The 111,719-nt window shown below is 55.7% G+C and overlaps 2 protein-coding genes across 5 annotated transcripts; one reads left to right on the top strand and one right to left on the bottom strand.

Annotated features, from left to right (window-relative positions):
- Positions 1–458: 458 nt before the first annotated feature.
- CD40 (CD40 molecule) lies at positions 459–6,189 on the top strand. 2 transcript variants are annotated; one of them, XM_050313831.1, is made up of 9 exons: positions 459–514; positions 1,700–1,781; positions 2,336–2,461; positions 2,572–2,715; positions 2,925–3,024; positions 3,974–4,035; positions 4,297–4,395; positions 4,814–4,839; positions 5,244–6,189. In XM_050313831.1, exons 1-9 carry the CDS (start codon positions 464–466, stop codon positions 5,319–5,321), a joined length of 768 nt encoding a protein of 255 aa, XP_050169788.1. In that variant the 5' UTR covers positions 459–463; the 3' UTR covers positions 5,322–6,189. The 2 variants fall into 2 exon arrangements, with proteins under 2 accessions (XP_050169788.1, XP_050169786.1); XM_050313829.1 differs by having other exon boundaries at positions 5,172–6,186.
- Positions 6,190–37,088: 30,899 nt separating this feature from the next.
- Positions 37,089–111,088, bottom strand: CDH22 (cadherin 22). Of its 3 annotated transcripts, none has more exons than XM_050313812.1 (12): positions 110,737–111,088; positions 87,030–87,955; positions 82,879–83,173; positions 74,379–74,498; positions 64,838–65,005; positions 63,694–63,881; positions 62,630–62,883; positions 55,614–55,750; positions 48,503–48,624; positions 48,129–48,246; positions 40,976–41,227; positions 37,089–40,136 (listed from the first exon to the last, which is right to left on the bottom strand). In XM_050313812.1, the coding sequence occupies exons 2-12, from the start codon at positions 87,252–87,254 to the stop codon at positions 39,598–39,600; spliced, it is 2,418 nt and encodes an 805-aa protein (XP_050169769.1). In that variant the 5' UTR covers positions 87,255–87,955; positions 110,737–111,088; the 3' UTR covers positions 37,089–39,597. The 3 variants fall into 3 exon arrangements, with proteins under 3 accessions (XP_050169769.1, XP_050169770.1, XP_050169771.1); XM_050313813.1 differs by lacking the exon at positions 110,737–111,088 and adding an exon at positions 103,413–103,562; XM_050313814.1 differs by lacking the exon at positions 110,737–111,088 and adding an exon at positions 103,048–103,115.
- Positions 111,089–111,719: the final 631 nt, after the last annotated feature.

The following is a 111,719-nucleotide window of genomic DNA, read 5'->3' as shown; positions in this document are numbered from 1 at the left end:
GGTTGTGGGGGCTCTCCAGGGTTGCAGCCCGAGCATTTCTTCGCGGTCCCAGCCAGGTCACAGCTGCGGGGGCCCTCCGGATTCGTAGCCACGGGGGCTCTCCAGGGCCACAGCTCTGAGGTGCTCACAAAGCCTGCAGCTCTGAGCTGCTGCTGGGAAAACAGAAGTGAAACCTGGAGGTCCTGCCGGGGGAGGGGTCTGCACAGGAGCTCCCCTCCCCGCGGACGACCCCAGCCCCTGCTCCTGCCCCTGCCCGTGACCCCGGGCCGGGGGTCCCGGTTGGCACTGCCCTTGCCCGCGGGCCGGGTGGGCAGCGCGGCGGTTGGGGAGGGTCGGGCGGGGAGAGCTGTCCCGGCCTCGGGGGCGGCGGGGAAGCCCCGGGGAGGGCGGCCCAACGCCCCTTCCTGGGCGGGAACGGACCCGGCCGTTCTTAGGGCGGCGGCGACGGCCGGGGCTCAGCGCCATGAACCGCCCGGGGCTGCTGGGGCTCCTCTCCGCGCTGGCGCTGCTGGGCGTGAGTGGTGCCGCGACGGGGAGATCGGGATCGGGGCAGGGATCGCGATAGGGGCAGTGGCTGGGCGCTCCCTCCCTCCCCGGCGGGCTTTCCGGGAAGGGGACCCGTCTGGCCTCTCCAGCCCGTCTCCCCGGGCAGTCCCGGGGCCGTGCGAGGGCGGCGGCGGGACCGGCAGCGCTGCCGGGCCGGGTCGGGTCCGTCGGTCCGGCCTGCCGGGGCGGAGGAGCGGGATGGGCTGGCCGGGCTCCTCTCCAGGTCCCCCTTCCCACGCGCTTTCGCTTTGCCCCGAGGGCGCGGGCCCGGCAGCCCAGCCCAGCCCGGAGCCGGCCCGGGGGTCCCCACCCGGGATCCTCGGTCGGGACCCCCAGGCGGGCGGGGGCGCTGGAACCGGCTGCCTGCACCCCTTTCACTCCCCCCGCGGCCCCATCGCTGACCCCCCGAGGTGGGGACGCTCGAGGGACTCACGGGGGTCGGCACTGTCCGGTGGTGCTGGGTTCTCGCCCATGGCACCCTCGGCCCGGCTCTCCCTGGCCTGCTGCCCACCGCCCCGCAGCCCTCTCGCACTCCCCGGGATGGCCAGGCTCAGGCGGGTCCACCGGGAGCTGCCGGGATACTGGGGGTGGGCAGCGAGGGGCTGGTTCTGTGCGAGGAACGGTGCTTTGGGTGCTCTCCTGCACTCCAGCTGGCCCAAGGGCTCATTCCCTGCTCCCTCTCCACCCTTCCTTGTGCGGGCAGTCCCCTGCCAGGAGGAGCAAGGCCAGGCCCTGGCAAGCTTTGCATGGATGATGCGCTTGCCTGGGGCTTTCCTGTCCCTTAGGGGCAGTGCATCAGCCTCGGGAAGGGGCTGTCAGTGCTCTGGGTACGGAAGCTGGGTGAATGCTGCTCCCTCAGCCTGTGACCAGAGCGCTGTTGGCAGGGGCGCAGGGTTATGTACCAATCACCATCTAGTAGGAAATCTGAGGAACCGTGGGGACATCCTACCGGAATTGCTGCCACTCCACTTCAAAGAGAGCACTGATGGCATCAGGCAGTGGGTGGCTGCTGCGGTCTGTGGTTAGTGCAGGCGTGGGAAGAGTGGTGTGAGGAAACCCTCACCTCGGGGTGCAGGTTAACACGCACAGTGCCTGTGGAAGCGCAGCGGTGTGGGAGTGCTGGGTATGAATTCACAGGTCCTGTTTCTTCCAGTGCTGGGAGCCTGGTGATGCCTTAACGTGCTCTGATAAGCAGTATGAGTACAAGGGCAGGTGCTGCAACCGGTGTCAGCCAGGTATGGAAACCCCTTGCTGGAGACCTTGTGGCTGGGCTGTGCCAGGGCCCAGCTCAGTGTGACTGAGCCCCTCCACCCCTTTGCCAGCAGTGCTGACAGCGTCCCCTCCCTGTGCCATCTCAGTGCTAGAGCAACTGGGACCTTGTGGGTACTCTAGGAGACCCCCTGGACCTCACCAAATCTGCCACAGCTCTCTTGGGACTGTCTGTACTCTTGCAGCCACAGGACCCCATGGCGAAGGTGGCTTGCTGTGAGAGTGCTGCCACTGGCACTAGCAAACTGTGGTGGCATTTGCCAGCTCCTGCTGTCACTGTCAGATTGTTCCCCAGTCCCTGGAGTGCTCGAGTGCCCCCACAGCCCTCCCTCCCTGCCTTGGCCCCTTCAGCATGTACAGCCAGCAGGCAAACTGGCTCCTGCAGTCCTGGCTACTGAGCACAATGCTACAGCAGACCCAGTGCCCACAGCCACCAGCACTCCACTGTCCTGCTGGCAGAGATGATGCCTAAAAAGAGGGGAAGCCCCCTTACCCTCTGGTCACCAAGCATCTATTGCAGGGGAAAAGCTGGTCTCTGAGTGCAGTGAAACAGAAAAGTCTGTCTGCACCCTGTGTGAGGACGGGCACTATCAGCAGGGCTGGACCAAGGAGAAGCACTGTGCTCCTCATGAAGTCTGTGAACACCGTAAGTGGTCCCTGTGCCCACTGGTCCCAACCTGTGGGGACTGCAGGGGCTGACGTCCTCCCAGGTTCACCTGCCGGCTGTCTCACCTTGCCTGCTCTCCCTTTGCCCAGACGCCGGGCTCATCGTGAAGACACATGGAAATGCCACACACAACACGGTGTGCCAGTGCCAGCCTGGCACGCACTGCTCGGACACCAGCTGCCAGACCTGCGTGGAGAACCAGCCCTGCCAGCCCGGCTCCGGCTTCGTGGCAGGTGAGTCTGATGCCTTGGCAGCACCGACCTCAGGTGGTGCAGGGAACAGGGGCTCCCCCAGCAAGGTGCCCCTGGCAGGGCTTTGGGAGGGCTGTACCTGCTGCCACACCTGATAGCGTCGCCACAGGGCGTGCTGCCCACCTGGCCTCGGCAGCCCCTTGCCCCCCACAGCCCCTACTGACCTTCCTGCCACCTCTGCTCCTCTCCAGCCAAGGCCATGGAAAGGAAGACATCCCCCTGCGAACCCTGTGCAGAAGGCACCTTCTCCAGCATCTCTTCTAAAACTGAGCCGTGCCATCCATGGACAAGGTATCGTCTGAGTGCTGACCACGTCTTTCCCCCAGCTCCAGTTAGCACATCCTCTGCTGCAGGTCTCGGCAGCCTCAAGCACTGGGTAGCTGGGCTGGTCTCTGAGGGGCACAGCATTTGGCTGGCATAGGGCTGGAGCGAGAGGAGCAGGGCTAGGAGCACGGTGAAGTTCAGGGCAGCATGGCTGCAGTCGAGGCAGACATCCAGACTGTCCCTCAGTATGTGCACAGAGTGTTCGCCTCTTCAGGGGTATCCATCCTGTTCATCTGTGCTGGGAGCAAGGAATGAGGAGTGAAAGGGATGCCTCATTCCCTGCTCAGGGTTTCCTTCCCAGCACTCTCTGTGGCTGTAGTCATCGCCCAGGCACAAGCCCTCTCCGTGGGGAGTCTGGCTTTGAGGATGCCATGGGCTGGCACGTCATCCCTGTCTTTAGAAAGCTGCTTGAGGGGTTAATCGTACACCCTGGTAGAAACGTGAGCCTTGTTTCCAGGCTGAATTAGTCTTGCTTCAGCTGCCAGCCATTGGATTTCACTTTGCTTTTATCTGTGCCCAGAAATTACCTCCCCACGGAGCCACTTGTAGCCTGTCATCAAGTCCACTGTAAGCTTTTCTGTCATAGCTGCAGTGCCCAAGCCCTGGGGCCTCCCTGACCAGGCAGGTCTCAAATATTGACTCCCTCCTGTGCCTTGTCCCTAAATTTGTTCCTATCCTGAGCAGTTTCAGCAACTCCAGACCAAGATCCCAGGCTGGTATGCTGCTGTGTGCCTGCTGTCCCCATCATGCTGTGTCAGGGGGGGTCCCTGGCTACTCACCCTGGAGCAGGCAGGCTCAGTGCAGGACTCATTCTGGCACAGCTTGGGTGCCTGCCCAGCCCCAGCTGTTCCTGCCTGGGGGCTTTCCTTATGTTTGGGCTGCTGCTGTGGTTACATGATCTTCTTCTTCCCTGCAGCTGCGAGGAAAAGGGGCTGGCTCTGAAGGTGGAAGGGACAAACACCTCGGATGTGATCTGTGGTAAGTGCTCGGTGCCCAGGGCTCACCTGGTGCAAAGCAGAGACCTCCCAGGGCTCCGGCAACACTCGGAAGAGCTGGCCTTGCCCCTGGGTGTTTTTGGGAGAGGAGGGTCTGAGCGCATGGCTGGTGTGATGCTTTCCTGCCTCTCTGTCCCCGTGAGGGATCCCTGCAGGGCTGGGCCTGGTGCAGAGGCAGCTTGGGGCACTCGGTGTCACCGTGGGTGTCCCGTGGGTGCCCCACTGACCCCGTCTCCCCCCGCAGAGTCGAGCAGGCGCTCCTCGCTGTCGGTGCTGATCCCCATCACGGCCGCAGTCGTCACATGCCTCGTGGGCGTCTGCATCTACTGCCTGGTCCACACAGGTGAGGGGCTGGGGCACGGGAAGCAGTGCCTTGGCCAGAGAGGCCATACAGGGCTGAGGGGCTGAGCAGGGGAGGACAGCAGCAGCTCTGCTGAGAGTAGGGCAGCCCCTCTGGGAACATCACCAGGGCAGGGCTCCCCAGGCCCATTGCCCTGCTGGGTCAGGGGCTCTGTCCTGGGGAGCAGGCGCCTTGGCACGGCTGCAGCCCGAGCCAGTACAGCGGTGGTGCCCTGTGGGTCCAGTCTGGCTCCTGCCGTGGTCCCCAGCCCCCCCAGCCTGGCAGTGGGAGCAAGCACAACGAGTGAGCTGCAGGACCTGTGGTGCAGCAGCACCAGCCCTGGCTCTGACCCCGGGAAGCTCCCTGGAGGCTGGAGTGCTCCCTGCTGAATGTAGCCTTCTCTGTCCCTCTTTCCATCCAGATTCCAGACGACGGGTGCAGAAGGAGGTGAGTCTGCCCAGAGCCCCCCTTCAGCAGTAGGTTGGGTGGGTTGGGATCCCTCCTGGGCGCAGCTGGGGATGTGCCATCAGCAGAGCAGGGGCTGTGGCTTTGCAGGGCAGTAGGGGTGGGGGCTGAACTGGGCTGCCTAGCTGGGGGCAGGACAAGGGCTGGGGCAACCCTGGGGGACTGCTGGCAAGTGCTGAGCATTTGGGAGGGACGCACACAGAGCAACACTGTGGCAGTCATGGCAGTGTAGCAGGAGCCTGTGGAAAGGCACAGGTGCAGAGGTGGGGGGGATGTAGCTGCGTGCCCCTGACCCCTCCCCTGTGCATATAAAGGCTGGGATGCCCGGAGAGAACGCAGATACCCAGCAGCCCACGGAGGTGGATGAGAATGTCTTGCCTGTGCAGGAGACCCTACTCAGGGGCCAGCCCGTGGCCCAGGAGGATGGCAAGGAGAGCCGCATCTCGGAGCAGGAGATGGTGTGAGGGCGCACCATCCAGCAGGAGCACAGACTGGGAACAGCACCATCTCCTCTGTCCCCTCTCCAGCTGGGGAGGAAATCTGGCATCTGGCCTGGCTGCAAGTGATGTGATGCTGCAGTGGACCATGGCACGACCACCCCACGGGAATACTGCCACAGCCAGCGCCTGGTCTGGCCACCTGCCCAGGGCTGCCCTGGTGGAGCGAGGCTTGGCTACCCGCACAGGGACATGGAACAAGGCTCTGTCCCATCCTGCTGCCCAACCAGGTGCTGCAGTGAAGCCCAGCGTGGCTGCTCCCCTGCTGACCCCTGGCAGAGCCTGGTGCACCCTCCAGGGCTGCCACAGCAGGGTGTGACAGCTGATGGTGACACCGCAGCTCAGAGTCTCCCTGCATGCTGGGCATGCCATGGCCAGGAGTGGGGGCTGCAGGTGTGGGACCACCACGGCTCAGCCGCCTGTCCAGGGGGCTGTGGAAGTGCCACCCGTGCTGGAGCGGGGCCCGGCGGGTGCTGCTGCCAGGGCAGGGCACCGGGTACCTCGAACCGGCTCGGTCCCCCAGTGCCTCCCAGCGCTTCTGGGCTCCGTGGGATGAACCGGCGGGCCCGCGGCTCAGCTCTGGGACGGGGCGGGGGTCGGGTTCGGGTTCGGAGCGCGGACACCGGCGTGCGGCGGCCGGGAGATGGTGCTGCGGGACCGGCGCGGGCTGCGCGGGGCGGCACCGGCACCGCCCGCCCCCGCCCCGCCCCGCGTGGGCTCCGGGCGGGTTCGGGGGGCACTGGACCCGGGACTGCCCAGTGCGGGCCCCCCTCCCGCGGCTCCCCCGCGCACCCGCCGGTACGTGCGGGAGCGGCCGCGCTCCGTCACCCTCCACCCACCGCTGGCAAAAACCTGTGATTAAACGTCATTATTCACCCCCTATGAGTGAGCAACCAGCGCCCCCGGGACCGCCGCTCCCAGGTCTGATGCTCGGGGGATGGAGCAGGTGCTCCCAAGACAGATGCTTTAACCAGGGGAGAGAGGGAAAGCCTCCACTAGCTGTGCTGACCCCCACGGTGGCCCCAGGAACTCAGGAGCACACTCTATCTGGGCCCACGGGGAACCGAGGGTGCAGACAGGGCTGCCTGCAGCAGGCAGCTCTGTGATCTCGCCTCGCTGCTCCAGCAGCAGATGTACAAGTGGGGTCCATCCCACTGCAGGGTGCTGGGGGGCAGCAGCAGAGCTGCTGTGGCCTGGACTTCAGTGGCACCAAGCCCACTGCAGTCTTCAGGTACCGGGAGCAGCCACAACCCATGACCCACCGCCACCTGAGCACAGGCAGCACGACAGAGCAAAGGCCATAAATCCCAGAGCAGGAGCAGCTGGAACATGGAGCGACTGCCTGCGCAGGCAGTGGCACATTATTTAAGGGTCCTCTTAAAACCTAATGTTAGGTTTAATAAGGGAGATAAAAGCATGTCAGGAGCTTTCCCTCCTCTCAGGGCTCAGCGTTCCCAGCACTGCTGGTGGGGTGCTCCCAGCCTGGGCAGCGTTCCCTTGGCACCAGCCTAGAGAACACCCACTCCTGGGGACAGGTGTTACCCTGACCCTGCTGGTTGAGCAGGCTGGTGTCGTGTGGGCCACAGATGCAGAGTCTTTGGCCCCAAACATGAAGCCTTTGGCCCCAAATGGCCCCCTAAGGACTGTCTCCCCACAGTGGTGGGCTGGCCCCTCTGGGGCCACCTCCCCCAGGGCTGACCCTTCCCTGCTGGCACACAGCGTGTTCGGTGTCCACTCCTGCGTGTCAGACACGTGCCATCTCATTAGCCTGTCTGTCCCCCAAAGTGAGAAGGGAGAGCGTGTGAGGCCTAATTGAATGTAACTAATTATTCACTCTGCAAATGCTCTGTTTAAATGGGATTGTGAGGGACAGAATTACTCATTCTGAAAAGGGGAGAGAAAGAGAGAAAGACAGAGATAAAACAAATAGAGGCGGATGCTGGAGCTGCAGCTCTCTTTCTCCCCAGAATACCAATTACCGGATGAAGTGATTGTATAAATCTTTACCGAGTGAACGGACTGTACTAGTCACTTACTCCTGTCCTCTTATTATGAGGAAGCAATGAAAAATCATCCCACTCTCTCCAGTCCAGTGAAGGGCTCCCAGTCACTGTCTTGAATGCTGTCTGCAGCTGGAGAGCTTGGCCCAGGGCTTTCCCAGGATGGGGATCCCACTGAGACAGGGCTGAGCGCTTGGCAGGGGTGCACACCCCTCCTGCAGTCCCAGTCCTGGGGTGGAGCAGTGATTGTGCGTGCCTGGGGGAGTGGTGGGGCTCCTGGCCCTGCAGCAGCCAGGTGATGCCATACAGGACCCTGGGACATGGGGAGACACGGGCTAGTCAAGGGTGCCAGTGCCACACGCATGACAGCTCCCCGTGGACCCCGGTGCCCTGCACCCCAGGCCTTGAGCACGCGACTTCCTTGCCCTTCCCTTCTGTGCATCCAGCCCTGCCAGTCCCCTGGCCCTCTCCCTGGGCTCCTGCAGCACTCACTGAACAGGGAGAACGTGGTGCTTCCCGACCCCTTCGCACACTGCAGTCAATGTTTCTCACTCAGGGTGTCTCTGCTCCACCGGCTGCAGAAACTGCTCACCGGCAGCGACCTCCATCGCCCATGCCTGCCACGTCAGTTAATCCCTCCAAACACCCCCGCTTCTGTTCTCAGCAGTGGTGTAGGATGGGAGAGGAGGTCCTGGCTGTGTGGAGCAGGGAGAGGTGACAGACTCACCCCTGCACCCTGCCCAGCAGCGGGGAGCACCCACACCCTGCAGTCCTGCTGCACGAGCTGGTGAGGACCCAGACAGTCCCATATTCCGTGCACAAAACCCCAGACCCTCACTGCAAGGCACCCAGCACCCCAGGGGCTGTTTTAACGAGGTGAATGCCTCGTGGTCTCCACATCCTGCTGCAGCCAGGAACAAAGAGGCAGCAGCTCAGGGTGCCCCAAGGAAGGACTGCACTGTGGCATGGGTACCCCAGGGCCCTGTGGGTGCTGTGGCTCCGTGGCTCACTGGGAGAAGCTGCTGGAGTTGTGTGTTTGGTGCAAAACAGGCTGGGTACAAGTCAGTGAGGAGAGGGCGAAGCCTCCAGCCTGTCCTGCCTTGTCCCGGATAGGGATTTGATTGTTGCCAACAGCGAGTTTCCACACACTGGAGATACGTGTGCGTGGGTGTGAGGGAGAGATAACATCATCATCATCGTCATAACAAATGCAGCTGTGCAGCCCCATTCTCTGCTTATTGGCTTTCTTCTCTTTATCTATAAATAATTGCGGGGACACAATAGACTTTTAAGTCTGCCAAAGAGTTTGTCTCCCTCCAGCAACCGTATTGCCACAGTGCTGCCACCTTATCTGCTTGTAGAGAGATGAGGGTGGGAAAAATATTTACTGTCAGGGATATTTGTCATCTGCAAATTACCTCTGCCTACAATCCGCAGAGGGGATGGGGCTGACAGTGCCGATCTGCGCTGTAGGAGTGTGAGCACAGGGGGTCTCCACGCTGCCTGAGACCCACCTGAGCCTTTTCCCATTAGCTGGTGGGATGGGGAGCAGCGAGCCAGTAAAATCCACCATGCCTGCAAAGTCCTGTTCCCCCACAGGGATAAGGGATACAGTGGATGATGATGATGATGAACTAGGTGCCCAGCAAGTGGCTTGACACAGAGGAGCACCGTGATGGGACGACTGGGGCATTATGCTCAGAGGTTTGCCACGTTACCAGCCCTTCCCCCTGCACCCCCAGGCTGTTCAGTGTCCCCCAGCACAGCAGCTCTAGGCACTGACTACTGTGAGAGCCCCAAGCCTCACTACTCTCCTGCAAAGGCCAAAAGCTTCTGCTGCTCTCCCGGCACCCAACATCCCTGCCAACCCCGCTCTGCCCACTGCTGCCAACCCCACCAGCCTCGCTCACCGCTGGAATTCCTCACATCCTGCAGCCCAGGGGCCTCTGCACAGCACTTATCACTGCAGTATCCAAGAACCGATCTAATTGATGTGACACCAATTATTCCTGTATCACTAAATGCAGAATTAATGCATCTGTTTGTACAAGCCTCCCAGACCCTGACCATGAAATTATGACTTTGACATGAAAGGAGCCAGGGCTGGGAGCACCAGCTCTCAGCTGAGCCCCCACTACCGCAGCACTGGCCAGCCCTGCTGGGCCACCTCCCCGGCGGCCACACGGAGCATGCGGAATGCCTGCGGCATCCAGCTGTCTGCTTGGAGATTTGGGGCTTGTGGGTCTCCTCAGACCAAGCTGCAGCCATGGTGGTCCCACAGAGCCACACCAGTCCAGTGAGTGCTGGCAGAGGTGCCATGGCCATCAGGACAGCCAGCCTTGGGGAGCTGTGTGCTCTGCAGGGCAGTGAAGAGCCATTTCTGGGCTACTCAGTGCGGTCCATGCAGCCTGCAAAGCTCTTGGCTTGAACATGGACTGGTGCTGGGAAAAGCCATTCATTGCACTTGAAATTTTACTGTGAAATTAGGCTTTGCCTGGACATGCAGGGCTTGGCACAGGCAGCAGTTTGTATTTTGTAAATTGCTTTCTACAATCAATTAAAGAAAGGAGATGGCTGTGGCCAGGGGTGGCACATGAGACAGCTTCTCCTGGCTGGCTTCAGGTCCCTGCCACACAGCAGGGTTGGGCAGAGCCTCACCTGGAGGAAATTTAGGTGGGTAGCTGTGAGCGGGGGAAGAACGGCCCTGTCAGGGCTGCTCTGCTGCCCCTGGGCCCCCTCTGACTACCTGGGTGAAGGGCTTCTTGCCCTCCCACTGTTGGACACCTGTTCCCCTCAGCACCCCACTTGTAGCCATGGTCACTGCCACGCACCCCAGCTCAGGATGCACCTCTGCCTCTCCACACACCCTCCTTGCACCCTCCTTGCACTGCTGGCACGTCCCACAGAAGGGTTTGTAGGGCATGGCCCTGTGGTGTTCAGCACACGGAGGCTGGCCCCAGGCATTGGCACTCTGCCAGATAGTGCCAGCTTGAACTGGAGCCCTCCTGGAGACAAACCCCCGTCCCCTCCCAGCCTCAGCCCAACACCGGCTCCCTGATGTGGGCAGCACACACTGGTCCCAGCACCACTCCAGGGCAGCGGAGCAGAGAGGTCCCACGTGAGCTGGGGGATGCAGTGAGGCACAGCCAGCATGGCAAAGGTCTGGCACCCTTTCCCAAGACGTTTGGGCAGAGCACGGTGAGCACGGAACGTGTCGGGCTGCTCGGATGGCGAAGGGCTTGCCCTGGTTCTGGTTTGCTCAATGTTTTCATTAAGGACCTGGATGATGGAACAGAGAAAGTGCTTATTAAATTTGCAGATGACATGAAGCTGGGAGGGACTACAAGTATCTTGGAGGACAGGATTAGAATTCCAAATGATCTTGACAAATTGGAGAAATGGACTGGAAAAAATAGGATGAAATTCAACGGGGACAAGTGCAAGGCAGTACGCCGAGCCGGGAACAATCAGCTGTGCAAACACAGGCTGGGGATGGCAGGGCCGGCGGCACGGAGCCCAGCCGGGCATGAGGCCGCACAGGCGCGGGGCAGGCAGGGGGAGCATTGCCTGCTCACCCGGAGCTCCTTCAGGAGCCGGGGGAGCGGGGCCACGGGGAAGCAGGAGGAACGGATGGAGGGAGTGAGAGGAACCTCCACTGGCCTCAAGCACAGACTGACCCCTTGGAGCTGTGCCACAGGCTCTTCTGACGCTGCCCTGCAGTGCCCCAGGGGGGTGCCCCTACACTGACCCCAAAAGCTGCTCAGCCTTTCCCACAGAGCCCCACTGAGGGGATCCCCAGGCACTGGCACAGTTGGGGGGCCAAACCACCACCACACGCAAGGGAAGCTTCACTCCAAAGGCACTTCCCATGCCTGGGGCTCAGCTGGGGGTCTGGCCAAGCCCCCTGCCCCACAGTGCATCACCCTGCCGCTCCATGCAGGTCTGGGGCTGGGCTGAGCCCCAGGAGCCCTCCTGCCACCTTCCCATCGCTCCGGCAATTAGAGCTCCAGCCAGCCCCCTCCCAGCCTGTGCAAACACCGAGGCTCATTTAAATAAATTAAGAAGACATAATAAATCAAAGGGAAATGAGGGGCTGTGCCTGAGGGCAGGGGAGTCACTCGAGTTTAATTACATTGGCAAGCCTCTTGCAGCGAAAGCACAGTGAGTCCCAGATGCGTCGAGCACAGATGTGCAGGAACACACAAAGCTCGGTGGCAGGGCCAGTGGCACCACCCTGACGCCTGTGCCCGGCACAGCACCGGCTCTGGTGACTCAGGAAGCGAGGCATGTGCTGGCAGAGATGTGTCCTGCGCACTCGCCACTCTGGGGCCACCAGCAGTGGTGCCTGTGTGGGCAGATGGCACCCTGGCAGCGCAGTGACAGCCCCAGCACACGGGCACTGCTGGCACGCTGTGCTGCGGGAGACCTCTCCTGTCTGCCCCACGCCCTGCCCTGTGCCCTGTGCTGGTCCTGCAGCCACCCAGAGCCACCAATCTGGGCTGAGACTCAGGGAATAGCCCAGCATCCCTCCACCACATGTGGGATTTACAGCCCGTCCCCCGTTGTTTAAGGACTCTTGCTCACAGCTGCGGTGGAGACTCCAAATAGAGCTTTGTGTAGAGGCGGCAAATTTATGAGACTGGCTCTGAATCCCCAGTCACATCAGGGGCCAATTCGTCTTCCCAGGGCTGAGGATGAAATTAAATTATTGTAAAATAAATCTGTAAAAATGATGAAAAGACCATCACCCGTCGGCAAGGGCGGGGCGCCGGGAACACACGCGTGGCCGTGACGGATGGGGCTCACCGGCTGATAAAGCGCCCAGGACCCGGTGGCTCAGGGATTTCTGCTGTAATCTCACTAAAGAGATGTTGTTTACAGGAAAAAGGGTATTTTGGGGAGGAAATTGCATTTCAAGGTTAAAGGAAAAAAATGGAGCGAGTCTCCCAGGGAGCCGCTTACGTGCGAGACGGCGGCAGACGGAGACAGGCGCGGGGGTCAGGGAGCAGCCAGGCCAGGGCGCGGGCAGGAGGCAGTGCCAGGCACACATGTGTCCTGTGGGTGCTGCCAGACCATCCCGACAGAGGAGCTGCTGCCATGTGGTGGAGAGGGCGCTGCTCCCCAGCCCTGGTGCCATCCTGTCCCACCAGAGAGATTCCTGGTGTGACTGAATAACAGCAAACTGTTGCTGCTTCCTCTGAGGCCTGAGGACCTCCATCTGATGTTTCAGGGCAAGGGGCAGCTTCCCAGTTTGTCTTCTCCTACAAGGGGGATACTGGAGAGATATTTTTTTCCTGTGATGAGTCGGAAAAATAATGACTTCAGCTTACAGTGCACTGACTGGCCATTTAACAATAGGCCATTAGCACAGCTCAGCATGGGGAAGGGATTTATTTAGGGGACACGGTTGCAAAGACAAACCAGCACCAGGTGCTTAATAGCGGTTCAGAGGTATCTGAGTGTTGCACTGCTCAGAAAAGGTAGCTGTGGGAGTGCAGAGACTTTATCCTTCATGTCTGTGAAATCCCACAGTACCAGCAGAGATTTCTCAGCTCTGCCCCAACTACAAAAGCAGTGCAGGGAAAGCAGCAGCTCTGCAGGGGCAGCAGCTCCGGGACATAGCCACTTTGGCTGCCCCAGTGCTGCCAGCACTGGCACAGGCTGTACTTGTGTCCTTGCACCCACCTAGGGCTGCCCACAGGGCTTGTTAAACCCAGGGACTCCCTTCCTCCCCTGGTAAATGCATCTTGAGTATGGCACAGGGGAGGGACACATTCCTCAGGCCTGGGAAAGCCCAGTCTTACCATCCCAGGATGGGCTGGATGCTGGCACAAGCCTCCCTTGGTCATCCCCAGTGCTTGTGCCGTGGGGCACCAACAGGCTCTGCCTGAGCCCTCCCTGTGCCTTGGTGGCCTGGTCAGGCACTATCAACCACCAGGAGCCTCCTCGCTCCTGGAAAAACTCCGGCTTCAGCCCCTGTCCTGCCACCAGCACCGAGACAGCTCAGCAAGTGCCAACATGTCCTGTGCAGGGATGGGCACGGAGTTCCTGACAGCAGGGACAGGTGTGAGGCAATCCCTCCTCGTGCGTGTGAGCGCTGCCCCACGAGCGCTCACTGCAAAGCCCCCCAGTGCATCCCAGAGCATCCCATGCCCCAGATGGGGTTCCCATGGCTGAGAGGTTCCTGCATCCCCCCAAAACCAACAGAGGGGAGCTGAGGAAAGGCCTTTTGCAGGACCCAGGGCCGGTGTGGCCCCTCCTCAGCAGCCCTGGCAGTGTGCGGGGCTGTGCCACGTGCGGAGCGTGGCGAGGGGTCCCGCGGCAGCAGGAGGGGCCGGGGGCAGGAGCTGGCGGCCGTCCCGCGCAGGCGGCAGTGTGCCGAGGTGGAAGTAAAGAGTTACTGAGCAAGCAGACGCTCAATAATTCATGGTCACTGAACTGCAACAGGAACGACGACAAATAATAATACAGGAAAATGGGGAAAAAACCTGAAATCGTTAGGCCAGTGGTTCAAGCATGAAGAGTGCGTGCTGAGGGAGTGGGGTGCAGTCACGCCATGCATGCCCGGGTGGAGGGGTTGGTGCCAGATGCACTGTGGTGCTCTGCCCCAGGCCTGGCACCCCTGGCCCAAGGGCCCCCATGGTGCTGTGGCTCTGCAGGGTCTGTCCCTGGGATGTGCCCAGCCCAGGAGATGATGAGCAGAGCCGTGTGCTGGCCCTCAGTGCCCTCCGAGCCTGGTCGGCATGCAGGGAGTTTGTTCACGTGTCCAAGAGGCAGGGAAGGCAGATCTGCTCTCCCTAATTATAATTAGTGATGCTTGCCATGGGAGTTTGCAAACATGGTTTAATTAGAGCAGCCGGGCTCCCTCCACATGCTGCACCCTCCCCGGGGTCAAGGACGGAGCAGAGCGAGGGAAGCAGGAGCTGGGGGACGCTCGGCAGAGTTTGACTGCTGGGCCACACAAGATTCATCCCTTCTCTTCGCCTGTCATGGCCTGGGGGGCTGGCAGGGCTCAGCTCAGTTAGGTTCAGCTCAGCTGGCAGGGATTGCCCCACGCCCCTGTGTGGATCCCAGGCTCCAGCACCACCAGGACTGCCTGCTGCTCCTGGGGATGGGAGGACACCTGTGCCCAGTGACTGAGCCAGAGGCCAGCAGACACTAAGCTGGGAAATTTAGTCTACAGCTACAAGAAAGGGCTTTGGAGTCTTTGGATTCACGAGCCTGCTGCTTCTGTCAAGAAGAAAAATAGGAAAGGGGCGTAGGGAATTAGACAAAAGCCATGAAGCAGAGAGGGAGAACAGGGGGAATTCATGGACAACAGGCAGTGGTCGCTGCAGGCCCAGCATGGGCTGATGGCCACATGTCCCTGGTGCCCAAAGCTCTGCAGAGCTGGGACCAGGATGGTGAGAGTCACAAGTGAGTGCCAGGAAGCAACAGGACTGAGGGAGAGCAAGTCCCTGGCAGGCTGTGCCTCTGGGTGCAACCAAGACAACCCCTGCCCAGGATGTCCCATGACCAACCAGATTATCTGGAGGGATGAATTTTGGATGGATTTGGGATGAATGAGAGCATCCCGAGCTCAAGGACAGTAGGCTGTGGTGGCTGGGCAGCAGCAGGCAGTGTGTCCGTGCAGACTGAGCCATGGGCAGGACACCTGGAATCTCAGGGTGGAGAGCAGCGACCTGGTCAGAGCTCCCTGCGCGTCACAGGCACCGCACCGGGGAACCCGGATGACTAATTGCCGTTGTCACCAAACCTAATTAGGAGGCTGGCCACAGCCAGCTGGAAACTGTAGGTGTTAATTCTTTCTGGCAGGGATGGTGCTCCATCCAGAGGGGCTTCTGCTGCCCAGCCTGTCCAAACCAGCTCCCCACTGGCCCCAGCTTCTTGTCCTTGTCCTCACCCCCCCAGCCCTGCATGCGCCCCACTATCCATGGGCAGGGGGCACACACACCAGCTGGACACCCCCTCCTTGGAGCCGCAGCGAGGGGGGCACGGCAGGGAGAGGCTGGGGTGGGTGCCAGGTCCTGTCGCTCCGGGGCAGGTGTGCACGGTGCTCCCGCTGCCTTGAGGCCGTGACGGGGAGCGGAGCTCGGTGCCTGGGTGACAGGTTTACAAATCACCGCTGCTGCGTGCAGAGGGAGCTTGGCTGCCTCGGCATTCATCCCTGCGCTAATTGCTGCCTCCCCGAGGAACCCGATCCATCTCGCTGTAATTGACAAAAGGCAATTAAAAAGCAGTTGTGAATAAAGGGGGACATCTCCGGAGGGCCTGGCAGGAGAGATTTAGGTGCTTTGCTCCCTGGTGCTTTGGAGAGGTTCCAGTGGCGCTGCCAGGCAGTTAGGGGAAGCTGTACCCTCTCCTGCCCCGTGCCCAGCCCTGTGGCACGGGGTGCTCTGCTTGGCTCTCAGCCCACCCCTCCACTCACCCACATCTCCCCCTGCCCTGCCAGCTGCAGGACCATCCGCTTTTGCCCCTTGGCTGATTGCCAAACAGACCCAGAGACCCAGCTGGCCACAGGTTCTCTGGCCACCTTCCTGCGGGCAGGGAATAGGGCAGGAGCAGCAGGGCCCCACATCGAGCCAAAAGCCCAGCACCTGTCAAGAGAGCCCATCACAGGGGCTCCCCTTAAGCCCATCCTGGGATAAGCCCCTGAAACTAGGAAACCCCAGCATCTTCCCCTGCTGGGAGCTGCGGGGCCAGGGTGAGTGGAGGGCAGAGCCACACCAGGGGAGTGCCACGGGAGCACCCTGGCCCCGCTGCCCGTGCTGCCACCGAGCGTGGCCTTGCAGGAGACAAAGGGCAATCAGCGGCGAGTGGCACAGCGAGTGGCACGGAGCTGGGCTTGAAGAGCAGCTGATTGAGGAAGAGATGCGTCAGCTGCCTCTTGTGCACAGCAATCTCCTGATTGTGGAGAGCAGCAGGTGCGGGTGCTGCCAGCTCACCTGCGGAGAGGAGCCCTGCCAGCCGAGGTGGAGGGCAGGACAGCGGGAGGGCAGTGGGGATGTGAGACAGTGTGTACCCTGTGTCCCCAAACAGCAGAGCCCTGTGTCCCCAGACAGCAGTGCCCAGTGTCCCTGCAGGCGTTTCTCTGCCAAGGGCCGGGCAGCTCTACCCCAGCCTGACAGGGACAATCCTGGAATCCCCATGGGCAGGAGCAGGGAGACCTCTGGCTGCAGGGCAGGGCTATCAGCAGGGCAAGCCATGCCCACTCCAAGCTGTGCCAGCCGCTGGTGCTGCCAGGAGCCAGCCCATGTCATGACAGAGCTGCCTTTTTCTCCCCCTGCTCTCTCAGGATGGGGCTTGAGAGCTGCCTGGGGAAATGCAAAGTGCCCAGGGCAGAGCTACCACCCCAAAGGCCCCAGCATGTGGCTCCAGCAGTCCCAGCCCTTCCACTGCCCCCAGCACCTGCACATGGCTCCTTCTGAGGGGATCCCACCTACCTGTAGCTCGTGGGGAGGGCAAGTGGATCAGGGCTTCCCTGTCCCATGGGGAGCTGCCACAGGGCACGAAGCTCTGGTGGGGCTGCCATTCTCAGAGGTGGCAGATGGCAGGATGTGCTGATGCTGGGATGTTCTTCACCATCTGTTGGGTCTAATTGACTTCCTGCAGAAGTTCTTAAAAAAAAAATTAAACCTGTTGCAAGAAGAAAATTGTTAATTAAAAGGCCCTTTTGATTAGATAGACAAATATTTACCAATTATGATTGACCCCGGCCACTCTATTTTTTGTTTGCAAACTCCACAATCAGCAGTTATCTCAGCAATTATGCCGGTGCCAGAGATTCCCCCTGTGCAATCCACCCCCTGGGGGGGTGTCCCTGCAGTGATGAGGAGGCCAGGGGGAGGAGGAGGTGGCCTGGTACAGCCAAACAAGGGGTCAGCTGCCCACTGTGCCACCACACCACCCTGACGGTGCTACAGGTGCCACACTCCAGCCATGGTGGCTTCTGGTGGCAGCACCCTTCCCTGGCTCTGGTGCCAGTCCCCAGACAAGCAATTTAGTCTCGTGCTGCACTGTAAGCTGAGGGGTCGTGGTTCCCAGCAGAAAAGCTGTTTGTCCTTTCAGGGGAGGCTGAGCACACAGCACGGCTCCCTGCCAGCCTCAGGGGAACGCTGGGGCCAGAGGCTGCAGGACAGGGAGCCTGTTCCTGTGCTTGTGCCTGCCCATTTTGTGCCAGGGGGTCCTGGGCAAGTCACAGCCTGTTGCCCATGGATGGGACAGACTGTTGTGACACAGCCTGTGGCACATTGGTCCCCCTCTCCACAGAGGCCACTGGTGCGGTCACACCACACCGAGGGGCGTGCTGGGAGGCAGTCTCGGGTTGCAGCACCAGCCACTCGCTCCCAGGGCGGGACGTGGGTTTTAATGTGGTACAAAATTGATGGATGATTCTGAGCGAGCGAATGTTCAGTGTAAATTACCCATGTTAGGCTCCAATCCGTGGCTAATTCATTAGACACACGTTTCTACACAAAAATAAAAAGCCTTCTGCGCGCATTGTTCACCAAATGCTCTGAAGAAAAGATGTGGGGAGGCGAGGTAGTCTCTTGACCCACTCTTGTGGTTAAATACTAATTCCCAGCCTCTCTGCTCCCGCTGCCAGGAGCGGGCACAGCTCCAGCCCAGTCACAAGCCTTCCAGGGAAGTGATGCCAGTGCCTGCCCATCCCCAGGGCCTCCCTGGGGCTCAGCACCCCTCGAAGCGCAGAGGCAACGGGGAGTCACTGACAGCACCAACCCCCAGCTCTGGAGGGAGAACAAGCCCTGGGCATCAGACCCGGCAGAATGCCAGGATGGCTGTGAAGGCATATTCCCATGATGTAGCACCACCGAGAGTCTTATTAATGGAGTGGGAAAGCTAATTGTGATTAAAGTAGCAACGGCACTAAACAGATAATTCTGCACTGACGGGGAAGATAGATTTTTAAAAAGTGAATGAAAAAGGAAAAGACAGAGTAACCTATCTTTAAAAATACAGAGATCAGTAAGTAAGGATTCATTTTTTTTATTAGCACAGGGTTCTCGAGGGAGGAATGTGTCTGCATCCCCAGTGCCTGAGACTGCTCAGCTCATAATAAACGGCACGCCGGCGACGCCAGGCCTGCCCGCTGCATTGCCATGGCTACTGCACTCTGCCTCTGCAGAAACTAAATATTGAACAGAGAGCAGGTGTGCCGAGCATCCCAGCCCTCCCAAGCCACCAGCACATTCCCCGTGGGCAGCCAGGCCCCCAGGAGTGAGCACTTGGCCACAGGTCAGGCCAGGTGGTGAGCATCCCTGTCCCAGCCACCCGCCTGCAGGAGCCTTCCCACCAGAGCCAGGGAGGAGGGATCAGGCCAAGCCCCAGGCAGTGAGATCAGCAGGGTCCCTCTCCAGGGAGCTTAAAATTACTGCCTGAGCAGAGCAGAGCTCCTTTTGCCGCTGGCAACAGCAGGGAGAGCCCAGGCAGGACCAACCCAGTGCAGGCTGACAGAGCAGGACCCTTCTGGCACCAGAGATACTCCTCCCTGTGCCAGCTGGTTTGCCTGCAGAGGATGTATGGTGGGGATGCCCTGTGTCCAGCCTCCCTGCAGGGCTTGGATCCCGGTTTTGGCAGAGCCCAGGACCCAGGAACTCAGCAAACACCCCGTGGCTCCTTCTCCCTGCAGTGACTGGCGCAGGAGGCAGCTGGAAGGAGTGTGCCTATCAGGATGCTGGAGCGTTATTGCTTTCATTAATAGCTGCATGAGAGTGCTCGAGGTGAGCCAGGCAGGAGCAGAGCCCACTTCTCAGCACGGCTCCTGCCTGCAAACAGCCTTCTCCTCCTCTTTCATTCCAGGAGCTCCCCAAGGCCCGGCTGTGCCCGGCAGATACCAGACTCCTGCTCGTGGGTTCCTTGGGGTGTTCCATGCCCCACTGCACTCCCACCCCCACTGTGCATTTCTGTTCACCCCTCTAAACGTTCTAATACTGTAAAAGATCCATCAGAAACCTTCCACTCCAGAGGGATATATATTATCTAAATTTGATAAGACAACTTAATTTCTCTCCGTGTCTGTTACTGGCGATAAAACTGGGAGACTTTTATGACCCGGAGTCCTCTGTAAGATTGTCAGGAACTTATTATACAAGGTATAACTGGATTTCTCTCCACAGATGGCTTGCAGCCATGAGCTGTAACGCAATTCTGCAGCACATTTGGTAGAATAAATGCAAAGAGCTTGTTACAGTGAGTTAGATAAGAGAGACGGGAACACGGCTCTTGCAGGCTAATTCGGCATCTGATCTGCCTTTTCCCTCACTGTGAAGGACGACTTGGAAAAGTGTATTTCATGCCGAGGAAAGAGCCAAGCCCTTCCCAGAGTCACCTGGGATCGGAGCAGCAGCCAGCACGGTGCACTCGGAGGGACAGGACCTGGCGTGCCACAGCAGAGCTGCTTCCCCAGCCCTTCACGCCGCCACTGCCACATCCCCAGCAAACAAACACGAGCAGGTGCCTTCCCGCACGGCACAAGGGGCAGCAGGTCCCTCTCGGAGGCCCTCACGGCAGGCTCATCCGTTATAGTTATCACGCAGCCTATTCGGGCTCTGACCAGATAAAGACTGGTGATTTTTTATTTACTGATTTTTTATTTCAGCATCCTGCGGGCAGGATGCCATGCAGCACACTCATTTATCTCAATTTGCTCCCTCCTACCTCCCATCCCTAATTTTTCAGCAGAGCCTTGGAGGTGAAAGCCTTATCTCTGTGGCTCTCCTGCACACGGAAAGCAATCATGGCCTCTCCTTGCAGGGGCCCTGGTGAGGCTTTTTGCTGTTGAGGCAGTGGCTACGTGGACTGGAGATGAGACCAACCCCTCCACAGCTGTGTGTGGCCCCGGGCTGGGGCTGCAGTGGGGCTGATGTGTGGGGCTGCAAGAGCCCCCAGTCATGTGGTGGCTCCCCGGTGACTGTCCCCAAACAAGAAGTGCTTCCCCAAGCTCAGATCATTTCAGAACAAATGGGAACTGCTGAAAATCATCCACTGCTGACAGCATCTTCCTCTCATGGTGCCTGCTCCCCTGCAGTCCTGCTGGCTGCAATCCCTGGAGAGGGCAGAGCCAGCCTCAGAGCCCTGTGCACTCTCCCCATGGCTGCTGGAGCACCCCTGTGTGCACACTGTCCCCTGTGCCCTGCCTGCCCCTCCATCACTGCCAGAGCCCCCAGTGTCATTTGGGAAAGCAGTGCCAGTCCCCTGACCCTTGGTCCCCAGGGAATGGCTGGGCCAGGAGCCTGGTTTGGGACACAGCATGGCCACATTATTGCTAGGAGAAGCATGTTGTTATGTGCATCAGGTTTTGTAATGGAACATGTTTAAAATTCAATAGAAAGAAAGATTAAAAAATAAGTTTCTTATCTAGAAGAGCCATAGAGCCAGTGAGGAAATTATGAATGTCTCGTTGTCCAAGGTTAAAGAGTGAGAGCTGAGGCATGAAAAGGCAGGAGATAAGATGAAATGTTTTCTGTTCAAATGAATGGGCTCCACTCTGCTCCCTAATAAACGATCGGTGTCAATATGACAAATTAATTCTGCACTGAGCTCCGCTCAGGGCTCAGTGTGTGCAGGGCAGGGAGGGTCCTGGGCACAGCCTGTGTCGCTGGACCCACATTACAGGGCCGAGATGGTCCTGCACAACCTGCTGCTCTGGGAGCATCTCCAAGAGGGTGAGGCCCCATGTTCCCAGCTCTGCCACCCCTCTCCACAGCTGGGGAGGAGATGGGGTGCCCTGGGCCCCAGCTATGGGCTGCAGCTACCCCTGGGCTGGGTTCTGACTGCTCCTTCACCCACGGGCAAAGGGGGGACCACAGCAAGACCCCAAGGACAAGGGGACAGAGATGACGCATCCTGGACTGGCAGCTGCGGTGGCTGCAGCAGAGCTGTGCCAGCACGAGGAGCTGCTGGCAGAGCAGCCAGGTGACCCCGCAGAAGAGATTGGACCTTTTAAAAGAGACAGTGACAAATGAAGCTCCCTTCCAGCTCGAGGCGTGGAGGAAGGGGACAGGGAGGTGTTTCCAGGAGCTGCGAGCTGAAGGTCACCCAGGGGCGAGATGACGCTGCCACGGCGTAAAGGGGGTGCGGGAAGGGATGGTGCGGGACAGGAAGATGAGAGTAGAGTGTGGGATGGTGGATGTGGGACCCAGTGGGCAGTGCCAGAGGGGCAGGCAATGGTGGGAGTAAAGGCTGAGCAGCTGCCCCCACCCTGGGAAGAAACAGGCAGGGAGGAGGGGGTCTGTGGATGATGCTCCTCAGCATCATGGTACATGCCTGGAGCCACGGACCAGCCATGCCAGCCCTGGCCAGGACAGCCCAGCCAGAGCCACTGTGGTCCTGCTCAAGCCCCAGTAAGTGATGCTGCCACTGGGGACTTGTTTCCTATTGATGAGCAAGTTTCCCAGGGACAGGAATACAGTTCCTTAGGGCAGGGAGCAGTCTTTCCAGCCAGGTAAAGCCTGGTGAGCCAGCCACTAGCCCTGACACTTTCAGGACACCACTCCTGCCAGAGAACAGCCTCCGGCCAAGCCCAGTGCTGTAGCTGCTGGTGGAGCAGGAGCTGGTGGAAGGGCTGCACTGCACAGGGCAGGGAGGGGCTGGCCATGCCAGGCTGGGGGGTGCCAGCAGAGGCACGGCCGCAACAGCAGCTGTTGTTATTCACAGGAGAGCCTTAGTGCAAGACATGCTCCTGCACGAGACAAATCACAGCTGACACACAACACTGTTACTCCATGTTTATCTCCAGCTGCCTGAGGGCAAGAGCAGGTGAAGTTACAGGAGATGTGGGGTGGCTGGAGCTGAGCGTTGCTGCGGCCCTGAGTGGATCCACGGCCCTGTTCCACACTGGAATCACTGAACACCAGCCTTCTGCCCAGCCAGCCAAGCACAGGCAAGGATGGAGCAGAGCCCACTGACTACTGTGGGGCTGGGCTTCCTCCCACTAACAAACCTGGGGGCTGCCCACAGGACACAGCGTTGTCAAGGACAAGTTTGCTTTGTGGGTCCCGAGCAGAGTGTGGGACACTCAGCTGCTGTGCTGGTCCCACTGTGAGCTGAGCTGCACCTGCTGGTGCCATGACCCTCAACAAAGCCGGACGGCAAGGCTTCCTTTGGTGCTTCCAGCACCCAGCTGACCCAGGAGGGACATCGTGCTGCCCTTGCCCTGGCACCATGGATGGTGATAAAACTGGGAGACTTTTATGACCCGAGTCATAAAAGTGGAGCTGGGTGCTGCCACAGCCGGGCTGTAGGACCTGCTCCAGGAAGGGTTAACATCCTTCCCCATCTTGTTCTCAAAACACCGACGCCGGCGCTGGAATGGAAAGAGTATCTCAACAGCTGAGATTAAAACAAGAAAATGAGTATAGAAATTATGTTTGTTAAAGTGAAATAGCTAATATAATCCTCAAAGGATTTTTCCTTTTGACTTAAAAAAAAATCTAATATCTTCATTTCCATACCTTTTTTAAGCTAATTTGTGGAAAATTAAAATGGTGAACCCACAAAGGCTGCAGTTTAATTGAATCTTGCATCAGCCCTTGGTGAGCAGTCTCTCTTGGATTCCTTGATTAGTTCCCTCCATTAAATCATTTTTGCATCGTTTAGCTGAGATACTGTCTTCTGGCGGGTCTGGGACTCAGGGACCTGGATAACTCAGTCTCCATCTGAGCAGATGTAAAACGACACACCGTGCTCTGGAGAACTGTCTTATTTGGCCTCCCTTGTCTGCAGAACTCACTCCTGTGCCTCGCTGCCCGGGCAGGCAGCACAGCACGGGACTGCCCTCGGCACCGGGCCTGGCTGGGGCTCAGCACATCCCCAGGTGCCAGGCACGGTGTCAGAGCTCAGACTGGAGTGAGCCAGTGGTGGGATGGGGAGCAGCAGGAGCAGTGGGAGCAGCGGGAGCAGCGGGAGCAGTGCTTGGCACTAGGCAGCTTAGAGTGGGTGTGCTGGCCTGGGGTGCAGAAGGGACAACAGTGTGACATCCTGGCAGGGGCATTCCTTCCACTCTGCATGCCTGGAATGCCCTGTGCACGTGCTGCAGGTCCTGGCAGAGCACCATTCCCGAGCACGGGCATGCACTCGGGATGTGGCTGCAGTGCTGGGAGATGTATGAAGTTCACCTTCTGTCTCTCCCTGCTGAATCCCCTCTCTCTAAGTGTGGATAAATTGCACCTGCTAGGGACAGCTTACAACCTGGAGCATTTACAACCTCCCTATCTCATGGCACAACATCCTGAGTGGGACAGAGCCACTCAGTCTCTCTGGGATCACCACCAGCAGTTGCACACCGGGACAGCTGGCCTGGCTCTGGCCCGGCAGCCGCATTCCCGCCCTGCCAGTCTCCTGACACTGCCTGCTGTGCTCGGACTGGTGAGCGCTGGATGAGCCAGCTCTTTCTCCTGCATCCCCTGAGCAACCCTGGCACCTGTCCCTGCCCCAGCAGTGGCACAGGAGTGTTCTGATGGCCTTGTCAGGCTATCATGTCCCATAGATTAAAACAGATTTATATAAAGTCCTTTTCACCCCATTAGATTACTCTGGATTAACCTTGATCTCAGTAATAGATGCTATAAATGTAAGTCCCGCTCAGGGGGATTTTATCCATATGTTCTTGGAAGGCAGAAAGTAGATAAATTCTTAGAGAAGGTCTTACTGAGCGATTAAAAAGATTTAACCTCTTCAGAGCCAGCTGGAGCCTCGTGCCCCTCTGCAGGGTGAGTGCTCAGCCCCACTGCCTTGGGCAGTGCCCCTCTGGCCCCACCACCCCCCTAGGGGCGCATCCTGTCTCCTGGGGATGGGGGCACAGCGTGTGGTGCTCTGTGTCCTGACACCCTGCTGCTGTGTGGGGCTTCCCTGTAAAGCTTGGACTCTGCAGCCACAGAAATTGCCTGGAGCTCTGCTCTCAAGCCCTGCATGGCCTCTTCAGAGCCAAGGGCTGCCTGATGCTGCTGCTGCCCTTGATTTATGGCCTGTGCTTTCCTTGAGAGCTTCATGCATTTCCATCATCAGAAGGGCCAAGCCTGCTGGGCAGAGCTGGCTGCAGCCCTTCAGTGTATGGTGATGAGAAACAGTTAATGCAAGGAGGGATGAAGGCAGGACAAGGAAATTCAAGCAGCTGTTCCAGCGAAGGAAGGAGGGAGCCAGTGCATTGCATTACCCAGCACACGTAGGTGTGGCCTGAAGGGGTGGCAGCAACCAAAATTAATTCCCCATCCCCTCCTGCTGCTGATATTAAATTGCTCTAAGCGCAAGCTGGAGCCAGAGCCAAGCTCAGCTCTTCCAGGAGAGCCTGACCAGCAAGTTGCCTTCTGCTTGCTGATCAGAGAAGCACCTAAGAGAAGAAGAATTTGGCACTGGGCTGGGCTGCAGAGAACGGGCCCTGCTGGAAGCTGCTGTGATCACACAGCCCGTGCAGGAGACAGGCACAGGCTGTTGACAGCAGACACAGTAATGAAGAGGAGTTGGCTCTGTGGAGTGAGTGGTGCTGCAGAGCTGCAGCATTTGGGGTGCTCTATGAACATTCCCGGGATTCCCTGGTGGGGGCTGCAGTGCAGCTGCAGAGCACTCTCAGGTTGGAGCTGGTGGAAAGGCTTGACTTCAGCATTAATCGTGGACTGCCCATCAGGCTCCTGGACATCAGGCTCTGCAGGGCCAGGCAGCTGCAGGAAGGGGCTGCAGTTTCACCCCTGGCAGTGAAGGTGCTCCTGGGGCTGGCTCTGCTCAGGCCAGGCTGGCTGGGTGCTCAGCTTTGCCCAGACCTGCCTGCAGCAGAGGGGTAGCAGTGGGGACATGGTGTCCCCTTGCTCATGTCCCTCAGCAGGGCTCCACCCGATGAGCTGCAGCACGGGGACAGCTGAGCCCATCCAGCTGGCATGAGACAGCTCTCTGCGAGGCAGCAGGCACAGGGGATGCAGAGTCAATAACATATTGTCTGCCCTCAAAGGCCAGAGTGTTCATTACCACACTGACCTCCTCCTGCCGCTGTCTGTAGTGTGTCAGTAGCTACGCATATCCTGAGGGAGGGGAAGCCTTGTCCCTTGGATCAGCCAGGGTCCACACTCCATCCTGGTTCTTTGACTCCTGCAACGGGAGACACTTCCCATGCTGGGCCATGTCCTTCCCACATCCAGCAAGGGCCAGGTACAGGGCAGTCTTTACACGATGACTTGTGCAGCTGGAAGAAGTACCAGCCAGGAGAAGTGGCTGGCGACTACTCCCTGTAACCATCAGTGGGATCTGTGCTGCTGCCAGCAGCTCTGGAAGGAGTCTATCTCAATAGTCTGCTCCTTGCTGCCCCCTGAGCAGCCCTGACCTGCTGCAGCAGGACTGGCCCCTGTGAATCTGCAGAGCACCTGCATGTGCCCCAGCAAGTGCCCCATTCCCTGTCCAGGGGCACACCTCTCTGGAGGGTGGCTCTGCAGGCTGTGCTGAGCTGCATTTTTCTCCCCTGATGAGGCTACACTGCACACTCAGCTGAGCCTGCTGCTGGCTCTGTCCACACCTCCAGCACCCCCGGCCTCCCCAGACCCCCAGTCCTCCTGGCCCAGGAGCCTCCTGCACTGCCACTCGCTGAGCCTCTCCTCAGAGTGTGGCTGCCACAGCCATCACCAAAGGCTGGGGTGTGCCAGCTCCTGTGCAGAGCCAGTGGGAGCCCCTGGTGCCCTGGAGACACCCCAGCCCACTGGTGCTGGCAGAGCGCGGTGGCTGCAGGCAGCACAGGTACTGCATGGGTGCTCCAGCTCGTGGGGAGCAGCTGGGGCACAACAGGCACAGCACCAGCCTCCTGCCTGCGCCACCTGCCTGGGTCACCAGCCACGGGAAGCACAGGGAGCCCTGGCCAAGCATGGCACGGTCCCAGGCTGTGCTGTCCCCAGCCGCTGCCGAGAGGTGCCAGGATTTGTCCTGCTGTGCCCCCCCCTCCCAGGGGGCCAGGAGGTCTTACCGAGACGTACAGAAATTCTGCCTGCTGCCATGAGCTGTCACCTCCGATTCTGCTGAATATTTAAAAACCGCCTGAATCTGAAGTGACAAATCCATCATTGACCATCTGCCACTCTGCACGGTCACCCTGCAGCAGTCCCTGACATTTCCAGCTCTGCCCTGACACGAGCCAGTAACTCGGAGATGGAAGGCATCAGCCTCAGCAGGCTGACAGGCGCTGCCCCTCGCCCGCCCCAGGCCCCTCCGGAGCCCACGCACAGGGACAGCCGGGGTACAGGGGCCCCTCCTGCCCCTCCCCGGCACAGGCTCAGTGACCGTCTGGCTGCTGCTGCCACGAGCACACGGCTCCACGAGCACGCTGCCAGCACAGTGTGGGGGACAGAGCCAACAGGACACTCTGCTGAGAGCATGGTCCGTCCCCAAAGCTGGCTGTGAGCCATCCCGCAGAGGGCCTTCCGCAAGCCAGGCAGGACAGCATGGCAGGGGATGGTGCAGGGAACAGGCTGCTTTGAGGCAGGGTCATTCCCAGGAGAAGTGCACACATTAATTGCCATCATCCCCTTGGCAGCACAACACCTGCACTCTCCTTCAAGATGAACCCAGCTGTCCCTCCCTGACCCCACAGGGACCGGGCTGGGCGACCCCCTCTGCAAGGTGCTGTCCCCTATGACTGCTCCCTGCACGGGGTGCAGGAGGAGTGTAACAGCTACCATCTTTCCATCGGGGTGCCACACCCTGGACACTTGGTTTGGCTTGCTCATACCAGGTCCTGAGCCAGCAGCAGTCCAGAGCCCCAGCATGGAGTAGGGGTTGCCCAGGAGCTCTGCTGGGGCAAGAGATGCTCTGGGAAGGCAGTGTGGCTCCTGTACCCTGCAGCCTCTGGAAGGGCAAACATCTCCTGCTTGTGGAGCAGCTCCTGGCAGCCTTCCATAGAGGAACCATGCCCCAGCAAGCCCACGGGGCTCCTCACCACCTCTCCCGTGTCCACAGCAGAGAGGGGGTGGGGTGTGGGGCCAGGTGCCAGGAGACCCCGCAGGGGATGCTGCGAGCCATGGCCCTACATCTCCCACTTGGCTCGGGCCCGAGCAGAGACAGCCGGGCTGCGGGAGAGCTCCCGCCAGCCATTCGCTCCGTACTTGTAGCTGGCACAGAGCTGCAATTTACAATCAACCTGCTGTTTGAGCTAATTGTGCTGTAATTGCTGAGCTGTGCTCCCTCCTGTTCCGCCAGCGAGCCGCGGTTCTCACACTCCTCTTGGCAAGCAGGCACGTCCACGGTCAGCACTGGTGCTCAGCTCGTGTGCTCCCACCCCAGCCGTGCCCCAGGCAGAGGCAGTTTTCCTCTCACTCCCTCTGCCAGCAAACACCATCCAGTGTCTGGCAGCTGCTGGTTTCTCTAAAAGCCCCCACTGGAAGCAGCGGCTGGAGGGCACAGGGTGACCAGGACCATGATGCCGTGTTACGGGTGGATGGGCAGGCACAGGGCATTTCTCCGGGACACCTCTGCCTCCTGGCAAGGCATCTTGCCAATGTTTCATTTAGATTAGACAAAGTGTGTGCAATCAGAGGAGCAGAGCAGACTGCGCCTGAGTCCAGGGAACGGCTGGATGGGGCCTGGGATCCCACTGTCCTGCTGCGAGGCAATGAGCTGGTGAGCACCAGGGAAGGCAGACACCAGACCATCAATTGTAATTAAAGGGCACTGTCACTGGAGGGGCTGGGCTGGTTCCCAGCAGCTCCTGTCACTCCCCCGTGCTGACACCGCAAAACTTGTACATCCTCCGTGCTATTTAAAAATCCCATCTTTAATAACTCGGAGACATCAGGAACCTGCAGGACAGACACGGGGGGACATCAGACAACAAGGGGACAAGCGCAAGGGGAAGCCACTCCCTGGGGAGCAGGGGGGGCTGCAGGTGGCCCCAGCCCCATTTGAACAGTTGGGAGGCCCCCAGGCTTGGTGCCCCCAGGCTTGGTGCCCTCTGCTGTGCTCTGGGGTGGCCCCCGTGGTGGTGTGGGGTCATGGCAGGGCAGAGGTGGAAGCCGTGCAGGCAGCGCCGCAGGCAACGCTGCAGGCAGCGCCGCAGGCATTGCCGCAGGCTCTCACCGCGGCGGGCGGCGGGTGTGCAATCAGCGCTAATCAGGTCGCTCACTAATTATGGAGCCTCCCGCAGGGTGGTGAGAGCTGGGGGGTGCAGGGGGGTAGCCCTGCCCTCCCCATCCCTTCTCCTGTCTGGGCCAGGTGTCATGTCTCCTGTCAAAGGCATCTGTGGAGAGTGGGCGTTAAACACTCACAAAGGCACTGGGATTCTTTCAAGTGAGAAGGGTTTGAAAAAGCAATTTTCCAGAGAAAACTCACTTCTCTTCACATCCCCACGTTTTTTCTCCAAGGGCCACGTTTCCCACAAAGAGCCACTGTGTGGTCCCAGCAGTGAGCAGCCACATCCTGCCTGCCCGGTGTCCATCCTCACTGCCTGGTGTCCATCCAGCCTGCCTGGTGTTCCCAGCGGATGCCTGGCTGGGAGGCAGAGCAGGTTGGCTGGGCACTGACCCTCCTGGCAGGGGGTCCTGCCCTGCACACCTGGCTTGGCAGGATGTCTGCAGCCTGTCCTCATTGTGGGCTTCACACACCCCCCCCAGCTGACAGGCTGGGCCCTATGTAAATTCCCACCATAACCACACTGAGAGCTATCAAACTATCTAATTTAATTTCTTTGTGAAAATAAATAGCTAAAGTGGCCCTAGGTACATGCATAAATACTTCAGCTTTATGTTGGGCCTGTTATTACTTCTCCCAGCTCATGCAGTTGTAATGCACACTTAATAAGTACATATTTATTGCACGTCTCGTCCTGGTGGAAGAGTAGGGAATTTTTGCTGAATAAGCAGGAAAACAGCTTAGGCTGTAATAAAAAAGGGAGGGAGTTAAACAAAAATATGCTGGGTAATTAATGATTGGGCTTTGAACGGCCATAATTTTTTATTAAGCAAGTATGCAAATATGGCATAAGTGGCTGTGTTAGTATTCAATGGCCTTTTTCAAGCATTGATGGCTGATCTCTGGTAAGACTGTCTCTCTTTTCTTCGTGCCTGTGTGCACAATGATGAGCGAACATGAGCATTCCCATGTGCAGGAATTTGGTACCACGTTCCCAGGGAGTTGCACTGCTTGTGTGCAGCCCTGTCCAGCCAGTGCACGTGTGGCTTCGTGCCACTGCTCCCCTGTCAACACAGCACACCCCCTCACCTCCCTCCTGCCCGCTGCCAGCCCGCTGTCTCTGTCTCTGCTGCTTTCTCTGCCTCCCCGACCCGTTTGTTGTACGCTTCATTAATCCTGATAAATGTGTGGGTTAGTGCTGGGAGCAGCAGCTCCAGGGATGCTGCCACCATGGAGCTCCCTGTGCCCTGCTCCTGCCCCAACAGGTTGGCACTGGCACCCATTGGGTGGCCCGTCCAGCAGCCCCGGGACAGGGTCCTGAGGCACAGTTGGCACCTGCAGCTGTGGAGCAGGGAGAGCAGGGAACAGGCAGGGAGAGGGAGGGATGGTGGGCCCCAGGTTGTTCCTGGAGCCCCATCCTGGCCGTGAAGCCCACAGCAGCCCGGTGGAGCAGAGCAGAGATGCTCCATCCCCAGGCACCAGCACCACGGCCACGCCAGCCAGGACGGGCACGCAGGGGGACAAAATGTTACTGAGGTGTGGACAAACCATCCCTCCAGGAAGCTCTGGAGACCCTGAGGGCTGCTCATGAACAGGACCAGGAGGTTCAGCTCCACATATTAGTCCTGCTGCTCTCTGGTTGGAGAACTTGGCTATATCAGAGTTCTCTTCTGGGCTAGCAGACTCCAAGTCCCTCTTCCCATCAGGGCAGCAAGGCAGGGAAAGGCAGTGTGGCTTTCCTGGCCAGTGAGGTCAGGCAGGCTGCAGGAGTGACAGGGCCATGGCAATGCACACAGCAACGCTGGCAAACAGCAAGCTGATCTCCCCATTAGCCCTCATTAGCACGTGGCTGGAAGACAACAGGAGTTTAAATTAAGAAGACATCACAGTGGTCCCAACTGTGTTACCGCTGCGCTCGGGAAGAGCCCGACAGCTGCTGTTTAATACACCTTCCCGATCTGTCAGGGCACACACACGCTGCACAGCGCAGCGTCTGCCTCAGCACACACATGCTTCTGCATGGCTGCACGCCCCCACACGCAGACAGCACCTGCCTCTGCACGTGCCCACCACCCTGCACACGTGTGTGCAGAGGCAGGACAGCCACGCTCAGCCCTGATGCCCAGGGCAGCCAGCCCAGCCCAGGACATGCCACTGGCACAGGAGGGGGTTCTTCCATTGCCAGAATGCCTTGGCATGGCTCTGTGCATGTCTCTGTGCCGGGCAATCCAGGTGAGCCCCCTGTGTGTGGCCATGACACAGCTCCATCCCATATGCACTCACCTAAATCCAGGGAGCTGGAAGGAGCTGTGGAGCACCTGGCTTCAGGCTGATGGGTGCAGGCTGCCAGGGGAACAGCATCACCCTGGGGTTGCTGCTCCCAAAGCAGCCAAGTGGGTTATTGGCACTCCATATTTATACTGCAAGTTCCCAGCGCAGTGCCTGCGAATGACTCCCACCGGTACGGGGGAGCCGGTGGCTGTCATGAGAAGGGAGGAAAGTAAAAACTTGCTTGTGGGCATGAAGGGAGCCAGAACTGCCTGACAGGAGGTGCAGGGGGGCTGATGCTGAAGGTGTGAACTCGCCCCTCTCACCAGTGACAGAGCAACCTGCTGGTGTCCCACGTGGGTGTCCCGTGCAGGTGTCCCAAACTGCTGCCTTGCCTGCAAGCTCATCTGCCAGCCCACGGCCCATCCCTGCTGGCCTGCAGGAGCCCAGGTCAAGGATGGCACTCACCCTCTGTGCCAGGACTTGCAGAAAGGTTGGAGTGGTGCGAACCATGAACAGGATGGGTAGCAGGTACTACACTGTGGTGGGTCTCACACAGGTAAACAGGATGCCCCCACCAGCCTTGGCCAGGTGAGGAAAGCTGTGCTCAGGGATGGATTGCATCACCAAAGCCACAGCACTGACAAACGTTATCAGCCATGGATTTCCCTGCCAGGCTTGTGAAATTCCCACACATTTAGTGACAGTATTGGAAATGCATCCAAGTGCATTAAGCTATTTCAGATAGTATTTAGTGCAGGCTGTGTGTTGATGCAGTGAGACCTGCAGGCAGTGAGACCCTGGGCAGCTCTGGAACTCTGAGCAGTTTGGGAAGTGGTGGGCACTGGCAGCCAGGAGCCACCCCAGGAGTCCTGGGGTCCCTCTACCTGGCTGCCAGGTGCTCCCCATGCCCCCATACACAGCAGTGCCCAGGGCAGGAGCCAGGCACTGTTCATGGCCCATTAAGGCAAGGTCTGGAGCCCAATGATCTGCACTCACCTCCCTGCAGGGAGCACCCCAGACCCCCCAGCCCTGGGAGCTCCTGCACAGCCTGGGAATGCAGCAGAGAAATGAGTGAGGGGACAAACACCAGGTGCTCCTTCACATCAAAGATAGTGAGTGGGAGGAGAGGTCATCTTCCCGGCCCCCTCTCTGGAGGAGCAGCGAGCTGCAGCACAGAGCTCAGCGCAGACCTGCCGCCTCAATTATTTATAGGTACCATGGGTAGAACATGTTTTAATGACATTTGTGCTGGAGCTCAGCAGTGCAGATCTGCACCGAGCCAAAAGGAATATGTCAGAGGCTTTAGAGCTGGTAAAAGCAGCGTGTCAATCACAGTGGCATGCTCACCTCAGCCCCTGGATCCGCTCCCCTGCCCTGTGGAGAGCCTGCAGCCCCCGGGATGGATTGATGCGCAAACCCACAGACACACCGGCCCAGCTCACCGGGCTTTTTTGTGGGTAAATCACAAGTAATAAGCTTTCTCACCAGAATTAGAATGACATCCTGGAAAATTGTGCTCTGGTTTTACAGCGTATGATGGAAAAGCAATGGACACCTCGGAAGGGGGTGCCCGTCCTACTGTCAGGCGGACACGGCTCGAGGCTGGGCAAGGGTGGGGTAATTCAGTCTGGGGAAAACTTGAGCAGGAGATGAAGGGGACAGGATAGATCTGGGGATGTGACCTGTGCTGGGTTGCACACAGGGCTCATCCTGGGCCACAGAAGCCCTGGGTGATGGCAGAATGCTGCTATGCAGAGGCAGTGCTGGTCTACCTAAACTTGTAATCCCGCAGCCACCTTCTCACTGCAGCTGGTGGGCTGGGGGTCCACAGGCCAAGGTCCTGGCAGCCACACCTGGAAGCAGCTGAGCTTTCCAGCTAAACCATCTGGACACGACACACTCCAACACCTCCAGCAGCTTCCCAGAGAGAAACCCAGGACATGTAGCTGTGATGCTGTAGCACCTCCAGCTTGCCAGCACATCCGACAGCGTGCCTTGTGCTGGGATTTAAAGACAATTGGTCCTTGTGTCCCTTTGCATTTCTGCTTGCAGAGTGTCATTTTCTTCAGAAAACGCTCTTTTGCAATTACTGTGAATTACACATGAAAAGCAAGCGACCACGTATTGATTGGAGCCCAGGAAAAGCAGCAGAGCCATTTAGAGTAGATTAACTTTTTCTGGAGAACGGTTTCACAGTTATTTAAAGAGATTAATCAGTTCATTTCAGGTCATTTACCATTGTTTCTATGGTCTAGCCTGGAACATCCCCTTCTTTGTTGTTGACAGAGCTGAGGCCTTCCTGGGAGGAGGAGTGCCAGCAGGAAGAAGGACAGTGCTGCTCTCTGGGTTCTGCACTGTGGTTGTCCTTGGTGGGCACGGGGAACCCTCCTTAACCAACCCAAGGACCTGACTGTTCTGTAACAGGTGCAGGAGAGCAGCATTCCTGAGACACAGCCCCACCACAGCCCCCTCAGAGCCTGGGTCTGCTCCCTGCACCCACGGCATGGTCAGCACCCCTCCTGCTCACGGTCATCGCCCGCACACCCTCACCCTCCTCCTGCTCCCCACGCCAGCACCCTGCAGGCAGAGCAGGCTCCTGCCCTCAAATATTTCAAAGCATTTGTTTCTTCAGAAAGAAAGCATTGAAGTCAAATGGCTCCTGTGGTGGAATACTTCCCAAATGTCAACACAATCTGTGCTACATTACGGGTAAATGTGATAATCTTAACGCCTGGCTTCTTAATGTCAGTGGCACTGAAGTCTGATGGATTGACAGACAGCCAGAATGACACGCAGTCATAGCTGATAAGGGCTCTCTCCGGGGAAATCACAGCTTTTTAAAGATGTTGGCAGCTACTAGCAAGTACCTTTTTATTTAAAAGGATTACAAGCATTGATTGCACTTCCTGTTTTCTTTTTATCACATTCCTGCACCAAGTGAAGATTGTGCTCCAAGCCGAGCCTTTCAGACAATTATTCTGGAATAATGAAGGCGTGTCATGTTGGCTGTAATGAGTGTTTTCAATGCCTAATTTGTGTGCAGTGTGAAGGGATTTCAGCAGCTGCCTGGCTCCTGGCTAAAGGTGAGTGACTGCTGACCGCGGAGGAGGCTGCCATGGGCTGGCTCTGCTGGGGTGGATGGCAACGTGTGCTTCCTCCAGCAGAAAAGGGATTAAAACTCCCCGAATTACCATGGTAGAAACACTAGCTAAAGGGATGCATTCTGCTTAGAAATGGCTGGTGGCTGTTCCCCCAGCGAACAGCTGGACCAGTTCATGCTCACCTGAGCAGCTCCTCCACGGCAGCGATGAAGAGATGAAAAACGGATGTCCATAAGCCCAGAGTGTAGCTGGACACGAGCAGTTAACAACCCCAGAGCCACAAACACTCGCTGTCACTGACAACAGATGAGGGATGTCTAAGCACCACCACTTGGCCTCCCTACCATGGCAGACCAGCGCATGCAGCAACAGAAGAGGCGGGTGGATGGTGACCTTTTCGAGGGGAGGCAGATGCCAAGGCACTGGGCTCCTGCTCCTGCTTTGACCCTTCCTTACTGCCCAAGGTTGTGATGTTAAATCCCCACAGCTGTGTTCCAGCATCAGTGAGGGCAGTGGTGAGGACAGGTGGGATGGGACGGGGCCCTCTGCAAAGCCAGGACTGCGTGACCCCTGTGTGAGGGCCCCTGTTTGTGCCTTGCCTGTGTATCCCAGCTGCTTCAGGCTCTGCCCACCTGTGCTGGATTCAGCTTTGCAAAGCCCAAGGTCCTTTTCTAGGAATTTGAAGAACAGTCATTAAATCCACGCTCATCTGAAAAGGGATCTTTAGGCTGGAGAAAGCCCAGGCTGGGATGTGTGAGTGACAGACGATGGCTGCTCGGCGCGGCACCAGCATCTCAAATGGATGTAGTCCTGGTGGCAGCAGGAACAGATCTCCACCACACTGGTCTGGCCGCTAAGCAGGGCAAGGGGTGGTTTCAGCCCCACGGACTGCCCAGGAGGAGGATTCCAGGGTCACATGAAATAAAATGATTTTGTTTCTCTCCAACTCCTCTGACTGTGGTGACAGAGCCATGACAGCTGCCTGGGAACACTGCTCGATTTCTGCCAGTGACCAGGAAGCAAGACCTGCTGCCAGTCACCAGCACAAGGCCAGGTCATCTCCAGATGCTGGGAACACTCCTGGGATGGGCTGGGAGGCAGCTGAGCCACAGCAAGTAGAGAGCACAAACTGGAGCACTGTGGCACAGCAAGAGAGCCCTGACAAGACAGAGCTGCTGCCTGCACCGAGCACAGGGCACAGATGTAGAAGTGAGATTTTGCTGAGCAGGGACGGTCTGACACCAACCCTGAAGGAAGCTCAAGGGCTTGGTAAATGAAAGGACGTAGGGAGCTGGGATATTAGCTGTAGTGGAGGTGGTTAAAGGAGTCAGCTTTCTGGTGATAAAGAGCTTCCTCAGAGGATATGGGGGAGAAGGGATCACCTTCCCGAGCAGCGTATTGCCAGTTGGGAGCGGGAGGCGGAGGTTGACGCAGCCTTGTTGCACTCAGTTACCGGAGATGGATTTCCCTCCTGAGGGTGCAGGTATCACTGCCCTTTTTTCACTTCCCCTTAATGATCCCAGCAGATCACATCCATCTTTTCCAAATACCTCTCTGGAGGAGGCCTGGACACCTTGCCTTCTGGAGCTCGCCGTGGCTCAGCGCAGGCGTTGGAGGGGACTGATGCAGCCTCCCCCGTGCTGGGGCTGCAACAGCCAGTGGTCAGTGGGGGAGAGCAGCACCAGTCCTGCAAGACCCTTCAGAATGTGACAGCAGCAAGTGCCACCATCCTCCACTACCCCCAGCACACAGCCACAGGCCATGTCCCATCTTCTGCAGAGCAGGATTGGTTTCCTCTCCTGTGGAAGGGTGAGGAGAGGGACATGCCCTTGCCCTGCTCTGCAATGAGGCTGTTGTGCAGCTGCTGGAGAGACAGAGCTACTACAGAAAAATTTCCAAAGAAGGGACCCCGTTGAGGAGGCATGGAGCTCTTCAAGCATCTTCAAAGATGCTTCTGCAATCAGAGCTCTCAATAATCCTCCTCTTTTGTAGTGAAGGGCCTAGTTCTGGCTGGCAATTCGTTGCTTTGAGCTCTCTCAATTTCTCCACAATATCAAGAAGCAAATCCTTCTGCACAGCCCAGGCTCACTACTCAACTCCAGGCACTTGTCACCTTGTCACTGCAAGGAGTACATTGACTGCAGACGCCTCATCCTCAACATGGAGCTCTGAGAACACTCCAGGCACTGACCTCCAGAGTCCCAAGGTGTTTGGGTGCCTGAAGTGGGACAGCAGGACTTGGAAAACACGTTTGTGTGGGCTGCAGCTGGATGAGAGTTCTTGTGGTCAAGGGCCTGGGCTGGAAACCTGAGTGGGAACACACAGCAACCATCAGCTCTCTGCAAACAGGAACGGGCCAAGTGCCCAGACCTGCCGGAGCAGGTGGCTGCAAGCAGAGTGCTGACGGACTCACTGTGAGGGGGTAATTAATGGTGATGCTGGCAGAAAGGCCTCCTCAAGGCTGGCAGCCGTAGAGACACTCACTGGAACTGTGAAAAGGAAAACTGTGCGCATGTTGAGGTCTGACAGCACACCTTGTGCCTCTGGAAAACCCTCCGGCCTCAAGACTCCCCCCTTCTGTCACAGCATCCCACTAACTGCTGTCACCAAAGGTCACCAGATGCTTCTTCCATAACATTTAGTGAATAATCAAGGGAGCAGGATGGAGTGGAGGCACGGGGATGGTAAAGGATATGGAAACACTCAAAGACCTGGGGGATCAATAATCCTGGTTTGGAGCCAGGACTGCAAGTTGCTGTTTAAATGACTGTGACTTTACAGAGCAGTTTAAAGTCTGCCTGTTCTACCTGCTGACCCACACTGAGGCCACCAATGAGCTCAGCCTTGTTTCCTCTCTCTATGTCTGCTCCATCCCTCTGTGGCCATCGTCACTCTGAGGGGTGCTGGAGCATTTGCAGCCACGTGCCTCAGGGCCCAGGGATAGAGAAAGCCAAGGGCACATTTTTTCATCATTTCCTTCAAATTCAGACAGAAAAAAATTACCCTTCTCTTGAAGCAGCTTTTTCTGATGAGCATTTCGATGAAAAATGGGAAGAAACCAGAGATGCAGCATCCTGCCAGTGGGGATGCGCTGCGGGCAGCAGGTGGACGGGCTGTGCTGGGCTTTGCCACAGCCTGTCCTGCCACAGGCGGCACCTGGCCCCTCTGGAAAGGTGCCAATGGGACCACACTGACAGTGCAACGTGAGGAAAGGAAACCAGACAAAATAAGCACGTAAGACCCCAGGCTGGACGACAAGGAAATAATTTATTTCCAGGTCCCAGAAAGACCTTGAAAAAAAAAAAAAATAACAAGGGTGAGGAAATCAACCTTCTAATTTCATCTGGGTAGAGAAACAAAAACTGAAGTGTGACTCCATCAGACGCGGTGGCAGCTGCCGGCTCCCCCCGCGGGTGCAGGGGCAGGGGGCTTGGCACCCGCGCTCCTCCCGTATTTACACGTGGGGTAGAAACTAAAACGCAAGCGTGCGTGCATGCGCCGGGCAGGGATGGGGGGAACCCGGTGGGAGGGTTGCTAAACACGGACCCTGTCAGACCCCATCTCCTAGGACAGAGCCCTGCTATTGCACAACACTCGGCTAGAGGGAGGGCCAGTGCCGGAGGGGCTCGGGCACGGATCTGCAGCCCAGAGGGAAAACACGAACACATTCCTGAGGAAAGAGAGGGCTTTCTCCATTCTCCTGCACGGGGAGGGGGGGCAAGGGGTGGTACAGGGCATGACTTGCCTGAGGCAGCGTGGCCAGAGCTGGCACTCCAGGGCCTTGCTGCCTCCCCAGCATCATCACAGTGAACCAGCAGCACGCCAGGCTGGGTGCCAGCCATGGCATCCACCGCCTCCCTGGGGGGACCAGAGAGACCCCTAAGGAGAAAGGAGCTCCTGGTCCCGGTATGAGCCAAGCTGGGGCTCTGCACAGGTGGCCGTGGCAGCAGTGGGCAGGAGCAGCCGAGGGCAGGCACTGTGACCGAAGACAGGTCCTGTCCCTCTCCACTGTCGGGTCTCACGCCGCAGCCAAAGGACCAACACCAGCAGCCGGGAAGCAACACACAGTAAAAAAATGAACACGCATGTACATTTACAGTTAAACCTTCTCCAAGGAGAGAAAACACTGTGGTTAAACTAAAAGGACAAACCCAATGATAAGCCCAGGATGTGTCAGGTCTTGGGAGACCTTATCAGTTGCCTATCAATGATATAATTGATTTTTTTTTTCCCAACACGAACAGATAAGGAGCTGCACTAGCCAGCACTGCCTGAGATGCTGTGCGAGGGCATCACTCCACACGCTGTTCTGTTCCCCCCAGGGTAGCTGGCAGGCTGGGAAGCTGCAGGGCACTCTGTGCTTTCCTCCAGCATCATCTGCAGCCCAAGGAGCAATGGCACATCCCACTGGCATCCTCCTGATCTGCCTCCCAAACCCGGGAATTTCATGCAAAGGCAGCCCCACTGTGGGAGCTCGTGCTGGTTTCTTGCAGGGCACTGTGCTGGGGTGGTGACACCCCAGGGACCAAAAGGTGTCACAGACTTGCTGCCCAGCCTGCAGCCAGCAGGCAGGGCAGGACAAGCAGGATTTGGCCTCGTGCATGTCTCCTGAGGATGGCTTTTCTGCCATCAGTGATGATACTTTGCTGTCAGCTGGGTGTAAGCAGGAATTACTCCTCCCAAGCAGGGGCTGGGGTTATCTCGTACCCTGCTGCATGGTCCTCCATGGGATGCAGCTCTCCCCAGCTGCTGTGGGCCAGGGAGCACTGACATCCTGCCTGCTGCCCTGTGCAGCTCACACTGTTTGCTGACAGCCAGTGCCTGACTGAGAGCCCCACAAACCCCAGGTGCCACGTGAGGGGCTGGAAGAGCCCACTGCGGGTGTTTCTCTGGGCCCCTCCAGTGGTGCTCCCCAGCATTGGGACTGCTCTGCGGCTCAGGCCACAGCACCGTGCCTTGGTGATGGGTGGCATGTCCCCATCTGTCACCAGGGCTTGTGGGGCACACCAGGACCTTGCAGGTAGTGTCTGCTGTGCAGGGAGAGTTGGACAGCCCCTTCACATCACCAGCACCTCTGTGACCACAAGAGAGGGGGGCGAAGCAATTGCAATGCAGGGGTGAAGTGTGGTTTGAGGTGAGCGGCCACTCTGTGCAGGATGTGATCCCAGCATGGCACACTCCCTCCAGTGCCATGCTGGCAGCTGGGGGCTGCTGTGAGGCCCACAGGGAACAGAGAGAAGGAAGACTCCAAAAAAGCGAGTGAACGTAAGGGGGAAAAATCTGAACAGAAGTTAAAAGCTTGTTTCTTTCTGCAAGGAAAGCTCTTAAAGAAATCAAAGCTCTTCAAATACTCTGACTCAAGTGACAAAAACAATTTAGACAACAAAAGGCTCCCAGTTTGCTCTTCCTCTCCTGGATGGGGCTCACCGAACAGATCTATTTAAATGATAATTTGCGGGGGGAGAAATCGTCTCCAAACTCTCTTGAATTAGATTTTCTCTTTCTTAAGTTAATGCGTAGTGCTTTAATGAAGACTGGCATCGAGGAGATGAGGACACCACAGCCGGGCTCCTCTGGGCTCCCCAGCCCCTCCGAGCGGGAGGCAGCAGCAGAGCAGCAGTCGCCCCGTGCCCCCAGCCCCCTCTGTGGCAGCCCTGGAGTCAGGCCCCAGGAGCACGGGGTCCCCACGTGGCACCTGGAGGCGCGGGAGCCGCAGTCCAGGAGGCACCAGGAGCCTCGCAGGGGTCGGTGAGGCAGCTACGAGTCCTCGCCGTCCTCCTCGCCCCTGCGCCCAGCGTACAGCGCTGCCAGCTGCCGGAAGCGCGGCCCCCAGCCCCCCAGGTACGAGAAGTCCTGCTCCGAACTGCTGGACCAGGTGTTGATGGAGCTCAGGGAGGGCACCGGGGAGTCCGAGCCCTCGAAGGCATAGGTCTGGAATGAGTCGTAGGGCGGCACAGAGAGGTCCTCGTCCGCCTGCTCCACCTTCCTGCAGATGTAGTCTCTGAACACAGCGAAGTCCAGGTCCGGGCTCTGCACCCACTGTGGGAGGGCATGGAGCTCAGAGGCGGGGTTTCTGCCAGGGCCCCCCTCTCCTGGCCCCCCACCTCCATCACCACCTTTGATCTCACTGAAGTCGTAGAGGCTGCGCAGGGCCGACATGTCGTAGGCCTCCGTGTCCTGCTCGCCACCCCCTTCGTCGTTGTATTTGATGACATTGTCCCTCATGTCCTCGTCATCCTCAGAAGTCAGGTGGCTTTTGTGGTGTCGCTTCAGCGTGAGGATCAGAAGGACCAGCACTGGGAAAGGAAGAGATGGTCAGACGGGTGCAGGGTCTCGTGGAAGCTGTGCTCCCGGGGGGCGAGGACATCTCCTGCTCGGCAGCAGGCGCAGAGCACCCCCTGGCATGGGGAGCCCCGCCGGAATGCCAGACGGGTCCGATCAGCCGGGCTCATGGAGCAGCAGCCGGGCTGTGAAATGCCTTGGAGAGAGGGCTCCAGTGCAGACCAGGAGCTTCCTTTCCCATGCAGCGCGACACCGAGACAGGAGGGACAGATGGACAAACACACGGCGGGACAGACAAACGGATGGGTTCTGCAGAAGATGAGTAGGAAAAGGGGGTGCATGAATCACAGCAGCAGCCAAATGTTGGGTGGGTGAGCGTGGAGCAGATGGCAGAGAGCCTGAGCAGTGAGCTGCAGCTGTGTCCTGGATCATCATCCATTCAGCCCATCACCTTTAAAGCACCGATGTGCACTTTATTCGTTTGGGCAATTAGGCAGAAATTTGTTTGCGCTGCGTTGGAAAATGAAACCAGTGTAAAGTGCACCCTGTGGGAAAGGGTTTTCTGAATGGAGCTGCAGCAGGAGACGGGGAGTGGAGCCATGCCAAGCAGAGGAGACCTCACCAAACAACACGCTGGCTCCTACAGGTGTCTGGACAGCCCTTGGAGCCAGCCAGGAGCCAGTCCCAGGGCCTGAGGGCTGCGATTCCTGCCCTCCCACGCTGCAGCTACCAGGGATCAGACAGATGCAGCCTGCTCCGTGCCCACAGCACCAGCCACGTGCTCATGTGATGCTGCTGGAGGGGAGCTGGGACACGACAAGATGGGGGGCCGGGGGGCCAGGCAGGAACTCACCAACCAGAATGAGGACACAGACCAGCAGCGCGATGAGCGCGCCGGGGCTCAGCGTGGCCGACACGACGTAGGCCGTGCTGTTGCAGGACTGGATGGCCCCGCTGCTGTCGCAGCCGCAGACACGGATGGTCAGAGTCCCCGTGCTGCTCAGGGCCGGGGGGCCGCTGTCCACCACCAGGATGGGGAGCAGGTACACGTCCTGCTCCTGGCGGTTGAAGCCCACTCTCTGGGTGTGCACCGCCGCCGTGTTGTCTGCAGGGAGCAAGCAAACCCACAGTGAGGTCACCCCCAAGTCACAGCCTGCAGGACCCGCCACGAGCTCCTCCATGCTCTGGATGAACAGCAGCTCTTCGTGCATCATATCCAGCAGCTGCCCTGAGAGAGGCTGGGGCCTCTCTCTGCTCCACTGCAGGGACCCAGCTCGTGGCTCCCCAGCACTGCAGCCTGAGTGACTGAAGGTGCCCAGCTCTGCTCCAGCACATGTGCCTTTGCTGGCACCTTGGGGCCAGCCTGGTGTCTCCCTGTCAGCACACCCAGGACTGAACCTCACACAGGAGCAGCAGCAGGTGAGTGTCTGAGCTGAGCTGACAAACAATGCAGGCAGAGCAGAGAGGGGGAAAACCTTCCAAAAGACCATCTGACAGTGGCACAGAGTCAGAATCTGGATAAAAATCAGTTGCTGACATGGATACCAGAGCAGACAGGGTCTGCAGGTGGCACTGAGCCTGAAGGAGCAGACACAGCTTCCAAACCCAAGAGCTGTATGTGAAGGGCCCTGCCTTAGCCAGAGGGCCAGACACCCCTATGATCCTCTGTAACTCCTGAAGGAGCAGGCAGAGCACCTTCCAATCCTCCCAGCCAAGTCAGCCATCCTCCTCCCCATCTGCTCACACCCTGCTGCTCCAGGGGTTCAGCTGGCCCTGCACAGCCCATTACGATCCCATTAACACGGCCACTTCTCGGGACCCTCCAGGGCCCCGGTGCCAGCAATGAACCCAAGAAGCAGCTGCTGTGACTGGGAGCAGGGAGGGAGGGGCAGGGACAGCGACTGACACTCGGATCGACGCCCTGCTCAGGGGTGCTGCCAGCGGCACAGGCAGAAGCCGCTGCCGACTGTCTGCAGTCTTTATCTGACAAAACACACACTGGCCCACTCACAGCAAGGTGCTGCTGTCTACGGACTCTCCTCATCGGGCGTGATTTGTGCCGGAGCAGCCCCTTTCCCTATGAATCAGCTCTTCGATTGGAAAAGACACCTGCTATAATTCCGGCCCTTGGGCTGCTGCCACCGCGGAAATTGCCGTATGGATTGGGTGCTGCATGAGAGCACCCGGGGCACGGCAGGGACAGCAGGCCAGCCAGGAGAGGGGCATGCACCGAGTGCAGGGTGGGGAAGACCCACTGGCCCGCTGGGAAGCAGGTCCTGGAGGCACTGCAGGGCAGTCGGGGCACAGCAGAGCACAGAGCTCATCTCCTGCCCTGCAGGACGCCCGGCACCGTGGCTGAGACTCCTGGAGCAGAGGAGCACCAGCCTGGGCAGAGGTGCCTGGGGAGCATCAGCCCCTGGGTGCAGGGAGGCTGCTGAGGGCTGCCTATGGACTACCAAGGATGAGCTAGGGAAAAAAAAAAATTATTGTTATGCTAATCGTTTGCACAAAGGTAACGAGATCTCATTTGGTGCTGCTCCCCCCGCCTTGCTGCAGCATAGCAGGGAGATATAAATAATGTTAATGGTACCATCTCAGCAAGAGACCAGGACTAACTCCTAGCTAGCCCAGCTAAGGGTAAGCCTTGGACACCTGGATCCAGTGGTGATAAAGTCACAGGACCAATAGGACAGACCAAAGTGCTGTGAGAGAGCAAGGCTCTGGCCACAGCCCAGGAGAGTCTCCTTTGCTGGCACTGGCACATCAGTCAGGTCACCAGCCTGGGCATGGGGTCAGATTCTGGCGTGGAGGATCCCTGAGCACACAGCCCTGCACCTCAGCCCATCTCTGACCCAGGTCTGATGGAACACAGTGCCTGGGAGCTCTCCCAGCTGCCCTTTCAGCACTGTGAAAATGCAGGGGTAGCACCAGCTCCAAACCTCTCTAGAAATGCAGCAGGAGGCTGGCAACTCCCTTCTGTTTACAGCCAGCTCCAGCTCCTGTTAGGGACCTGCCATGCTGTATTTTTAGAAACAGTCTCTAGAAACCAAGGGGAAATACACATGCAAGTGGCAGAGAGGCAGGCACCAACCTTAGCTCAGCTGAGCTGGCTCAGGCAGCGTGGCACCACCGAGCCCCCACCTCCAGGGACAGGAAGGAGAAATATTGCCACTGCCAAACCCACCGAGTCACAATAAAGCAGCCAGTACTTAAATCTATGAGCAGCATGATAGACAGCTCTGCTCTGAGAAACCTCGGCTCAGGAAGGGGCTGAGGGTTTGCTCTGTGATCCAAAACTTGATGCAAGGGAGCAACAAAAATCCCAACTACAAACACTATTTTAAACATCATGAAACTACATTTTCTCTTCCGAACAGGGTGACATGAGCCCTTCCTGCAGGAGGGAGATCTGCAGAAATTTCACATCTGCACCTGTGACACTGCTCACCACGGCTGGAGAGCCAGAGCCCAGCCTGGCACGGACCAGCTGCCTTGGGCACCCGAAATGGCTCTGCTGCCCTCCCCACTGCCCCCTAGCTGTGCCCAGGCTCTCCAGAACCACGGACAACTGTCTGCTGAGTGTTTGCACTCCTGTTACTTGCAAACTTCTGTGTTCCCCTCTGAGATACTCCAAAAAGAGCGGGGCTGCTGCCATGCCAACTGCAGTCCCTTTGACCACAGAAGCAAAGAAAATTTTGCCCGGATCTGGGAAAACGTATCCTGGAAGATGTAACCGAAGTAACCTCCTACGAAACAGTGTAATTTCTCTTGGTTGTTCTTTTACAGTCAGCTGACCCACAGCAGCTGCTTCAGGATGTGCCTTGGCGCAGATCGGTTTGCATCGGCACAGCCCGGGCAGGCCTGGCCCCGCAGCCCTCGCGTCTCTTCCTCCACAGCAGCTTCCTGCCAAGTCCATTTCTGGGGTGACAACGCTGAGGAGCACGGCTGCCCACACTGGAATGGGAGCAGACGTTAATCCACAGCTTTCCTGCACAGACAACTCCACACTTGGTTTCCTGCCCAGTCCCCGCAAAGCTGCACCTTCTGCCGCGGTCACGCCGCTCCAAAGGCTGTGCCGAGTGTCCTGTGATGCCCCAGCCAAACCATTTGCTATCACTGCCATCTTGTTGCACAAACTGACATTTTCTCTGCAGGTTTCCTCTGCCACCCTCTCCCTGATCACACAGTGACATTATCCCATGTCACATCACATCACCGTGTGTGACAGGCAGGAGACAGCCCCTCTGTCCGCCTGAGGAACGAGTCACTGGACAAGGCAGGAAACAACATGAGCTGAGTGAGCAGGGACCCATCAAGGCTGCCCTAAAGGAAAGTTTAGAAACACAATATACTCTGGTGGGAGCTTAACATCACTAGGAATAATAAAACAATTAAGTCTCTCAGATTCCCTCTCCAAATAGGCTCTTGGCAGCCTCAAAGACAGAACTAATAAATCCTTCTCATAACTCAATCTCAAACAGTGCTAGGAGAGCAGGAGGGATTTTGATGTCCCTGCCCTCTCCCACACTCACAGGGCCCTGTGAGCATCTGCCTTCCCCTTCTCCAGCAGCTGCCCTGCTGCAGCAGTGCCCAGGCACACCAGCTCCAGGCCCGTGGGCACGCTGCTGCCAGGGCTGCCCAAAGGGAACAGACCCCCTTCAGCCCCAGGTGGTGCAGCTGGTAGAAGAAACATCCTGTTTTTCCCTTTTGCCTCTTCCTTCTCCTGAGTTCTCTGGGTGCCAGCCCACAGCAACACTGCTGCTCCTGCACTGTTTGCTGAGCCCCGTGGAGGTTCGATGCTCTTGTACACACAGACCCCACCCCCTGGCCAAATCGGCATCTGCGCTGCTTGTGCTGAGAGCGGCATCCCTGCGGGGCTGGAAGAGGCTTCCTCTATCCTCAGGCAGTCCTCAAATCCTAACATTTTGCTTTTGATTGTTACAATTTTCAGATCTTCTATCACCCATTACATGCTCTTAATGAGACCTGCAGAGAGTTCAGACATCTGCTTGCCGAGCCCTTGAGCCCTGGAGTCAGTAGCTCCATGTGTCACTCCACATTACCTAGCACTCCTTCCAGGTTGCTGGGCTGGGATGCTTTCTACCATTCCTTCCAACACAATTAGCATTTCTTGGAGAACACAATTTCAGGCTTTAATTGACTTTGATCCTTCTGTAATCAATTTTCTCAGACCAGAAAGGCCCAGCAAAAGGCGAGTTAGGAGACAGAGGATGGCAAATGCCTTTGGAATGGCACCAGTTGGACCCGAGCGTGGTCAGCTTCTCTAATTCCATCTCTTCCTTTAGTCATTCCATTTGCTGGGCATCTTCCTTCTGGATCGTGACTGCTGTTACCACAGGTGACATTTGTTCTTTGTCTGATGAATTGGGAAGTGTGTGAGCAGTCCCTCGGGCAGAGCAAAAGCATGGAAAGAAAGATACCAGTAGAGAGATACCAGTAGGACAATGGCACTGCTTCGGAGGAGCCTCAGAAGAGCCCTGGCAGTGCTCAGCATCCCCTATGGCCCTACCCTGCACGTCTGTGCTCCCACATGCACGACAGGGCTCTGGACTCAAACCTTTACCTGCCTGTTGCTTGCTCTGCTTCCCCAGCTGTGCTCGGGGTCAGTTCTGCCCAGCAAGGTGCCTGCCCGAGCAGATCCCACAGCAGGGACACCCAGAGGGAGCCCCAACACTGTTCTGGCAGCTCACAGCCCCCCACACTCCCCCTGAGCAGCCCCACCACGGCCTCTCCTACCCTGCCCAACCAACTGCTACAGGAGCACTCCCAAGGGGGTGCTGAGGACAAGTCACCTCTGGAGGTGGCTTTCTGCTGCCGAGGGGAGTAGGTGCAATAGAAAAGAGAGGATTTAAGCAAGAGCTTAGCAAATCCATCTGTGCTGACATCCATCAGTGTCACTCCTTGGCTGCAAAAGCAATATTTATAAATCACGTTTCAAAACTGGCTACAAATTTGTACAAAGAAACAGATGGGCCGGTGGTAGCAGTTTGTCACCACTGATATTTATGTGGGGGAGTAGAGACAAGTGCAAGAGGGGTGAATGCACGAGAGGGAAGCAACGGAGGAACACAAGGGAGGATGCAGCAAGGGGACCTGCGAGAGCAGGGGCAAAGGCGAGCGTACTCAAGGGCACTTGAAGAATTGAAGGAGGGGGCAGAAATCAAAGGGAGGGAGATGGCACCGAGACACACGCCTGCTAGAAATGAGGGGTGTCTCCATCTGCACAGGCAGCCACCTCCGCTTGCCGTGGAAGACAGCACTGCTCAGCAATCAGGAGGGTCTGCAAACACTCTGGGAACAACCCTGCAGCAACAACATTTGTTTTCCCAAGAGCAGGAGGCGGAGGTGATGCCAGCTTTTACTCATTTTATGCAGTGTTACACCACACGCAGAGCGCGAGGGATCGTTTAGCACAAAGGATTGCCCCGTGCCACGAGAGCCTCGTCCCACTCAAGAGAGCAGCAGCTCCAGAGGAGATGGTGGCACACAAGCCCCTGTCCTGCACCTACTACAATGCCAGCTCTTGGGTCACTGCTGGTGGACCCCAGAGGCCCAAACAGGGTGTGACTCCTACATAGGGCTGGGAAACCAAGCAGCCCCTGCTAAACCCCAGCCACCCCTGGCCACGTGTCCTGCCAGACCAGCAGCACAGCAGTGGTGGCTCTGGGATGGCCATAGCAGAGCACAGCTCTGGGCTGGGCAGGGATGGACACCCGGGTGCAGCTCAGTGCACTCAAGCACATTTTCATAAGGTCCTTCAGAGAAAGTGAGGGAAGTTAATCGCTGGGTGTGGGGTAAAATCTTGCTGAGGATTAAAGCCTTCTTACATGATAAGAAGCAAAGGTCTTGTAAACATCTGCCCCCCGAGCACAGGGGGAGGGGCTCAGGTCAGGGACAGCCGAGCTTCTCAGGACACAAAACAATACCCAGCCCTTCTACCATCATATCTGAAGCTTTTCCATTTTGACTATCCCTAATAACGCAGAACCGAACTGAGCAAGCAGGATCTTACGTCAGCAGAAGGCTCCTCTGATAAACCTGGAACAAACTAAACCAGACTTTTGACAGATGAAGCTGCAAAAGCAGAGACAGAAAATGGTTTTAAAAGAAAACCCAACCAAAACCAAAGAGGAATTTCAATGTGATCTGCTAGCTTCCATCAGGGCTGGCCTCCGTGACAAGTGCGTGCACATCTGGCTGGAGAAGGTCCCAGTATCTGCAGGGCTCCCTACTCTACCTACTGCTGCAATCAGCACCTAAATTCACCCTAAATACCAGTCAAAAATAGCCTGATAACTACTCTTCTGGATTGTTATTGTCTGCACAAATGCCACTGAGCCCAGGGACAGAGAACCCCAGAGGAACAGACATGCCTGGCTGCATGTCCCAAAGGACAGGATGAGGCTCAGGAAATGCAGAGGAACTGCATCCTGGAGCTGTCATCTTACAGGGAATCAGGCTGTGAAGATGCATCCCAGAGAACCCACCACGGCCACGGGCTGGCTGTGGTATGACCCCACTGCCTGTTTGTCAGGGGCATGGGGCTGCCCACCCACACGGCAGCCCCAGGATGACCCATGCTCCAGGATTTACCTTGTAGAGGGATAAATCATAATGCTCAAAACGTGAGAGTGTTCATCTATAAATCCACATCATCTCCTCGCCTGCAGGCAGGTTGGAGATTCCACGAGAAAAAAGGGATCGAGAGCCCTGAAAACACCAAAGGCTTAACCAGACAGCACGAGAGGAGCTTTGGAGCTGCCTGCAGCAGGGAATAAAGCTGGCAGAGCCTCCTTGAGGAAATCCAAGCTGCTCGCTGACCAGTCCCACATTTCAGGTCGGCAAGAAGCCCTGTGGCATGCCCAAAGCACCTGGAGTTCCACCGGGCACAGACAAACCCTAAGCCCACGGCCCATCCCCCTCCCCACAGCCAGAGGTGCCGCTCAGCCCAAGGGCTGATGGGCCAGGGGCGCAGCAGGACTTACCCTGGATATCCAGCAACGAAAAGTGGTGGTTGTTGGTGGCTTCAGGCGCCAGCGTGAAGTAGAAATGATGGCCGCTCTGAGGCTCATCCCGGTCCACAACACTTATTGTCTGGATCAGCTGTGGGGAGAAGGCAGAGGTGAGCACCAGGGTTGCCTCTGCAGCCTCTCCCAGGGCCCTGCACGCAGGGTCCAGCCAGTGGGATGAGCCTCTGCCCCTGCGGATGGGCTCAGCTGTGGGACTTTGGCAGAGTGATCCCCAGCGTGGCAGGGGCTGCACGGGAAGAGTCTCAGGCAGAAGGGGATGGACTGACAGGCTGGCACTGGTCCAGAGCACTGCCTGCAGCACAAGACTGGGGTTGGGGGACACTCGCTACCTGGCCTGGCTTGGCATCCTCACACACAGCGGCTTCATACGGGGTGGCGAGCTCAGGTGGATTGTCATTGACATCCAGGATACGGATACGGAGAGAGGCCCTTGACACCTGTGAGTGATTATCTGGAACAGGAAGAGAAGCAGAGCTTCAGCACAAACTGCTGACTGCTGTCAGTGAGCAACACCCCCCATCCCCGTCTGGCAGCTGTGTGGCTGCAGCCAGCACCAAGGGTCACTCAGCACTGAGGGTCACTCAGCACTGAGGGTCACTCAGCACTGAGGGTCACACAGCACCACATCTCTGCCTGTGGCACAGACCATCTCCAGGACAGCAGCACCTGCAGAGCATCACTCAGCCTCACTGCTCCCTGTAAAGAATCCCAACTGCTGGGCTGTGTGCCAAGGACTCACGAGACATCACTGCTGGCCTGATCTACCCCTGGAAGTGCTGAACAGCCTGGAGCAAGTCCTGGCCATAAGGGTCAGTCACCACTGGTGAGGATCTGTGCTGCAGCCAAACAGCAGAGAGAGGGGACAAGAAGGTTTGGATGGGAGAACATCACCCCCTGACCTGGATCCTAACCCTGGGGGCTGGCAGCAACATCCGAGAGCTGAGTGAACAGAGCTGGCAAGCGAAACAGCTGAGATCACCTGAGGGCACAGGGTGGTGGTGAGATCTGTCCCTCCACCTCCTCTACACCCAGGTGACCTGGTGGTGACTGTGCCCTGTTGAGGACAGGGCTCCTGCCCAGGGATACAGGCCTCTCATGCTGAGACTGTTTTTTGTACTGTCATCAGCAGCTTCAACTTGAACGCAGCACCATCATCCAGCTGACATGAGGGGAGTCACACAGTAAGACTGAGGGCTCACAGCCCACTCCCCTCCTCCCTTGGGGTGCACAGAGCTGCTGGCTGGGACAGGTTCAGTTCACAGGTGGGACAGGGACAGCATTTACACCTCCACTCACTGCAGCGTCACAACCCTGTGCACAACTTCCAAGGGACACTGAGACTGTGCCACAGGATTATAAATCACTCTGGAGGGACTGATGCTTGCTGAAGCACCTCATACATGTCCAGAAATGAGAACTCCCTCTTACTCCACCTCCTTTGTTTTACCCAGAGGTTGCACCTGTGACAGAACTAATGCCTCTCTCCATGCCCGGGCAGCAGTTCTGCTGCCTGTTTGTCTATAACATTAATACTGTCCCCTGCAGATCAGGTGGGGGAGGACCCAGGGGAGAGGAGATTTAGCACTGCTCCATAATTAGCTGGGAATCTAAGCCCCCTCCCCAGAGCTGCCTTCACCCCGTTCTCATGTTATCACTCCCTCTCACCCAGACCAGCTGCTCTGGTGATTAGATGGTTGTTTTTGGGGGAGGGAGGCAGAAGTCGTGACTAAAAGCCTGGAACTATGTGTTATTTTAAAAGGCATGTTGGTGCAGTGAAATAAACTGCAGTTGCTTTCAGGGAGAGAGAAAGGAGGAGCAGCAGGGCGAGAAGGGAGCCTGGGGAGGTGGAGGGGTGCACGGCTGGTGCCCACAAATGAGCAGGAGGAAAAAGGGTCCAATTCCTGCAAGGAGGAGGACAACAGCATCTCATCACCCCCTCCTCAGCCCACAAGAAGGTGGATAACCACCCTTGCTGCTCAGCTCTGGAGCAAGCTGGCACTACCAAAACATGAGGAAAGGTAGAAAGAGAAGGGAGGAAGAAGAGCCTGAAGGGAGGAAGAGACCAAGATCCTACCTTTTCACCTTCCTAACTGTAGCCCAGAGGAGCAGTGGTTCCTCCCTCAGTGCCCCACAGCATCTGAGCCAGCTGGGAGCAGGAGCCAATCCCAGTGCTGCCAAACACTCCTCAGGACCCGTTGGGTGTCACGAAGGCTCCGCAGGGCCAGGTCTGGGCACCCAGGAGAGCCTGAGCGCGGCAGCTTTGCTTCGAGACCACCTCCCCACGCCCCTCAGGAGGGATGTGATCAGCATGTTTAGAGCCAAGAAGAACCACAGGTCCGTGCTCTTCCACAGCTCCAGCTCCAGCTGCCGGGAGCGCTTTGTGCCGCGCATGTGGGCAGAGTCACCCACGGCCTCAGCACAGAGCTGAGCACCTGCCCCCACCCTGCCTGGGCACAGCCTTACCTCCCCTGGGCACAGCACAGCGACCTTTCTTAATGCACCCTGTCATACAAAAGCTCTCCTTTCGGCCCTTCCAAAACTGCTGAAGCCTGAGGCTCACGCTCACTCCTGGGTCAGTGACGGGGTTAAAATTTGACGTGTCAAGGTTAAAAACGCAACTACTGCACCCTTGTCTACCTTTCCAGCGAGGCCCACATCCACTGCTTTTTATTTTGGCTGTACAGTGTATATTTAAAGGTTCCCCAAATGCTTTATCAATCTCCTTCTTCCTCTGAGCCACTACCCGGATTCATGGGTGGGAGATATGAAAAATGGTTGGATGTATTTGATAAAAGTTATCTTCAAAACATCTGAAATATGTTTTCTGTAACTGCGCAGCACAAACTGAATTTATGACAGCAAGAAGTGCGATCAAGATTGTTGGAGTACATCTGTGATGAAAGGCAACAAAGCCCTTGGCTAATGCAGGCTTCAAGTCTGCGAGGCCAGAAACTCTGACCTGCGCTTTCTCTGCCCGTGTGCTCGCACCCAGCACGTGCTCCAGAACACAAGCAAAGGCTCAGCAAGCAGGTCCTAGTGCCAGGAGGGGCAGCACAGGGGGTGGGTGAAGCTATCTGCATGGGTGGCACGGCAACCTGCCCTCGCAGGGCTCTGCCAAGCAGCACCTGCCCCACGGCCAGGGCGAGGGTGGCACGTGCAGGCTGAGGGCAAACTGGAAATTTAAAAAGCCGTCTTCCATTGCAGCGTTTCTCCTCGGTATTCCAGCTCAGCTGACTGACATGCAAATTAGTTTAATTATTTCTTCTTCTAAAATAAATTATATTTTGCAGTGGCTGCAATATGTTGTGTCAGGCAAAATTACATTCAATATTTTTAAACTAATTGATGTCAGCCTTGAGAAAACCTGATTGACAGCAGAGAGGAAACGAGGCTGCTACCTAAACGCTTTCCTAAATTAAAATTAAACATGCCGTTTTTCTGCATTTCCTTCAGGAGTTGGTATGCTATTAATCTGAAAAGACTGAGGAAAGAGACATGGAAAATACACAGAGCAAGAGGGAGATGCTGGAAGCACAGTCGTGCAGTAGGGGAGATCCAGGCTGGTGACTGGCAGCTGCCTCTGCCAACATGGGAAGAATTATTTCAGAGCCACTGGAGCTGCAGTGGGTGGGGGACGGAATCCTGCCCAGCGCTTCCACGCTGCTGCATCTGCACTTGCTGCAACTCAACTACCAGCATGGTTCAGGGCATGGAACTGAGTGCCAGCTGGAACCCTCATGCCCAGGTGCCACACAGCAAAGCAGGCAGCACTTGGACTGGACAGGCAGTGCTGGGACAGGACAGGCAGTGCTGGGACTCTGGAGCAGGAGATGGTGACAGTCCTGCTGCACGGCAACACTCGGGCTCAACACTCAAATGCTTCAGCCACATCTCGAAGTATTTTTCTCAATTTAATTAATCATGGAAGTGATCCAAACAGGGTGACATTCTCATCTTGAACGTTCAGACACAAAATGCCAACTTGCCCTCTCCCTGAGCTGAGGGCGACTGAGTGCTGACAGGACCAACACTGGGCAGTCCTGGGCAACTGCTCACCAACACCAGAGCTCTGCAGCAGCTGCTCACAGGGATGGGAGGGGACCAGGGATGCTCAGCCACCCCTGTCATGGCAGGAAAGGAGGGCTCAGTGGTTACTGTGCTGGGATCCAGCTACTACCCCTCCAAACCCACACACAAACTCACAGTAAAGCACTTTGCATTTTTACCCCCAAACCTTTCCCGTGGAGCTCCAAATCCAGCCATTGCCAAGGCACACGTGCCATTTGCCCTCCTGCCTGCACAGAGCCGTGCAGGGCATCACACCCCAAAGGGCATCAGCAGCTTCCCTGGGGCAGCCAAGCTCCCAGACACTGCTGGGTACAGCGGACGACCTGCTCTCCTGTGTCAACACCAAATCGCTGCAATACCCTGAATTCAAATTTTTTACATTAGTAAGGAAAGCCAGAAGAGGCAGGAGCAGAATTTATTCCTCGCTACCTCCGCAAATTGGGAAAACAAAATGCAGAACAGAAGACTGGGATGGGCCGCTCTGCTCTCCAGCCCCGATGCCACGGCTGTGGAGCACAGGGTGGGTTTGTAGCTGTTGGTGCAGGTCCTGCCTGCAAAGCAGAGCTCTGATGGCAAGGACAGAGCAGGGGCATGCCAGGGGTATGGCTCCTCTGACAGGTGGCTGCATCAGAGGCTGGAGCTGAGAACGTGGCTCCCAGCTGAGGGGATACAAAGTGGAAGCAGCAGTTAAGCCAAGTAACACATAAATGGCTCTCACCTCTCCTGAGTCCTGCCCAAACTCAGCAGCATGAGAGTCATTAAATCGCATCCAAACACAATGCTCTGATTAAAGCCAGTCTCCAGCAGGAAGATTTATCATCTCAATTACCAGCAGTGGACACAGCAGTCAAGGCCTCATCATTTTACATGAGCAAAGAGGAAAACAGGAAGAGAATCACTAATATTAGCCCAAGGAAGGTAAACAGCTTGCGAGCAAGATGAAGATTTATCTGTGGAAATGCTTGGCCTGGTCCCAGGCCAGATTAGCTGAACAGCCCCCATGTTTCCTGCCAGCTGCCACGCTGCGAGGCCAAACACTCCAGTGGTCCCTGGCTGGCTGAGGCAGCTCATGCTGGGGGTGCCTGGTTGGGGGGCAGAGCTGCCCCCACTCCTCCCGCAGCAGCAGCAGCCCAACTGGCTCACGAGCACAGCCAGGCACCTTCTGCAGCTTTTCTTACTGCTCTCAGAGGCAAATGCACTCTGTGATGTCTGCAGGTGGGACATGTGCCCCTGCACACGGTCTCTGCTGCAGGACAGGGCTCTCCAGGGTCGGGGCACAGCTCCTGCATGGAGGAGGTGCTGCCAGAGGGCCGTCTGTCCTTCAGCCACCAGCAGTCAAACCCTGCTCAGGACAGCCCTGCCAGCAGACTGGGAGGGTAGCTCGAGGCGGCCACAGGGATGCAACATCTTGTGCCTGGCACTGCGGGAATCAAGTGAGCCTGGCACTGTGGGAATCGGGTTCCCACCATCCCCAATGAGCTGGGGCACCAGGCACGAGTCTGGGCAGCAGGACACCCAGTTGGCTCGTTCCATTCCTCCTGCCAAGTTTACATCTCACTGAGGAAAGGGAATATTTCACCACTTGCCTCTGCTGTGGCTGGTAAGGTCCAGCCTGGTGCAGCAGACCCTGCATGCCCATGGTGAGCACCCCGACACTTGTTTGCCAGGAACTGCACTGCTGGCTGTGCTGATGCCAGCGTGGAGACTCCCAGCCCCCCTGCATTCCACGTTCCCACTGCTGTGGCTGACCCCACTTCACCAGGCACAGCCTGACAGCTGCTGCACAGCCCCGCTCCGAAACCCCTCCATCACTCAGAAGGCTGTACCTTTACAACTGCCCTTTCCGCCAGAGGATTCAGACATAAATTGTATTTTAAATTCAATATCAGTCATTAATATTTCATGATTACAAAACGTTAAGGATAATGTCACTGGGAGGGATGTCTGGGCAGTTAAAACGGATGAGTCAGAGCTCACCACGGGAGAAGTCAGAGCACTGAAGAGTCTCCCTGGTTTTTGAAGCGATCCAGCCTGACAGGCTTCCCTGCCAGAGGGGAGCCACAGCATTTACTGACTTGTTCTGAAATCCTAGCCACTGCGTGTAAATATTGTCCTTCTGATTCTTGTCACCTCACGTTTCCTCTGGACGCTGAGTTGTGCTGCAATGCCGCCATCCCCCCTTCCCAGGAGAGCCTCCCCGTGGAGCCCCCAGGACAAGCCATGGATCAGCATTGGGCTGCCCTCCCTCTGACATGGCCAGGCAGTGCCAACACACCCACCCATCTCCAGGCCACGACAGTGCCACAGTCAGAGAGTGCAGGGTGACCCCGGTCAGCCAGCACAGAGTGTCAGCACAGTGACACACGGCAGAGCCAGAGACATCCCCCCAGGCAGCGGGGTCTGTCCAGGGCCACTGACCCTCCTCTCCCTGGGCCACGGGGCCTGTGCTGTTGCCTGCAGGAGTGGGTGGCAAGATCTGACCTCTGGGATCCAAGTCAGGCCCTGACTCAGCTCCTTGAACGTGAACAGCACCTTCAGTGCTCAAGAACAAGCAAAGAACCAAGAACCAGAACTTCTGAGAATCTCCTGGAGTGAAGCCTGGGTAAGGCTGCTACCCACAGACAGGCAGGTCTTGGCACACACCAGCAGGCATCAGGACGTGCCCAGTACCCACTGTGGGGTGGGAGGCAGAGCACAGCAGAGCCCAGACTGCCCTGGTGACTTGCACATCCAAAATATGGAAAACTTGGTAAGAATATGGCAATGACTTTCTGTTTCCCAGCATGATGCCTGGGACACTCTGTCCCCACAGTCCCCTCCCACTGCTGCAGTGCTGGGACCTCCCATCCACTCCTTCTGTGCCAAGCCTGCACTACCCCAAGGGCACAGGAGGCATCCAGAGCTACAACCCCAGGGGCAGGTACAGACTGTGAATCCCAGGCACTGTGAGCCCCAGCAGAGTGAGTGCTGACACCACTCAGTGTCACAGGGCTCCAGCTGGTGGGGCATCCACAGGCAGTATATGACTTGTTTTGGGGGATGCAGGTGATGTGAGCAGCTCCCCCCTGGGAGCCCCCAGTGCCACTCAGCAGGTGTGACTGCAGGGAACGAGCTGCACAGGGATGACTGGCAGAGACGGCGCACAGATAACACAAATTTGATTAGTGTTCATCAAATATACTATTCGACCATGCTCCCTTATTAATGCTCGAGTCTGGAAGAGTATTTTTAGGTTGTCTAGGGAGATGTCAGACTCAGTGCTGCTGCATTTATGTTTTTTACTTCAGTGTTGATTAACGCTCGCGCCTTGGCCACCCCTGCGGTGACAGCACCCGTACTTCTGCCTCTCCACACAGCACTCCTCCACCTCACCTGCTTCCATCGCCAGGACAGTGATGTTGTGCCACCCTGCCGTCTCCCGGTCCAGGACCTTTCCTGTCACAATAGCACCTGTTTTGGCATCGATGTCAAAGATCCTCTCGGTGTCCGTGCTGCGGTCGATGGCGTACCTGTGACCAGGCAAAAGGGGAGACCGTGAGCAGCTGGGTGTGCCAAGCCCACCCTGGCCATCAGCCCCAGAAGTACTGGAATATAACACAACAGGCCCTCCTTCACCTCTCTCACCGTCCTGTGATGCAGGATGGTACATGAAGGGCATGTTTCTACCAGGCTGGAAGCCCAGAGCTCTCAAGTCAAATGAAAACGTGGCTTTCGGTGCATGAAGTGGAACTATGCACAGACTGTGGACAAGGGGAAAAACCTGCTCTGATGGGAACCTTATGCTCTGGATAGACAGAGCGATACAGAAATCGTGGGCTGTAACTTCACTCATGGCTTTGGGAAGCTCCAGAGCTGCGGGTTAAGGAAAAGCACAAACCCAAAATGAAGCCAAGCGCCCCTGCTCGAGGAGTGCACCTCACCTACTGCCCTCTCTGCTGATCCTGCCACCACATCCACCCCAGTGAGAGACCTGGAGTGCAGCACAGCAGCACGTGTGAGCCAGTCCCGTGAACACCCTGAACTGCAGCAAGAGCAGGCACAAGGGATGAGATCTCCTCTGCACCCACACCGAACCTGTGCAACTGGTGCAGCGATCCTGGCAGCAGAGAGGTGGGCAGCAGTCAGCATCCCCCCATCAACACAGCACATCATGCCAGCAGCCCCGAGATTTGCCCTATTTTGAGCTTCCCACTCCCACAAGGAACAGGCTGAAGAGCTCCACCCCAACTGCTCAGCAGAGACTTCTCACAGGCAGCTCTGACTCTTCTCCTTCAGCTGCTCCAGTGCTGCCTCAAACAACCCCCTCCCTGAGGGGTGGAGCCCAGATGCTCCCTGTGCCACCTCTGGAGATTCCCACCTCTCCCTGAGGGCAACCCCACAGCTCACAAGGAGTCACACACCAGCTTCAGTCCCATGCCCTCACCACAAACCCACACCTGTCCAAGTGGCATGTCCTGCACTTGCAACCATTACACACAGAATTAAGCAAACCAACATTAAATCAGGGCACAATGAGATGTGAGTTCCTGGGGGAAGGGGCTGGAAGGGAAGTCCAATCCAGCTGAGGCCCTTGAGCACAGCCATAGCACAAATAACACACACCACCACTGCAATCAGAATTAGAAATCCAGAAGGCCTGCAAATCACAAACAATACAGCATAATGTTATTGTGTACAGCATCTTTCACACACACTGAATCCCAGAGTGCTTCATAGAATTAAATAATACAAGACAGCAAAGAGTACAAAGGATAAATTACCAAAAGGAGGGCTGTGAATAAATTAAAGCCTTCAGTCACATGTTCAGCCACAGAAGAAGATAAATGTAGGGACAAAGCAAACTGGAAAGCTGATGAGGTAGGACAGTTCTGAGAAGCCCCACTGGACAGGAGCAGAGCAGGACAGGCTCCATCCAGGCCAGCAGCAGGTTCAGGATGGGAGAAGTGCTCTGCATGCTGCAGGGCAGCTTTCCCAAGGGCTTGTGTGTGACAACCAGAGTCCAGCTGTGGTCTGTGGGTCCATCATCCACGTGGCTCACAGCTGAGGAACACCAGCTCACCTTCTGCATGCAAGGATGACCACTGATGGCCCTGTGCTGTTCTGCAGGTGGGAGTGCTTCCTGCAAAGCCCCTGTCCATCCACACAGCTCTGTCTCTGATGGAGGCACACACAATGGTGTTTCTATGCTGTTTAATGTGTTATACAGTTTCTTGTTACATTCCCTAGCCCTCTCTCTTTCAGACAGATGGAGGAACGAGAGAGAAAATACAACAGCACTTGCTTGTAGCTAAAGAAAGACATTCAGAAGTCACTATCTAAACTGCATTTGCACACAGCCACATTCTAGCACATTCTGCACCCATGTGGCCTCCTCCCCCCTGGCATTTCGAGGAGATGGACATCTGTCACACAAAGTCAGGTACAAGCTCAGGCATCTCCAAGCTATCTGCCAGGGACTGCCTGTGTTTTCTGCCCCAACTCCCAGCTGGAAATAGAGCCTCTACAGGCACACAGCCAGTTCCAGAAGGGACAGTGACACTGTCTTGGCACGTACCACAGCCTCTCATCCACTCTGAGCTTGCTCACTGCACAGGGAAAGAAGAGGTTTAGCTACTCTGAATTGTACATCAGTTTGGTGTTCTGCTGGAAAGAGGAACAGAAATTGGGATCACAATACCCAATACCTTTCCAATAGCATAACTGATGTATTTACATAACCACTTTCATTGTTCTCCCACATCACCCGACCTCGAACACGTCCTGCCTTCCATTCTGCTTTTTCATACTGTTAAGTTCAAGATGGTACTTCACCCTCCTCTCCATGACTTCCCAGTTTCTTGAGTAAGCACATGCCTGTTTTGATCACTCTTGTGTCATTGCTGCATTAAAAGAGATGTCTGTGAAAAATATCTACACAGAAAAACCCAGTTAGTGATGGGAGACACATTAAAACCCAGTTAGTGATGGGAAACACCCCAAGCCCAGACACATCTGACAGGTCTGTCCGCCTGGCTGGAGGGCAGGAGGATGGCAGGGAGCACTCCATGTCATGCCACCAAGAACCTGTCCTTGTGCTTCTCATTGCTTTGCTGTCAAGATTATCTTCTGTCGCTTCTGAATGGTCTACTGAGGGCAGGCTGCCTGTACCTCGTGGCCAGGCACAGACCAAACCAGAAATCTGATCTGATCACCACTGCCACAAAGAATGGCCACCTCCTTAGCATGAACTGGGGAAGGAGATGGAGCTCAGTGTGCTGCCTTGGCCATGGCAGCAGGGCTGAGCCTGCTGCCACGCACTGTGTCTGTGGAGGTGGGTCTGCAGCTCCCTGCGGGTCCAAATGCCACGGAGGCTCATCCCGCTGCACTCATTCCCATCATTTTGTGCAATATGACCTTCACCAACCAGCCTCTCCACCTCTGCTCCTCCAGCTTCATATTCACCGGTCCCACTGAAGGTGTTTTCCACCTGGGAAGAGGCAGCACTTAATCCCTTATCCTCCAGACACTCAGAGACAGGACCTGTGCTCATCCTTCCTGCAGCTGGTGCTCCGTATCTGGAACCGCAGTCCCCAGCTCTGATTGGGATGCGGACCTTGTACTCCATTTCCCTCTCTTCCTGCTGGCACTGCCTGTTGGTTTGGATGCTACAAGTGACTGTTTAATTTCGACAGCTTTCTTGGTGCTCATCTTTCTCATGAATGCATTTCTCAAGCAGTTTGTTTCACTTCTCCCCCGAACGCACCGAGGAGCACATTTTAAGCCATGTGTTTTTGTTAACAGGGAGCTTTTCAAACACTGTGTGAAAAGCTTTTTGTTGTGTTTGGTTTTTCCTCCTCTCCCTTTTGTGTTGAAGCAGGTTGTAGTTCTTGCTGTGCTCTTGGAGTCTATAAAATGCCCATGTCCAACACGTGTCTCCGGATTTGGCGAACGCCAAACAAGAATATCTCTGAGAACCTTAAATCCCAAGCAACATCTTCCCAGTGCTGATAAAGCCTGGAACATACACAATCAGAGCACAGGCTCCCGCTGCAGAGAGAGAAACAAAAGGCTCCCATACAAACAGCCTCACATACACAGACAGTCTATCACTGTATTACTTCATACAATGGCTCAGCTGAGAAAAACTGCACTACGCCCGGAAAATACACAGCTAAAGCCAAAAAGCCAACTGGAAACTAAATTCGTTCTGAAAAGGAACAGTTGCAGCTTTTGATAGGCCAAAAAAATACAAGGATGGAGTAAAATAAAAGGAACTGGACCTTCAGAAGGGCATTTCCCACACCCACAGTGGGGTTTGTGCCCCGCAAAGGTTCGCGCAGCCCCTCGGCCGTGCTGAGCTCAGCACGGCTCCCTTTGATGGGTGGCCTGCTCTGAGATATGGGGTGCTCTTTGGCTGCCCCAGCCTTCCTCCTGCCCAAGGCAAGGAGGTGCCAGGGGCTCTGCAGCCATGTGCAGCTGGAGTGGGGCAGCAGGCAGTGCCTCAGGGATGCCCATTAAGAACAGGGAAGCTGGACACCTCTGCAGCCCTCACATCTTTGTAACAGGTCACTGCCACCCAGCCTGGCTTGCGGGATGGGATTTGTTCTCAAACCAAGTGACCACATTCTGTGGGATCACCAGGAGGGCAGGGGAGCCACCAGGCTGGAATGTGCCTCTGGGCAGCGGCTTTGGGCATCACAGTAGGCATCACATAGCCTTGTTCCTGCAGGCCTGAGGCTGAAAACAAAGAGACAAGGGCACCTCCCTTCCCATTTGGCTAAAAATACCTCCCAAACCTCGTTACTGGCAGCCTGGTGTCAGCAGGACCTGGAAACCCTGACAGAGCTGATTTCTGCTCTGCTGTCTCTGGCAATCCTTGTTCTTTCCTTCCTCAAGGGGAGAGTGCATCTCGAAATGACAGGAGGTTGTGGCTCTCCGCTATTTACAGGCAGAGCCAACACACAGAGCAGAGTCCAGGAGAGCAGCCACTGCAGAAGCACAGTCGTGCCGCTGCTCCCACCTCTGGCAGATGAGGAGCAGGAAGTTAAAGGGATCCACTGAACTGCAGCAACTTCAAAGGGTTCATTCCAACTTCAAGGAGCCCAGGATCAAATGCTGGTCATGCTGTCAGGACCAGTTGCTCTCCAACGTATCAGAGGTGAAGTACAAGTGCTGGCTTTTTGTGACTGTACTCCGGAGCAGCACACTTGAAACGCGAGGTGACTTCCTGCCGTCTCCTGCTGACGGGTTATTGTCACATCCTGGTGCTGCAGGGTGCTGGCATCAATGGTCTGCACACCACTTTGAAGCTTTGAACAGCTGCCTACGCAGCAAAGTATTTTATTAAATTGCCTGGATAGCCAGAGGACAGGAAAGCAGGAGAGATTCAACTGCACCTTCCTCCTGCACTGGTGCTGCATCAGCACGACCAACATCAACCTGCTTCTGCACTTGGCCTGCGTTAAAATGGCTGGGAAGGCTCACCCAGCTGCACTGCCACTGCTCCTGACAGCAGGGACTGCCAGAAGAGAGGGAGTGAAGGGATGGACGGAGAGAGACCAAGTGTCCCAGGGGAGCACGGGGGGACACAGGATGAGCTACCTGCCTGGGGATAGCTGGAGGGAGGACACGTATTTGAATGCATCAAGCCTGACAAGGGAAAACACACAGCAATTCCCAAGCTGCAGCAGATGCCTGGGAATCCTGTCGGCTGGGTTTTTGTGCCTGAGCACGAGGCATTGCCTAGTCTGGCACTGAGCTCACCGTAGGAGAGACTCCCATAGCAAAGTTTGGGCTCTAAGCATCTTGCTCCTGTGCAGTACTTGAATCTGCTTCTCTCTGGTTCAAGTCCCCATAGCCATCTGCACAGCAGTAGAGAGCCTCCCTCTCCTGCTTTCTTTTGGTCTGTCTGCAAACAATGCAGCAAGCTCCACGGGGAAGCAGCAGGAAGAACAAGAAAAAACAAGAATGAGAAGAGTTCTGTCTCCAAGGCCCCTTTCCTACAATTACAGGTCAGAAAATAAAATCTGTGTTCTGTAGCACTGATAGAAACAGCCAAGTGAAAAAGCACATGCACACACGTGCACACACACAGACATGGGGAGAGACCATGTTCCTGAAGGGTGTGAGCTGACAGCCACATGCTCAGAGGCCAGAAAGAAGTCAGACACATGGCCTGACTGGAGAGTCACACAAGGTGAGCAGAGGAATGCCGAGAACACATCCAACAGTCAGCACCCAGTAGTGCAAGTGGTGCAGCACTCACACTCACAGTTCCTGGCACGCCATGGCTGATTTCATCCTCATTCACCCCAAAGTCAACTTCCAGCATCCAGCTTTGTGACACAGTACTCTCTTGCTAGCTGCCAGGCATCTGTGGATGGCAGCTTTCCATGTGCAAATCCTTTTCTGAGCTTTCTAACCATCTCAGTCTCCGTTTCCATGAAGATCAGGAGATCCTCCCTCACCCCACTGTGAAACGGTGCATTACCCACAGCTGCCCTGAGCAGGCACCCAGCAACCAGTGCTGTAACTGAGCCCTCCCCAGCCTGGCCCCCCTCCACCTCACATCCCTGTCCCTCCCAGCCTCTCCCTGCAGAGCTCTCAGTGCAAAGCCACTGCTGCTCCCTGGAAGTGAGAGGCTCCACGGGCGCCTGCAGCCCCACTGGCACCTGGCACCAGAACACACATTTCAAGGAAATTTTCCACACGTTGAGGATGTTTTCTGAACACCAGATTTCCAACCCAACTGCTCGTGACTCAGGCCAGTTGGCAGAGCCAGAAGGCTGCTTTGTGCCTTAGGTAATAACAATTTAACAAGGTAACAATCTCTTTAGCCACAAATTAAATGGAAATGGGAAATGTCCTGTGCAGATAAGCTGCTGCCTGGATTATGTCCCCTGCCCAAATATAAACTCCTCTGATCTTTGATCCTGTGCACACATGCACGCACACACAGCCAGGCTGTGGCTCTGCACCTCCCAAGCCTCACCTCATTTATCATCCTTCACCACTGTCCTCCTGCCACTCCTACAGTCTGGCCTGTGTCAGGCACCACTGCAGACACCCTGCTGTCAGCAGCAAGGACACACAAGCATCCCCCAAGCCACCTTCCCTGACACTCCCTTGCCCTCACAAACCCATCACCTGTCAGCGATGTCTCTGTCACCCGCGAGGCGGCTGCGCTTGCCTGTGCACAGGCTGCCACTCACCTGCCACCTGCCTGTCCCACGAGACTCTCACACACCTGGCCACACGTGCAGTACCTGCCACCTTTACCTGCACTGTCCTGCCTCCTCCACCCCAGCCACGGCCACAACCCCCCTCCCCCAGGCCACGCGTGTCCCTCGCAGCGACCCCAGGCGCGCCGCAGGGAGGGGGATGATGCGAGGCAGGGACAGATGCGTTACCGGACAGGGTGGTTCGCTGTGTCCGGGTCGAGGGCAGTGACCACCCCCACCACAGAGCCAACGTGTGCGTCCTCCTGCACCTCCATCAGGTTGGAGGGGGGCCGGAACTCGGGGGGCTCGTCGACGTCCAGCACCGAGACCCTCACGATGGTCTGGTCCCGAAAGGTGCCCAGGTCCACGAACCGCGGGTCCACGAACTTGTTGAGGGCCTCCACCACAACAGTGTGCACTTTTTTTGACTCGTAGTCAAGAGGCTGGCACAGGGGAAGAGGGTAAGACACAGCCAGCCCAAGGAGCCCTTCTGCTGCCCCTTCCTTCACCAGAGACATCAGGGCAGCACTAGGGCCCCTAAAGCCACCTGCTCCCAGGCAGTGCCTCTGCAGGGCTTCTGCTTTGCCCTCCAGCCAGCAGCACCCACACTGAGGGGGCAGAAGGAAGGGGAAGCCCTCAGCCCACTCCCCCAGGACCCTCAACATGGTGTGGGCAGCCGAGATTCACTGGGAAGACAGCACAGCGCACACTGCACATGAGCGAGTTCTGATCATTAATCACTCCACTCTTATTTCTACAGGGGAGGAGAGCTGCATACTGTGGCCTTGGAGAACAATCATTCTTTTCTGCCTGCACCAAGTATTTGCTTGATTGTTTTTGCCACCAAAAGCAGATACAGTCAAAGTGCTGTTGGTCAGGTATAGCAATTAGGTGGGCATTTTTCTCTCCTAACAGGTGCTATCAATAACAGCTGTAAGCACTTGTCTCTGTAGCTCTACCCACGGTGTCCCCTCCATACAGCTCTCTGCTTCACTGCCACCCTCCAGCCACCCCGGGGGACTCTGGCAGGCACTGTGTGCTGCTCCTTTTCAGTCCCTCCTGCCAGACGCCACCCTGTATTTTGCCAGGTCTCTCTCTGCATCAGCAGGCACAAAAATGCAACTGCTGCTGCAGGAGCAGCACTCACAAGAGCATTTGTTTCAGCTCAAATGCAACTGCAGCAGTCCCCAAAGGAAGGGGCCCTCCCAGGGACCTGTGCCATCCCTACCCAACCAGCCCTCCTCATCTCTCACCTTCTGTACCGTGATGACAGCCTCTTGGGTATTGCTGTCTGTGGTGACTTTGAACATCTCCACCCCTTCCTCATCCTTCACTTGATACGTCATGTCCGTGTTCTCCCCGACATCGGAGTCCTCAGCCTTCACCCTCCCGATGGCAGTGCCCACGGGGGCCGTTTCCACGATGCTGAACTGATACATCTCTGGAGGAGAAATAGGTACCAGGGTCACTGCTTCCACCTGTAAACCCCCCCAGGCCAATATGGCCCTTTGCAAACCTCCCTGGGGCACCCTTGGGCTCTGAGGGCTGCCCAAACTCCACTGTGTCTACAGTCCCTCAGTGTTCCCACCAGGAGAAAAACACATATATCCCAGCCAAAAACAAGGGCTGAGGGAAGATAACTGGGAAGCACTGATGTGCTGGGTGAAGTAAGGGCTGATTTCTTCACACAGAGACTGCCCTGCAATCAGTGCTCTCTGATGCCTTGAGAGGATTCTTTTACCATTTCTGATTTCTAGGAGACACAGCCAAAGAGCTGAGCCTCCTCCAGCTGCAGCCCCTTCCCTGGCCTGCCAGGCAGGAGCTGCCAGGCTCCATAGTTGGTGTGCACTGCACAGCCCACTCCTCACAGCAGGACCGCCCCCTGCCTTGCTTCAGGAGGGTCCCAGATCCCACACACAAGCACGAGCCACAGGCCACCAGCAGCAGCTCGGCAAACAGAGCCGTGTGTCACCAGGCTGCAGTCCATGAGCAGTGTCACCGCGCCTTGCACCGGGCCAGAGCCTGCCAAGCTCTGATGCAGCAGCCAGGAGGGGCCAGGCCAGCAGCCAACAGAGAGTCCCTGCTCCAGCTCCCAGGGGACAGCAGCACAGCAGACCCGGCTGCTTTCTCCCTGTTGCTCGGAGAGGCCACAGGAAAGGGCCAGCCGTGCTGGTGCTCTCCCACCACACGGTCCTGCTTGCTCCCACAACCACCACCAGAGCAGGAGTCTTGCCTGGGGCCCTGGACAAGCTCAGTCAAGGCAGCCGCCCCTCCATCACCCTGCCAGGCAGGGACACGTTCAGACCCAGGCCAGGAGCTGTGCTTGGCTCAGCCTGCAGCTTCCATCCCACCACCCACAGGGAACCAGGACCCGGCTCCACCCCCACCAGGACTCACTCTGAGGGAAGCGCGGGGGGTTGTCGTTGACGTCGGTGACCACGATGGTGACCGTGGTGGATCCCGACAGGCCGCCCAGCTGTCCCGCCATGTCCGTGGCACGGATCACCACCTCGTAGCGGTCCTGCGTCTCACGGTCCAGGTCAGCCACGGCTGTGCGGATCACACCTGGGAACCAGCAGGACACAGCCTGAGCACGGGCAGGTCACACAGCTCTGAGGAGCCACACACGGGGTGAGGCTGGAAGGAGCCGCTGGAGATTACCTTGGGCAAGCTCCAGCTCCGAACAGGATCAGCTGGATCTCCCAGCCCCTTCCCACAGGGCAGATGCTCCAGTATTTCACCAGCCCTCGTGGCCCTTCCCTGGACTCACTCTGGTATGCCCATTAGAATCATATTTGGCCGTCCAGAGCCAGACACAGCACTTGTGTCTCACCAGTGTCAAGTAGAGGGGACTGTCACCTTCCCTGACTGCTGGGGACATGCTGCTGGTCACAGTGTCTGCTGGGTCCACTTCACAGAGGTCACATAAGTAGAAGCCAACTAAGGGAAAACAAGGGTTTTGGAGAGTAGAACAAGCCCAGGGGGTTGTCAGCCAGGCAGAAACATCCCCAAAATCCCCCTCCCCTCCAATGCCCTGGAATAGCCACAGGCCTGACCTGCTCCCAGCAAGTCTCCCCATGAAGCATGAAAGAGTTCCAACTGCTCCTTCTCCCGTGGGCTGCTGGCAGCTCCCACAGCGTTAAACCCTGGCACAGAGGAGGCTTGTGCTTCTCTCCAGGGAGGCTGGGAGCTGGATGGAAGATCTGTGGGGGCCAGAGGATTGGTGGGAGCTGGAGTCACAGGAACAAGAGGACTCAGATGCGGGGGCTGTGCTGGGGCCAGCCTCGAGGTCTGCAGGCTGAGTCACCAAACCCCTCTGGCACAGCTCTGCAGCAGCCCACGTATCCTGATCTGCTGAGCAGGAGCCAGGCTTGCTGCAGCACCCCTAACAGATGATGAGTGTCCTCTCTCTCACAGGGGCCATGGCCCAAACACGCCTCGGGGGGCCCTCCCTGTGTGTTTGGAGAACGATGGGGACAGTGCCCTTCCAAAAGTCTGTCTGCAGAAACTCCTCACTTTCAAGCGTCCCTCTAAGGAGACCAGAGGCAACAATACACATGGCTCTGTGTCAGAGAATGCACTGGAGCTTAAAAAAAAATGTATGGTGTGGCAGTACTTCTTACAAAAGTCTCTTAAAAAACAGTGTTTATAGGTCCCCGGTATTCATCTGGACTTGGGGGAACTGACCAGGACTGAAACATAAAGGGACATAAAACAAGAAACAAAAAGCAATAAACCCCCGAAAACCATGTGAATGGCAAAAGTTAGCACCTCCTATGTCACCCAGGAGGGTTTCATTTACATGGAAACAAAGCAGAAAAGAAACATTTTGAGAATGAAAGAAAGAAACGACTGTGCCCTGAGGTGGCACCAGGGGCACACAGGAGTGCCTACACGGATACAAGGTCATTAGCACCACATTCCAGTCCCATTGTGCCAGCAGCATCCCAGAACAGCTAGGAATCAGCTTTAAATCCCCTCCAGCTCAGTTTTTTAGTGTTCCCGCAGATTTAGATATTGGTTTATGTTTTTGTGATTCCTCTCTCTTCCAGCCTTTTCTGTTTAACTACCAGCTTTATCTCCTCCTGCTGTAAACTGCAAAATCCATCCCTGCTTTGTTCCACCAGGAATCCTGGCCGGTGCCCGGGGCGATGGTGGAGGGGGCTGCTGGAACGGGTCCGACCCGAAGGGAACAAGGAGCTCCTCCCTTGTGCAGTGAACAGCAGAGAACCACCCAGTTGCTCTGAGCACCTTCCAAGCCATTTGCTGAGTGCAGCAAAGCAAGCAGGGGCAGAGCACTGCAGCCCCAAGTCCCCTGGCTCCTGGGAAGCCCTCGGCGCAACCTGAGCGCAGCAGAGGGGAGAACTGGGTGAAAATGGGCTGCAAGGAGCCAAGATGTGGCTCCAGGGATGGACCCTGAGGCTTCCAGGTATCAGCCCTCCCCAGCCAGCAGGGTGCCAGTCGCCCTGTTCGGGTGCACAGCGTGACCTTGTGCACCTCCCGACAAGGGCTCACATCACAGAGTCACTGCTGCAGTGGCCCACAGGCAGTCTGAAATGCCACCGAGCTGGCAGGATGAAATTCCTCCCCCCCTTGCTCTTTACATGACATTACAGGTGCAGCAGGAGCGGGCAACACGGTTCAGGAGACATTTATCACTCCTTCCTTTCTGAAACTAGCAATTATTCCAATGATTACCATTGTTAGGATTTATTATAAAGACATAACCACCATTTAAGATCCTTGCCGTTCCTCAGCTCTCATGGATAGGCACAATTTCACTCAGCTTCCTTTCTGCCTCTGTCACTTCAAGTTCTGTAATTACCTGAACTCCTCTGCCTTCAGCCCCACAGATCAGGGAGTGGGTGTTTACCCTGCGATGGGGCCCGGGGTCTGCTCTGACCCCCTCGTTCCTCCTGGCTCTGCTCAGAGGAAGCCATCTGACAAGGAGTCCCACCCCACCTCACACAGAGGGGCCAAGGGGACACAGGAAAGGCTGGGAAGAACATGTCTCCAGGCACTTGTCCCAGCAAGGATGGAACTCTTCCCAATCCGGGCAGCAGGATCAGCCCTGCACAAGCACTGGGGGCTCAGGGACCAGCCCCAGCTGCTTCTGCTGACAGGCCTCTCCTGCCACTCCACTGTGAATACAAAACCTTATTTCTGGGCAAGCACTATCTCATTGAAATTTAAGCAATTCTGTTAATTAACGGGGTCTGAAGCATTTTATAATGAAAATGATTCATGTCAGCACAATAGTGATGAATTGGGATGAGAGGGGAAAAAAGCTCATGCATTCACCAAGGCTGTAATGACTTAACTGAGCTGCTCGTAATGATATAGCTCATAATACGCCATGCAAGATGGGAGGAAAGTGCTCAAGCACTTCCCAGAACACCTCCAAGGTCACTCGTCCCAGTGGGGAGCAAGTCCAGGCTGTTTGGCATGTGCAGAGCAGGGCAAATGGCCCCAGCCAGCTCTGGTTCTTCCAGCAGCACAAGGCAGACAAAATCCCTGCCTTTGGCAGCGGTGCAGACTGATCAGAGACTCCCTCTCTCATGGTGCCATGTGTCCCTCCATCCTGGAAAAGCAGGGGTCTGCTGCAGATGAACTGCCCTGTGCCCCAGCAGGATTGTCACTGGGAGGCTGTTCCTAATTCCATGGGCCACACCAGGCCACCACCCCAAGAGTCAGGCTAGTTTTGCCTTCTAGGCCAAGGTACCACTCACTATCTGCCTGTGGCTGTGACAAATCAGGGTCTCCACACGTGCTTCACATCAGTTCCTTGAATGTGGCACTGTGGGTACTGCCTTAAACACCCACCAGCAGCAAACCTGAATGTTCCCACCTTCCAGAGCCAGGACAGCCTCTGCTCCCAAAACCTGACCCTCAGGGACTCTGCAAAGCAGCTGCCAGGGATGCTGACAGACCTGTCCTCGGGGCACAGAGGGCAGGGGCAGGCACCTCTGCACTCAGAGCATGGAAAAGTCACTGCTATCATCTCCCAACATTCACCTTCTTTCCAACCAGAAACGCCGACAAACCTTGTCCTTCCCAGACTCTGCTAAGAGAGCAAGAACAACCTCCAGCTCAGACTCTTCTCCCCAGTTCTTGTCAGCATCTGTTAGAGCTGACTAGTGAAGATGTGTGGTGGCATACCCTCTGGTACAAGGCACATGTGGCATTCCAGCATGATCCAGATTAATCAGTATAATTACCAGGCAAGGGGACACTCACAGAATCACATAAATACCATCGAATCTGCTCCAACAGCAGACACTCTTTGAGTAATAAAAACAAAGCAGGACAAAGCACTCAGCAGGTAACTGCCTTCCAGGAATCCCATCACTGTGGGCTTTGCTCTGCTCTCAGGTACTTCTAGGTCAGATGTCCACATCCTTAGAGAGCATCTGGACAAGGGACCTTCCAGCTGAGGGCAGGAGGAGCAACGAGCCAGAAAGTCATGGAGTAACAAACATGGATCTACCCTCAGGAGGTTCCTGGTCCAAGTACAGCTCAAAGCAGGCAGATGAGATTACCCAGGGCCATGGACAGTCAGGTTTTTAGTATCTCCAGGGACGGAAGTGCCACCTTCATGGTGACAAGCCTTGTTGTCCTGCCATTTGTGTCTTTTTACTGTGCGTGACTAAGAAGAATCTGGGTCTGCCTTCTCTACCCCGTCCTACTTAGCTGGATAAAACAGGTTCATTCCTCCCAGCAGCTTGGTCAGTTAGAGCAAACCCATCTCTGCCTCAGGCCAGGAGTGGCAAGGCACCTGCCAACAGACTGCAGATTCCTCACCTGTGCCCTCACTTGCCCGCAGGGACGCAGAAATATCAATATACCTGCCAAGACACGAGTGCTGCTGAAAGCACACATCCTGGAGGAGGTCAGCTCATGCAGAAGGGATCTTAGCCCCAAGAACCAGCACTTCACCTGCCCTCCATGCACAGCCCCCACTCCTGTCCTTCAGCTCAGCACAATTTGGGAGGCAGAAACTGCAGGTGGTCTGAGCGAGGTACTGGGCACAAGGGCTCAGCAGCTTCATGGCTCTTCAGCAAATAAGGTACAGGGCTGAGATCCAGAAATGGAAACATCACGGCTTCAGCAGCAGGAGCCAAGCTAACCACAGTTACCTGGAAGGGTGCAGAACCTTTGGGGCTGAGGGATGCTGCAGCTGGGGATCTCTAACACTGCACCCTTCATAGCAGGTGGCCAAGTGGTTTTCAAACCAGTGTGCCCTGTGGCTTCCAGGGCAGCACCTACAGAGACAGAGCTACTGCCACTTCTCAGAGAGGAGCACCCAACAAGGGCTCATTCCAGGCTGGAATCAGCCTTGCCCATGCCAGCACAGAGGGAGGCACCCACAGTGAGCTCCAACAGACAGGCCAGCACACTCACCCTTCCTTTGTCCCCTCTTTTAGCAGCTAAATCCCTCATCAATTAACATTAATTCCCTTGGCACATTAGTAGATACACTCAAGATGACCAAACGTACAATTTGGTCCCAAAACACCTGAAGTTCCTGCACCAGTCTCTGAAAAGGACTGTTAACGTTCAGTCTTGCTGTGAAGAGCAATCCCCTTAAATAAATGTGATTTCTCTGCAGACTCTCATGCCCCACACTCAGAGTCCCTCATGCCTGTGCACAGCTCTGGTGGATAAAGGATGGGGATGGGGCACAGACCTGCACAACCCCCTGGGCTCACAGGAGAACACTCACATACTGATATACCTGTGTTTTCAGGCAGCGGGGACCATTTTTAACAAATTGGTAACAACAGCAGAGGAACACGTTCTGCCTGCCACCGCCACATCTCACAGACCCAACGGCTCATCAGCCCAGCTCAGCGTGCTGCATGCTCCCAGACAGAGCCTCTCCCAGCCCAGCCTCACTGCCCCAGGGCAGGGCTGTGGTCAGCCTCCAAAGGGCAAGGCTGATGGGGATGAAACAACTATTGATTGCACCCAAATAACCATCAGCTTCATCCCAGCAGGCCGGTATCTCCAGCTTGCTCTCCCGGGCATAAGAACCGCTAAGCCCTTACAGGCTCAGTTTTCAATCAGGACACAGGCTCTAGAACTTAGGAGCTGTTTTAAGCCATCACAAATGCCAGACTGCATTTCAGCTACCCTCTGAGTCCTTCTGCTTTTTCCCTGCATCCAGCAGAATGACAAGTTTTATGAATAACCTCTCCCTTCCAATAAAAACCAGGTTTCTCTGCGCCCTCCCGAACTGACAATCCCTTGATTTTGAGGAAGGCACCGAATATCATGAGGCCTACGGTATTATGTGCTGTGACTGTTCTGTGGCAGTAAATATCCCTGCAAAGGGATGAACAAGACTGCTGGAAACAGGGACACCAGGTTGTGTCCCTCCCTGGGTGTTGAGCATTTTGAGGTTCCCTCCCAAGGCTGTGGGCAGGGATCACGGGCAGCACTGAGTCTGCAGCCACAATGCCCAGGGATGAGAAAGGGCACTGCAAAGGACGTGGGAACAGACACCAGCAGGCAGGCACAGCTGCCTGCCAAGGGAGAGATTTGCCCCTATAAAGGTGAATAATCTCCAGAGGTACAGAGAGTGCAGGGTGATATAAAGCAACATGAAAACACGGCCTGCAGATTTAAGCGCACAGATTTCTCCTCTCACGGAAATGCACTGGGAGCCACACGCTCACATGCCCATCTCTGCATCATCTGAAAGATGTCAGCTTGAAAAACCTTGGTGAGGATGAGATTCCTGGAGTTGTCATAGGAGCTGGCACCAAAACCTCCTGCCCCGTGTCCCTCTGGGCAGAGCTGGGCTTGTGGCCCAGCAGCGGTGAGGGGGGCTCTGCCATCAGATTAGATCAGAGAGCCAGCACCCACCAGAGTGGCAGAAGTGGCTGTTTCCCAGTGGAAGCAGTGGGGTGTGCTCGTTCTGTGAGGGCACAGACTCCTCCAGCAGAGCAAGGCAGCCACAGCCTGGGCACTGCAGCTCACCTGCTGCAAGGACTGAAGATCAGCTGCACCCCATGTGCAGACTGAGAATGAATGAGGAAGGCAGCACAAAGCTTTCACAGGACTAATGCCTGCAGGCTCTTGCAAGAAGCCACTGGAATATTCTTACAGCTGACACAGAAAGTCTTGCCTTCACAGCTTGTGCATACAAAGCTCCTCACTAACATACCAAAAAAGCCAGCCCAGACCTTCAACACGCACAGAGGAAGTTCTTGAACCTGATTTGGGGTACACAGCACAAGTTTCAGTCTCTGAAACTTAACCCTCAAGGCATGAGACAGGCTGGTGTATATGAAAGGAAGAGAAGCTCATGTGCATCAACTGTGCTTTCTCTTCACCATCACTGAACACTGGAATCTTCCTACAGCTCAAATGCCACGGTGCTGCACACCCACTATTCCAGGGGAGCCATTTAGCTACTCATCTCCCTCCAAAAAGACACCTGAGGCACTCTGGGCTTTCAGGGCTTACTGAATGGCAGGAGTTGGCACAGCAAGGCATCCAGACAGTTTGGGTCTGCCTGTGAAAGGTCCATTGAATACGAAATCCCAGCTGAACACTACAGCTGGTGACATCCACGAACAGGAGACAAACAAAGCTACACCTGGTCCATATCCTGTCCTCAAGTGTGCAAACCACTCCTGTTCATGCCACACCTGGGCTATGAAGGAGGGTGTGAAAAGAGCTGCTTGCAAAGACAAGGAGGGAAGAAACAAGCTGAGCTGGAAGGAGCCAGGGGCTGAGGTGGTGTGCAAGGGAGCACGTGCAAGGAAAGGCAGAGAAGGAGGTCAAAACCAAATAGGGAAAACAAATTGTTCTTCATTACCATATATTATAAGAAATGTAACATGCCAGGGTTTTATGGTTCTTTTTATGGCCATTAATAACAATGGTGGCTCTGAGAGTTATGCTGCTGCTATGGTTAATTAAATCTTATGCTCAGGGCAGAAGCTGGGCCACCCCGGGCAATCAGAGCTGGATTCCCATGGGCAGCATAAAAACCTGTTCCAACACAGAGCGGGAGCAGGGCAGGATGTGCTCGGGTGGACACGGAGAAACGTCCATGTGGGCCGGCTGTGACAGAGGGGCACGAGGCCACAGGACAGGCTGCAGCCACAACCTGAGAGGCCAACAGGCAGAGCTGCCCCTCGAGTTCCTGCAGCCCTGGAGAGGCAGCTGCCACAGGCCATTTGCAGCTCAGACACCGCCAGAGTCAGCCCCAACACCTGCGTTAGCGGCCAGACATTCTGGGAACAGACATGCTCAAGAGGGGCTGAGGACTCTTCTGCAGACTGTCAGCAGTTTCACTGATATGAATTACAAGCAAATAGAACAGTAAATCAACCCCCCAGTGTACGAAACAGCCAGCTCGAGAATTAAGACACAAAAAGTCAAGGAATCAAGAAGCTTGGATTCCCAGAGTGACATTAATTCTCACCGCAGTCCCACAGGGCACATTTTAGTTTATGCCTTAATACAGAGCATTAATGTGGCAGGAAGCTGAGCCCCTGCACGTTCTGGCTTGTGCAGCTTGCTCCCAGTGGTCCCTCTCCATTCTAGCAGCCAGACGTTCACTCACACAAAGCTGTCTCAGATTAACAGGATCTCACGTGCACCTGGATTTCCAGAGTTTAGCCTATTGTTCATAAACACACAATATAAAACAAAGCATATCTGGGAGAGAAGAGAGCCCAGCTGTAGCAGCAGCTCCTGAACCAGGAGCAGGTACAGCCCCAATCTGCTGCTTGTGCCCTCTCTGCACTGCACCAGCCTCTGGCCAGACAAAGGCATTTCCCCCCCACGTACCCGAGTGGTGCTGGAGGAGCTCCCAAACTCCCAAATCTGAGCCTTCCTCCAGTGGCAGCCAGGCTGGTGGGACACCCAGGGCTGGTGGCACACCCAGGGTAGTGTCCAGCTTCCCCACAGGCACCAAGCCATTGTCAGAAGGTGCACAATTTCATGAGGATGCAGAGGCTCAGGCCCACAGACCTTCCTTACACTCTCTCTACAGCAGAGTCTCCAAATAAATTTCACTCTGCCTTACTTAAAAATAGCCTTAGAAAATATCTATCAGGGCAGACACAGATCAGCCTGACAGAGCCTTGGCACTTCAGCCCAGGGGTTGATCTCAGCCTCTCATTATGGTTCAGCAGTAGGGTGGAAGGGGCTTTGCTGTCCAGTTTTCCAACACAAGCTGCAGCTCCCCAGCCTGCTCGTCCTTTAACAATTTTTCATTGAACTGTGGGCACTTTACTGCATGCTTTGTGCCTTAAATATCTCTTATTAGCATTTGAGTGTCTTACCCCTTAGCAAGCTTGTGAGGCTCCCATTAAGGGTAATGAGAGTCACACTCCTGGGAGGCAAGGAGAATATATACCCCAACATCTCCTGGTTATGGTCTACTCTAACCAGTATGTCAGAGCATCATCTGCCAGGGATTTATTACAGAGGCATTTTACAACAGCCCCTATTATAAGTTATTAAGGAATGGAGCAGCTTCTACTGTTCTTTCATTAAATATTAATGGAACATTTATAAACCAATCCTTAATTTAAAGTGTTACCTTTAATCAAAGCCCTGGTGATAACGAGGCAGCCTTTGGTAAGGCCCCTTTGGTAGTATTTAAACCTTCTACAGTGAGATTTTTATGTGCCTGTGGGTGCAGTCCTCAGAGCTCAGAGCCTGGAGCATGAGCTCTGCCAGTGCAGGTGCAGACCAGGCACTCTGAGCTGGCAGCTCTGGGTCCTGCCTGCTGCAGGCAGGGCGTGGAGATGGGCAGGACTTCGCAGGGGTGCTGGGCTCCCTCTCCAACACCCCTGCCATGGGTACCCAGCATCAGCAACCAGCAAGGGAGCACAGACCTGCTGGCTCACAGCCACGCTCAGGATGTGTGGCCAGGGTGGGATCTCCTGCCCCAGCCCAGCTGGGTGCTGCTCACCTGTTTTGCTGTCCACAGTGAAGTGCTGCTCGCCCTCCAGCACGCTGTAGACCACCCGGGCACTGCTCCCGTAGGTGGGGTCGTCAGCATCAGAGGCCATCACCTGCATCACAGAGGTGCCTGCAGCGGGGACAGAGAGGAAAACAAAGTCAGGAGGGAGTTGAGAAGAGCAGCACAAACCTCAGAGCAGGGGCCAAGGCTGATTGCTTGCAAATGCTGAGGGAAGCAAGAACAGGTGGGTGGAAATGCAGCATCACCTCCCCACAAAAGCCTGAGATCCAGGACTCCAGACACTGCTGCAATTGCCCCTTTCATGCTGCAGGGTGGCAGGACCCTGGGCCACCTCGGGGCAGGTCCTGCTCTCCAGGAGATCACTGGTCTGAAGAGCTGGGAGTTTTTCTTCCAGTAGACTTCTACTGGACCATCTAGGAAGGAGCTGGGGATGAGATGCTACACCATCACCTGGGGATGAGATGCACTTGCCCTTCCTGTCAACACAGAGCAACATGGTCACCTCCAGCCCACAGAGGAACCTCCCAGCTAAGGCCTGACCCACACTGCAGCAGGCAGACCTGCACAGGGACAACAGCCATGGGAGAGGAAAGGCTTTTGCTTGCCCAGAGCCAGACACAGCACCACCTCCTCATGCTCCACACGTAGCAGGGCAGGAGGACTATAAATTGGATAAAAGTCCATCAAATGTCTGCAATTAAGTTATTGATTTTCAGGGCTGCCTCATTAAACTGGGTACTTCACTCCAACTGCCCCTGTGATGGCTTTAATTCGACATCATGTTCAATTTGACAAAAGCAGGACCCAGGACACGAGGATGGGGGCAGCAGCAAAGGGGCTGAGATCAACAGAGACAACAGAAGGGAGGAAGGAAAGCAAGCCTAATCCTACCTACAGACACCTTGAGAAAGGAGGTGGTGTGACCAAAGTGCTGTGAGAACAGGCTACCCAGTCCCACCTCTAGCACCAGATTCAGTGCATCCCTACCCCACAGGTCAAGCACTGGCACCAGTCAAAGTCAGAAGCATTTTCCGTTCCCACATCTGCATCGGGCAGAAAAGGAGTTGAAGCGATCCAGATGGAGATGGAGAGCTCCAATCCCTGATGCCTTTCTCTTCCCTTGTCAGGAGACTACAAGCCCAGAGCCTGCAGGCAAGCCAGGGAGCTCCTGCACCAGCCCTGGCTGGGCTCGGGCAGGAGATGAGACAGTGCAGGCAGCAGTGCTGCTGTGAGCAGCTGGGATGCACATGCTCCCCCCAGCCCAGTTCCCTCCCATCTCCTGGAAAGGGTGTTCACTGAAGAAAACGAGCAGTTACCATGGTTGCTTTTCATTCTCCCTGGCAGCCTTCTCAGAGCTGCAGCTCTGCTGATAACAGGAGAACCCTCCTCATCGGTCTTCAGCAACAAGCTAGTTCGAGTCAACTTATTTATGCTTTGCTGTCTCCAGTGAAGTTATGGTGCATCCCTGCCAGGCACATCCAGATTACACCACGGCAACACTGGCTCTCTGCCTTGCAGACAACTGTTCAAGGAACACTAGTGCTGCATTTCTTCCTCCTCTCCCTGCCATTACACAGCTCCTTCAGCAGGCATGGGCCAAGGCAGATCACCCCCACCCCAGCAGAATACCCCGGTGTGTTCCCTTGGGAAGCTTCTGATCAGAAAGCAGAGAAAGGGACTGGAGAAGGGAAATGGCATGAGGTTCTCCAAGCATCCCGCTCCCAGCTCCAGCAGAGAAGCCTCCTAGGGATGCTGGAGGTGCCAAAGCCTGAGAACCACAAGAAGCAGTGTCTGCCCCTGAAAACAGACAGGGCTCCCCCTCTGCACAGCCTGGCAGCAGTGGATGGGGCACACTGCCCTTGGACAGCACCCAGCAACCCTGCAGTGAGGAAGGCTCTGCCCTTTCCCACCTGCCCTCACAGCATCTCATTAACAAATGAGCAACAACAGGCAGGTAGGGAACATTGACCCCATTTTGTGCCTTAACTTGCAGTCTGTGAAGATGCATTGCATCCTGCTCAAGGTTACCTCCTGGGTATCAGGACCTGTGAGTTCAACTTTCCAGCCTCCTCTCTTAAACCTCACTTACCCCTTTTCAATGTGAAGAGCACCCTGGTCCCCTCCTTCCCACCGAGCCTTCCCTGGCTCCCACCATGCTTCAGTATTAGTCCCTGCTCTCCAAGCATAGCACTGCCCACAGCAAGTACAGCATGTACAGCTTTTATTTAGTTTTCTGGCACGTGCCTCAGCCATAAAAGATACCCTAAATAAAATGGAAACATCCATCATGTGCTGTATCACCCTCCTCCCATAACCGAGAGGCCTGAGCTTCTATCCAGAGAAATAATTAGACATGTAAAATGAGATAAGATGTTGGCTCCTCCCCTAGCCAGCTCACCCCACAGATCCAGAGGAAACCAAGTTTTACATAAAAATTAATGAGCCAGAACTCATCTCTTACTCTCCCTCTGCAAAGGTATGATCTGGCACAGTGGGTCAAACCAAATGTTTCCCCTCAGAGGAAAGGGGAAGCAAGACCCTCAGTTCCAGAGCAATCCTCCCCCTCAGCTGTGTCTGCACAGGCTCCCATCCCGTGAGTGCAGAGCTCAGCCCCTGCAGCCACCCTGCCATGCCCAGTGCCCTGGCTGGGATGCACAGGAGTCCACAGGTCCCAGGCTCTGCAGGACACCTCTGGAATACCAATGCACACCTCTCCTAGCATTCAACACCACCTTCCCACAGGACCTGGAGCCTCTGGGACCGTTTCCAGCGACCCTGCATGCAGAAGGCTATTAGCTCCAGCCCACTTGCTATGCCACTCACTCCAAACACGTTTAGCTAAAAGAAATGTTGACAGGTAAACTCCAAACACGTCCACAAGCAGAGAGACCCTGCACTGAATCCACAAGCAAGCCACTGGGACCTGTCACTTCCCCAGGGACAGAAGTACAGCCGGGCTCTGGGCCAGCAAAGAGGCAAACGAGCAGCAGGAAAAGCCAACACTTGCTAAAATCGACCATCCCTCCCCACGGCCGCAGTCACCCTTCCGTGGCGGAGCCAGGAGCCTCCAGATGCTCTCCAGACCAACTCTGGGGTCCAGCCAGCATCTCCAGCTCAGACAGGGCCCAAGGACACTCTCCAGCAGTGCTGAGAGCCCTTTCTGTGTGGATCTGACCAGCTCCAGGACAGCACTTGGGCATTTCAGCTCTGCAGAACACCAGGAACCCTGCAAGGAGTACTGTGTCATGCAAACCCATGTGCCCTGGCCTGATGCCAGCGTGCAGCACTCCCATCCCAGGGGGCTGGGTGCCGTGGGGCAGGAGACAGGTGGGATTTTATTTTATAAAAAATGCAATTTAAAGCTTTTGCTGGCCCCCAAAACCTGCAGTGGCTGAGGCACCCCCAGAAACAAGCAGGCAGGACATCAGGGAAGAAAATGAACTAGAGAAGCTTAAAAATTACTGGAGCAGAAGTGAGTTTCTTGCAATCTTGTGAACACTCTGACTTGGTAGAAAGCCAGACCCAGAGGAGATTCACTACACAGCCTTCACACCCCGCAGGACAAGCCCGAGGGCGTTAACCTGGCAGGGGTGCAAACACTCAAATGTGCTGCTCTGAAACATCTTTTGGGGTGTCTGGCCAGAGAAACCCAGGGCACAAGGCACCCCAGCCCTGGCCCCAAGCAGGTAAACGTGGCACCTTGGGGAGCGAACCAAAACATTCCAGATGCACCCAAGTGTTTTAAGCACTTTCTATCAAGGGAAAAAAAATAAAAAAAATGATGAGACTGCCTGCAAGCGTTCTGGCTCTATGGTAAACAAAGTGTTTTTCTCTGCTTCCAGCATGGAGATTAAACAATTTCTCTTCACAATAATCACTTCTGCATTCAGCCAGCTTTGTGCTAGAGTCAGGGCTTGACCCCAAGTTTCTGTCTGTACAGCCAAATCATCTCTAATCTGGACATGGTGCTACAGAGAGAAATGAGAGCAAAACACACCAAGGGAAGAGTGATGTTCTGATGAAAGGATATGTGTTTCCTGGCATGCCCCTTGCTGCAGGCTCTGCATGCTCCCCAAACAGCCCAGAAGTGAGGTCTGGGCTTTAACACCCACCCTGTGCAACCAACAGAGCTGTCTTGCAGGAGGCACCGTGTGCTGGATTTGGGCTCACGCCTGAGAGCAGCAGACAGCTGCTAAGCAGACCCCAGGGAGCTCAGGAAAGGAGCCCAAAATACTGCTAATTTTAGCATCTCCTGTAACAAGGTGAAGCTCCTGCAGTTCCAAGGCAGTTGGTTGGGTCCCATCCTACCTTCAGCAGCTGCAGGTCTGGATTCTGCTCAAATCAGATGTTTTGGATTGATCCACATCGGGGTAACCCACAGAGGCTGAGCCTCAGGTGCCAGCACAGAGCAGTCTGGAAGCTCTTGGCCAGCAAACCCGAGGTGACAGGGCAGCAGTGGGGGTGTAAATAGGGTTTGCAGCTCAGGCCCCCTCCTGCAGACAGACTGCTCCCCAGCAGCAGGCAAGGGGGGAAGTCACCAAAAATGCTCCCAGGCAGCATCAACAGCCCCTGCTTTCTTCAGCCTGGGTGACCCCAGTGCATTCCCTCTGGCCCTGCTCCCTCGGGGGGCTGAGCAGGGACCCCTCCACCCCACCACAGCCCTGGCTGTGTTCCCTGCCAGCCCCAGGTCCAACTGCCTCCTCTGCATCCCAACAGCATCCTGCACTGGCTCTGGGCCCTGCTGCTGCAGCCACTCCTCCTGATGCCCCAGGCCACAGAGGGTTTCTAGAGAAAAGCCAATTGCAGGCTGGTTTTGCAGCTGCTCCTGCCGTGCCAAGGGAGCCCAGGTAAAGCTGTTGGGTCAGCTTCCATTTGGATGTGCTTCTTCCAAGTGCAGGAGCTCAGTGTGTAGGAAACACTGACTTCTCCAGCCTGGCTCACGGGCTGGGGTTGTCTCCAACCACCACCTCTGCCCTTTACAAATCCCAGACTCCGGCCTTACCTTCCCGACCATCCTGCATCTGCCACTTTTGATCCATCAGTAACAACAATCCCTTTTCTTTTCCCTTTGCAGAGTTTAACAGTGAGTCTGGATAAGTTCAGGACAGAAACCAACCTGAAGAAATACACAAACTGAAACCAGATGCTGGCTGGGAGAGTATTGAGAGGAGCATCATATATGCTGTTCCTCCTCCCTAAGTGTGCACTCTGACCACTGTCAAGGCAAGATCCTGGAACAAAAAGGCCTTTATTCCACCCTGACTTAGTCTCAAGCAGCAAATATGTTATCAAAACACACTGCCTTGGCCCCAGCGCAGAGCAAGGGGCAGCTGTGCTGCAAAGCACTCCCAGTTACTCTCAGAGTTTGTGCAGTTCTCTCATTTGTTATTCCCTCTTAGACACTAGGAAATCAAATGACTTTCCCTCCCAATTAGTACTCCTTCATTATGCAAATAATGTCCTTTGATCTGCTCCTGCTGTCACAGAGCGGATCTGACTGTATTTGGTTTATTCCTCTTCACGCCCCAGGAAGGCACCCACCTCTGGGAGCCAGGACTCTGCTTCTGGCAGGGAATGGAGAGTGCAGCTGAGAGCTGCCTGGAGTGAGAACAAAACCACCCAAGCACAAACCCCAGCGAGGTTTGGGAAGGCAGGAGCATGAGAGGAGAAAGAAGGGGTCACCCTTCACTTTTCAGGCTGGGCTGCAGAGCAAAGGCTCTCAGAACAGCAAGACAGGGGATGAGCAGCTCTTTACAAACAAGCAGCCCTGCCCCTGGGGTGGCCCCTTCCCCAGCAGAGCACAGCTGGACCCAAATGGAGCTGAGAGCAGGCACATTTTCCTGCGGGTCCCCAGGATTTTACGTTGATACATTAAGAGCCAACCCAGGCTCTCCAGCCCTCCTGCCCCTGCTTGGCCAGCACCAAGCTGGGATCACTCCCATCCACACTCAGGAAGGCAGCGAGGCACACTCCCCATTCACTCTTGTGAAAATACCCCACAGGTCTAAGGAAGGTGATCTGTCCAGCTTAGAGACATCACTACCAGTGCCAACCACAACAAAGCCAGGATCACAGCTGCACCCAGACTTGATGCCACAAAAGGAGCACTCCCACACAAAAAGGTCCTGGCAGGGCATTTCTCACGAGAACACCCTGAACTTCACCTCCCTGGCCCAGGCAGCTTCCCATGTCCTGCATCCTCAGCCCCTTCCCACAGCGTCCAGAGCTGAACTTCACACCCCAGGTCCATGACCAGCCCCATCTCCCTCCCAGCTGCTGAACCTCAGGGGGTTGAGCAGAAAGCTCCATGTCAGGTTTGCCTGCTTTCACAGGACATGTCCACCTTGTCCTTTGTGCTGCCTGTTCCTGGGCAAAGCCGAGGGATAAGCGGGAGGGAGTTGGGGACTTGCAGCAGCAGCAGCAGCAGCAGCATGTGGGTACCCCCCAGCTCTGCACTCCCACCACGTGTGAGGCTCTCCCTGGGCCATCTCCAGGGGGAGGCTGCTCTGGAGGAGCCCATGTGCTCCCCAGGATGGCCAGGCTGCAGAGGGCTTTGAGGCTGTCGCAGGCAGACAGCCCGGAAAGCAGAAGAGGCTCTTGGCTCCAGCTCCCCTCTCCATGCAGCTTGGAAGCACAGCCCACGCCGTTCACAGCACTTCTCTTCACTTTTAACTTCCGAGTGTTTTAATTTGCAGGAATCGCCTCCTTTCATGTTGTGAAACCGTGTTTCTTTCTCCCTCTGATCTCCAATTTCGCATAGAAACTGTCTCCTTTGATATGTCTTGTTCACATCAGTCTGATCAGGCAGCTCCATAATTGTTAGTGATTTTCAAAGAACTGGGATCCTTAGTCTAATACTCAGAGTTGAGAATTCCTTGCTTTTTAAAATGTTGTTCAAGCAAATTAGATTAATTTAATTTCTTTCTTCCCTTTGGGAACAGGATGCCTCCTGCTTTGGTGCCCACATGCTGTCTTTCATTTCTCCAGGAGCACGTGGCTGCAGTTCAAGGGGTCATTCTCTGTGCAGGTAACGGGAAGAGGAAGGAGAGCCTGGGATGCCTCAGCAGAGCTTGTTCTCCATACAGCAGCAGAACCCAGGCAGCAGCAGCTCCTCTGGTGTGGGCAATTCCTGTACATCTGTACCTGCTGGAGGCCACACACCAGCTTTGCAATATGCTGCACATTAACCACGGAGAGACAGAGCTCTGTCCTGAGGCAGTGCAGACCTGAGCACCATCCCTGAGCTCTGCTTCCAGGATGCCTCTGCAGCCAGACCTTCCTGCAGCAGCACAACAGGATCTGGCAGCTCACCTGACCTGACCTGTCAAGCCCTGGTGCAGCTCAGCTGCCCCAGGGGGTCTCACCACAGTCCTGGCACCACTCCTGTCCCCTGTGCCAACTCATTCCTTTCTGACACTGTTGGGGACCTGCCTTATCTTTGATGTGAGTCTTTCACAGGCTGTCTTCTACCTGGATGCAGCCTCTGGGAACGGTGATCTACAGCTCCTGCCTGCAGCACATGCCGACACACACACTACTATGAGCTCAGGCTTGTCAGTGGGGTAACAGAGAGCCTGGCATGGACTGGGAACAGCATGGGCAGTGCAGCACCAGCCACTCTCCTGGACGCCAGCTGTGCTCAGCAGCACGGGAATCCAGCACCAGGCCAGCATAGGATCAAGGGCAGCAGCCCTGCAGCTCACACATCACCTCCCTGCACCCCTCCTGACACTTGGGCACACAGGTGACTGTCCTGCTCAGCCATCCCTGGGGAAGGACTTCTGCAGCCTCATAATACACATCCCAGCCTGGCCCTCAGCACTTCAGGGAGGCTGATCATCTACACACTTCAAAGGGGCCTGGTGCCAAGGGGAGGGGCAGCTAATGGTAACACAGGGAGCCACACTCCTGTCACAGGGATGTGAATTCCTCAATCCCAGCCAACAAATCCTGGCCCCTCAGAGGAGGGATGGATCCAGCTGAGAGGGGCCTGGCACTGCTGCATGGGGACACACAAGAGATGATGGCTGGGCAGCCACAGGGCTCAGAAGAGCTGGAAAGCAGCACACAGAGGATGGCCTGAGGAGGGGGAAAAGCACCACACAGGCTAATCTGAACCACAGGCAGACACGAGCCCCTTGGCATGCAAGGGCTTAGTCCAACCTCCCAGCATTTAGGAGGGAGGGGGGCTGTGCAAAGCCAGAGTCAATGCACAGCGGGCAGCTGGCACCACCACGACCCCGTCCCTGGAGCACGGCTTAGGGCTGAGACTGAGTGCTCAGACACAGGCTGGCAATCAGCTCAGAGGATTTATCCACTTGTTTTTCTTAAGCCACCTTATTTATTCTTTTTCCCTTTTGGCTCCCCAGCACTGGAATCCCCGGGATTTGCCGGTGGCTTCATGGGGTACAGGAGGGCTCGAGGTTTTTTTGAGGGGAGAGAGGCGCAGGTTTCCCGACCCACATCCTCCCCACCCCGGCAGACCTACCGATGGGGGACAGCTCAGCCACGCTGCCGATGTAGGGCCCCTCCAGGAAGCGCGGCTCGCTGTCGTTGATGTCCTGCACCTTGATGATGAACTCCGACTCGGGCTCCAGCAGCTGGTCCGTCTGCCGGTCGCGGGCCTGAGCCCGCAGCGTGTAGAAGGTTTTCTGCTCCCGGTCCAGGCGCTCGGTGGCGTGGATGTCACCCGTGATCTCGTCGATGAGGAAGATGGTCCCCGCGCCCTCCCCGGAGATGGTGTACTTGATGGAGCCATCTCCCTCATCCGAGTCCGAGTGGATCTGCCAGGGAAAGAGGGAGAGGGTGGGAGCCAGGCTGGGGCCGTGCTTGTGCCCAACTCCAGCCAAGACTGCAGGGCTCTGGAGCCCCTGCACGAGGTACCCACAGTGCCCGAGTGATGCCCCTCTGCTCCCATTGGGCTGGAGGGTGACAGAGAGCACCACCAGACAACTCCTGTGCACGAAGGAAGACCCAATAAACTGGAACTTCACCCTGCTCTGCAGATCAGAAATCCTGCTGGTGCCCACCCACACCACACCCCAAGTGACAAGCCCCATCAACAAGGGGTTAGGAGATGATGGAAAAGGAAAGGACAACTCAGCTGCACTCCAAAGAAAGAGATTTCCCTGTGGCCAAGGAGCCAGGACTCTGGCAGTGTGGGATCACCTCTCCCAAGCTGCACAGGTACCTCATCATCAGCATCCATCCCCCCTTACACATCCAGCTGCCCAAAGTCCATCCTCATCTGCCCCCTCTGCCCCAGCCACAGCCACCCTCCATGATCTGGGCAGCTGGTGCTGACAAGTCTCCCTGCCTGAGAGCTCCCACACTCGCTGCATGCCTGTGCTGGGTTTACATGGCAAGGTAGCAGGGGGTCACAACATCCCAACACCACATGCAGAGCCCCACCCTGGCAAAGCCTGCAGAGGGTGTGACAAATCAGGCTCATGTTCAGGACTACGACCAGACCCTGCCAAAGACGCTTTTGCAGCCAATCTCTGCTTCATTTTCTAATTAAGACACTGTTTGAAATTAGGAACAGAAAGGGTAAACAGCAGATCCCCATGGACCAGGAGCTGACTGGAATCCAGGCCAGACGTCCAGAGATAATTTTATTGGTGGCATTAAACTGAGTTATGAGGTTTTTACAATCCAGCCACTTATGAGAAATCTATTAACAGTAACTGGACAGGCAGAATGCATCTTGACAGAGAGCAGCACAGGCATTAATTGGGACAATCCATAACGGGACAGGCCCCCGGAAAGGTTTCATCAGCTGCTTTCATTTGTTTCCTACAATTTCTGCCTGGAATCAGCAAAGCCATGTTGCCCCCTCCAAAAAAAGAAAAAAGCTGTCCATTAATCGGCTAATGAAATATGAAAATGTTTATGGGCCATTCAATCTTCCAAACTGCAGCTCTATAACCCACCTTTCAGACATACAGCTCCACCAGCAAGAATTTATACCAGAGCTGCCTCTTTTTTACGATGCCTTCATTATATTTGTCTTGTTAGATACAGTTTATATATTTATTTCATGAGTGAGGGGCCCACACGTTAGACAATTCAATGTATTTTGCAGCACACTCACAAATTACTGCCCATGGTGACACATCTCCCAAGGATTGCCTGGAAGGAGACCTTCCCTCAGCTCACAACCAGGGCTGTGAGCCCAGCAGTGTCTGGGAACATCAGTGCCACTGGGGATGTGCCTCTGGGGAGGGTCATCCCACCCTGGCCACCAAGTCCCAGCCCTCCCTGCTGGCTGCTGGAGAACTTGCTGCCCTCTCTCTTCACTTTATTATTCCCACTGCTACTCCACGAGCTTTTCAGAAGGAAGAAGGAGCACCTGGTCGGTAGAGCACAAGTAAATGCATTTTTCTGCTGAACACCAGGCTCATGATTAATAATTAGGGCAGAGATAAAGCACCCAGCACCTCTTCCCAGCATCACACTGAGTTCTCAGCACATCCTCTTCACATATTTGCTCATCACTGAGTGCTCGGAGCAGACACCAGCACATCCCTGCAAACCGGAATGCTAGGAAGAAAAATGGAGCCCAGGCTCAAGGGGCTGCAGAGATTGATTTACAAGGGAAGATTAAAAGAGCTAAATCTGTGCTGCTTGGCTAAACAACAACTAATGGGGGAGGGCCAGATTGCAGACTACAGACACCCGAGGGGAGATGCCAAGGGCCCAAACCACAACCCAGGGTTGTTCTCCCCTCCTGGCCTCACTGCTTGGGGAGCACCATGTTCCCAGGCAGCCCCAGGGATCCCATCACCCCCAGGCATGGCAGGAGAGCAGAGTCACACAGCCCTGGCACTGAACTGCTGGCTGGGGATGCCAACAGCACTGTGCCCCGGGAGCAGGGGGACCCCCCTTGCCCAGCCAAGGACAGCAGTGCCTGCAGCACCAGGGCGTCCAGAGGGCAGACAAAAGGCTGATCTGTCCTGTTTGCTGAACAGGAAAATAGTTTCCTCGTCCTAAAAGACTACAACCGGGATTTTTACGAAGCCATTAATTACATGCTAATAATTAAATCAAAATTAAATGTGAACAGAGGTGCACATTCCTTATTAAAAGCAATTAAACAGAAAGCACAGATACACAAATAAAAAATGACTCCTGGGCTAGAAAAGAAAGAAAATCAAATAAAAACTAGCCTGTAATAAAGGCGCACTCTGTTTGCTCCAACTCATAAAGCCCGAGTTCATCAATTTTCTTTAAATATTAGCAACTTAATTAAATCTGCTTTTTTCCCTTTAATCCTCTCCTCTATCTAAAATAGATCTGTCCACATGCAGAAGTTTGTAACTAGTGCTGACCCCATAATTCTATTTAAAAAACCCAAAGAAATCCACATCAAACTGACAGCAGCCTCAGGGGAAATTACAGTTCAGAAGAAGGATTAGCTAGAGAACCCAGATTTTATGGAAATGGTATCGGCCCTTCGGAAAGCACACGTAGGTGTGTGAGAGGCATCCACAGAGGGCAAGACCCTGCTGCCCTGCAGGGTCCCCCCTGTGCAGGAAGGTTCCAGATCCACGGGCTGTGTCGGGAGGGCTGCCACACTGCTAGGGACCACCCCAGCCCTGGCTGCCCCCGGGGCGGCCACCACATCTTTTTTCCCAGCCCCTGGAGAAGCCCTGGTGGCTTTCAGCCCTGGGAAGCAGAATCCACAGGGAGTGATCTCAGAGCTGACTTGTTCTGAGCGGGGCAGGTGACGTGGTGGGCGATGTGGGCAGAGGCTGCAAAACGGGTGAGTTGCAGCTTTCGGTTCATCCGGAGCCGAGGCGGTGCCAGGCCCGTGGCAGGGCCCGGTGCCTCGGCTGCTCCCAGGGGAGCCAGGAATTAGCTGTGCCTGCTCCGAGGGCAGCGGAGGAGCACGGCTCGGAGTGTCTGCTGAAACGGGCACAAATCACCGCTGAAATCCCAGCTGGCCCCCGGCCAACAAACCCATTTTCAAGCCTCCTCCAGACTCATGGCCAGACAGCCGAGGCCATCACACAGCCCTGCTCGTGGGAATTTTGGGGTGAGCCCGTGTCCCCAGCTCCAGCTGGACTGCACTGTGCTCCTCCGACTGGTCCCAACAGCCAGCACTGCCTTCACCACTATACAAATAACACATCTTCCCAATGCCTGGGAGACAAAGGCAGCTTCTCCACAGCTCCCAGGAAACAATAAAGCCCAGCAACTCCAAGTTGAAGTGCTCTTTTAGCCTCAAGACACGAGGAGTGAAAGGAGCAAAGGTTCATGTCCAGCCTCCGCAGGAGGTCACACACCAGTGAAGTGACAAGCTCCCACCAACAGACCCAGTTCTACCCAGCAAGGCACTGTCACCTGCCAGCAGCTCCCAAAGAGATGGAGCTCTTTGCACCCACCCCCAGCACCACAGGAACCCAGCACATGACTAGAAGAACACAGACATGAATTCTGGAGTGCTCCTACCATAGTCTCTGGGAGCACATTGAGTTCCCCACCCCCAGCAGGGACTGGGCTCCTGCCATCCCAGTCCACAGAGTACCTCTCTAACCAGGTCCCCCAGGACATGGGTCCTCTCTCTCCCCTGCACTGCCAGCACGTCTGCTCTGCCACTGTCCCTCTCAGCCCCCTGGAGACTCCGGGCTAGCTTACCTTCCCCACATAGAGCGGCTCCGTGCCCGTGTACTCCTCCACCACGAAGAACTGATTCCAGACCCAGCCACGCTTCACTCGCCCTCCGGCCAGCAGCGCAGGGTCCCCTGGCTGCCCTAGGCCAGGGCCCTCCACCGCCGTGTGCCTGGCCCAGGCCCCCAGCTCCTGGATGGCGCAGAACAGCAGCAGCATGGTCCACGAGAAGCCCTGCAGACCCTTCGCCATGGCACTCTAGGAGGGTGCATGAGCAGGAGCTTTCGGACGGGCAGCCGGCATCCTTTAGGGAAGAGCAGGAGGGAAGTCCACACTAGCAGCGTGAGGCTGCCCCGTCGATGCAGAGCATCCCCGTCCCTGCTGCATGCCGCTCCCCGCGGCCGGAGCGCTCCTGTCCCGCCACGAGTCACATCCGTGAGGAGAGGTCCCCTGCCAGCGTGGGAGCAGTCAGCGCTGGTGCCTCACAGGCTGCTCCTGGGTCTCCCGAGAAGAGTCTGGCAGCTGGCATTTGTGCCCAGGGGCAGAGCTGCGCGGCTCCGAGCTCGAGTGCCGCCGGGCTCGCTGGGGAGCGGGCGATGCTCGGCCTGCTGCCCACCCCGCCGGCGGGCACGGGCACCCGCAACCGTCATTCACGGGAGGAGAAGGAAAGCTCCTTCCACGGGTGTTTTCACCGAGGAGTTAACAGGATGAGCTGCTGTGGCCAAAGCCCGCCTGTCCTGGGGCAGCCTTGGGTTACTGTGCGAGGGGTCTGGCAGCGCAGGCGCCTGAGCCACACGAGCAGCTCACAAGGAGGACATTTGTAACTCCCATCTTCGGGGGCACGACACCCCAGCACCCGGGGAAGGGTCCTTTGCCCAGCTGATCCCGGTCACTTCCATCCTCCGCTGGCTCACGCGGGGAGGTGCAGGGTGGCCAACAGCGTCTCCAGGAGCCTGGAAAAGGCCAAGGTGTCAGTGCCAGTGTGAAAGCAGGGCCTCATGTCCCCCACCCCCGTGCTGCTCCTGCAGCCTTGGTCAGTGTCCCCACCCTGCCCTGCCCCAGGTGCCCCACAGCAGAACCCAGTCCCACAGGTCCTGTCAGAGCAGGAACACAGAAGGGAGGGCTGCAGAGCTCTCAGCACTGTGAGACATCTGCTCCAGCAAGGACCCCACTGACAAGGGCACCTCCTCACCACACTGCCCTGGCTGCTGAGGGGAGCAGGGTCTGTGCCTGGAGGGGGTCATTGCTGCCCACACTGTCAGGAGATGTGCAGCAGCACCCCCAGCACTGCACAGCTCCCGTTGCCGGCGCAGGACCAGACCACAGCACACAAAGCTCATGCTGGGGGATGCCAGTGCCTGCCCGTGGGAAGGGCAGGCTGTCCAGCTGCTCCTGAGGCCCTTCCCTGCAGAAGCTCTGCTGTCCTCTCACTTCTGCAGGCATGGGCAGGAGAAAAGCATCTGTTAAGATCTCCCCACCTGGCTGACTTTAAAGGTAACAGTTTCAGAAAGGTCTCTAGGGTAAGTTTCAAGCCACCTGCAAGGCATTAAGGACTGAGACGTGAGGCCTTTGGCCAAGAGTACAGTACGTCCATGAGCACCTGGGGAGCAGAGGCCTGATCACGAGGTGGGCAGGCAGCATCCATCTCTCCCTGCACCAACACCCTGAGCTTCCACCGGAGCTCTGCGATACCAGCCACAGCCTGAGCTACTCATGAAACATGCACCAGTCTGCAGAATTAATCTCCTGTCTCTCTAAATAGGAGGGGGAAAGAGGATGACCGGAGAGGGAGATGTTCCTGGACTATTCCCTGTAGAAAGGGAGCTGGACTGTGCTCTTCACAGCCCCCCCATGAATCTAAACAGCCCCAGCAGTGCAGAGCAGGGACAGTTCCCAAGTATTTCCCCAGCTCTTACCCACACTCGCCATTCCCCTGTGTGACTGCACCAAAGGGCCATTTCCCAAAGCATCCACTGAGCTGCCTTGCCATTTCTGCATTCACTTGTCTGGACTGACTTCACTGAGAACCACAAGGCACCAGTGCCAGGCATTGTTCTGCACTGCCTGTTCACGGTTCACAAGTAGTGTGTCACACAACGTGCACAGATCTGTTCACCAAAAGGGCTCTCACACACATTCCAGCCCATGCACAGCTAAGATCACTCACACACACTGGCACTCTTTTGCCTGTATTTGTGCCTCATCTGGGTGCACACACATTTCCTCTCCATGTCCACATGCTATATTCCACTCACACATGCACATCAGCTGTCACATGTGCCAGCCCTGTGCGCTTCATGCTCCAAGGAACACAGGGTCTCCAGTGTGTTTTTATGTTAGCAATCGTGGTACAGAAGCACTAACATTCCTCCCCACCCCTTCTCCCTGCCAGCCCATTTGTTATTAAGACATTTCTGCACCAGCCAGGTAAGGCTGTTGGCAGTGCCATGACTGTCTCTTGCAGCCAGGCCTCCCCATGCAGAAGCCCTTCCTGCTCCTGCTCCCAAAGGATGAGCTACACTTGCCAATTTGGTGAGGAGCCCTATCAAACACCAGAGTTTTTAATATTGGAGACTCAGGGAAATGAGGTGACCTGTAAGTGGGTGATGGATTGAGTCATCTCTTCCCACTGTTAGAAGACTCACAGGGTAAAGTAACTTCACAGAGATGAGGGTCCCTGCTCTGGAGCAATGGAGTTAATGCCTGACCCACAACAGGCTTCAGAACAAGACACTCACAACAACAGCACACTTGTAAATGTGCTTTATCACATTTAAACAAGATATATAAACCAAGATACAGCACCACCGTCACAAACAGCATCTCTCCAAACTCTCACATCGGGGAGATTTGTGGTTATTTTGGAGTAAGCTCCGCAGACAGTAAGAGATGTCAACAAACTGAACAGCACAAGCTGTGCCAGAGCAAGAGTTTCAGGTCAGTACCCAAGGCAAACAGTAAGTGTGGGAAGAACACATCCAGCATCTCTGCCCTCTGCCACTCTGCAGTACTTTTGAAGGCAACACCTCCATATGCATCCAAAGTCTGAGTACAAATTAATTGTACCTGGCAAATGCAACTACCAGAAAAAGAACTTAAAAAAGATTCCATTTCTCAGGACAAATACATCAGCAGAGCCTTAGGGAGAGGCAGCCACCAGCCACTCTGCCCACCCAGCACCCTCTCCTTGCCATCCAGGACCAGATCCATCCACACTGGTTTATAAAGCCCTGCCAGAAGCCTGACAAAGCAGCAGTGAGGCTGCCAGGGAGCAGTTCTGCAGCACCAAAAGGCCTTCTGAACACACAGGGAGGCTGAAAGAAAGCCAGTCCAATGGTGCAAGTCCTGGCACCACAAGTAACATCAGCATCCAGGGGGCCCTGACCGAGCTGGTACAAAGGCAGCACATTCCCCACCGCCTGCAGCACACGGTGCCCAGGGCACACAGCTGGCACACAGCACCAGCCCTGGCTCCCTGACGCAGTGGGAGCCACCTTCGTTCTCCTCATCACAGCATTTCACACCTGAGTGGCAGCTGATTTCCCCCACCACACCACTACCTGAGGCACGCACTGCAGACAGCGCTGAGCACACAGGGCTGGCCCTGCTCCTTGGTCAGAGACGGGCACTGTGCCTTCCAGGTTAGCCTGGCTGCAGCACAGTCTGCAGGTAAGGCAGAAAAGAGGAAGCGAGGGCAGAAGATGCTGCCGTGGGTGAGCTCCACTGGAGCTGAGTTGCTCCCTGGCTGGCGGACAAGCTGGCCCACAGTTCCCAAGGCAACTTGTTCAGCCCTGTTGCATCTGAGCACTCCACAGAGCAGCTCCTGCCACAGAGAGGAGAGTCCTGCTGAGCACCCATGGGCTGGGCTGCGTTGCTGTGGGAACCACAACCTTGTGTTTAGAGTCTCAGCTATTATGCTGCTTTTTATATTTAACAGATTTCTCCTCTTACTGCTAATGTGGTTTGCTGGTGGCTCTCTCACGGGTCCAAAGTTCAGCTGCACTCAGCTGAGCTGTTTGTGTGCTCTTCCCGTGGGCACAGGTGGAGGTGGTGTAACCTGATTTTCTTCATCCAGGGCCCAGGATGCAAAGCCCATCTACACAACCTATGGTGACCTCCAGCCCCCACACCCAGAGCCACCTCAAAACACTGATCCAGAAACACATCTGTAGCCAGGCTCATTGCCACAAACCAGACCCTCCTTCTCCACCCACCAATTCTCACCTGTGTCTTTTCTGTCAGAGGTTCAGGCCACAGCTAGGGGCAGGGTCATGTCTCTTCTCAGTGTGCACACCCTTTTTCCAGCTATCACATCACAGACCCCTTTCAGAGGCTGTGAAGCCAAGACCCCCAAGTCCTGCTCGTGCCCTTGCAGCAGCAGGAATCAAGGCACCACAGAAAGTCCTGTGCACAGGAACCAAGAGGAGCACTAAATTTATTTCCCTGTGTTATTGAAGACCTCTCACCAACAGCTGGAAGTGCCACTTCTCTCTGCCACACGTGAGCAGCGGGGCCATAAATAACCAGTGGGAGCTGCTGCTGCAGCCAGCCCAGCCTGCAGGGTCCCAGCAGGCAGCAGCACACATGCACCCACGTGGCAGCATGCCCAGGCACTCGCCAAGCCAAGTAGGTTTTCATGCACAGAGCGAAGCACCAGACCCTCACACGGCCCCAGGCCCAGGGTGATGTCCCCTCTCCTGCTGCTCTGCCACCCCTGCATCCCAATTATCAGCACGACTCGCCCCCTCCCCTTCCCACACGAGCTTGTGCAGTTTGTTGGTGTGCATTTGGCACAGCTATACTGTACATCATGTTGACAGTAGAAATTACATCCTGAGCTTATGTTTTACACTGTGCTCTGTCAGAACTCACCGCAGCCCAGTGATCAGGACAAATTGAATAGCATCCCGCCCGTGTCAATATTTATTTCATTTTACAAATGCAGGCTGATGCAGGAGAAAGCAGGCAGGGGGAGGGGGAACACATGCGCAGGCATCAGCACACAAGGATAGCACTGCCCATTCCATCACAGTCCTTCACTACTGCCCAACACAGCTGGAGTCCCAGGGCCAGCGATGCCCCAGGAGCCCAGGGAGAACAATCCCACCCAGAGGCCTGGGAGCAACCCAGGAGCTCATGCAGTGCTCCTCATGCCCACAGCTCCACTGGAAGCGTTGGCTACACCAGCACTGCTCCTCCAAGACAAGCTCTAATAAGCGGCAGAAAATGCAGAGCTGCCCACCAGCTGCCGAAAGATGCAGCAGAGGGGAAGGAAAGCCCTCCCCTCCTCGACCTCAGCCTGCTGTCTAAGCCAATGTGGGCTTGAATGTGCTGCCTTGGCTCCTCACTCCTCCCAGCAGAACAGCATCAGCTACTGTCAGGAGCATCAGGACTGCTCTGGCTGTTCAGAACAGCCACCAGGATGCTACAAAAGCTGCTGAGGAGCGAGGCAAGAGTGAGACACCACTTGTGCCACCCTCGAGAAGGCAGAACCACGGAATGAATAATGAACACAAGACAGGACCTCCCAAAGCTTGGGCTTCCTCCTGCTTTCCCATGGCATGCCCACAGCCCAGAGGGCACAAGGCTGCAGCGGGAGGGTGGCTGGTCAGAAACAATAGCTCAGTCCTGATCCCCAAGGTCCTCTTGCTGCTCTGAATGAGTTCAAACTGGGAGCATCCATGACCCAGTTCCAGACCCACCACACAGCAAAGCCAAGGAAAGAGCAGCTCCCTGAGAGCTCAGAGGGTGTGCAGCGGGTCCAGCACCATCCACACGTGCCAGCTGTGCCACCACAAGGGAACAGGCCACGTGCAAGCACAGGGGCAGCTCCGGGGACCACACTAGTGCCAGCTCAGTCTGCACTCATGGGCAGCCCCCCTGCCTCACATCCCAGAGCGTGGGCAGCACGGCAGCCCAGCCTCAGACAGACCTTGCTGGGAGTCAGGGCAGGAAAAAGCCTGCAATTACTTCAACAGCAATTCTTCTCTAGCACTGCCTACAGTGCAGCAGCACGCAGCCTGTGACCACGTCTCCTCCTGTTAAACAGGATTCAAATCCGCTTAATTCTCCCCTTCCCGGGAAAAGGACCAGGCTGGATACAGCACACTCCCCATATCTGCTGGGTGCAGGTAATACAAGCATGGCAAGGCAGTAGCAAAGCTTTAAGATGGTTCATAATCTCCAGGCCTAGGGCTAAGACATGAACTCAAGCTCTCTGGAGCTCACTTTCTCTACTGGATATTGTAAGACAAGATGAGGCAGATACTTTTTTTTTTTTTCTTTTATAAACTTCTCCTCAAAATCTAGAGACAAGGGATGAGGCAATCTCGCCAGACATAAGACTGTGTCGACTCCAGACCAGGCAAGTGTGTCCCATGCAAGCTTCCAACACCCCACAAGCTGCCCCCTGACAATGCACATCAGTACCACACCAAGCCTGGACCACAGCACCGTGGCCAAGCACCCACTCGTATCCCCACAGCTTCCCATGGCTCTTTTTAGCACCCAAGAGGCATCCCATGATTTCCCCTTTGGGCTGGACAATGGAATGGCCAGGGCATCCAGCCCTCTGCCCTACAGGGAGGGCTCTGCAGGTTTAAAACACCAGGGACCAACACCACAACCTGGCTGCTGCTCCAACCTCCTCTGCTCTGCTCCAGCACCCACAAACCAGTGTCTTCAGCTGGAATACACGAACACACATGGCTAATAATTCTGCAGGGGACATCAGCACAGCTGGAAGCAGAGCTGTGGGATGCCCACACACAGCAACAAGATCCCATTCCACAGCAGATCCCATCAGTGGCATTTGAGACACAAGGTTCAGATAAAGCTGGACAGGATATCAGAGCACTGGTGTCACAGAGAGCAACTGCAAGTTAGATGGGTTTCTGCCACTACAAGCTCTGGAACCCCTGTTGCATCCCTTCACTGAAATGAATCCTGCAGAAGGCACATCCTAATTCAGTGCCATTTCCAGAAGCCCAATACATTTTGACAATCACGTGAGAGGTGGCTAGAGACGACCTGGATGGCACATTGCATCATAGTGTTACCAGTGCTGGAGATCAGTGGCCAAGGGATTCAAAACTGTGGAGGCCTTTGAAACAGGATATTTAAATTACTTTTATTTTTACTTACACAGTGAAAGGGTGGTGTAACCAGTTGCTGGATGAGCATATCCCAAGTGCAGGCCCCGACTGTGCAAAGCAATGTTTGGTAGCAACCTGCCTTTCAGCAAGTCTTCAGCCCTGATAAAGAGCACAGAAGACAGGCAGGCAGTGATAAAAATCAAGTTCTCTCACTGATGTCACCCCAGCCTCAGCTCTGACAACAGGGCAGAAAGCCCATTATCCATAGTAAAAGTTTAGCCATGCTTTTTCTTGAAGTAAATCTCTGAATTTCCTCTTTCTGCTTCCTTGGAATTATTTTCCCAGCAAGGAACATTTTCATCTGCCTTTCTTCTCCGATAAACTTGCACACAGCCCAGAAAAGTTGTTCTTGCAGAGGAATATATATATCTATGCAATGCTCAGGACTGTATGACTAAACATGCATCTTGTCCCTTCTTTTTAAGTTGCTTTAAGGTATAATTACTGTCCCCTTTAATGCTGCCTTGAGAAATTCCAATAGAAGAGTGAGGCAAGTGCTAGAGCAGGAGCTATTCACAACCTTTTGACTTCTCATGTTCAGTCACTTTCTGCTATCAGACATGCTGGGAGGAACAGTATTTGTTAAAGCTCTCACACCAAGCATTGTTTGCAAAGAAGTATTTTCAAAGTTCAGGAGATTTTTTTTTTTTTTCCCCCTCCAAATCTTCTCTGGTCCAAGTTTCAAAGAAATTTTAATTGCAAAGAAAATCTCAATGCTTGCCCTAGGGAAGAGGGTTTTACAGCCATAACCGTCTCGCTCTGCAGCAATTCTTTTCCAAATATGGAATTTTCATGCCCTGTCTACGTGAATACAATACTTTTAATTCGTCTTTAAAAACAATCCCTGAGAGGAGGTGGAGGCAGCCATCACAGCATTCTCTGTCACAACTGCTGGGATGGACAGAGTTCCTCCTGCTGTGGAGAGAAAGCTCCAGAGCTCAGAGCAAGTCTTTTAATTTTAGGATCTGGACAGAGGGCCACATCTGAAAGTCACCTTCCAAACACCCTGTGGAGAGTTCAGAAGTTGCACTCCCAAAAGATTCACATCTTCTGTGCCTAAGCACCTCCTGAGGAGCCAGAAGTGCTCCCAACAGAGCAGGGCAGAGAACTCCCCACAAGCCTCCACTGCCAGGGCTGCACCCCTGGCACAGCCCAAGGACACACAGGGACCACTGTCACCCCCCTGCTGCCAATTCTTTGGGCCCTGAACAGCAGAAGAGACAAGAAAGGAAAGGCACGAGTCCCAAACAGGGCAAGTGGAATCAAAGCTGATGGCCCGGACAACAGGGCTTTTGGATAGGAGTTAAAGGACGAAGTAAAATAAAAAAAAAAAAAAGGCACAAAATGGAATTCTTCCACTTTGACAAATGTGGAGGGAATTGGGTTCTTTTAAGCCAATGTTTGGCAGATGCATGAATTATTTATCATTCAATATTGTGTGATTAAATGGAAAATTGAAGATGTTCACAGCTTTGTCTGCAACTTTCCACCCCTCGTGAAAGTCTCCCCAAATTCCCACAGAGAATTTCAAGTGGGTATTATACTGAGCCATAAAGGTTCAAAGAAACCTCCCTCAATTTGCTTCTCAGGGTTCAAGGTCGTGCTCAGACTCAGTCCTCTGGTGAAATAAATACTATGGCAGGCACATGCCACTTTCAGGTAGGTCTCTTGCTGCTCCTCACTCTTCTTCCCCACACATCTTAATCCTCTTAGCAATTTTGTCCTTGGAAATCCCTCAGTCTTCTTGACAGGAGACATGCAACTCCCCTTTATGGAAAGTACAAGAGCAAGGAAGTCCCTTTCCATCACACTGTCATTCTGAGACTCAGACCAGGTCCCCACGGGATCCTCTCTGAAGAGGCAGGGAAGTCACGAGGGAGGACAAAAAACCAGGACCAGAGCTGTGGGGCTGCAGCACAGGTGTCACACCTACAGCTTCCACAGTACTTTTGTCCTGTGTAACAGGATGGTCCAGTTGTGCACAGCCCAGATTACAAGCAGGCACCCAACTCTCTCTAGCAGATACCCTGGGCCAAAGGCAACTGAAGAGATAAGTGGCTTCTTCAGCACCTCAGGATGAGCCTGCAGCAATAAACAGCTGTCAGAAAGGTGGAAGAATGAGCGTAATTAGTCTCTTTAATGCCAATTTCAGCCTGATCTTTCACATTTAAGAAAACTGTTACAATGATTTTCTTATTTTCAGATGAGCTCATTAAATAAAAATTAGAAACAAGATGGTATAATGGGTAAGAAAATTACTGTTGCAGCATCCTGCTAAATCCAACACTGCCCTGTCTACTCTCTGGCTGCCCTGGTGTGTGGAAGAAGAGGCTCCAGGCCCAAAGCTTTCTGCTCTCCAGGAATTCCTGAGCAAACACACAGGGAAGAAAGGAAGTAATCTGGGTACTACAGGAATTCAGGAACCTGAAGTGGAACACTGCACATCCTCATCCCCTAAACAGGAAGCAAACATGTGACATGTCTAAGTCACAGCATCACACAGAACAGTTCACCACAGCTGGCAGAAACCCCTGTCAGCTGAGTCTCCTACGCAGATGGTACATTTCGGCCAAGTCTGTCTGAAAGTCAACACCTCCAAGAGGAGCACAGCAAGGATTGGGCACCTGCACACCCCTGGAGGCTGTCCAGGTGATCAGAGGACAGGTCCCTCCCTGGGTCCCTCCTCAGGCTGTGTGTTGAGCAGAGCCAGGCCAGCAGCGAGATGTTCTTGAGAACAGCCCCACAGGAGCCTCTGGATGGTCACCCTGGTAGAGATCCATTCAAAGCAAAGCCCACCTCCCCCTCACAAAATACAGTCAGGACCCTCCTGCTGGGCCAGGGACCCACACATTGGAGCAGAGGGGGCCAGGAATCCTCCAAGGGAAGCATTTCCAGTGAGCTGAGGAGAACAGCCTGCTCCAGCCTACAGCAGACTAAAACACCGTGACCTCCTTGTAAGCAACTCGCAGACAACAGCAACAGGCTGAATTCTGCATTCAGCCATTAATGATAGATGCATTATTTATTTGGAATCATTTGCTTCATCCTACTAATCACATCACCACCAGCAGCAGCTCCTGACGGCGCACAGCGCTCGGAGTCGCGTCCCAGGAGTCGGTTGCTGCCCAGGGCAACAGACACGGCGGCCTCGGGGCTATTCCACCTCCCCAGGAAGAGCATGCAGGTTCTGCCAAAAGCTGCTCACTGCCCTGCAAGTGGCACAAGTCATGTATCCTCTGTTGGCCAACATCTGGCACTCCAGCACACTGCCCAACCTCCAGAGGCACTCCTCCTGCCCTGAGCCCTTCTTGCACTTGGAGCCCAATCTCCTGTTGTGGTTTAACTGGTTTAACCACCACGAGTTTGTGTCAAATTCACGGGTCAGGTCAATGGCCCAGCACTTGGGCCTCACCGAGCAGCCCTGCCTGATGCTGCCAGGACAAACAGCCCCGTAAAGAGAACCCTCACAGAACCTGATCTCCCCCAGTGCAGCGCAGCCCTCCCTCCCCTCTGTGCCACGGCGCAGAACATCCCACCTCTGCCCCTCCAGGCACTCCTGTACCACCTCTGTGCAGGCAAAATCCACACAGCAGAGAGCAGAGACCCCTTTCTCCAGAGGAACCAGTGCCTCAAGGAGGGACCAAGACAGGATGGGAGCCCCAGAGGCAGAGATGGAGAGGCTGCCTGGCCCGGGGCGCTGCGTGGCCAAACAACCACACGCAGCTGCACTACAGACAAAGCTTCACTTGCATGCAAGGGAAGCAGCATTTTAGCATCCTGTCTGGTAGAATCAAATTTTCATATCCTTCCATGCCCAGCAAATTCTGTTCACAAAGTCCAAGGAGAAAAAGAAGTAAGAGCCTTAATAAATGCTGGAAGAGCAGGGAGCTCACACCAGCTCCCAGCCCGGCGTAGCTCCGGGATTATCTAGGCAATAGTTTATTTTTCTCTCCAGTATCATTTTCCCAGCTTGATCTCCACTGTCGCAGTATGATGGTTTCACCCCATTAGCCTTGCTTAAAAAAGTGATCCCAGGACTGTGAGTGTTATTGCCCACATAAATCAGGAGGCTTTGAATACGGAGCACCTTTAAATAAACAGCTGATGGAAGTGAAGTTCCGGGATCATTATTAATAGCTTTTCATTTCTGTGTCCGCTGTGCTGTGACATTCTTTCCCAGCAGAAAGCCTCCGCTTCCTATCCCCAGTACATCTGATCCCATGAGTCCTCCAGTCAGAATGAATGACTGTACCTTTGTGTTAATTGCATCGCCCGTTCCACAAACGGAATACTAATATTAACTAGCAGGAGGAGGAGAGTTTGCAGACCAGGAGCGATGGGACAGTTTAAAGAGAGGCACACCAGCCCCTCTGCCTTTCCCTGGGCCAGTCCTTGAGCAAGGGCACATCTTGGCTCTTCCAACACACACCAGTAAATGCTACAACAGGTGACAAGGTCCTGCTCCATTTCTATAATGTCTGACACGCCCTGTGCTGGACAGACAACAACTTTCCCTGCTCTGAGGCACTTTGCCCAAAGAAAGGAGGAGCTGATCCTGCTGACAGCACAGTGACCAACACAAGTGCCTGCAAAAAGGCTCCACGGTGGTCCACGTGCCCAGCAAGAGGTTGGCATGGGCATTACAGCCCCTCTGCTTTTTACTGCACAGAGACAAGAACAGTCCTGCTGCTACAGCCCACCCCCAGTCTCCTTTTACTGTTCTTGAGTCATGACCCCACACACAGGTCATGCTGCTCAAAGAGAAATCACAGGGGAAGCAAATATGCCAGAACAGCCTGTTGCTTCTGTGACCTGTGCTGTGTATAAACCCAAAGGGTTGCAGACAGCAGCAAATTCCAGGAACAGGTGAAGGCTTTTGATTTTACTGCCTGCTCTTTCCCAAATCCAGCTCTCAGCAAGGAGTTTCAGGACACAGATTCAGCTATAAGAGAGCCAAAGTGGAAGCAAGCATCAGAAAACTGGAGTGTGGCTGAAAAAAGCTGAAAGAGACCACTCCAAATTGGATGCACATTTCTTGGAGGACTTCAAGGGGGGAAAAAACAAAGTGTTAAATGTATCTCTGGATTTCAGAGCCTTTCCCTATCCAGGCTCTGAATCATTGCTATCAGGGTGGACCAGCACACCAGAGCCACATCCCTGTGACAAATCAACAGGTCTCTGGATACGATTCTGCAAGCCAGATACAGTAATAATCTTCCCTCTTCAAGAAACTCTGACCCACTTGTCAGGTGGAGAAAAAAATATTGGCTTCCTCCTCCACCCCCTCCAGCATCGTATTTGCAGATGGGCACCAGCATCCAGCAGCCACACACAGGACCAAGCAGAGGAAATGCAGGGGGTACCACACATGCAAAACGAGCAGTGCTGCTTTCCAACCACCAGACTTCAGCATCCCATTGAAGCATCACCTCTCAGCAGAGGCCAAATGTGCAAATTGCAGCTGAAAAGGAGAACATCTCTGAAAGCTCGAAGCACGTGAACACAGCAGGCTGGAGCGGAATCCGCAAGCAGCTTCACTTCGTTGTCACTACCACGCCAATGGCACAATGAGGAAGGGACACACTGGGAGCTTGGGGAACAACCACTCCGCTCAGCACAAGTGATAAAGGGAGATTAATCCTCCCATCAGGCACAAGGGCTCAGGGCTTTGGTGTAAAACTCCATCAAACAAGACCGGCGCCTTCACTTCTGACACTCCAGGATGGACAGAGGACGCAGCATGGGGTTTTGCACAGGCCTTATTTCACAGCCAAGTCCTTTGCCTCTGCCACTCCTGGCTACAGTAAGACTGTGAGAACCTTCTCAGCCCAGCACACAGGCTTTGAAGGGTCTTTGCTCATGTATCTGCACAAAGCAGGGACCTTGGGGCCTTGTATGTAGGTTCTAATGTTATTATTATCAAAAGGAATAAAGAGGGACATGGTGAAGTAGGAGGCTGCAAAGCAGCCCAGGGAACAAAGGGAGAAAGAGAGAGAGAGATTACAGCAGCAACAGGGAGGACAGAAAAGGAAATGGACAAAGTGCATGTGAAAGAACAGAGCCAAGGAGATCCACACCCACGTGAGCAGGCAGGATCGTGCTGGAACACGTGAGCACGTGCATGCAAGGGAGGGTGCAGACACTCACACAGGCAGGTACAGCCACCTGCAGCTCTGAGTCCTTCAGCCCTGCTGCAGGTTTGCAGCCTGGCACTGCCCCAGCAAGGGGCCTCCCCAGGAACACCCCCAGGCACATGCAGGGCCCCCATGACCCAACTTTCTCCCTCCAGTCCAACAGCCACTCAGTGCTGCTGAAAGATCCTCAGAACCAAAAAAATGCACAGACACTCATGTACGCTCATCAAGGCCACCCCATCTTCCCAAAGCAGTTCCACACTTGAAAAAGGGGCAGAACTGGCAGCACACACATACAGACACACTCCCACTTTCCTTTGTGGCTTTCTCTGCCTTTGTCACCCCCACACACCTCAACTGTTTGCATCCTGCTCTCTGTCACTACACTGCAGACTCCTTGTCACTCCGGGCTCACTCTCCCCTTGTCTCTGGGCTGCTTCACCTCCTCCTCCTTCTCCACTCTTCTCCAGCTTGTTTGATGGCAGTCACTTTAGAACCCATTCACATGCCCCAAAGTCCCCAGTCTAGAGCCCAATCCATGCAATCAGTTGCAAAAGTGCTGAAATCCCAAATTGCACAAACATCCCCTCTGTGCTGCCACGCCATCCTCCAGGCCCCCACTGCTCCAGATAGACACTGGACTGCCTGGAGCCAACTAGGGAGGACTGCATTGCAGACAAAACGTGTTCCTTTGTGTACTACCCTACAAACCGCCACCCTTCTCGGGCTGCTGGGCTGGCAGCAGCCTCAGGCGGAGTTTGGGCATCCAAAGCCAAGCAGTGTCCAGCCAAGAAGCCATTCTCCCCCTCGCTGGCCTCAGAGCTGTACATGTCTTGCCACTCACCTCTCCCATCAGACCTCACAGTGACTTGACACCAAACCTCACACCTGAACATGCAGTCACTGTGACTCCAAAGCTGAGTAACAAGACACAGCTGCCCTGAGCAGGGCGGACACCAGACTTTTGAGAGGTTCAGGACCAAGCCAGACACAAGCACTGCACCTGCACAGTCCTTGGGCCCCTGGGTGGGGGGCACCAAGGGCATCAGTTCATGAGACAGCTTCCCCCGTCCGGGTGCACAGACAGAACTCACACATAAAAACATGTAAACCTATCAATCACTTCAGGCCCCATTGGCTAGAAGAGGACAAAGAAAATCTGTAGTTGCTATTTCTATACATACTTGGGAAGCACCAGATAGCACAGTGATGGACTAGATATAAAAAAGAGAGAGACGAGTCTCAGTACCAGCCTTTCATCGCTCACAAGGGAAACGCACGTGCTGCCTTGTGGAAACCAGGACCAGACACTGTGTCCCACCTCTGCCTAAGCCCAGCTCAGCTGCAGTTTAAAGAAAAGGCCTTCCACCATGGGGTTTTGTGGTCCCTCCCTCTCATTTCTATTTCACAGCAGCTTTTCACAACCAAGGCAGTGCTTACTATGAACAACACGGGCTCAGCTGCAGGATTTTCTGCCTCTGGGACAGCCCAAGGTCTGGAAAATGCCTCCCTAGAAGCAAACTTGACCAGAGTCTGTGCCCAGGAACTGAAGGGAGATACTCAGCAGCAGCCCCAGAGTGGTCACAGGTCAGATCCTGACCTGCCAGCTCCAGCTCTCTGAAGAACTGAGGCTAATTCACAGCAGCTGAGTGAGCAGCTCACTGCCTACATCCAGCCCTGCTTCCCAAGGCTTGTTTTCCAGCACTCTGGTGTCTCTCTAGCTTCTCCCAACAAACACCATGTTCTGGCAGCACCACAGGCAGTGCTGTGCCTCTACCCTGGACAGCCTGAGTGTGGCTCAGCCATCTGATCCACAGGACAGAAACCCCATCTCCCACTGCCCAGGTCTGATGAGGGCTCTTTGCCAAGGGCACTAAAAGGTGTTTAACTGTCCTGGACTGGGTCTGGCTGGGAAGGAGTTAATTTGCTTCACAGCAGCTCATATGGTGCTGAGTTTCAGATCTGTGGCCAAAACCAAGCCGATAACACACCAATGTTTTAGCTGCTGCCAAAATGCAGTGTCAAAGCCTCCTCTGCTTCTCACTACGACCCCCAGTTAACACACTGGGGATGCACAAGAGTTTGGGAGTGAACACAACCAGGCAGATGACCCAGACCAACCACAAAGCTATCTAATGCCGTGCTCAGCAATAAAAAGGAGAACAGGGAGCTTAGTGAGCCACCTTTAACTCAGGAACTGGCTTGGCATCAGTCCACCTACAGAACGCAGTGAGTGTTTGCCTTTGCATCCCTTGTTTTAGTTTTTCTCTTCTTTCACTTCTCCTTCACTTATCAAATCATTTTTATCTCAAGCCACAAGTTTTCCTCTTTCCATGCCCCACCTGGGAATGAGGGAGTAAACAAGTGGCTGTGTGGTGCTCAGCTAGGTTATTCCACAGCAGTTCCAAAACCCACGGCAGCCCCACAGCGGGCCAGGTTCACAGCCAGAGCACAGGAAGTCAGACTGACCCTTTCTGAATGCATTAAACAGAAAAACAGCAGCCATGGCACAGCGAGAAACTGCCATTCTCCTTGCACAAAGCTTTGAGCCCCTCAGTCCCCATGACACGAGCTCGTATCTCCTGTCCTGGAGCACCACCCACCTCCCACCTAATCCACTAAGACACCTTAGCACTCTAAGAGCAAAACCAATTAAAGCCTCAACCGATGGTTCCAACATCCTTCCTAGCCAGACACGGGTCTCCCATTGCACAAAAATGTAAACAGCTTTTTCAGACAAAATCCATAAATGCTCACCTGTGGTGGCTACTCCAGCCAGGGAAGGTTCAGTGCTTGCACTTCACTTCACGCCTCCATCACTTAGTGATTACCAAGGAAGGGGGGGAGCAGCATCATCTGCCAGCACAACAGCCAGTCCTCTAGGCAGGACTTCACAGCTCCAGCTCACAAGCTCTTGTCTGCCTTAGCTCATCCATTGCCAACTCCTGGGCAAGGCAGAGCAAGGCCACCTCTACGACTGCAGGGTCAGCCACAGTCCCTGGTCACTCATCCCACAGTCCATGGGGGCTCACAGTTGCAGCCCTGGTTCACTGCATGCCTGAGGCTCATCCCTCGCCCACCCCCCCAGCTGACCAAGGCACTGCCATCAGCCTCCACCATACCTGCCATGGAGGCTGCTCCTGTCTCGCATGCCCACGAGAAGCTGGACCAGATGAAACCCGCCCAAGGGTTCACCTGAGAGGAGAACCTGGGTGGCAAAGCAGAGAGAAGGGATTTGGGAAAGACACACTCACTCCTGAGCCTCAGCGAGACGATCGGAGCCATTGCCCAGTGGAGGATCCTGGTTCTAACCTCACCTCTCACGGCACCTCTCAAATTAATTGGTTAATTGGCACGCCGGGCTGTGCATACGAAAGGAGGAAGGATGGCTCCCTCTGCCGGCACCGACCCGAGGAGGAGCCCCCCGCCCGCCCTCCATCCCCTCAAGCCCCCGGGGGACCCCCGCCTGGGCCACCCCGGGGGCTCGGGGACAAGCCCTGGGCAGAGCTGACCTCGCGCCTCCTCGGCATCCCAAAACCGGCACGGGGAGAGTCCCCGTCTCCCGCAGCACAGGTGAGGATGCCCAGTGAAAGAGTGCCCTGCCCTCGGTCCGTGCTGCTGCGGCAGGAGTTCTGTGGCAGAAAACACCGTGCCCAGGCAGGGCTGGAGCGAACGGGCGTTCAGCTGACTTTTAAAAGTTTAAGCAGGGATGTAATTTCTTAGGGACTCTGCTGATGCTCAGCTATTCCTACCTGCCATCAAAAGGTTCAGCTGTATTTCATAAGTGGGAAGGCAGCCAAGCTCACAAAGCTGGTGAAGTCCAGCTCCCAAAGCAACCCCCTCCCTCACCTGTATGTCCTCGACCTTCTCGACTCCAGTGACAGGGGAAACAATTCCCTCTTCCCACACACGCACGACACTGGCACCAACAGCCACGTGCCTTGTCAGGGCCATCACAACAGGGGAGAAAGCACATCTTCACACTGCTGAAAAACAGACTAGTGAAAATCCAGAAGGGTTCAAGGGTAACTCTGGAGTTTGAGGTGGGGGGAGACAAACAGTGTTCTGTTCCAGGATAACAGACTCATTTGCTCACGTTTAGTATGTGCACATCTCAAACTGCTCCTCTCTAGAGAGGGTGATGAGGACAGGAGGAGGTGCTCTGAGCTTAGGAGCCACTTTCAATGACAAGGATTACTGGAGAAACAGCATTTTGGGGATTTGGGATTCCGGGAAGCAGCTGCAGTAGGAGCAGAGGGAGATAATCCCAGTGTGACAGACAGAGACGCAAGGAAGCAGGACTGGGGAAGGGAGCACAGCATCCCCAGGCACACACACACACAAGTTATGTCTTGCACAGCCATTCCAGAGCAGAAGGAGGATGTCAGAACAAGGATTCCCAGCACTCCTCCTGTCCTGGGATGGCCAGACCAGGAGGGGCTGAGCCTCAGGAGCAGCCAAACCTTATCTGTCCTCCCCAGCTCTGGCTGCCATGGGGACTCAGAGCCAGAGGAGCCACCTGCCCCACAGCCTTCAGGAAGCCCAGGCTCCCTGGCCAGCAAGGGGCACCCAGGCTCTGCCCAGGAAGGCAGTAGGGGTCATCAAGGGAGCAGGTCCAGGCCAGGGCCTGGGGAACACACACCCCATGGTACCCAGCTCCAACATCTCTCGGGTGGGCACAGGGCCTCAGACCTCCCTCTGCTGGGGTTTGCCTGCACACAGCCGAGTGCCAGACCACAGGGAAGGGCAGCAGTGCTCAGGAAAGAGCCCAGGGACAGGTGGGTGTCACCCACAGAGGCTGTGCTGGGTCCCCAGTGCTGCCACGCACAGCAAGGGCATGGGGCTGCCCCAAGGCTGGGGCTGCAGAGCCCAGGAGGGGATGAATATTGCACAGCACTGGGCACAGCTCAGCTGTGGGAATGAGCCCACTCCTGCCAGGCCAGTCTCAGGACCATATCACACCTCCTGCTCTGGCTCAGTTTTGCAATCAAAACCTGGGGGAAACGCCAGCTTACCAAAGCAGTGCTCAGACCCCGTGCTTGCTCCTGCAGCTGCTGCTTCCAAATGCCTCACATCCTTGGTCTGCTGGGTGCACACCACTACCTGCACCCACGTGCACACACAGGCTCCTGCCAAAAGGCAGGCAGAGCTTCTGAGGCTCCATTTATTGCCCAAGATGTTTCTATGGCGACTCCCTTCACATCCCATCACTGGCTGCAGAAAGCTTCTGGCCATCAGCAGCTTCAGGTGAGTTGAGGGCCTCGAGCTTCAAGTCACCTGCAGTTAATGCCACTGGCTACAGTCAATTAGGAGGAGATTAACAAAACCCTGACTGATGTGGCACTGGTGAGTGAGGCAGTGTCAGCAAGCAAAGAGGAGTGAGCCCACATCTCCTTCCCCTTGGTGTTCTCTGTTTCAGGGAGGAGCAACAAAGAGGGGTAAGGGGTATCTGCAAAAGGTTGTTGAACAAACAATTCTGTTATCATGATTCCCAACCAGCAAGGCTCACAAAAGTGTCACAGCCAGAGCAAAGGACCGCTTTGTTCCATGAAGTGACTGGCCCTGACACACCACTGCCCAAACCAGGGGCAGGATGCCCCCAGCTCTGCTGGATACCTGGCTAAATGCTTCCACAGGACAGCCACAGATCTGTGGCTCCTGCTGACAAACACCAGACTCAGCATCACCTCCATCGTACCCACAGCTTCCATCATCACCCACTCAGGGCCAAATTCAGCACAGGTGACAGCAGTGACAGTGTGAGACAGCCAAGGTTGCTCTGTTTGGGGAGCAGACCTTGCCCTCAACAGTGTGACAGCAGTGCTAACAGGCACTTTGCCCAGAGCCTCAGTCCTGCTGAGTGTGAGCTAAGGCATGGCTCTCTCACTAGGATCTGAAATTGGGAAGTGTAGCACTGAGAGGAGTCAAAACTGAATGAGCTCTACTGGGCTTTTCCTTCCAGGCTCAAGGATGGCACTGCCGGAGTCAGAGTGAGGGGCAAGGAAGTGAGTAAAGCAGGGCAGCAGAACAGGACACAGCAGGAAGAGAGAAGGCAAGTGCAGATTTCCCAGACGAGCAGCAGGGTAGGACTGGAAACGTAGAAGTGCTGCCATTAGCTGAGAAAATGTCATGAGGTTGCAACGAGTACTGTAACCTTCCCTTGTGTTTGGTGAGCTATCCTGAGATCTGGCATCCAGCAGAAAGGACACACTTTCTGAAAAGCACCTTGATTTTCAGCCTGTGGTTGTAGCAGCAATGAATGATCCAGTCAAACCGAGCCATTGGGCTGGAGCAGACGGACCAGCTTTGGGCTGGCTGCCTCTCCTGTGCCCAAGGGCACAACTACCCCCATTCTCGAGAAGAACAAGGCAGGGGCCTCAGCTCAGCAAGGTCTGTCCCCCACCTTTCCCCCTTTTGCTCAGAGGTCTTCTAGGGCCTCTGGGGAGACCTGTTCCCAGGTGGTACTGGTGTGCACACTCACCACCACCGCACTCCCCATGCTGGGCGCCCGTGGATAGGTCGGGTCAACCCAGTGCAGAGGCAGCACTGAAACCCAAAGTCTGATGGAAAAAAACATGCCCAGCCACTGAGGCACAGGCAGCCCTGGACAACCCATGCACTGTGAACAACCTCTTCTCATGCCCCTACCTCCCAGCAGAGTCCTGTATCCCCGTTACCTCTGTGTGCACCAGGTAACTCGAGCAGCACAGGGAGCTCTGCAGCTGCCAGTTACCAACCTGCCCACAGGCCCTCAAATGAGAGAAGAGAAGGTGCTGCAATGCTGTTGAAGAGCTGAGACAATGCACACTTGCAGGAAGAATTCCAACCACACTGCAAGAGGATCAGAGGAACAGCAGCACCAAGAAGATACACAGCTTCCATCAGAAAAGAAAGAACCCAGACCCTCTGCAGGAGTCCCAGTCAGCCTTGGGCAATGAGGGAAGGCAGAGACTGGTGGACAAAGACCCCCTTTTGCTACCCAGATATTGACCTGGAGAACCAGCACTAAAATGTCATCCAGCAACCCTTTCTCAACACGATAACTCAGAACTCTCTTCTCCCCCTCAGCACAAAGGACAGTGAAAAGAAAGAAAATGAAGGAGACACAGAGCCAAGCTGAAGTAAAGTCTGGACTAGTCTCTCAAAGCAGAGTTGTTGCAAAGGGTAAGACTGAAAATTACTGTAATGTGCTGTATTCCTTTTATGGATTTTGCAAATAATAGAAAGTGATGACTAAATGAAAAAGAAACCGTGAACTGGGAGGATGGGTCTCTGCAGTGGCTACCAGCAGGAGCAGAGAGCCCCCCATCTGACCCCTCCAAAGCTCTCTGAAGCAGAAACTAACCCACAAAATAGACACAACTGCAGAGATAGATGCCCCCAGCCCATGTTAGGTGACAGGTGAGTCCCAGTCTGAGTTCAGCCCTGTACTCTGAGTCTTCACTTGGTGCAGAGAAGGCTGACAGGCATCAATTTGCTGCCCAAATCCAGACCAAAAGACTTGGCTTTTCTGCTGGGGTGGCTGGGGGACTGTGCCTCAAGTAACACAAGGGACACGCAGGCATGAGTCCTGTGGATGCTGGAGTAGCCAAACCCACGGGAGCTTACACCGTGTCCACCTACCACCTCAGGCAAGGAGTCTTGTTGGGACTCACACCCACCTCATCTTTACATGGTAATTTTTTCAAGAAAGCAGATCACTCAAAAGGGCCCTGGGATATGTATGGACTTATCTGCAGAGGAGTGTCGTTGCCTGTAAACCCAAACACAGTTGCATAACCACATGGTTAAAGGATAATGACACAAATTCATACATGGCTCTATTCTCACGTACAAATAATGTTTTGTGACTTGGTGTTGAAAGAACCCAAGTGTCACCACGCTCCTTCTTTTTCAATCTTGTTTTTCTTTACTTTCCAAATAGGGGCTTTCACAATATAAAAACTAATTACTTGAAAGTAAATATGTAATTGTACTTTAAGGGAATAATATCAGATTAAATCCCACCTGAAGTCCAGTCTTGTTTCAAAGCTTCCTTGAACAATCTCATTCTTCTAACGAGATAAAGTTCATGGGTTGTAAAAGGGGTTTCAAACAAACAAACATTCCTTCTGCAATGTTTGCTGACAGATTTTACTACTGTGGGATAGTGACTAGGAGCACAAAAGTAAAATTTGCTACAAAAAAACGCTGCTAGCCCAATATGATTTTCAATGTGTAAAAAAACCCCAAAAAGCTAATCAGACAATATCCACAACAGACAGTAAATTATGACCCTTTTTCTCAGAATCCTTACACACAAGCAAGAACCATGAATTTTTCAATCATGACATTGCATTTAAAGCATGGAAATATCATATTATTTGATATGAAGCAAGGGAAAATAGGATTTTAACTGTTATTTTTAAGCTAAAGGCAATCTTTTCTTTCTTTTCTTTTTTTTTTTTTTTGTCTGGAGGCCTGCTAGCTTCTTTTGAAAAAGAGTTTTAAAACTGACCTTGTTTCAGTAGCCACTTCTGTGTCATAGGTATGAAATCACCATATCGTATTATAAAGTGTCAATGCACCAAAAAGCAAAGGGCATATATATATATTTTTTTTTTCAGGGCAGGAACAAAGCTGGCTCTTTTTACCTATGAAACAGCACATACTTTTTCTTTCATAAGCCCACCAATTTCAGCTCTGTATTATTCAGCAACCGGCATTTCATACAGAGCCCAAGCCTCACTTGCTCTGACCCCCACCTCACCGGAGCACAGACTACGTGATACAAAAGTCAGCGCAGAATCTGGGCCAGCTTATTCAGATTTCAGTGGGCTCTACCCTGTGCTACACTCAGGGTACTGTCAACATTTCGGGATTTCATCAATGAGCAGCTGAACCACCCTTTGGCCTTGAAAACAAACAAACACAGCACCAGCACAGGGAAAACCGTTTCAGATTCAAAGCCAGAGAAGCTGTTTATTTTCAGCATTTGAAAACTGAGGTACCAGGACAACGATCTCCAACCTTGATAATTGTTTGCTGCAAATACTCCTTACCCAGTGCTCTCATGAAAGGGGTGGAGAGCATCCACCAGCCTCACAGGGAAAACCTGGCAAAGCCCAGGCTCTGAGCTGGGCACGAAATGTATGAGTACAGAGACTGCAGGCAACAGCCATGCTCTGAGCATCAGGCACTCTGAAGAAATAGAAACAGGTCCCAAAGAAAGGAGCAATTAGCCGAGATTTCCTCAGTGGCATGCAAGACTACGTTGCAACACATGGCATTTTAACAGTGCAGTACCAACCCAGGAGCAGGGACAGAGAGGCACATCCCCCATTTACCTCCTCAAGCCATGCAAGCAAGCTCTGGAGAACCAGAGCTCTGGTGGAGGCATCCATCCTTCATACCCCTCTCAGGTCCAAAGGCTTCCCTGAGCTGCACTGCACTGTCTTATGAAGTTATGTCTGAACTCCTGAGCCTGCCTCTCCTTGCTGCTGCCCACACCATCACCCCTGCAACTGGCCTTGTTCATGCACACAGTGAGGTTAGACGAGAAGACAGGACAGCTCTCCCCGGACTGCGCGGGACGCTACAACTGCCAGAAATTAAACAAGAAGAGCGGAGGCACCAAAACCGCGTCCCTCCATTCCCAGACCCACTGCCAGTGCCCACAGGAGCCCAGATGCCACGGGCTGGGCTCCCCAGACGCCCAGCGAGAGGCACCCGGCATGGCAGCGCTGGGAGCGGACGCGGCTGCAGCTCTTGCTCCCACAAGGCCCGTGCGCAGCCAGTTGGGAACCACATTTTAAATGAGGGAAGTGCTAGTTTTAGAACAGTTATTTTTAGTTTGTTCTTAGAAAAAAAAAAAACCGTGGCTCTGCGAAGAGAGATGTTACCCGGCCGGCTCTAAGGGCTCCGGGCTGGGCTTCCTCAGGCATCGCAGCCACACGTCCACACGCACCCCAGGCAAAGCCCATGCGGAACGGGCACGAAGGCTCTGGGCTCTGCGAGAAACGGGGAGACGGCTCTTGTGCAGGAAGGAGCCCGAGGAGGGTGTTTGAAGATGCCACCGGTTAAAGAAGGAGCTGCAGCTCTCCGAGCACCGGAGCGCTTGAACTGAAGGCTACGCCGGGACCCGCCGCTGGCGGAGCCGCGCTGGAGCCCGCGGTGCCAGCGCTGAGCGCCCGGCAGAGACGCCCAAGAGGCATCGAACCTCCGGCTTCTCCCGCCGACACCGAGGAGACCTAGGGCACCCCGGGGCACCCCGGGGCGCGGGGCTGCACGGCCCGAGGCGGCGACCCCGGGGCCGGGCGGAGGGGCCGGGCCGAGCCCACGCTCACCCGCGAGGAGCGCCTGCCGCAGCCCCGCCGAGCGGCGGCAAAGTTTGCGGCGCGGCGAGGGACGGAGAAGTTGGGCTGCCCCGCGGTGCCCGCCCCGCCGCCCCCCCGAGCCCGCTCTTACCTGGGGCGGCGGCCGCGGCGGCCCCCCCGCACCGGGCGCTCGGCCTCCCGCGGCATCCTGCGCGGCACCGGCGAGGAGCCCCGGCAGCCGGGCAGGGAGCGGAGCGGAGTCCCGGCACAGAGCGGATCGCAGCCCCGGCAGCCGGGCAGGGAGCGGATCGCAGCAGCCCCGGCAGCCGGGCAGGGAGCGGAGCGGAGCCCCGGCACAGAGCGGATCGCAGCCCCCGCAGCCGGGCGCGGAGCGGGGAGCGGAGCCCCGGCACGGAGCGGATCGCAGCCCGACCGGCGGCGGCGGCGGCGAGCGGAGCGGGCTGTGGCACCGGGCGGGCGGGGCGCGGGCGGCGGGTGCGCGGCGGGGGCTGCATGTGCGGCGAGAGCCGCCTTCCTCCCCCTCGCTCCCCTCGCTCCCTGCCTGCCTCCCCTCCTTCCCTGCCAGCCCAGCCCAGCCCAACCCAGCCCGGCCCAGCCCAGCCCAGCCTCTGCTGGAGACTCTGAGAATGCAGCGCGGGGTCCGCGCCCCGGACCGGCCCCGGGGCCTCCCCTGGGGACCCGCCCTGGGGACGCCGCCTGGCCCCGGCCCCGGGGGGTGGCAGCCCCCCAGCCCCGCGGGTCCCCGCAGGGTGACGAGGCGCTGCCCGCAGCGCGGGTCCGCTCCCCACGCCGCGGTGCCCCCGCCCCGCCGCCCGCAGTGCCGTCCCCGCCGCCCCGGAGGCGGGAGCGGGGCGCGGACTGGGGCAGGGGAAGGGGCAGAGGCAGGGGAAAGGGTAAACCTGCCCTCCCCCGGTCAGAGCGCCCCTCCAAACCCCGGGGCTGAGAACGCATTCAGTGCATGGCATGCAGGACTGAACTGGCGTGCCGGGGCTTTGGCAGGTCAGGGACAGAGACCCCGGCCCATTCTTCCCCAGCCTCTGAATGGTGCCAGACCTCGGTGGCCCAGTGGCAGCGAGGCAGGAGCTGTGCCAGGGGCTCTGGGCACCACCGGGG

Source organism: Myiozetetes cayanensis, unplaced genomic scaffold (assembly GCF_022539395.1).
Source record: "Myiozetetes cayanensis isolate MyiCay16 unplaced genomic scaffold, myiCay2020 scf19, whole genome shotgun sequence".
Classification (NCBI taxonomy): domain Eukaryota; kingdom Metazoa; phylum Chordata; class Aves; order Passeriformes; family Tyrannidae; genus Myiozetetes; species Myiozetetes cayanensis.
Note: the sequence above shows the minus strand (reverse complement) of the source record. Positions and strands in the feature narration are given on the sequence as shown.

What these genes read in the sequence shown, in the direction of transcription:
- CDH22 (XM_050313812.1), bottom strand. Translation starts at nt 87,254, where the DNA reads ATGGCGAAGGGTCTGCAGGGCTTCTCGTGGACCATGCTGCTGCTGTTC. An exon ending in GGCTGAGCTGTCCCCCATCG is followed by an intron (nt 74,499 to 82,878) that starts GTAGGTCTGCCG and finishes TCCCCGCTGCAG; the next exon opens with GCACCTCTGTGATGCAGGTG. An exon ending in CACTGTGGACAGCAAAACAG is followed by an intron (nt 65,006 to 74,378) that starts GTGAGCAGCACC and finishes GCTGGTTCCCAG; the next exon opens with GTGTGATCCGCACAGCCGTG.
- CD40 (XM_050313829.1), top strand. Translation starts at nt 464, where the DNA reads ATGAACCGCCCGGGGCTGCTGGGGCTCCTCTCCGCGCTGGCGCTGCTG. An exon ending in CGGCTCCGGCTTCGTGGCAG is followed by an intron (nt 2,716 to 2,924) that starts GTGAGTCTGATG and finishes GCTCCTCTCCAG; the next exon opens with CCAAGGCCATGGAAAGGAAG. An exon ending in CCGTGCCATCCATGGACAAG is followed by an intron (nt 3,025 to 3,973) that starts GTATCGTCTGAG and finishes TCTTCCCTGCAG; the next exon opens with CTGCGAGGAAAAGGGGCTGG.